General features: G+C 54.5%; 7 protein-coding genes and 1 long non-coding RNA gene across 56 annotated transcripts; 5 read left to right on the top strand and 3 right to left on the bottom strand.

Annotated features, from left to right (window-relative positions):
* Positions 1-704: 704 nt before the first annotated feature.
* On the bottom strand, positions 705-3,989 carry OPN1SW (opsin 1, short wave sensitive). Its single transcript, XM_059074230.2, is given in 6 exon segments — positions 705-824; positions 2,032-2,084; positions 2,087-2,279; positions 2,697-2,862; positions 3,172-3,337; positions 3,638-3,989. Coding segments are annotated over 6 exon segments (1,050 nt in total).
* A 9,642-nt stretch (positions 3,990-13,631) lies between these two features.
* CCDC136 (coiled-coil domain containing 136) lies at positions 13,632-41,799 on the top strand. 10 transcript variants are annotated; one of them, XM_067042237.1, is made up of 18 exons: positions 13,632-13,724; positions 14,483-14,590; positions 16,114-16,368; positions 16,452-16,526; positions 23,890-24,213; positions 26,438-26,549; positions 27,131-27,299; positions 27,553-27,693; positions 28,451-28,621; positions 29,033-29,218; positions 30,851-31,045; positions 31,508-31,735; positions 33,226-33,738; positions 34,109-34,330; positions 35,412-35,693; positions 36,362-36,655; positions 38,458-38,564; positions 41,457-41,799. In XM_067042237.1, exons 1-17 carry the CDS (start codon positions 13,667-13,669, stop codon positions 38,557-38,559), a joined length of 3,435 nt encoding a protein of 1,144 aa, XP_066898338.1. In that variant the 5' UTR covers positions 13,632-13,666; the 3' UTR covers positions 38,560-38,564; positions 41,457-41,799. The 10 variants fall into 10 exon arrangements, with proteins under 10 accessions (XP_066898338.1, XP_058930181.1, XP_066898339.1 ...); XM_059074198.2 differs by lacking the exon at positions 38,458-38,564 and adding an exon at positions 28,014-28,172; XM_067042238.1 differs by lacking the exon at positions 38,458-38,564 and having other exon boundaries at positions 29,156-29,218.
* A 5,658-nt stretch (positions 41,800-47,457) lies between these two features.
* FLNC (filamin C) lies at positions 47,458-75,822 on the top strand. 4 transcript variants are annotated; one of them, XM_067042217.1, is made up of 48 exons: positions 47,541-48,154; positions 52,525-52,773; positions 54,354-54,451; positions 54,602-54,752; positions 54,847-54,965; positions 55,159-55,236; positions 55,429-55,591; positions 55,741-55,941; positions 56,325-56,387; positions 57,343-57,480; positions 57,841-57,967; positions 58,121-58,257; positions 58,475-58,668; positions 58,759-58,872; positions 59,542-59,685; positions 59,914-60,037; positions 60,200-60,360; positions 60,581-60,671; positions 60,760-60,929; positions 61,155-61,272; positions 61,368-61,630; positions 62,389-62,986; positions 63,652-63,825; positions 63,938-64,100; positions 64,355-64,515; positions 65,308-65,475; positions 65,555-65,678; positions 66,236-66,392; positions 66,469-66,658; positions 66,752-66,775; positions 66,892-67,139; positions 68,003-68,102; positions 68,424-68,564; positions 68,826-68,954; positions 69,033-69,206; positions 69,759-69,920; positions 70,035-70,238; positions 70,686-70,838; positions 70,925-71,047; positions 71,203-71,445; positions 71,624-71,893; positions 71,993-72,130; positions 72,406-72,521; positions 73,233-73,365; positions 73,453-73,629; positions 73,807-74,025; positions 74,632-74,841; positions 74,949-75,822. In XM_067042217.1, the coding sequence occupies exons 1-48, from the start codon at positions 47,800-47,802 to the stop codon at positions 75,134-75,136; spliced, it is 8,145 nt and encodes a 2,714-aa protein (XP_066898318.1). In that variant the 5' UTR covers positions 47,541-47,799; the 3' UTR covers positions 75,137-75,822. The 4 variants fall into 4 exon arrangements, with proteins under 4 accessions (XP_058929733.1, XP_066898318.1, XP_066898317.1 ...); XM_059073750.2 differs by lacking the exon at positions 56,325-56,387 and having other exon boundaries at positions 47,458-48,154; XM_067042216.1 differs by having other exon boundaries at positions 68,826-69,206.
* LOC136794836 (collagen alpha-2(I) chain-like) lies at positions 65,106-89,130 on the bottom strand. 22 transcript variants are annotated; one of them, XR_010842114.1, is made up of 11 exons: positions 89,008-89,130; positions 84,991-88,275; positions 84,830-84,919; positions 84,524-84,615; positions 83,919-84,439; positions 83,255-83,540; positions 80,759-82,081; positions 78,693-79,550; positions 72,949-73,400; positions 71,180-71,523; positions 68,633-70,614 (listed from the first exon to the last, which is right to left on the bottom strand). XR_010842114.1 is itself a non-coding variant. In XM_067042235.1 (5 exons), the coding sequence occupies exons 2-5, from the start codon at positions 85,681-85,683 to the stop codon at positions 84,337-84,339; spliced, it is 978 nt and encodes a 325-aa protein (XP_066898336.1). In that variant the 5' UTR covers positions 85,684-88,275; positions 89,008-89,130; the 3' UTR covers positions 83,885-84,336. The 22 variants fall into 22 exon arrangements, 1 of the variants encoding a protein (XP_066898336.1); XR_010842116.1 differs by having other exon boundaries at positions 83,255-83,399; positions 84,186-84,439; XR_010842099.1 differs by having other exon boundaries at positions 65,106-71,523; positions 78,612-79,550.
* On the top strand, positions 76,054-81,482 carry ATP6V1F (ATPase H+ transporting V1 subunit F). Its single transcript, XM_059073754.2, has 2 exons — positions 76,054-79,114; positions 81,014-81,482. Exons 1-2 carry the CDS (start codon positions 78,957-78,959, stop codon positions 81,213-81,215), a joined length of 360 nt encoding a protein of 119 aa, XP_058929737.1. The 5' UTR covers positions 76,054-78,956; the 3' UTR covers positions 81,216-81,482.
* On the top strand, positions 81,573-84,620 carry SPMIP1 (sperm microtubule inner protein 1). The gene is made up of 2 exons (XM_059073753.2): positions 81,573-82,445; positions 84,028-84,620. Exons 1-2 carry the CDS (start codon positions 82,025-82,027, stop codon positions 84,135-84,137), a joined length of 531 nt encoding a protein of 176 aa, XP_058929736.1. The 5' UTR covers positions 81,573-82,024; the 3' UTR covers positions 84,138-84,620.
* Positions 89,131-91,438: 2,308 nt separating the features above from the next.
* On the bottom strand, positions 91,439-120,905 carry KCP (kielin cysteine rich BMP regulator). 15 transcript variants are annotated; one of them, XM_067042224.1, is made up of 42 exons: positions 116,783-116,887; positions 114,325-114,491; positions 113,247-113,436; positions 113,082-113,158; positions 112,391-112,475; positions 109,939-110,006; positions 109,630-109,726; positions 109,406-109,488; positions 109,107-109,200; positions 108,156-108,244; positions 105,452-105,545; positions 105,241-105,323; positions 105,071-105,164; positions 104,636-104,721; positions 104,480-104,561; positions 104,069-104,221; positions 103,873-103,979; positions 103,702-103,795; positions 102,845-103,018; positions 102,630-102,712; positions 102,375-102,477; positions 102,092-102,280; positions 101,658-101,828; positions 100,880-101,056; positions 99,961-100,046; positions 99,614-99,704; positions 99,428-99,510; positions 99,254-99,347; positions 98,076-98,249; positions 97,778-97,842; positions 97,067-97,187; positions 96,060-96,139; positions 95,757-95,856; positions 95,198-95,286; positions 94,775-94,877; positions 94,528-94,670; positions 94,097-94,269; positions 93,904-94,015; positions 93,706-93,807; positions 92,752-92,916; positions 92,002-92,308; positions 91,439-91,863 (listed from the first exon to the last, which is right to left on the bottom strand). In XM_067042224.1, the coding sequence occupies exons 1-42, from the start codon at positions 116,859-116,861 to the stop codon at positions 91,595-91,597; spliced, it is 5,076 nt and encodes a 1,691-aa protein (XP_066898325.1). In that variant the 5' UTR covers positions 116,862-116,887; the 3' UTR covers positions 91,439-91,594. The 15 variants fall into 15 exon arrangements, with proteins under 15 accessions (XP_066898325.1, XP_066898326.1, XP_066898328.1 ...); XM_067042225.1 differs by having other exon boundaries at positions 105,241-105,320; positions 116,783-116,876; XM_067042227.1 differs by lacking the exon at positions 102,845-103,018.
* On the top strand, positions 100,442-114,177 carry LOC136794837 (uncharacterized). 2 transcript variants are annotated; one of them, XR_010842120.1, is made up of 3 exons: positions 100,442-100,504; positions 106,068-106,228; positions 113,886-114,177. It is a non-coding gene; the product is annotated as an uncharacterized lncRNA (long non-coding RNA). The 2 variants fall into 2 exon arrangements; XR_010842119.1 differs by lacking the exon at positions 100,442-100,504 and adding an exon at positions 100,595-100,742.
* Positions 120,906-133,476: the final 12,571 nt, after the last annotated feature.

Here is a 133,476-nt window from a genome sequence, read left to right as displayed (position 1 = left end):
GCGGGGGCTACTCTTTGTTGTGGTGCACCGGCTTCTCTGCAGTGGCTTCTCTTGTGGAGCACGGGCTCTAGGCTCGCGGGCTCAGTAGTTGTGGTTCGTGGGCTCTAGAGCGCAGGCTCAGTAGTTGTGGTGCATGAACTTAGTTGCTCTGCGGCATGTGGGATCTTCCCGGACCGGGACTCGAACCCGTGTCCCCTGCATTGGCAGGCGGATTCTTAACCACTGTGCCACCAGGGAAACCCTAAAGGTTTGTTTTGTTTTTTTTTTAAATGTCTCTCCCATTTCTAAAGTGTTTTCATAAGTTTGTTTTAATTCAAAATGTATCATCTTTGAACAGATCCTCAGTAGGGAAAAAAATGTTACTAAAAAGGAAAATGTGTATACAGTGAAAAATCATCAGCCAGACTCCTTTACAGTTGCCTTGTATGTAGAAATCTGTTCTCCAAGTGCTGTAAATTCTGCCACTTCAGAGTAGAAACTGATGATTGTTGAAATGACCTTTGGGGTGGTCTGAAGTAGACCCAACTGGAACAGTAGCTTTGTGTAGGTAGGAAGGAAATAGCAGGAAAATGGAAAATTGACCTCAAATTGCTATCACTCCCCTTCCCATTTTCTGTGTTGTAGTAGTTTGGTTTTTGACAGAGAAAGTAGAAATTTCCTTAAATGTAAAATCCTTGTTGCTGCAAACAGGCCAGTATGGCTCCTTAGTTGGGGCCAACTTGGCTGGAAGAGACGGTAGAAACTTCCATTTTCTGGGAGCTAGACATGTCAGACTCATCTGTCATGGGCTTTCCACACACCATCTCCATGATGCGAGCTTGGAACTGGAGGAAAGAGCAAAATTGGAGATAGTCCCCTTGGTAGACCTGTACAGAGGAGATAACATCAGGGAGCGTAGGGGAAAAAAGATCTCATTCTTTGTATCCTCAAAGCCTTGTACAATGCCTTATACACAGGATCTCCTCAGGTGGTTTTGATTATATCTTCCCAATACTGAGAACTAGCTATATTCTAGGCTAAGATTACTCACTACTCCTGGGTCTGCAATGATAATCCCTACACATTCTGGCTAACTCTGAGAATGTGTAGAATTTCACTGTTGGGAAACCTCACAAACCACCCTGCCCCATAAGAGCACTGTCAGAAGTGACCCCAGAATAGCCCCGCCCACCCACCCCACCATTACTTGAAAGTGCTCCCAACTGGGGAAGGACTGACAATTCTGTTTCTATCCAGGAGGTTTCACATTAGTTTTGAATCCATCTCTGGAATTGAGGAAACAAAATAATTCTCGAAGCAGAGTGTTAGCTCTACAAGACAGGAACCCTCCTTGATTTGTCTAAGTTTGGGTTATTAGCTTAGATTCAGGATTTGGGATAGGAAGCCACCTGGTACCTTCAGATGATAAGCTGTTTTAGAAACTTATGCATGTGTTGTGATTTCTGTGTTTCACATAAATGGTCATGCAGACTAGAAGTTGGAAAGGATTAAGAACTCGTGAAATGAAAATTTAGGGGCACTGTTGGTCTGTCAGTTTTTCAGTGAATCGGAAAGCCTTTTCACTTCTCATCCTGCCCTTTGGAGCAACTCGAATTTTATGGCTCAAGTTGTCTTCCCTGGGTTCTGTGATCTTGTCTGGATGACCACGCCTTCATCCCTGTGCTTACTTACCAAGTGCTTTTTAGCCTGCTAAGGGTTTCCATGGCTTCCCTGTTCACCCCTAGAAACCCTTTGAGTGGAGTCCAAGGTGCTTGGAGTTAAAAAGTCGTTGTTGAGGGCTTCCCTGGTGGCGCGGTGGTTGAGAGTCCGCCTGCCAATGCAGGGGACACGGGCTCGTGCCCTGGTCCGGGAAGATCCCACATGCCGCAGAGCGTCTAGGCCCATGAGCCATGGCCGCTGAGCCTGCGCGTCCGGAGCCTGTGCTCCGCAACGAGAGGAGCCACAACAGTGAGAGGCCCGTGTACCGCCAAAAAAAAAAAAAAAAAAAAAAGTCGTTGTTGAGAAGAACCAGGTCTTAGGAATATAAATAGCGAGCTTTTCCTGCTTATTCATGAAGCAGTAGACGATGGGATTGTAGACGCAATACTCATGGAGAAGAAGGCAAGGATGGTGACAAACCTTAAGTCCACCCTGTGGTTACGGTTGTTGACTATATACATGGCCAGGGCAGCATAGGGCGTGTAACAGAGACAGAAGGATCCCACCATCATCACCACCATGTGGCTCACCTCCCGCTCAGCCTTCTGGGTTGTAGCTGACTCCTGCTGCTGAACTGCAACCTGGAAAGAGCACAGAAAACATCACACCCTCTTATCCTTGGCCCTGAACTCCCAGATCTCTGGACTCTTCAGCTAGGGGGCCATCTACTCTAATTGTCTCTCTGCTGTCCCAGCTTTTGGTCTAGTCCCTCTGTTTCCCCTTCCTTGAGGAAAGCATGATGGAGGCAGCTCTCTGGTCTGTGACAATGGAAAAGATCACATGCATCTCTTGATACACCTGAGCAGGGATGACTCCACCTTATTCTTCATTCCATTTCATCATCTCCCTGTCCCCACTTCCTTCACTGCTTTTTGATACCCCTCTACCTGACTATGGACATTTCCAAATGTTTTATGTTCTCGAGCACTTACCTGCTCTGCCCTCTCACCTAGAGCCTTGTGATCCCTTCCTCCCTGACCCTCACGAAAGGCACTCACGGCTCTGAAGACCCCCAGCAGCTGAGAGTAGGAGAAGCAGATGAGGGAGAGAGGCGCAATGTAGCAGAAAATGAAGAGAAACCAGGTATAGTACTCGCTGTGATATTTGGTGCCCACGGTGTACCAGTCGGGACCACAGGAACACTGAAGACCCTCGGGGACAAACCTGCAGGGGACCAAGCACTTGCTCGCTGTGAGGCTCAATTAGTAGAGAGGGAGCTGAGATTCTTGGGTTGTGTTCTCCACCTAGAACCCAGAGTGACTTCAGGCAGTGGGTATTTTCTGTCCTCACCAGCAAGCCTTTAGCAATTGCAACTGCAGGGTAAACTTTAGCACTTGTCTCCCACAGCCCTGTCCCTTATTTATTCCACCAGCTCTCTAAAAATTAGAGGTCAAAGACTATATACCCAACTCTCTTCCCGCCCTCGCAACCTGAGCTTCTAGCTAAGTCAGCACAACGGCCCCGCCCTCTCACCGGCTCCAGCCAAAGAAGGGTGGGATGGAGACACCAATACCAATGGTCCAGGTGGCCAGGACCACCATCAGTGCGTGCTTGGAGCTGAAGCGGAAGTTGCCAAAGGGCTTACAGATGATGTAGCACTCAAAGACCAAGAAGGCCAGTGACCAGCCTGTCATCAGACCTGTGATGAAATGTGAGGGTAAGAGGGTAAACAGCCCCACTCATCCTGACAGGCAGAGTGGAATACAGATGGGGTGGAGAAAGCACAGGGAGGGAAGGTTGGAGTGGTGAGTGAAGTTGAGTTTGGGACTCGGTCAAACTTCTAGTCTGGGTGGCTTTATATCTCAGTATTCAAAAGAGCACCAAACTTGTATCCCCCAGACTCCTCTGTGGGGCCCACTCTCACCCAACAGCCTGGCCCCTGGTTCCAATCATGGAGTGTTGTCCTTTGCCTCCTTCCAGCCCCCTTCTCCTGCAATACCTGCTGTACAGCCCAGGAAGGCCCCCAGAGCACAAACGTGGCAGCTGAAGACAAAGTATCCATGACAGCTGGTGATGAAGACGACAAAGACAGAGAAGATGCAGTAGATGAAGCCCCCCAGGGATACATTGACCAGAATGTAGTGGCGTGGCTGCCGCAACTTTCTGTAGCGCAGCGTGGCCACCAGCACTGTGGCATTGAGGGGCGTCCCTACAAAGAAGACAAAGCCCGTGAAGGCTGCCTGGAGGTGGGAGGCCCAGACAGGGGCGAGGTGGTACTGAGGCTCATACCACAGCCCCACCAAGGAGATGTCCTTGAACAGAAAAAACTCCTCCTCTGACATCTTGCTCATGGGATGTCCGCCACCCCCTCTGATTCCTCTTATAGATCATCCTCCTGCCACCACTTCTCCCCGATCCTGCCAAAGAACCTCTCCTCCAAAGCCACTTTGGAGCTCCCTGAAAGATCAGTACTGATCCTAAGCCTCCCAAGGACAAAGTTTGGGATTAAAGAACCTAAGTCCCCACCTAAACCTTTTGTGGCCCCAGAGCCAATTGTATGTTCTTCAGAGGATAAAAGGTTAGGCTCAAAGAATCCGGACATGCAATGTTCAGGTGCTGGAATGAATAGGAGTGGGCTTATTAGGGCCTGGGAGATACTGACCCATATTTAATGAAGACCCTCCATCACTGTTTTTTCCCTTTGAGTGGACCTATGGAAGGCACCCTTCTTTGACTTCAGGCACTGCTATATCCCTGTAGGTGTTTACACCGCATCTGCCCCTTTGTGGAAGGTGCCCCCTAAGTGCCCCTCTCCAGGGATCTTGGGCTCACAGCCAGCCTGGGAGGCAGCCTCAGGCTGCAAGGAAGGGGCAGGGAATGGAGAGTTCCCTGGAGCACCTTAGTAACAGCCTTCATAGAACAGTTCAGGGGCAACTCGACAATGCCTAGAGGTCTAAGGCATCCCAGGCTGCCAGTTTCTTCATGGTGAGTCTACCCAGAGAGGGTACCTTTCCTACTCAGACCTCCCCCAGCCAGGTCGAGGGTAGTTTGCTCACTGCCCCCTCACGCCATGTTCACACCTGCGCCTGCCCTTAGCTCAGCAGTGCCCAAGCGGCCAGTCCTGTCTGCTCATCCGAGACCTGCCCAGTGAATTACATAATTCACTGTCCACAAAGTCAACACAAACCAACTGTTCTTCAGATTATGACAGACAAGAATGGGTTTTCACAAAGGAGACTTCGGGGCTTCCCTGGTGGCGCAGTGGTTGAGAGTCCGCCTGCCGATGCAGGGGACACAGGTTCGTGCCCCGGTCCAGGAAGATCCCACATGCCGCGGAGCGGCTGGGCCCGTGAGCCATGGCCGCGGAGCCTGTGCTCCGCAACGGGAGGGGCCACTACAGTGAGAGGCCCGCATACCGCAAAAAAAAAAAAAAAAAAAAAAAAAGGAGACTTCGGTGTGATACAATAAACAATGTCCTCCTCAACAGCATTCCTGAATAGCACAACAACCAGTTTCATAGGATTGTGTCTCCTGCTGACTGTTACCCTCAATATGGGCTCCACACAAAGCATGATTCAGAACTGGGCATAAACCAGAACCATTCGGCTGGGGGCCAAATACCAGCTCTGCCAGGCTACTCTAATCCAGAGAACATTTCAACTCTAGAGGCTTGAAAGGCATTATTCCCTAGCCTCTCTGATAATTGCTTCTCCCTGCTTAGTTTTTTATCAAGTGGATTTCTGTTACAAGTGGATTGTATATGCCTGGGGCTCAAAATTCAAAAAGTACAAAAGAATATACAGTGAAAAATACATTTCTTTCCCACCCAGGCTCCCGGTTCCCCTCTCCAGAAGCAACCAGTGTTCACTTTTTGCTGTGTTTTTGATGCGTAGGATGAAATGATGTGTTGAGCTTGAAATGTGTTATGACAATGTTGTCTTAAATACTGACGGGTCAGACTCTCCAGACAAGTGGTGAGATAAGGGAAAGTTCTACATGCTCTTGTGAAAATGAGGAATCGTCCAAGGATTTGCCTGAATGAATGCCATCCTCACGACGCCTGGGAGGAAAGAGCAGAACCCCCCCGCCCCACCCGAGGTAGAGCCATGACTCTTCCTAGAGAATTTCATCTGCTGGCTTTGAAATACAGAGACAAATGAACCACTGAGGGCCTAAACTCCTACAGCCTAGATCAAGGCCACAGTAATTTTAGCCTGGAAAACAATGCATGGTAGATGGCACTCCTCTCCCCCACCCTGTTACCCTGGAGACATTTGGAGGTGTGTGGGATGGGAGGTGGGTGTTTTATGGCTGTTGGCAAAGAAGGGTTTACTGGTATTGAGTGAGCAGGACGCTGCTCTAGACAGGCCACGCTGAGAATGATCCTGCCTCAAATTCCAATAGCACCCCCAGAGAGAAGCACTGGCTGGGACCCAATCCCGGTCTCAGCCCTGAAACATTCTCAGCAAAGTCCCCCTGGCGCCCTTGCTTGGAGCCATCTCCCTCCTTGGCACACCCAGCGAGAAAAACAATTAGGAAATGTGTTCTGAGGTAATGGAATGATGTGTTGAGTGGCTTTTATTTATAAGCCAGTTTAAAGCTGGGGAACAGCTACCCAAAAAAGTCCATTTGGTTTGAGAATAGATGAGCTGTTGCTTTTCTCTCTGGCCATGATTGGTTAGTGGAGTCAGTCATCTGGTCCAGACACTCCTGGATGGGGATAATAAAACTTCATCCCCTGGGTACAAAGGAATGTTAGCCAATATGTTCTCTAAAGCGAGGGCCATTCTTCCCCATATCCAATAGACGTGTTGGTTTATTAGGAAGCCTGCTTTTGCATGGATGGTAGGAGGGTTTCTTTAGGCTTATGGCTTTTACCTCAAGCCAAGTAATGAAGATCCACCTGAATATCTGTTGCCCCTGGTGGTTTTTTGGTGCACACTCCTGGCTTGCTTTCTTTCCCTCATTCACGCATTCATTTATTCCACAGACATTTGCTAAGAGATGCCTACAACAGCAGTTGTGCTGTGAGGATGAAATGAGATTAATCTGGCAGAGTGCTTACCTAAGGCCAGGTACACAGAAATGCTTGGGAGTTGTTTGTTTTGTCAACAGGATTGCCAAGTGCCAGACACAAGGCTGGATCCAAAGACCAATAAGACAGATCTCTGTCCCCCCAGAAGCTCCCAGCCTCCTAGAGGGGACCCCACCCCCGGAGGCAAAGGGTCCTGGAGGTGTGATGGATGTGGTACAGTGGCAGCACAAAAGAGAGAGCCTGACAGAGCCTACTGGGTCTCCTACGAGGCCCCAGTTTCTGAGGTGTGACCTCCCCCTCACTCTCATTTGGGGAATCCCAGCCTGAAGAACCCCACCCAGGCCACCCTTAGCTGATCGGCAGGCTCTTCCCTGAAGCTTCCCTGGGGGGGATGAACAGGGCAGGCTGGGGTGAGGGAGGAAGTGTGGGTATTTACAGTATGTATTCCCATCTCTGGTTTTCTAGAAAGTCTGGGTAGCAGTGTGTATCGCATTTAAAACAGGCTTTGGATTCAGATAAACGTGCTTCGTATAAGCTGAATTTGGGCACGTTTCTTTTTCTTACAGTGGGGTGACAGCTATCTCGCAAGCCTGTTATGAGGTTAAGTAAGATCTGTGAAGCACAGATCACACTGCTTAGTCCACAGTAAGCGTTAAGTGGCAGCTTTCCTCTCATGTATTTTCTCCTTGCCCTCATGTTGCCACCATAATAACCCCTTTCCTTTGTACAGCACTTTACAGTTTGCAGAGTGCTTTCACATACGTTTTCCCACCTGATCCTCAAACTACCATGTAAGGCAGACAGGGCAGGTGTTACTTCCCCACCTGACAGATGAAGAAACTGAGTAATTTAGCAAATATCACCTAGTCAAGGGTGATCTGGGACAGACTTCTTAGTCCTCACCTAGGAGGCAGATGAGTTTGGAGGATTTTTTCTGGTGGTCTGATCATGAGGTAAGAAAGAAGAGTGGTTCTTCATGGGTGCAGGAGATGCCAGGCAGGCCCCCTCATTCCTGGGGTTCCCGGAAGGGGGGCTGGCTGGAGACTGGCTCCCTCTCTGCCCTTCCCCAGCAGCACCCCACGAACTCCACTTGGCAGCCCTGAGGGAGAACTGGATGGTCACAGGGAAGATGGGACCTTGCCTAATCACTGTGTGGCTCCACAGTGGGCCAGGGAGGAGCGGAGAGGGCCGAGGGGCAAAGCCTGCTGGAGTGCAGCCGACCTGGGCTGGGAGCCAGCCTGGACAGAGAAGAGAGGCCCTTCTAGGAACCACAAACTGTGGCTACTGCTGATGTGGCAAAGAAGACACAAGTGGCAAAGAGTAAATAACCCTCAGTGGCTCTTTGGTCTAGGGCTATGATTCTCACTTAGGGTGCAAGTGGTCCTGGGTTCAAATCCCAGACGAGCCCTAGTTTTCCTGGATTTTTCTTTTTTTCTGTTCCCCTTTCCCCACCATACAAGTATACATTGCCTGCCCTTTCTCAAGTTGAAGCAGAGATGACCCAGTGGTGAGTGAATAAAGGACCCTGAAGACAAGCTGCCGGTCAGTCTTCCCATTAGCCATGGCCTGTATATACCCCATTATTTTCGCTGAGGCCAAGCCGAGCAGAAGGGGATTGGCATAGCTCCAGGAGCTGAACCTGAGAAGGTAGAGCCAAAGGGTTCCCTCGTGTTAGGCAGAAAGCCCTCAGAGAGCCTCAGATAAAGAGCGGGTGGTCAGAACAATCCGGGCCTGAGCTGGAGGTCAAGAAAAGGCAAACTCTCCATGTAAAACCCAAGCTATGAAATGCATTGGCTTCAAAGTCCAAAACCTAGGAATAAAGTTAGAATTCTGAGTCTCAGCTTTCCTCTTGGTAAAATGGGAACAATAATATTCATTACTTAAAGTTGAGAGGATTAAATCAGAAACTGTATGTGAAAACACTTTGCAAACTATAACACACCTTACAGACGTAGGGATTGTTAGGAGTACTACTAAAGATAAAGAGAATCTGGAAAGGAAATTCTGACAACATGACAGACTGAACTAATGTAGTTTTTCTTCACCCAGTGTCCCCTAAAACACACACAGAAATACTACATAAAACAGAATTTAAAAACTAATGTATGAACAATTGCAAAATTGGTTTAAAAAGGGAAATTCCCAGATATCAGAATTAAAGAAAGAATATAAAACTAAACAAAGAAAGAGGAGGAGGAGAAGAAGGAGGGACTATCACAGTAGCCCATGGTTCATTTCAGACACAGATCACAGACATATACCAGGGACATGGAGATGTGTTCTAATGCTTTCAGTTATAGGCTATGTGCCCTCAGCCCACCAGAGACAAAGAGCTGGGACTGAACCCCCTGCATAAAGCTCAGAACATCAAAGATCTACCTTATCCATGGAAAGAAGACTAAAATGGCACATGCCAGTCCAATGAAGCAGAGAAAAGGGTTAGAAATCCAAGTCAACCCTGAGAAATGGAAGTCTGAGCCTGAGAAGATGCTTGTGTTGCATCTGGATTTATGTTATTTGCATGATGCTGAATCCTCAAGCAGAGAAATTAAATATAAACCTGGTTTAGGACAACTTGAAATCCCTAGGAATACCACACAGCCTCACAGAAGCAAGAAAGAGCTCTCCAAGACTGTTTTCATACCCCAAGGTATATGGGAGTCTCACTAAAAAGTGACAAACCAAAAACACCTACTGAAGAAGAACAACAAAAATCTTATAAACTAGACAAGAAAGCAATCCACCTAAGGAAGACTCAGCAGACACAACAAACAGGACAATTAACACTCCAAGAACTGTGCATGATAGAACAACATGACAAGCACTGTGTAATAAGTATTCTTAAAAGTGTTAAAGGTTAAAGACAAGAAAGTAAACCATAATGAAAATATTGTACTGTGGAAAAAAAAAAAGCAGCTCATTGAGGGAGAAAAAAATTAGGAAATGGAAGACATACCATTGAAGACTCAAGACATTAAACAGTAGACTAGACCCAGCTGGAAAGAGAATTAGTGAAGTGGAAGATAGAGCTGACGAAATTGTTCAAAATATGGGGGGAAAGGGGAAAATAATGAGATAGAAAATATGAAAGAATAGTTAAAAGACATGAGGAAAAGAATATACCTATTATACCATCACACTGAGTATACATATATTTTTTTTTCCTGAAAGAGAGAGAATGAGGGAAATGTATGGGTTGGCAACCCAATAATATTCCAAGAGATAATGATTGATAATTTTCCAAAATAAAAGAAAGACACAGTCCTCAGATTGAGAACTGAGCTTATAAACACATCGTGGTGAAACTGGAGAATACTGAAGAGAAAAAGAAAAATCGTAAAAGCAACAAAAAATTAAAAAATTTTAAAAACTTGTTTGCCTAGAGAGACAATTATATTGGCAGCTGACTTCTTATTAGCAGCAAAAGATTATAGAAAAAAATAGAATATCTTCAAAAGTCTAAAAGAATTGTCAACCTAAAATTTTAGGCCCACTAAATTTCCATTTAAGTGTTGTGAAATAAAGACCTTTTAAGACAAAGACTGAGAATGTTTACCACTCAAAGACTTTCACTGAAATGCTACCAAAGGATATACTTCATAAGAAGGAAACTGAAATAAGAAGGAAGGAATGAAATGCAAGAAGGAATGATGAGCAAAGAAATTTATAAATATGTTAGTCAATCTAAAACAAGCATTGAGGGACTTCCCTGGCAGTCCAGTGGTTAAGACTTTGCCTTCCAATACAGCGGGTGTGGGTTCGGCCCCTGGTCAGGGAGCTAAGATCCCACATGCCTCACGGTCAAAAAACCAAAACAGAAGCAATATTGTAACAAATTCAATAAATACGTTAAAAATGGTCCACATTAAAAAAAATCTTTAAAAAATTTTTTTTAATTAAAAAATAAAAAAGCATTGACGGTCACTGTTAGTGGAGTAAAAATCAGTTCAGCTGCTTTACAGAGCAATTTGGCAATACCTAGTAAAGTTTAAGGTGCACATATTCTATGACCCAGAAATTCTACTTCTAGGTATCTACCTTAGAGATGTGCTTACATATATGCCAAGGAGGCATGCACAGCACTGTCCATCACAGTATTGTTTACAATATGGAATATTGGAAATATCCCAAATGCTCATTAGCAGAAGAATGGATAAATCAATTGTGGTATATTCAAACAATGGAACAGAATTCAGCAGTTAAAATTCATGAACTAGGGCTTCCCTGGTGGCGCAGTGGTTGAGAATCCGCCTGCCGATGCAGGGGACACGGGTTCGTGCCCCGGTCCGGGAAGATCCCACATGCCGCGGAGCGGCTGGGCCCGTGAGCCATGGCCGCTGAGCCTGCGCGTCCGGAGCCTGTGCTCTGCGACGGGAGAGGCCACAGCAGTGAGAGGCCCGCGTATCGCCAAAAAAAAAAAAAAATTCATGAACTAGAACTATATGAAACAGCATGAATAAATGTAAAAAGAAAAAAAAGTTCAGGAAAAAAGAAAGTTTGCAGAAGAATGTGTATAATATACTGTACTTTTTGCATCTTTAAAAGATTAACTTTTTTTTCTTTTTAATGAAAGAATCTAGGCATTTAGAAATAAGGGTAAAGGGGGATAAATGGCTGCATCAGTCCTCAGAGAGGATGATCTGCTGGGATGGGATTAGGAGGGAGGCCAAATCCTGGGTCCATGGATTACAAGGATTAATTCAGATTATCCCCCTAAACTGATCACCTGGCTGGCATCCCCACCACTTCTAGCCCTTCAGAAATGCATCCCTGGACCACAGTCCACTTCCCCCGCATACCTGCTAAGCCCTTTCCTCTAGCCTCATATCTTCATTCTCACCCTCAACCCAGTACTGGTCTGGGTTTTACTCATATTTGGGTCATGAGAATAGACTGGTTCAGATCTCCTCTGAATGCTCCTCAAATCAAGGGTGAATCGTGACCTGCACCCCTGGAGCCAGGGAGAGATTACTCCTAATACTCTGGATGAGAGCTCCCCGAGGACAGCTTGGACCCCTGGATGTTACAGTTGACAACTTCCTCCCCTGTCCCTCCCTCCATTAGCCAAGAGGTCAGCAGTCAAGGTCTGCTATCTGACCCTGCTGGTTCAGTCAGGACCAGAAGGAGCTGTGCTGGGGCAGAACAAACAGCCACTCTGCTTCCAACATTAGACTCTGTCATTCCCAAGAGCCCTATGCCCTCCACCCTCCTAACGCCAACCCCTTGCCATCATCCCTGACAGTTGCCCTGCTCCCCAAGTCTGGACAGGCCTGAAATTGGAAGCGGACCCTCTGGAAAGGGTGTGGGTGGGCTTGCTCAACAGTCTTTCCCCACAATCACCTTAACCACAGCGTCTGGAGTGGAGCCCTGTCCTCTGGGGAGCAAACGAAACATCTTGATCTGTGCTCACCATCTCTCAGAGCACATACGAGGCTGGGGGTAGGAGAGGGAAGAAGAAAGGTGAGGAGAGAGAGACAGAGAGAGGCTTAGAAGCAACATTATGGTTAATAGGCAACATTGAACTCCTTAAGTGTGAGATCACGTGTTAAAATAAGCAGAGCATTGACTGTGTTGTTGGGAGATTTACCTTTACTCATTTATTCTACGTGTAAAGGACTTTGTCAGATGCTGGAGATACAAAAAGTGACTAAGATAAGTTCCCAGTCTTCAAGAAACTGGGCAGACAGAAAATTTAAAACCTGACCATGACAACCCAGAGTGACTGGCGCTGCCCTGGAGAGAAGGACAGGGCAGAGCACAGCAGGGGCATATAATGGGGTTGGAGTGGGGCGTCAGGAACAGCTGCTTAGAGATGACTCCCCACTGAGTGCTGAAGGATAAGTAGGGGATGTCCAGGCAAAGAAGGGCTCCCTTCTGAGGAATATAGAGGGTTTGTGAACCTGGGAGCCTGGGGGGGGGGTGACACTGACAATATATGCCCAATGACCTTGTGAGCAGATGCACAAGAGAAGGGATTGGTGTGTGCCCCTGGCTTAGGAATCTCCCAATGCTTTTCTGGATGTGCTGGGGCGCCCCGGTTCCCAAGTGTACCCCCCCTTTTTTTTTCCTGGCTGAGACCTGCAGAGACGTGAGAACAATTGCTTCGTCAAGATCTGGCATACGGTAGATGTTCCTTGAATGAATGATGAAGTGAGTGAAATAAGCCCTCTGAGCTTTCACATCTCCCTTCCATGAGAGTGAAAATCAGCAGTGCCCACTCTGAGCAGGCTACAGGGGCAGGTTGAGTGAGGGTCATGGCTCGCAGCCCAGCGGGCATGGGGCCAGATGGGAAGGCAGGCGGTGGAGAAAAGAGCTCTTCGGACACTAAGAACTGCGTAGGGCCACGGAGCGGCCCCTCTTAAGAGGGTCCCTGCTTCTGGCTTGGTGGAGGCGCGGGGACAGCAGAGGGCTCAGGGCCCCGAGGTTCGAGTATCCTGGCGTTGGTTTCCCTCCTCCTGCCCTCACGCAGCTCTGAGGCTGGGGCCGGCGGCCGGGGGTCCGCGCTTACTGCCGAGCTGGGCGGCAGCGCCGACCTGCTCCGTAGGAAGCGAAGGGAGTTGTAAGCATCCGTGCTTTTGGAGAAAACAGGCCGGGAGGATTTGTCCATCCTTGTGGTTTTCCTCCCCCATCACCGAGCGGGACGGGGCACATGGCGCAGAGCGGTCTCCCCGCTCAGCCAACTGCCAGCAGGACCCACTACCAGACCAGGGGATCTGGTCGCTCCTTCGGCGCTGGCCTTGGGGGTGTGTCGGGGGACACGCTCGCTCGGCCTCCCGGCACCCTCCCGCCGGCACGGGGTCCAGGAGCTCCGCTGGTGCGCCGGCTTCCGGGCGGCTGCGGGGGAGGTGTCAGGTGGCCCGGCCAGGCCCCGCCCCCTCGGCCGGCCCGCCCTCCCTTCCCCTGAGCATCCGGCTCCGGTCCCCGGCCTCGCTGAGGCGGCGGCGGCGGTAGCGGCGTCGTCTGCTCCGGGCAGCGGCGGCGGCGCGAGCGGCCATGGAGGCGGGCGCCGGGGCCGGCGCGGGCGCCGCGGGCTGGAGCTGCCCGGGCCCAGGTCAGAGCGCCCCTCCCTCACCACTCCATCGCCGCTCCTTCCTCTTCTCCATCTCTCCTCCCTCCAGACCCCCACGTCCTCTGCCCCCTCTGCTGCTCCCCACCTTTACGTCCTGAGTCTTTCTCCCTCCATCCCGCCTCCCACCCAGGCCCGTTCTCCATCTTTCCGGGCTGGGTCCTCCCCACACCGGCCGCATCCTCCCTGGCAGTCCCTCCCCTGAGCCCTCTCAGTCTCGTCTCTCCAGACCAAAGGTGCTTCCAGCCCTGGGGGCTCCAGACCCTGCACCGGCTCGGACCCCCAACTATTCTGAGCGCGGGGCGGGGGTGGGGTGGACGAAGTCCAAGGAGAGAATGTAGGAGAGGGGAGCGGCTCCAGTGCAGAGCCCCTTCCCACACGAGCCCTGCCCGCCATCAACCCCTTCCCCTTCCACCTCACCCTTTCAGCCTCTTCTGTGCTGGATCGCGCCCTCTGCCCTCCCCCTTGTCCCCTCTGGGCTAAAGAGACACACACGCTTTCTGCCTGTGCAAGGGAGAGGAGCCTGGAACGGGGGTGCAGGAGAGGTTGGGCAGTGCAGGGCGGTGTCTCTGTAGGCCCAGCTTGAGGGGCGGCCTGGGGAGGCTCCTGGCAGAGAGCCAAGTACTTCCACCGGGATGAAAAACCCAGGGCTCCAAAGGGCTAGAAGGTGTGTCCCTTCCCCCGCTCCAGCTGCGCCCCAGCCGCCCCTCCCATCCCACGATCCCTCCTCTCCCTTCTCACAGGACCCACAGTGACCACTTCTGGCTCCTGCGAGGTGTCAGAGGGTTGTGAGAGGAAGAAAGGCCAACGCTGGGGGTCCCTGGAACGGCGGGGGATGCAAGCTATGGAGGGTGAGTTTTCCCAAAAAGCTTTCTTTCCATCCCCCTCACCCAGTTTCCCTTCACTTCTCCTTCCTCCCTCTGACCCCCAAAACTCTGAGCCAAGACACGGCCCTTCCCCCCAGCTCAGCTCAGCCCCTTCCACCCGTCCTCAGGGCTCAGGCCTTGAGGGAAGTTCAGGGTACATCCCTTTGGAGTCCTAATCACCAGCTAACCAGGTTGTGTGTCCCCGGGGAGCTGCCAGATAGAGAAAGAGGCCTGGTTGGACAGAGCTTTGAAGCAGCCTGTCAGCAGGGGGTTTGTTCTCACTGCCTCCAGACCCAGATCCCAAGCTGTCTCTTATTTTGAAAAGCAGGGAAGTGAGCACGTGAATTGTCTTTCTGGTGCCACCACCACTAACTTCAAATGGAAGCCTTGTGGCTTTGGTTCTCTAGGTTATCTTACCGCCTGAAAGAGGGAGCCTGGGAGCGGGGCCGGTGAGAAGTCCAACCTCCCAACACACATGTATCCCCACCAACACCAGGAGCCTGGAAGGATGCTGGTCCTGTTTCCAGGACTTCCTGTGAAGGGTCCCTATGCACACTCAATATGGACAATCCTGCTCCCCCAAGGGGGACAGATGATGCAAGGGGTCCCAGATGAACCTTAGGCTGTGGTTATTGGACAAAGATCAGAGATTCCACATTTTAAAACAAAGCAAACTATTACCATCCCGATAAGATTTTCTATTTAGAGGAACTGCATTGCAGCAAAGGAGAGCGTGCTCGCCAGCCAGAGGCTGAGGACTAGCACACCGCAGCTTCTTAACGCGTTAAAATGTCAGGCTACCTTTTACACCCAAGTACAACCTATGACTTCCCCCTTAAAACTGCCTTGTGGTCAGCCGGGTGATCTCCTGACACTCAGCAGGGAAAAGAAAAGTGGACCTGGTAGAAAATTCCAAAAAGGCTATTCGATAGAATATATTTGAAAGGGCCCCAGTGTTTGTCCAATAAAACATTTAGAGTCATTTCATTCAGATGTTCTCTTTCTCTACCTATTGACAGGCAACCCTTTCTTATGGGAAGGCTAATTTCTCACAAGCCACCCGGATCATTTGTAAACTTTGTACAAACCCCCAAACTATAATTCTTGCCCTATTTGGCTTAAAGATACACCCAGTGTCTGAATCCTTTCTTGACTACTTGTCCTGCTACCCAGAGACGAGGATGGAAGAAGCAGGTATCCTTGTGCTGGCTTCACATGGCTGAGCCAGCACCTGGCTGCCCAGTCTGCCTGAAGGCAGTACTTGGAGGCCACCAGGGGCAACATTGGTCCAGAAAGGGCCCGGGAGCGGGTGGGCTACCTCCATACTTGACTCTCACACCTGAGGGCTCCTCATGCATGCACGTCCTGCCCAGGGGCTCCTTGGGGGACACCAGGTGGCACTATTATACCATCTCTGCCCTGGGACAGTGAGTTGGAGAGCCCTCTAAGGACTGTGGAAAGGAAGTTGGCTCTTACTTGCTGGTGGTGGGGGGGTGGGTCTCTCCTAGGGGAAGTGTTACTCCCAGCTCTCTACGAGGAGGAAGAGGAGGAGGAGGAAGAGGAAGAAGAGGTGGAAGAAGAGGATGATCAAGTGCAGAAAGGTGGCAGCGTGGGCTCCCTGTCGGTTGGCAAGCACCGGGGCCTGAGCCTCACGGAGACAGAGCTGGAGGAGCTGAGGGCTCAGGTGCTGCAGCTGGTGGCAGAGCTGGAGGAGACCCGGGAACTGGCAGGGCAGCATGAGGATGACTCGCTGGAGCTGCAGGGTGAGTGCCTGTGATGGGGCCAGAGGGCCTGGGCACAAAGGCACTGGATCCTAGGCCTGATGCCAGCTTCCCCGTCACTGCAGGGCTCCTGGAGGATGAGCGGCTAGCCAGCGCCCAGCAGGCAGAGGTGTTCACCAAGCAGATTCAGCAGCTCCAAGGTAAATCCTAGCGCTCGGACTGGAGGGCAGGTGGTCATCCAAGTACTTTTTTCTTGAGGGTTTGGTTGAGGCATAGCAGACGTAGCAGACCGTCGGAACCTAATTCGGTACTTTCTCCTCATTTTCTTCTACTATTCGTGCCCTTTTCTCCTTGCCTCTCCATCCTCCTCTTTACCTAATTTTCTTTCTTTTTGCACCTCTGACTGGCTCTTCTGTTCCCCCTCCTTCACTTTCTTGCCTCCCATTTCACCCCCTTTCCAAGGCTCTCTCCTTTTTCTCTCCTCAGTCTCTCCCCCTCACACCTGCACCCCTTTTTCTTTGTTCTCCTGGTCAGTGCCACAGGTAGGTTGAATTCCAAACCAGATTGCTTTTGCCTGTCCCTCCAAGGGCATCATGGGAAGAGCAGTGAGCCAATGAGAAGTGACTGGAGGGGACTCTCTGCATCTTTTAAGGGAGGCAGATGAGAACGCTTCTTTTGCTCCCTAAGACCGAGCTGGTGGCCCCAAAAGCCCTTTCTTCTAACACCTACATGCCTTTGTCTGGGAAGCAGCAAGGCAGTCGTCCCACATTCCACTGCGCCACCAAATAAAGAGGCAGGTTTTGTTACATCTGTGGGCTTTTGGAAGGTTCCTGGGAGCTGTCCTAGAAAACTGCAGGGACTCTCCAGGGAGAACTGAGATCAAGCCAAAAGAGAAGTATAAATGGAAAAAAAAGGAAGGCCGGCAAGCAGGCCTGGAGAGGAGCAAGCCAAGGTGGGAGAGGAGGAGGGAAAGAGAAGGGAAAGAAGATGTAAGCAAAGGTAGATGCAGGAAAAGTAGACAATAAACAGGCTGAGGTGGGAGGGGAGGGGAAGTAGAGAAACTGCAGGAGCTAAGTTCCTCAGGGGAAAGGGTGTGAGCATTGGTCTCAGGTCACCTAGATTCTTGCGCCCAGCTCTGCCACATAACAAGCTTTGTGGTCTTGGGCAAGTCACTTTTATCTCTCTGAGACTCAGTTCCTTAACTGTAAAATAGGGCTAATTTAAATGTTTTGTCAACCATTTATTGAGTGCCTATATAGTTAAGAGGACCAGCTATGAACGAGATAGACCAGATCCCTCCCCTAATGAAGAGTACATTCTAATGGGGAGAGGCAGAAAATAGACAAACACCATCAGTTCAGGTGGCAGTAAATGCTATGAAGAAAATATAACAATATGATATGGAGAGATGGGGTAAGATGGAAGTTTATTTTTGATAGGGTAGTTATAAAAGTCCTCTGAGAACAGGACATTTGAGCTAAGACCTGAATAATGAGGAAGATCTGAGGGATGTGCACACCAGGCAGATGAACCAGCAACTGCAAAAGGTCAGAGGCAAGAATGAGTTTCCTGTGTTTGAGGGACAGAACAAAGGCCATTGTGGCTGGAGCAAAGTGCATGTAGAGGACTTGGGTAAGAGAGAGTTCTGAGAAGCAGGCAGAGTTCAGATTACAGAGGGCCTTATAGGTCAGCTGAGAGGTTTGACTTTTATTCTTAGTATAGTGGAAAAACATGGGAGGGTATTAGCCAGGGCTGGAGGGATATGATCCACTTTACATTTTTATTTTTTATTTATTTTTAAAATAAATTTATTTATTTATTTTGGCTGCATTGGGTCTTCTTTTTTTTTTAACATCTTTATTGGAGTATAATTGCTTTACAATGGTGTGTTAGTTTCTGCTTTACAACAAAGTGAATCAGTTATACATATGTTCCCATATCTCTTACCTCTTGCATCTCCCTCCCTCCCACCCTCCCCATCCCACCCCTCCAGGCAGTCACAAACCACCTAGGTGATCTCCCTGTGCCATGCGGCTGCTTCCCACCAGCTATCCACCCTACGTTTGGTAGTGTATATATGTCCATGCCACTCTCTTACTTTGTCACAGCTTATCCTTCCCCCTCCCCATATCCTCAAGGCCATGCTCTAGTAGGTCTGTGTTTTATTCCCATCCTACCTCTAGGCTCTTCATGACTTTTTTTTTTTTTCTGAGATTCCATATATACATGTTAGCATACGGTATTTGTTTTTCTCCTCTGACTTACTTCACTCTGTATGACAGACTCCAGGTCCATCCACCTCACTACAAATAACTCAGTTTCGTTTCTTTTTATGGCTGAGTAATATTCCATTGTATATATGTGCCACATCTTCTTTATCCATTCATCTGTTGATGGACACCTAGGTTGCTTCCATGTCCTGGCTATTGTAAATAGAGCCGCAATGAACATTTTAGTACATGACTCTTTTTGAATTATGATTTTCTCAGGGTATATGCCCAGTAGTGGGATTGCTGGGTTGTATGGTAGTTCTATTTGTAGTTTTTTAAGGAACCTCCATACTGTTCTCCATAGTGGCTGTATCAATTTACATTCCCACCAACAGTGCGAGAGGGTTCCCTTTTCTCCACACCCTCTCCAGCATTTACTGTTTCTAGATTTTTTGATGATGGCCATTCTGACCAGTGTGAGATGATATCTCATTGTAGTTTTGATTTGCATTTCTCTAATGATTAATGATGTTGAGCATTCTTTCATGTATTTGTTGGCAATCTGTATATCTTCTTTGGAGAAATGTCTGTTTAGGTCTTCTGCCCATTTTTGGACTGGGTTGTTTGTTTTTTTGTTATTGAGCTGCATGAGTTGCTTATAAATTTTGGAGATTAATCCTTTGTCAGTTGCTTCATTTGCAACTATTTTCTCCCATCCTGAGGGTTGTCTTTTGGTCTTGTTTATGGTGTCCTTTGCTGTGCAAAAACTTTTAAGTTTAATTAGGTCCCATTTGTTTATTTTTGTTTTTATTTCCATTTCTCTAGGAGGTGGGTCAAAAAGGATCTTGCTGTGATTTATGTCATAGAGTGTTCTGCCTATGTTTTCCTCTAAGAGTTTGATAGTGTCTAGCCTTACATTTAGGTCTTTAACCCATTTTGAGTTTATTTTTGTGTATGGTGTTAGGGAGTGTTCTAATTTCATACTTTTTACTTCATTGCTGTGCGCAGGCTGGTGGCAAGCAGGGGCTACTCTTCGTTGTGGTGTGTGGGCTTCTCATTGCGGTGGCTTCTCTTGTTGCGGAGCACAGGCTCTAAGTGCGTGGGCTTCAGTATTTGTGTTACACGGGCTTCAGTAGCTGTGGCTTGCAGGCTCTAGAGCGCAGGCTCAGTAGTTGTGGTGCACGTGCTTAGTTGCTCTCCGGCATGTGGGATCTTCCCGGACCAGGGCTCGGACCTGTGTCCCCTGCATTGGCAGGCAGATTCTTAACCACTGTGGCACCAGGGCAGTCCCCACTTTACATTTTTATTTTTTTAATTATTTATTTATTATTTTTGTGTGTGTGTGGTACGCGGGCCTCTCACTGTTGTGGCCTCTCCCGTTGCGGAGCACAGGCTCCGGACGCACAGGCTCAGCGGCCATGGCTCACGAGCCCAGCCGCTCCGCGGCACGTGGGATCCTCCCAGACCAGGGCACGAACCTGTGTCCCCTGCATCGGCAGGCGGACTCTCAACCACTGCGCCACCAGGGAAGCCCCCCACTTTACATTTTTAAAAGAGCACTTCAGCTACTGTGTGGAAATTGGATGAAGAGAAAGGAGTCAAAACAGTGAATCTGATCAGCAAATAACTGCACTAGTCCAGTCAAGAGATGATGGTTGGTTGGATTAGAGGGATTAGAGCCGTAGAAATGGAGATGATTGAGAATGTAATTTGAAGTTGGAGTTCTCAGGACTTCCTGAATTGGATTGGGGGATAAGAGAGACATGAAAGATGACTTTGCCTTGAGAAACTGAATAGATGGTGGTGTCATTTATTGGAATGAAGACAACTTGACAAGGAACAAATTTGGGGGCTAGGGGAACCATTTAAGACACGTTTTCTACATGTTGAGTTTGGAATGGCTATTGACATCTAAGTAAATATATTAAGGAAGCAGCTGGATATGTGAATCTAGAACCAGGGAAAAAATCAGGACTGGAGATATAAATCTGGGAGTCATTAGCATATAGATGACTTTTTTTGTGTGTGTGTGGTACGCGGGCCTCTCCCGCTGCGGAGCACAGGCTCCGTACGCGCAGGCTCAGCGGCCATGGCTCACGGGCCCAGCCGCTCCGCGGCACGTGGGATCTTCCCGGACCGGGGCACGAACCCGTGTCCCCTGCATCGGCAGTTGGACTCTCAACCACTGCGCCACCAGGGAAGCCCATAGATGACATTTGAATCCAAGGGAGATCACCATGAAATCACATGGAGAGATATAGCAAGAGGAGAGAAAAGGGTCTAGTCCCAGGGATACTCTAGAATTTAAAAGTCCAATAGAGGAGGAGAAATGAACAAGAGACTGAGTTAGGAGGAACTACTGAGGCATCTGATGACCTGGAAGCCAAGAGCAGAAAGTGCTTCAAGGAAACAGTGATCAGCGGTGTCAGAAGTTGCTAAGTCAAGTAAGATGGCCATTGAATTTGGCGAGATCGAGGGCTCTGAGACATTTCAGTGAAGATAGAAGCCTGATTGTATCGGGATCGAAGAGGAAAGGGGAGGTGAAATGGAGAAGGTGAGTACCCATAATTCCCGTAGTCATGTCTTGAAGAGAAGCAGAGAAATAAGGGAAATGAAGTCAAGGGAGAGCTTTTGGTATTTGGGTTTTGTGGGGATGGGTTACAGTAGATCATGTTGGTCTGATGGAGGAAAGGATCCAGTAGAGCATTGGATCTCATCTGAGCGCGGGGGTGGGGTGGGGGTGGGGCTGCGGGTCTTGTGAAGGCACCCAAACCCCACTTCGCGGGAGGAAACCGAGTCCTTGCGCACGCGCGTTGCCCGTTTCGGCCAAGAGGCGGCGCGCGCAGCCTCGGAGGTAGCTGGTGTTGAGAGGCCGTTCCGGCCGCCGCAGCCCCTTGGGGGCTGGGACCGGCTGGTGGCGGGGAGGCCCCCCCAGAGAGACCGCTTGCGGGTTGGGGGTGGGGATTCTGGCGAGATGGAGGCCATAACCAGTGAGTGAAAACTGACTTCACTGTGTCCCCCTCCCCCGGTCTTCGGCCTCGCCCCCGACCGCCCCAGCTTCAGTGTCAACCGACGCCTGCTCTTGAGAACCCTGGTCAGGCCCTTCCACCTCCCAGCCGGGCCCGCCCCGCCCAGCCCATCTTCCCGATAAGCCCCTCCCTGGGGCTTGCCTGCAAGCCCCACCCCTCCGCCCCTCTGTGTTTCTAGTTGAGAGCTTTCTGAGGCTGAGCGCGACCGTTCTCCATTCCCCAGTGCACCTGAGAATGTCATTTTTTAGGGCTAGACCCCAGAGGAGAACCTAAGGGAGTTTTGAACCCGAACATTGAGGGCAAAGTGGGGAAATAGAGGTTGGTCAGCCCTTCAACAGAAAACCCACCCAGGCCTTTATCATAATGGCCGGTTGACTTGTGTGTCCGTTCAGTAGTGGGAAAGAGCAAGGACTTTGTTTCCTTAAAACAGGAAGGAAGTCAGAGAATCTAAGTGGAGATGTTTGGACTTGGCACAGGGGTGATCAATTAATACTTGTCAAATAGACTGAAGAGAGGAGACAGCTAGGATGGTTGTAGAGAAGGAGAGACTGGCGAATATGTGGCCGGAGCCGCCCGTGTGAGGTTGGCAGGAGACCTACCCCGTGCCACTCCCACCGCGCACCCCTGCCTCCGAGACACCTGGTCCGCTCAGCATTTATGTCTGCAGTGTGTCCAAATTTTTCTTCTCAGACCTCCATGTTCTGTTTTAGTTTTTAAAAAAATACCCAAACATGTAATTCTTTTTTTTTTTTAAACATCTTTATTGGAGTATAATTGCTTTACAGTGGTGTGTTACTTTCTGCTGCTTCCACCTCGAACATGTAATTCTGTACCCGTGGTCCTCAGTAAAAGTGTGTGGACTAGATGTATCCCTGCCTCATTTATGCATGAATACAGCAAATATTTATTGAGTGCATTTATTGAGTGCTAGGTTCTCTGGCAGATCCTGAACCTGTAATGGTGAGAAAAACAGACATGTTTCCTGTCTTCATGAAGCTTACAAGTGGAGACCAACGTTTTATGTACACACACACACTGTAAAAAGTACAAGGGGCTATGAGAACATTTAATGGAGGGCTTTGCTTTATCTTTTGAGGAGGTTGGGGGAGAGGCTAGGGAAAGTTGAAATCTGAAGGGTGAGTAGAATGAACAGGAGTTGGGGGCAAGGGATGGGGACAGTGTGCCTTGCAAAGAGTTTGTGGGAAGGTCCTGACCCTTCCAATCCAATCCTCACTAATTCCTGAATCCTGACTCCCAAATTTTGAATTTTCTGTTGGTGGCAGTGCCTTTTACTCTTGCTCCACTTTTAGGTTCTCTTGATCCTGGATGGGTACCTCTGTCCAGAAACCTTGAGATGCTCCACGGGTACTGAGAGCTCTGACATGTTTCTTTTGTAAATTAAAACCTATTATAAAATATAGGCTTGTTGTGAAATGTCAGACAGCACTGATATATATGATGTGGAAAGTAAAAAGTCCCTCTCACATGCTGTCTCATTCCTCGGAAGCAACTATGCTGTATGGTTTAGGACATATATCTTTCCAGACCTTTTTCTATGTCTTTGTATATTTGTGTTATATATTATATGTATGAATATTTTTTACAAAAATAAGATAATACCATGTATTTTACAGCTCATTTTTCTTCCTAGTTAGTATATTATGGAAACTTTCTCATGTCTTCTCTATAGATCTGCCACTTTCTTTTAAATGACTGCCAATATTCTATTTTACCTTCTTCAATTTAAGCTATCCGTTATTGATTGGCATCTAGGTTATTTTCCTATGTTTGGTTCTCATGAGATGAACCTATATTTGAATTTCAACTGTGAGCTCTAAATACACATTGTTTTAGGACCAGTACTTACACAGGCAGTTGATGGGAGATCTGAGGCTCTGTGATTTCTAAGCTCCCAGACTGAATAGATGAGAATAGTCTGTGTAAATTTTTTTAGTAAGGGGCTTTTTGGAAAGACTCAGGACATCAGTAAAATGGTGTAAATTAGGTTTGGTCTTTAACTGTCAGGCGATTTCATAGAAGCACTTAATACTTTTTGTTTGGAGTAGCCTAATTTGTTTTTGATGCCAAACCTCAAGATCTACTTTTCTACTGCACCTTGCTACATAGATTCACTCTATTCTCTTCTTAGGTATTCCCTTTATTCCATATCAGGTGAAGCTATACTTCTCTGATGGGGTAGAGAGCAGGTTGTCAGGAGTTTCCAGATAAGAAATAAGTAGGCCTTTAACTTTATGCTTCTAGAATATGGTAGATTAGTTCACTTGTCCTCTTGATCATCTCAAGATCGTCTTTGGGCTTTGCAGGTGAGCTGCGGTCTCTACGGGAGGAGATTTCCCTGTTAGAGCGTGAAAAAGAATGTGAACTTAAGGAAATAGAACAGGAGTTGCATTTGGCCCAGGCTGAGATCCAGAATCTGCGGCAAGCAGCGGAGGACTCTGCGACTGAACATGAGAGTGACATAGCCTCCCTGCAGGAGGATCTCTGCCGGATGCAGAATGAACTCGAGGACATGGAGCGCATCCGAGGAGAGTATGAGATGGAGATCACCTCCCTCCGTGCAGAAATAGAAATGAAGAACTCTGACCCATCTAATAGTTTAAGTCTCTCAGATTTCTCTGAGATGCAAGGTATGAGAAAGCCAGCCCTCCTCCTGGTCTGTCAGTCAAATCAAACAGAGGGAAATAGTACACAAGAAGATGGTGGAAGGTGGGCTTAGATCATGAATTGGGAGCCTCTAGAAAAAGCTTCCATGTTGGATTCAAGACTGTAAGAGAGAAAAACTTGATGTCATATGACCAGTCCATAATGGTGTAAGAAATAGCACCATGGAGCTGTACCCTGAGAATTCTTCCTCAGAGAGCCATTGGGCGTTTGTTGATTTGCCTGTGCTAAAGCCCTTCCTGGGAAAGTTTCCAGTTCTGGGGTGGGCGTATAGGGGCCTGTCACCTTGGAAAGCTTCCCACTGCTCTGGCATCATGGTGCTTTGCTTGGGTCACTTTCTCTGTGGGTTGGGGTGAGGGGTTCCCAGTCCTGCTCCCAAGTCCCAGAATGCCCACAATGCTAATTTTTAGCCTCCTTTAGTCCTCCCCAAGTAGAAGCTTTAGGGGGCAGCAAACCAGAGCACAAGACAGCTGGAGAGGAACAGAGGTTATTTCCAGTAATACATGAGTACTCAAAAGCTTAGAGCTCTGCTCAGAGTCTCCCAGCTAGTTGCTAGGCTTCATGACATCAGAGCGTTTGCCTTTATTCTGAGGCTAGATTTATGATCTGGGTATAATGCGAGGCCCTGTACTAGGCCAGGTCAAGCAGAGGCAATCAACGAGGAATCAAAGAACTGCAAGTTTTCCCAGCTGTAGCAGGCCTCTCAGAAGCGCTTTTGGACTGGTGTACTAGGAGAGGGAGGCCAGCACAGTGGGAACGCTTGGGCTGGAGTTAAACAGACCCAAGTTCAGAATCTTAGCTCTGCTAATTAGCAGGATAAATAGCCTGGTTATTATCTCCCTGTACCTCAGTTTCCATAGCTATAAAAATTGATTAATAAAACTTTATGACTGGATGGGATTCTGGAACAGGAAAAGAACCTTAGGGAAAATGTAGAAAAATCTGAATGAAGTATAGAGTTTAGTTAACAGTAAAGTACCAGTGTTCATTCCTTAGTCATGACAAATGTACCCATGGGAAGATGTTAACAATCAGGGAAACTAGGTGAGAACAGTCCCGGGGAATTCTGCACTATCTTTGCAACTTTTCTGTAAATCTAAAACTCTTCTAAAACTAAAAGTTTTTTCAGAAAGAAAGAAAGAAAGAAAACCTTATAGGACTATTTTGGGGATTAAATGAAATGCCTAGTGTATTGAAAGCACTCACACACAACTGAATCTGAGGCTAGACTCATCAAGTCTAATGTTTAGCACGTGGTTGCTTTTCATTAAAGATTAGTTTCCTTCCTTCCTTCTATGATAATCTGGAGTATGCCGAGGACTTTTGATTGGACTAAAGAGGGAACATTAGAAGTGAATTTCAGGGTGTTGACTCTCAAAGCAGGCAAGATAGGCCTTGTGTTCTAATTTGAGCAAGTTAGTGTTCTCTAAATATCCGCAGAATTAGTATTCTGAGAGAAATAATTCTTAATCATGAAGAAACAAAACAGATATGGGTGTTTATATTATCACAGCATTAAAAAGTATTGGTATCTGGAACTTAGGGACATGTGCTGGGACATTTCAACCAGATCTCTGCTGATGCCTGCGGATGATTTGTAGGCTTGGTTGGGGTGGGCTTTTTTGTCAGAGATAAAAGATCATTAGAAAGAATTCTTGGCCATGTGCAGGCCGATGGATTTGGTGTGGTAATAAAGGAAGTAAAAGGATGCCTGGGTTGTCTCTGAAAGCCCGGCACTGGCAGTAATGACATCTGGCAGTTAACACTCTCAGCTTTTTGTACTAAAAGTGTAAGAGGAAACTAACTGTAAACAGTTGAATGGAAACTTTAAATACAGTAAACCAAAAACTTACTTAAACCCTTGCAAGCTCCTAAAAATCTCAAGACTGTCTTGGTTGGTTTTTTTCCCCCTGCCACCCCTAACCCACCCCCTTGGTTGGGGTTTTGAAGATGGGCACACAGGGCAATCTTCTGAGAAGTTGAAAAGAAGGGCAGCTAACTGAAAGAGGACAAAGACACTGCAGTGTGGAACTTTCCGGGCCCTGTCTTCTAAGCTTCTGCATGTGGTAGCTCATCTGTCTTTAGAAAAAGAAACTCTTCAGCTTTCTGCAGCCAGATTTCTAGGCAGGAGAGTTGGAGACTGATCATCAGTGCTTCCTGGGATCTCACCTCTCTGCCTGTCCTCTGCAGAAGAGTTGCAGAAATTGCGGGACTGCTACCGCTTCCTGAATGAGGAGTACCAGGTCCTTCAGGAGAGCAACAGCAGCCTCACAGGACAGCTTGCACATCTGGAGAGTGAGAGGTACAGCCTGGAGGCTGGTGGGGCTCTTTAGGACTGGGCTTTTCCCTGAGTAGAACTGGTGAATGCAGATGCCAGGCTAATGAGCCTCCCTCTGGTCCTGGTGAGCCGGTCCTTTCCATGGTATCCAAAGGTTATGGATACTGTCAAGAAGTAGGTCTTGGGGTCCAACCCAGATGTCTCAGGATTAGAATTGAGTGAGTTCTAAAATAAAGTTTTCTTCCATTCTAGGCATTAGGTCTGGTTTGCTCTGCCCTAGAGTAGATAAGAAGCAATTCCTTTGTTGTCCTCCCAGGCTTGATTCAGTCTAATGGTATATTACCTCCAGATTGGAGCTGGCGTGACTCCAGGCGCAGCCTCGAGCCCGACTGGATTAGTACTCTTAGGGTCTCCCAGAGCCAGACATGCCTTTGCAGATTGAGGTGCTGGGGACTTTTTCTATAATCTCCTAGGTGTGTCTGAGAGGTGAATCACTATAGAAGGCTCCTTTTGCCTAAAATGAAGGCATCAGGACCAAGCACACTTGGCAGGTGGTGCCGGGCAGAGCTCTCTCCCAAACGTGACTCTGGGGTTCTGGATTACAGGACACGAAGAGCAACAGAAAGGTGTCTGGAGTCCCAAGCACCACGGAATATGAAGTCAGCAGAGTCTCAGACTGCAGAAGAGGATTTCCTGGAGCCTGATCCTGAAATGCATCTGTTGCGCCAGCAGCTGCTGGGAGCTGAGGAGCAGATGCATGACATGCAGAATGAGGTAGGGAAAGGCAGGCCCCTTTACGGCCTCGCTCCCACCTTCTCCTGGCCTGCGGCAGCAGTGAGTGTCTCCTTAAACACGAGGCTGACAAAGGAAGCAGGTGCTGTGGCGAGAGATAGGCCTCCAGGGTCTCACTTGCTTGCCTTTTACTGAAGATTCCGGTAAAAGGAATGCCATACTCTGCCCAAGCCTGTTCCCAGAGTGCCTATGGTACCTGTCGTAAATCCGCCTTCCTGTTCCGTTTCCCACACAGTGTAAGAAACTGAGTTGTGAGTTGCAAGAGCTACAGCATCATCGCCGGACCAGTGAGGAGGAGCAGAGGCGGCTGCAGAGGGAGCTCAAGTGTGCACAGAATGAGGTGCTTCGGCTTCAGCCTTCCCACAGTGCCACCCAGGTAAACACTGACAGGGGAAGGGCATTGGGGAGGGCAGAAGGGCCTTCATGGAGTCGCCACTTCAGGGGAGGATGAACGCAGAGGAAGGCTGTGCTCTGCGGACTCTTGCGCTGCAACCAGAGAGCAATTGGAGAAGTCACACAGCATTGCATTCTAGAAATGGTAGTCATTATCGAGTGTCTGCCGCAGAAAAGAAACTAAACCATAGGCCTGTGGGAGTACCTCAAGATGTCTGTGTCTGGAAAAGAACCACTCTGGTCTGGAGAGAGGTCTGCTGATTCATGAGAGTAACCGCTCTCCCCACGTCCTCCCCACCGCAGAGCGAGGAGCTGAGGACCAGGCTCTCTGCCCTGCAGCAAAAGTATGTTGCTAGCCAGCAGGAGCAGAATGAGCTCTTGAAGGTGCAGCTACAACTTCAGGCTGAGCTCCAGCAGCTCAAAGTTACGAAACTCACGGTCATAGAAAGCCAGAGTGAGAAGGTAACAATGACCCCGAGGTGAGGGGCCGCTTAGGTGCCAGAGGTTTGGGGGGAGGGGGATAAGAGTTGAGTGTTGAAATAGCTCCAGCTGCCACCTTTGCAGCACCACAGGCACAGAACTCCAGCCACCTCGAGTCCTCTGTTAGATGAGAGGACACCCGTAAGTGCAGGGCAGGGAGTAGTGGATTCTCAGACTGTCTGTGTCTGAGAGTGACTCAAGCAGAAGCGTGAGTGGGTTGAGGATCCCAGAGGTACTGCCCACGGCCCCCTCCACCGCAGGAGTTACAGTGCCGGCTACAGAAGCTGCAGCTGCAGTACCAGAACATCACGTGTGAGAAGGACGAGCTGCTGGCCGTGCAGCAGCAGCTGCAGGATAGCCTGTGCTGCCACGAGGCAGAGGTGCAGCACCTCAAGGGCATCGTGGCCTCCTTCCAAGAGAGCAGAGAGAAGGTAAAAGAAGCTTCAGGTGAGGGAGAATGTAGCACGGCAGAGCCTCCCATGAGAGGACAAGTCCACAGGAGGAGTGGGGTGGTGGAGTTCTGTGGAGGAGCTGTCGATGAGGGAGATAAAAAAGTGCTTCCTGGAAACGTGATCTCAAAGGGTCACGATGCACTCAGCTTCCTTCGATTTTAAATCAGAAAGGGCTGTAAAAAAGGAAGGTGTTTCCCTTCCCCTCCTTCCAAAAGAGGAAGTCCCAGGTCTCTGTGTAGAGCCTGTGGGGGATTGGTCCATCTCAGATAGTCCCCACTGGGATGAAATTGGAACTGGAAAGGACAGGACCCTTTAGTCCCTGCCTGAGAGGAGAGAGTGCAGCCACGGGGGCTTCTGGGATGATGGCGGGGTCTGCCTCCCCTGCCCCAGAATGCAGAGATGCACACCCAGCTGCAGGAGATGAAGCGGCTGTACCAGACCAGCAAGGATGCGCTGGAGCGGCAAAAGCACGTGTATGATCACCTCAAGCCGGACTTCTTGCTCTGCCAGCAGGAGCTGCAGCAGCTCAAGACCACCCATTCCATCCCAGAGGACAGGGGAAAGTGTGCTGATAAGGTAATTGTAATTAAGAGAGGTGAGATCTCCTGAGCCTTGGAGAGAGGAGGTATAGAGGCAAAAGATGAAGTCATCCAACCAAGAGGCTTGATGGACTTCCTGTCCAATCACAGATGAATGTGGAAAGGCAGAAAACAGAGGCAGAGCCCCATGCTGTTAACTTTAAAACTTTGCCTTGACCTTGACTTTGAGCCCAAGCCACAGCTTAGTAGAATCAATACCTCTGGATCCAGTCTGAACACCTGAAGATTTCACACATGATTTCATGTGTGTAGACATTTATACCTTATTGTTAGAACTGCAGTGATATCTAGTCATTCGTGGAAAAGAACATATACATAGGCCCATATACACAACTATGCTTGTTCAAACTAGAAAGAGAAGGTCCAGTTTTCTGAGGAAGATGGTAGGTGCTCTTGTCAAGAGGCATGGTCTGTGCCCAGAGTGCTGATTGGGTATTAGAAGGACCTAGGCTTTTTCAGGATTTATTCTGTGACTTCAGAGTAGTTAAATTCTAAACTTGAATTTTGCCCTCTTTAAGTTGAACAGAATACTTATCTAACTTTCTTTTAGTAAAAAAATTCTGATAGTGATAAATAAGGCCTTCCTTCTTCACTTACCCTTTTTTCTGTAGTGTGTAAAATGCAAGTCATTATTAGTTAACCTTGTTGAGTACTTTCAGCTCCTGACCACTGACAGGAAATGGAAAAATGTTGAAGCATGATGCAAAAAAGGTACAAGATTCCAAAAGATGGTGGAGCTAGTCGCCTTCTGCCAGAATACTCAGTAGCTCCTGCCACAGCCAACAGTAGGCTATGTCCTCAGGGAAAGGCCTTCAGAAGGCATAGAACTGGGGATGTTATTTGGGCTGCCCCAATAGTCACCTGCCTTTCTACACCCAGTCTCACTTTCCCTCCCCCCCCACCACTCCCACTCCGTTTAGAGGTCCAGGGGGTCCATAACTTGCTCATCACTTTCTCTCCTAGTGGAAGAAACTATGGGAAGGGAGAAGCATGCTGGCATACAGAGCCAGCCTCTTCTCTCCTCCTAAAAGAACATTGAGATTAGTTTAATATTAGAAGATTTGGGTTTTTGGAATCATGGGATGATTTAGTCCTCTCAACCCAAATTCAGCAATAGTTCATACTTCTCTAAAGATTCTTAAAGCTGATTATGAAAACAAAAATGGGGAAAATTAGGGTGAAAGTAAGTCCTTATTGGTAAGGAGCATAATTAGTTATAGAAACAACTGGAGAGTAACAGGAACTAGAATTCCCTGCAGGGTGGGAAAATGGTATCTACCAGAGGAAATGGAGGTGGGGAAATGAGAAGGGAGGGGCGCTTATAACCTCCCTCGAAAACTGCCCTCAGAAAGAACTAGTAGGCAAAATTTAGAGCACAGCCAAACTTCAGTCCTGAGCAGCCTCCTGGGGTTCCCATTCAGCATCTAGGCCTGTATGGGCGCAATGCGGCTTGGGATGAGCAGTCTAAGGTGACTACAGGGTGGGAGACCCTGGTGAATCACAAGAGGTAAGAGAACACGGAGTGCTCTGCTGACCGCATGGGGCAGAGAAACGCCAGGGAGCCCGCCTCCCAGAGTAAGCACCCCTGCGCGCCCTGCCCCGTCCACAGTGTGACGCACTGCTCTTCAGACTGACAGAATTGCAGGAGAGGTACAAGGCCAGCCAGAAGGAGATGGCCCAGCTGCAAATGGAACAGTGCGAGTTCCTGGAGAGGCAGAGGAGGATGCAGGAGGAGCAGGGCCAGCTGCACGAAGAGCTGCACAGGCTCACGTTCCCGCTCCCCAGATCTGGTCTCTTCCACAAGGTAATCTCAGCTAGGGGCGGCTGCTAGCTGTGAGGAGCTGCCCAGATGTGACTACTTGGGAGAAGTAAAAGGGTGGGGATGGAACTTTTTCTCTTCTTAACCAACCACTCCTTACTTTCTCACCAACCTCCTCAAACAAAACGGTTCAATATAGCTGATTAGGGCTCTAAATCTTAAAATACATCCTATACTCTGGAATCTGTCCAGCATTTTATATTTAGATATTCAGTCCGTCTGGAGAAAATGTACTTGAAAGCACTTTGCAAACTGCAAAATGCATCCAAACATATGAGGTCATTACTACTCAACTAGCAGGTCTCCAAAGAGAGACTCCCCTCCTGTCCCAGATGGGCTGTGCAGAGCCAGCCCCCCTAAGGGAAGGGTCCCGAGGAGGAAGGAGGCAGAGGTCTTGCAGTGTAACCACCACAGTTCTAGCTCCCTCCCTTCCACTCTGCCTCACAGAGTCAGGAGCTCCTTACAAAGTTACAAGACCTGTGTGAACTACAGATGCTCTACCAAGGCATGCAGGAGGAGCAGAAAAAACTGATACAGGATCAAGAAAGTGTATTAAAAGAACAATTAGAACTGCACGGAGTGCTGCAACGTTTCAAGGAGTCTGATTTCCGGGAAGTGTTGGAGAATCCGAAGGATTCCAAATGGCCTAAGTCCTCAAAATGTGGTCATAACAAGGTAACTATAGCAAGAGGCAGGGAGATAGTTCTGGGGGCAACAGCATTGCAGGGAAAGGGGGCTTCACAGAGGGGTCAGAGTTCCAAAGCCCTGTTTTGCCAGGCGCAAGGATGAAGCTAAAGCTCCACCCTCTCAGCCACTCAGCGGCTCATTAAGATGTGGCTTTAGGTACGGCCTTAGCTGCTCCCTCAGATGGATGCCCAGTTGAAGCACTGTGAACACTTAGAAACCAGATGACCTGGAAGTTTGTGATCTCCTGATAATTTGACTCAATCTCTTCAACATCTCATTTTCCAGACGTTTTTTGAAGTAGATCAACTTAGTGCTTGTTTGGATTCCTTAGGACTGACTCTAAACATGGCATCCTTTCCTCATGAACTCGTTGGTAATTGAGAAGTAAGCTTTCCAGTGACCAAAATCTGTAACCTTTTGGTGTTCTACATGAGGCACATCTGAGGCCATTTATTTCCAAGGGAAGAATTCCCAGCATGTGGGGTTCTTGGTACTGACCTCACTGTCTTCATTGGAACTTTGTGGCAATAACATCCAGGTCAGAGGTGTTAGACTAGAGAATCCATGGGTCTCAAGCACCAGCAAGTGGTCATGCCTCTGAGGTCACACTGAAGGAGACTTCTAGACAAGTCTGTTCAGGGTTGGGAGATGCATTTGGTCTGAGGCCTCAGTGGGGGCAAGGAAGAGCAGGTAGACAGTTTCAATTTATTGAAATTGAAATTTATTCAATTTCAATCTACTTGTTCAGATATTAGCCTAGACAGGCAGATAGATGTAGGGAATAGCGGAAGTCCAAACTGAGATTTGGTCAGATTCCAGGGGTGTCAGGTTTCAGCCTGGATAGCAGATACCAGGAACCAAGTATAAAATATTCCCTTATCCAATCAGATCTCATCCTGGGCATCAGCTGCCAAGAAGCCAGGCCCCGAGGGCCTGGGAAGCATGCCCAGGGGCCAGATACAGAATTGAGGCAGGAGGAGTCCCTCACTACGACAGGGACTTGTGGTGAGACCTTGATTCCAAGTCTGCATCTTCCGAGGAAGAAGTTCTTCATATGCTCATATTGAAGGCCAGGGCTGATTTTAGAATTGGGGGTGGCGGAGGGGACTGAGCCCCAGAGGTCAGGATAATGGATACACCTGACTGAGAAGAGGGGAGGGGAGGGAGCCCAAGTGACCTTGAGATCCACTCAGTGCTGTTCCAGGGAGAGAGGAAGTTACCAGAGCATGGAAACCAGCAGAAATGGGAGGCTAGAAATCGTGGACTACCTGTCCCAGGGAGATTTTCTCCAGTGAGCAAGAAATTGACACATGCCAGTTACCTGTAGGCAAAGTGAAAGATCTAGGCTGTGGTGAGACGGGAGGGTAGGTGTGCACTGCTCTGACCTGTGCTCTCAGACATCCGCACCAGGAGGGGTGCAGCTAGAAGGACCGCAGTGTCTAGAGTAATGATGATGTTTCCCCACCCACTCCTGGCAGTCCAAGATGATCATCGCCCAGATGCAGGCTCTGCAGGAGCTGTACGGGGCCAGTCAGACCGAGCAGCAGCTGCTGCAGCAGGAGCAGGAGCGGCTCCTAGAGGAGCGGAAGAGGCTGCAGGCCGACTTGCAGCTCTGCCTGGAAGAAATGCAGATGCTCCAAGTCCAGTCCCCTTCTGTAAAAATGAGCCTTGAGTCCTACAAGAAGAGTTTTGGGAGCACGACCACCAGCAACGAGAACAGTCGCAGCAGTTGTAACATTGATGACAACGAGAGCTATCACAAGAGTTACAACAGCAGCCAGGCCAGCGAAGAGAGCCCCCTCAAGAGCTATGACAGTAGCACCGGTACCAGGGAGTCCTATGGGAGGAGTTACCGCAGCAGCAGCAGCAGCAGCAGCAGCAGCATTGCCTATAAGAAGAGTTATGGCACCAGCAGTAGCTCGGACACCTGTCACAAGAGTTACGTCAGCAGCAGCATGGACGACGAACTTGCCAAGCCTGAAGATATGGAGGTAAAAGTAACCGGATGTCAGGTCAGATTGGGGAAGAAGGTTCTTTTCTTATTAAGAGAGAAGTCACGGGGAAGGCCACAAGAGGTGAAGTGGGCAGTGGGCTCAGAGCTGAGCAGGGTAACTTACAGGATATAAATGAGGTACTCTGCGCCCCTCATACGGAGATGCTCCATCTGGATGGAGGTCTAAGATTCAGGACTTTTCATCAACACAGTCGTGGTGCTCTTTATGGGAAGAAATACAGGATTCCCCCTGGGCGGCTTCAGATCCTGTGGCCATTGTTTTGTACCCAAGAAAGGGCCTAGCGAAGAGAGTGGGCGGAGGGCAGGGGCTCCTCAGGGTGCCGTCATCACTCCCCTGCCCTCCACAGTGCTTTGAGGACACGGTTGCCAAGATGTTGATCAAGCTGCAGGGAATGCAGGCCATGTACCAGCTCAGCCAGGAGGAGCACGACCTGCTGCAGCAGCAGATGAGAAACCTGCTAGACAAGCAGAAAGGGCTGAAGGAAGAGCTGGATGCCTGCAAGAAGAAATTCAAAGAGTGCGTGGAATGCCTGGAGAAGACCGTTGCCTCCCAAAATGAGGAGCACGAGGTAACTGCTTTCAGGGAGGCAGGGTTTCAGGCAGGAGTCCCTAGAGCCAGAGGAGGTCAGAGCCCTTTCGGAGAGGCTGAGGAGAGAGACAGGAGCTCATTGCCAGCTCTGTACAGTTGCCCTCCTCCTGGTCAAAGGGACAGAGCAGGGGCTGAACCCCAAGAGGCTGGGCAGCCTGTTGTGCCACTGATGGACATTTCTCAGGCGCCCACTATGCTGGGATTTACTGATCCTCAAGACTCCTTGAATGATTTTTTTCCCCCTTTGCCACTTCTGTTCTCTCTTTTGTCCTAGAGCACTTCTGTCGACTTGTATTTTTTTTACCTCCAATTTTCTTTAGTTTGTGTGTATTCTGCCTTGTCTCTTCTCTTCAACTAGATTGTAAGCACCTCGAGGACAGGGCTGTGTCTTCTTTTGGATCTCTCATAATGCCAAGCAGAGTGTTCTGCATCCACTAGGAATGGGACTGAGGGCATTGACTCTGACGAAGAGTAGTCCTCTGTCCAGTGGGGGTCACTGTACACATGGGAGAGGCTCAGAGAGCAAGAAACACGTGGGCCTAGGTTGCTTAGTATTGGTATCTACCCAGGGAGGCCGTGATGTGCTGCCAGAAGCCAGGAAAGACAAAACCAGGGAGTAGGGAGCAGGGTTGGCACTTGCTTCTGTTTCCAGAGTGAGGTGCAGGAGCCCAGGTCCAGTCTCAGGAGTATACAACACAGTTCCTATAGCAATGATTGTACCTATTAGAGAAATAGCTTGGGCAAAGTAGGAGTTCCCATCAAAAACAACTATGTAATAAAGCCCCACAGTTCAGAAGGGGTTAGCCCTTTTGTCATTCCCCTGACAGTTCACAGTAAAGACATGATTTTAGTCATCCTTTTTTGATCATGTTAGATGTAAATCATCAAGTGCCTCAAGTTAGGGAGAACCTCTAAAACTGCTTTAGAGGCTCATTTTCAACAGTGTAATGTTTTCTGTATTATCTACGTCCCCCTGGGCTTTAGCAGGGAAATTTCTGAAGCAGGGGCCAGGCTGATCACGTAGGCCTAGCTGTGGATAACTGGGCCTCCACTACCAACAGATCAAAGAACTGCAGGCCAAGCTGCGAGAGCTGCAGCTACAGTACCAGGCTAGCGTGGATGAGCAGGGGCGGCTCCTGGCTGTGCAGGAGCAGTTGGAGGGGCAGCTGCAGTGCTGCCAGGAAGAGCTTCACCAGCTCAAAGAGAAGAGGTCCTCTGTTAGCAAAGAAACCAAGGGAACCAATGGCAATAAGAACATGAACAAGAATGCCAATGGGGTTAAAAGTAAAAAGGTGGCCAAGCCAAGCCTGGAGAGTTCTGAGGTCAGCTTTGAGACCAGAAAGGTGAGTAGTAACCTTGGTAGCCAGATAAGCAGAAAGTTAAAGGGGATCCTAGGAAGGAAAATCACCTTCACCACCATTCTGACCAGATGAGGTATTTGTAGAGAAGCTTCTGGGATCTCTAATGTGTCCAGAGTAGTTCTATCTTAATAGCAATTTGGTACTCCCTTTTCCTGTGAGGTCAAGGGGAGAGTGGAATACAGACCACTCAGATCTAGAGCCTCTAGACTGGATGACTGTTTCAGTTAGACCAGTGCAATTTCCTGGGGCCCCTGTTGTTCTTCTTGGGTCACGTGCCCAAGAGAAGGACCAAATGGATGGAAAGAGAGGGATTTACTCAAAGCAGTTGTGTACATATAGGTGGAAGAGGACGGGATAAAATGGGGGGCCACCAGGCAGGGGTAGGAAGCAGCAGCTGAGGTGCAGAATCTTTAGCTCTGGGAACGGTTGGAAATGGCTAATGGCCAGACAGATATGGTACGGTTCCAGAGAGGCTGGGTGTGGCTACCCCCCACACTGTGCGCGGGACATCAGTTCAGTCCCAGGACACAGTGCTGTCTGTGCACCTGTGTGAAGCAGCGTGTTTTCTTGAGGTAGTTAAGCATCATCGTGAGGGTGGGCATCTTCCCAGGTAACAGCATCCCCCATCCTGCACTGCCTCCGCCCCACAGAGTCTGGAGGTGGTGCTGTACTACAAGGCCAGCCACATGGCCTTGGACGATCAAAGGAAAGAGGAAATAGAAGAGGAAACGAAGGAGGCAATTGAGGACGAAACAAAGGAGTCCTGGGATGAACTAGTTTCTGAGCCATCAGGTCCTAGAGAGGTTAAATTCAAAGAAGATCAGGAGGAGAGATATGAAGAGTTCCACAGCCAGGAGGGTAAGGAAGAAGAAGACGACCAAGAGGAGGAGGCAGATGAAGCTTCAGAGGGAAGCAACCCCCGCAAGCTTTCTGAGAGCAAAAAGGTAACCACAGCCAAAGGCAGGATCATGCGGGAAATGGGCTCTTGGGCGCAGGTGCCCAGCGTTCGGCTGTGACCCAGCCCTTGGATGGACTTCTACAGGAGTAGAGGCCAGCAGGCTCTGAGGCATCGCACTGGGGAAAGTGAAGGTGGAGGTGGGGTTGGAGAGAGCAGTCCCTGCGGGAAAGGCTGCGGAACTGTCTCACAGAGAGCACCTTCTCTGGGAAGCGGGGCATGCTGGTTGGAGTCCTGCCTCCTTTCATTTATGCGGTAATAACCCTCTACTCACTTCAGGAGGGTTCTTCACCCTCCCCGAGCACCGCGCCACGCATTTCTGTCAGCCTGGGCAAGTCACCCAGTCCTGCTTTCCCGAGCTGCCCTATTAGGGCTGACCTCTGTTGCCGTGAGGGGTGTGGAGAGGCTGCTGTCGCCTGCCAGGCTCTATGTAATATTACAGGGCATGAGAGCGGGGGCCAGGGCCGATCGGAAGTGATAGAATGTTTCCGTCTATACAGCAGGGCCGTTGGCCAGTTTTGGGAGACCAGCCAGAGCGCTGACCCCTTAGTTACCGGATCTGGAGAGGTCGGGTGGGAGTATCCTGGGTAATGTACCAACTGTACGAAAATATTTCTGTATTTTAACAACTGGTACATCTATACAGGAATATGCTAGCTGAATCTCTGCCCTGGTTGAAGTTAACTGGGGGCTCTGATCTCCGAAGTGTTTGAGTAGTACCTGAATAAGTCCTCAGTTTGCAGTACAGGTTCTTTCTGTCCTTTTAAACACAGGGGAAGAAAATAAGTCTCTTGTGGTGGGATGTCCCAGTCAGCTCGAAGGTTATGTGGAATTTTCAGCAGTTCAGTCTGCAGCACTGGCTAAGGACCCAGTTACAGTTCTCTGTCAACCTCATGGCAGAGGACCATTGTTGAGGACGTGAAAAGTAGGAGTAACCACAGCCCCTTCCCCAGTGTTCTGTTTCTTTGAATTCTTCATACCCTGCCACATGCTGGTTCAGAGCCTCATAGATTTCCTTGCCTCATGTGCCAGCTTTCTAAACACGAAACTGGATTTTTCTACATCACAGTCAAGTACATTCCTTGTGTCTGCGTATGGAGGTGTCCCTTTGCCTCAGTGGGTCCTGCATCTTTTACGGGCAGCTCTGCTGGCATATGTGTTACCGCCTGCAAATTCATTTTCTCTCTGGAAGATGGTTGCAGTCAAGAACTAGCCCTTCTCCATTGTTAGCTTGTTTTAGTGCGTTTTGTCTCACAACGACAGCATCAGACTCCTAAGGGATGTCCCAGAACACTGAGACTTGGTGGAAAACAGCCAGAACATGCGGCTAACAAAGGGACAGGTGGCCTGGCAGGAGGCTACCCTTCCTAGAGTGACCCAGGCAAAGTAGACATCCTGCTCATCTGGAAAGCCCAGCTTTACTCTCTGGAGCTTCACTTTTCCACAGTTACTGACCTACAAGAAAGGTCTAGGTGCAGATAACCCTTGCTTGACAAGATACAAGAGGGATATGACAAGCCAAAAATGTGGCCCCGAATTGGACCTATGGCGCCGCTTAACCCGTGCAGTTTTGCATCTCCTGTAGGCTACCCATGGGAAGAACCAGGCCCGAGTAGTGGAGAAGAAATACCGCTGCTCTCGCTTACCTGTTGTTTAACCTCTTGATCTCTTTCTCTTTTCCCCTTGTTTTATCATCTTCATTATCTGTTGGATTCATGTGTTTATGTCTTTTTATACCATCTCTCATCTCTGGTCTCTCCTCGTGCCTCTTTCTCATTTGATATGTTGCAGCCATCCCCTGCCCCCGATCCCCCCATCTTCTCCTTGCCTCTCGTAGGCCTGGTGGTCATATCGGCTTTGCTCTGGTGCTGGTGGGCTGAGACGTCGTCCTAACGCAGGTACTGGTATTGCGTCCCCTCCTTCTGAGGGATAGAGGGAGGGTGCAGGTTGCCCTGGCCTCTCCTCTTTCCCTTTTCTCTGAGCCGCTTGCTTCTTGCTTTTGTCATTTTACAACGGGTGATAGTCAGTCTGAGTTTTAGCCCTGGCTTTTCCTTGGGCTACTGCAAAGCCCATAACATCTCGAAGAATGTCTTCCTTACTTGTACGGACTTGGAATGCTCGCCATTGATATAGTTTGCGTTTCTGTATTCTGGCTGGGAAAAATTTGAATGATCCCAGCACTGTGGCTACTTTCGAAGCTCCCTCGGCTACTTTCTGATGAGCTGATGTCTGACTGCAAGGCTGGCCTGGCTGCTCTTTGTCTTTGTTTAGCCCCAGAGCCAAGCTCTCACTATGGTCACTACCCAGGATGGCAAAATAAGGAATCATTGCCTCCCCACTTGGGTGACAGAAGAGGTCTGGAGAGCTGTGATCCCCAAAGGTCATTTGTATGAGGACAACCTCGATTCGTCCTTCAGCCTTGGCATCAAACTCGTATCATATTATATACTTTCTACTGAGAAGTTCTCTGGTTTGGGGATTCTAGTCTCCAAAAAATCAGAACAAGAATGCTACATTCCTTTTGGGGGTCAGATTCTATTGTAACTGGCTTCCCAAGCTAGGCTTTCTGGAGAGAATGTGGTATTGATGAAAAGTTTCCACTAACCAGAAATGCAGTGTTTTCAGGGAACCAAACTGATTTATTCTGGGCACCAGTCCGTGTAATCTGATCTGTCAGCAGGACACCAAATATAGGAGGTAGAATGTAGTCTTATGGCCCAAGGTAGAGCCCTTCCAGAACCCATAAACTGTTCCCTCTCGGCCTGTTTTGGCTCCGTTCCCACGCTCCCCCTGCCCCTCCCCCTCCCCCACCCTCTCTTCTAACATCCCTGTAAATGGAGTGTAGCTGGCTCACTGCATAGGTTCAGAGTGACCGCTGGAGCATTTGTGGGTAGCATTTATCACTATTTCCTTTTCTGTCCTGCCTTTTTTCCTCCTCATTGTTTTTTTTCCTCTTCAACCCTTCTCCTTTCTTCTTTTAGACATTCCAGTTACTCACCACGTCAGTCTTTAACCCCTTTGGTGAGAGGGGTCTCTCCCTGTACCTGTTCCTCCCTGTACACTCCCAGATTTCTGGGTCCGTATGGGATGAGACCCAAAGCATTCAGCCATAACCTTTCACCAACTCAAACCCAGCCAGGCCTGACTAGAGTGAGAGGAAGGGACTCCTGGGTAAGCGTCCTCTTGGAGGAGCCTGTTATACCCAGAGCCTGCCTACGGCCCAGCATGCAGCTCCCATCCAGAAACTGAGGCAGCAGAGTAGAGTAGAAAGTGTGGCTGACAAGCGGGCAGACAACTTGGGTGAGTCTGTCTCTGTTTCTTAGAGCTTAGTCCTAGTGGGCAAAATGCATAACCTGAACATTAGTTTCTTCAAATGTAAGGAAAGGATGATAACTCCTCTGGCTTCCTCATGTGAGGAACAGATGAGTTCATTTATATGCAGGTACTTTATAAATGATAAAACACCACATAAATAATAAAAAGAGCATACTCTTACATAATGCATACTATATGCCAGGCACTGTTTAATCATCTTTTAAGTATTAACTCATTTAATTCTCACAATAACCCATTGAGGTAGCTATCATTTTACGTGTGATAAAACTAAGGCATAGAGGGGTTATGTAATACAGCCAGTAAATTGTGAATCAGTTCTAAGGACTTAATATTAGCATCCGATAAAATTCCAATCCTGTTTCCCCTTATCACCTCTCTTCATTGGTTGCTCCCAAGTAAGTAGGAAGACACCATACGGCAGCCTCTTTGTTCAGCCTCAGATCACGTTAGCTCTCTGATAACTAATATCACATTGCTGACTTATTTCATGTATTGTTTATAAAAAGAAGCCCTTTGCACATTGCATATGCTAAGCGTTCTCTCCCCGTTCTCTGCCTGCAGTTGATTTTTTGGATCCAAGGCAGAATTTTCCATTCATCTCTATTTGATCTAGTCCATTGTCCACTGTTCTCACCGATGAAGCGTTGTGTTTATTTTTAATCTTGCCCCTGTGGTTTCAAAGTACTCACTTTTGCATCCAGCTTCACCTCATCCTCAGGGGTGGCCAGCTACCTTCTTATCTTCACCCAAGTTACAGGTGAGGGCGAGCCTCCAGAGCGTCCCTCTCCAGGCCCTCATCCAGCTCATCAGTCACGTGCAAATGGTTGTACAGCAGGCTGCCATCAGCCTGCTCTTCACTTCTGTTTTCTCCATGGAGGTGTTTTAATGACCCTGGTGTCTGCCTCCCTGGGCCAGTGACCAACTTCCTTCAGTCTCCTTCAAGGACATCATTCTCCACAAACGGTCTGGGCTGCCTAAGAACCTCATGTTTGCTGTAATCTGGTGCACTTTCTTCGCTCCCCCCCGCCCCGCCAGTCTTATCATCCTCTTGAGTTCACTTTTCCTCCGTCAAGTATTTAATGATGCTGCTGCATTTCCCAAGGGCCCAAATTTACCCTCTTTTCCTTGCCATGGCATCTGATCCTTTGCTGCAGCCTTTTGGATTCTCTGAAATCTGCTTCTGAGCTTGCTCCTCACGCAGGAGCTGGTTCTTCTCACCCCACGGGTCATGAATACGGGCAGCCAGCTCAGGTCACCCACGTAGTGTTGTTCCAGATACCTAGTGGTGCCAGGACTAAGCCCACATTGTCTGCAGCGGTTACCCAGGAGATAAGAGACACTGGACCATTATGGTGTTCCTGAGGTATCTCTCCAGCACCAGTAGGCAGGGGATCTCTAGCTTAGGGAGGAGTTCAGAAGGCTGGGCACTCACCATTTGTCTTTGGTCCCCACAGAACATGTTTGGGATGTGGAAGCCTATGGTGTTCTTGGCTCTTGCAGCTGTGGCTCTGTATGTGTTACCCAACATGCGACAGCAGGAGACAGAGTTCTGCCTCATGGAGTGACGGCAGGCCTGGGCCAGCCGAGGGGGGCAGATCCACAGTGGCCACTACCCTCAGCTTTGGGCAGGACACACTGTGCCAGAGCCCCCGCCCCACCCATGTGTTCCACGTGTCCCCATCTCCTTAGCCTCAGCCACTCAGGCCGGAAAGGCTTGTTGTGGGGAACTGCTGGCTCCCATCTCCTGCCTCGTGTAAGAACTTGGGTTCCTTGTAATTAAATATCAACTGAATCACATGAGACTTTGTGGCTTTTTATTTGTTAACTACCTCACAGCACAACCAGAACAGAGCAGTTCCCCTTTAACCAGGTGCTCACTTAAGGCTCTGGCTCCTACGTACGATTTCTCACCCTACAAATGACCTCAGAAATGAGGCTGAGAAAAAAAAAAAAAAGAAAGAAAGAAATGATGCTGGCGCCTTGTGCTGCCAGCTGAATCGCAGCTGGATTGGTCTGTACCTACTAACCCTCATCTCAAGGAACTTATCTAAGCACAGAGAAATGGAGTGATCTGGCTACTTGTGTGACGGGGGGCCAAATGACCTGCCCTTGGGTCTCGTGCCCACGTCTGTCTACTGTGAGAAGGGTGCCCTGAGAAGATCTGCGTGTGGGCCTTCGTGGCTTTGTTCTTACGACTTCGCGAGGGATTTGCTCTCGGAGGTGACTTAATAATCACTCAGGGTCCCAGCAGTAAACTGAAGGGAGTTCCCTGGTGTTCAGGTGGTTGGCATTCTGGGCTTTCACTGCCATGACCCGGGTTCAGTCCCTGGTTGGGGAGCTGAGATCCCACAAGCTGCACAGTGCAGCCGACGAAAAGGGCTTGAGCCTAAGAGTTGTTAATGAACAGACTATGTACAGAGGGCAGAGTTAGGAGAACCAGCGAGGAACAGTGAAGTCCCCAGGCACCAGCAACCGGGGGAACTGGCTACCGGCGCAGGCCTGAAGGGGAAAAGGGAGGGAGCAAGAGCTGGAGGCCTGGCACGGGGCCCCAGACACACGTGGTGGCCATAGGGGTGTGTGGCCCTTATCGGAGCCATGAGGAAGTGGGAAGTTTATGTGCTCCCCCCACCCTCTCTTCCCACTCTCCAGTTCCCTGTTGGTGTGTCTCATTGGCTGATCCCAGCTGGGAGCCAGAGAGCAGAGACGCCCAGGTGACAGTCTTTCAGGGTCAGCCTCCTGGAGTTCAGAGCCGGGCAGAGGAGTGAGAATGGATCTAAGTGGGAATGAGCAGATGATGAGGATGATTTATGAGTGTTCCCGTTGGCCTTCATTCCTGCGGGACCTTTTGTGATCGGTCGTTCTCATCGTGAACGTTTCCATATGAAAGCCCCCAAGTATATGCATAAGCCCTAGTGGGCAGAATGTCCCCCGTGACTGCTGGTTTCCTGGGACCCTCTCTCTGTCTCCTTTCTACCTGATACCAAAGGAGTTTGTTTCATTCACCCAAATATACAAAGCAACACATACCTATAGAGTGCGTACTGAGGTGGGCACTGCTCAGCACTAAATGAATTCATTTCTTCCCCAGTGTTTTCCTAGTGGGAGCAAGGACATTTAGAATTAGGAGGTTTTTAAATTGTGTGCAGCCCAGAGGAGTGACAAGGCTGACTGGGAGTCCTCCTAGCAGACCTGGGGCCAGGGCTGAAATAGTGACCTGCCCTCACCACAGGGCTGTACCTAGGCAGGTTGAGGGCAGTGCCGTGGGTCCCTTTTGCTCCCTCTAAATGACTCCTCTTTAAAGATAGGGCTCATTTAGGGTGGCCTAGCTCCTTGCCGCTCAAGTTGTGGGCCACGGACCTGCAGCATGAGCATTGTTAGCTTGTTAGGAAGGCAGAATCTCGGGCCCCAGCTCAGGCCCACTGACACAGAATCTACATTTTAACAAGATCCCCGGTTGATTAGAACGCACGATAAAATTTGAGAAGCACTGCCCTTCACTATATTACATTGTGTATTCTCAGTTGTTACCTAATTGAAATTCCTTCACAATCCACCTGCTACCACTGTCCCCTTGCTGTTGAGTGTAGTGAGACCCTGCTTTTTACCAACTTTACTCCGGCCACCAGTTGGCTGGAGAACATGTGGTGGAGAGGACTGGAAGATTACCCACCACTGAGCATCACTGTTTTAACTTCATATTTGAAGCCAAGGTGGAGGTCATGGTCTGGTAGGCACTCGGCCCCCAGTCAGGACTTCATCTGGTCCTTCTCAGGCCCAAACCCAGAGCTGGCAATGACAGGGAAGTGATCCTTTTCTTCAGCCTTTTTGTTTAGAATACAGAGCTCTTCCCTTTAGGTCACTTGCCCGTGTCAGCTCCTCTTGACATCCTCTTCACTGCTCTGGGCTTTGTGCTTTCTGGTCTTGTAGATACAGTGTTCAGAGTTAACAGGTCTACCTGTGTTGAATGTGAAACAGTCCCTGGAGTTAGCTTCGAGTCCACAGGGGTGTCTCTTAGAAGCCACAGGAAGGCATGCACCCAGGCCCAGGTACGGATAGAACCAAGGACTCAAAAAAACACCTCCAGTGGCCTCCATCTCCCCCCTCTCCTGCCCTCTGCATAACTGCTTCCTTTCTGCTCTCTCCCTGCACCACGGACCCCTCTGCTTTCCCTTCCCAGGCTACGTGGTAGAGCACACCACCTGCCACCCCTGTCAAGGACCAGCTGCTCTTGGGGGGCATGGTGGGTAGCTCTAAAGATCAGAAATACTCTGGTTCTGATTCTGGCAGGTGGAGTGTTAGGATGCAAGGAAGAGAAGAGGGGAGCAGCGGGAGATGCCGGCAGTGGATTCTACAGGGGACAGAGGCAGCTGTGAGGAAGGCCTAGCTCACCAGAACCCATGTGGTCCCCAGGATACCAGCAGAGGAAGCAAACTGTTTTTTTTCTGATCACTTATTAGCTGCCCAACACCATGCTAATCACTTTACATGTTATCTCCTTTCATCTTCACGCATAAAAAAATCCCTATGAGAGTACTATTAACTCCATTTTGCAGGCGAAAAAACTGAGCCTCACCAAGGCTACAGAACCAGAGGTGAAGAGGCTGGAATTCAGCCTATGGATCTTTCCACCCTGCTGCACTGTCCCTGCCACATCTGGGCCAGGGCCACAGTCAGTATCACGGATTGAACAAAGTGCCTGCTGGGAGCCTGGCCAGCCTGGTGCCATCACAGGTGGCTATGGAAATGTCCCTGGTTCCAGAAAAAAAGGATTTTCAAACATGGCCCATTGGACACGCTCGCTCAGATTCTGCTCCGCTCAAGTTAAATATGGCCAATGTTGGCTGACCAGCAGTGTCCCTTGATGGGAGAGGCAGGGCCAGGTGAAAGGCCAGGCAACCTGGTCTCCTGAGACAGGTCAGCGGGTGGTGAGTCAGGGGGCTATATACAGCCTGTGGCCACCGCCAGCAGTGCCACAAAAACTCAGCTGATGAAACCCCCTGTAAGCCCCTCTCTGAGCCCCTGCCAGGCTCTGAGAGGAGCACATCAGCCCTTCTCAGGGAGGGGCCCTCACTTGGCAGGTCCCTGGACCAGCATTGTGCACGGTCTGTTCCAGCTCTCATGGCGAGGCCTGGGGCCTAGGCTCATGGGCTATATTGAGGGCTGAGTCACCAGCCAGTGCCTGGGCAGGCTGACTGTGACTGGCTGGCTGGGGCCTGAGTCAGGCCCTGATTTATCCTGGAGAGTAACGGGCTCTGGTTTCTGGGGCAGGCAGAGTGAGAAGGGTGCCAGGAACCATCCTTGGCACTGGGCACCCTCTGCCAACCATTCACTCACTCCCCTGGGGCCACACACACACACACACACACACACACACACACACCTCTCGGAGAGAGGGAATGAGAAGGGGGAGAAGGGAGTTCTTTGTCCACTTGCTTCCCTCTGAACTCCCCCCACCTTAATCGAGGCCCTCAAGTTACTGGGGGACCTCAGGTAACGCCCACAAAACAGGAGTGTGAGCCATTAGGGTTTGTGAAGGGCTGTCAGCTCCAGGCAAACCCGCTTTACCCCTTTCTCTTCACCCCAGAGGCTCAGGAAGAGGAATCCATCCTTTCTTGGATCTATACCTCAGTTTCTTCATCACTGAGCCCTGAGCTGGCACCTCAGGTTGGGTGTCAGAAGTCTGCCTTTTTACACACACACACACACACACACACACACACACACACACACACACACCCCTTGTGAAACCCAGCTACATGTCATGTGTCCCCAGGAGGTGGGCATCAGCCTCTCAAGTAGACAGATGGCACTGATGCCTGATGGTTGGTTTTGACCATGGTATAAAGGTGGCATGGGGGAATGAGAGTTCTGGAGATAGGGAAGGGGGTGCCAACAGGAGGGTGGAATTCCTAAGCACCTCATCACAGGCAGCCGAGAGAACATGAGCCGCAGGGCCCAAGCTATTTATATCTCGCCTGTCACTATCAGGGCCCCCAGAGCTCCCCCCTCCTAAGTCACGCACAGCAGGTCCCTTTTCTGTTTCTGGTCCCTTCTCTACTCCTCCCCCTCCCTCACTAATGAGAAGGGAAAGAAATCACTCACGGAGCCCTTTCACCATAAGCACTGCCCCCCACAAAGCTCCTGAACTTCTTCCCAAGCTCTATAACAAGGACTGCCCTCATTCTGCCCCCAAAGATGTCCACTCTCCCTGTCCTTTTCACCAGGCCTGGTGGGGGAAGAGGAATAAGGTCAAATGATTCACCAGAAACTTGCCAAATTTCAGTCATCACACAACTTGAGTTGGGGCCCAAACTTATGGGTCCAGAAGGATGGGAAAGCTGAGGAAGTTTGGCCTAAAGGGGGTGCCGGGTGGTGTGGAATACATGTATCTTACAGAATTGCAGAATATATATTCTTTTTACATAAAGTATGTTCTACAGCTCTTTCACCTCATCCCAGGCCAGCTCCTCTGTTTGAGTGCCTCAGTTTCCCTGCTGTCAGCTGCCCTTGGCTTACCCTGAGCCCAGTCCTGCCCAGGCATCCTGGCTGGCTCCCTGGGGGCTCTCCCTGCCCCCCAGCCCCCGTCTCGTTTCCCCTTGACTACTCTGGGCAGGACTCTCTCTGTCTCTATCTGGCTAACCTGACTTTCTTTGACCGGAAGGATCTGCCCTGTGACCCAAATGGGCACATCGCCCAGGGGGCTCCCTGGTACTACAGGGCAGAGGCTCTCCCTCCCCTCTCATCACCTTGGTTGAGTCAGACTTTGGGGGGGCGGGGAGCACAGTGTGGCTCACTGGGCACTCTTCTCCTGAGCTCAGCTTCATTCTGAGAGCATGAGGACAAAAGGGCTGGTGACAGGGACACTGAGTCAGGGGTAGACGCAGTCCTTCCCCTGGGACCCTGGGTTTGGGCTTCAAAGGAGACTTTTCTACCTGTAAAGTGGGGCACCCTCACCCGAAGCCTTCTCCCTAACTGGCGTGGGCAGTGTCGTTACTTCCTCTCAGTCCGGCTGCGCACAAGCACACACACTTCCCTTCCCTGTCCGCAGGTGGACAATACCCTGGGCTAGGAGCCAGGACTCCCAGGCCCTGTGAACAGCCCTGCCACCAAACAACCCAGAAGATTCTGTCAACACCAGATCAGTGTGTTTTGCCCTAACCACTGGCCTCAGTTTCCCCTTGTGTCTCTTTAGTCCTGCTGGGCGGGGGTATATTTCATCTCTGACCGGCGGCGAAGCTTAGTTCTGGAGTGTTGGGAGCCCTCACTACCCCCATTTTCCAGCTCCGCTAGTCATCTCTCCAGCGCGGCGGCTCCGGGCCCGGGCCTCCCCGGGGCAGTAGACCCGGGCCGGGGGCGAGGGCCCCCCCTCCCGCCGGCGGGCCGCGTGGGGGAGGGGAGGGAGGGAGGCGGGGCCGGCGGGCTCGGCTCGGCCCCCACCCGCGGGCCGAGCGGCATTCCTGGGAGGCCGGCGCTCTGACGTGGAGCCGGGGGCCGCAGGCGCGGCGGGGGGGAACGCGACCCGGGGGCTTCTTAAACCCCCCACCCCAGCCCGGCCCGCACTTCCAGAGCACCGCTCCGCCCCCGGAGGGAGAGAGACAGAGAGAGAGAGAGCGCGGCCGAGGAGCCGAGGAGGCCCGCCGAGTTCCGCCAGCCAGGGGCGCGAGAGAAGTTGAGAGCCGCGCAGCGCAGAGCCGCGAGTCCCGCGATCGCGGCCCGACAGAGCCTCGAGCCGGAGCCCAGCCAGCCGCGAGCCGGAGCCCAGCCGGCAGCGCAGCCCCCGCCCCAGCCCGCGCCAGCATGATGAACAACAGCGGCTACTCCGAGGCCCCTGGCCTCGGCCTGGGCGACGAGGCGGACGACATGCCGTCCACGGAGAAGGACCTGGCGGAGGACGCGCCGTGGAAGAAGATCCAGCAGAACACTTTCACGCGCTGGTGCAACGAGCACCTCAAGTGCGTGGGCAAGCGCCTGACCGATCTGCAGCGCGACCTCAGCGACGGGCTGCGCCTCATCGCGCTGCTCGAGGTGCTCAGCCAGAAACGCATGTACCGCAAGTTCCACCCGCGCCCCAACTTCCGCCAGATGAAGCTGGAGAACGTGTCCGTGGCCCTCGAGTTCCTCGAGCGCGAGCACATCAAGCTCGTGTCCATCGGTTAGTGCGGGCGGGGAGGGGGAAGTGCCCCGAGGAGAGGCTGGCCCACGGGGACAGAGGACTCAGGTGCTGGGTGGGCGCGCGGGGAGCCGAGAGAGGGCAGAGACAGCCCCGGCGCCGGGAGAGGACTCTGTCCCCTCTCTCCCGCCTGCCGACGCAGGCCCCCTCGGGTCCTGCCTTCGCACCCCTCTCTGGTCGGCCGGCATCCCGAGGGGGCCCCGGAGGAGTCCAGACCCGACAGTTTCTGAGCCCTCCAGCTTCAACCTCCCTCGCACACTCTCACCAACTCGCCTCTCCCCTTCGTCCCCTTTCCTGCCACCCGCACCCCCAGCCCAGGCTTGAGAGGACTGGGCCAGTGCCCATTGCTGATTCCCGGGGGCACCTCCCCCCAAACAAAGCAAATGGCTTCTCAGCCTCCCAGCACCTCCACCGGGGAGGAGCGGCTGAAGGCGGGTCCCAATCGCTGCCCGATCCCGGGGAGCAGGGGGAGAGCTGGTGGCCGGGCGGGCGCTGGGGCCCGGGTACCCCGCGGGCATATGTTCTCGGCGGCTGGGTTCAGGCCCAGGGGCCGGGGCCGGGGCCGGCAGGGCCCAGCCTCGGAAACCTAAAAAGGCTCTGAGCAAGCTCCGAGAGCCTTAACCCCTGCCTGTCCTCCACTAGCTTCAGCCGGCCAGGGAGGGGGTTCCCTCCGTCCACGCCCGGCCCCCCCGCCCACCCCCTAAGCCCCGATTGGCTGCAGCTCAAACGGTCTGGGCTGAGGAGAGGGAGAGAAGGCCTGAAAAAGGGAGGAAGTCATTGAGTGTAACCAGATTTGGAAGGTGTGTCAGCGCTGGGTGGGGGTGGGGAGGCACCCCAGGCTCGGGAGCTGGGGAACCCGGGATGGGTTCTGAGAGGGTAGGAGCTGGCCCTCCCCTCTCCGCCCTGCCGTCATCCCTGCAGGCCGGGGGCCTGGGGCAGAGCCCTATCCCTGCGGCGAGCTCCTAAGAGCCCTGATGGGATTTGCAGGAAAGGGCCCCTTGGCAGGGTGCACCCCAGGGCCCCAGGAGGGGAGTTTCACAGGGTGTCCGGTGCCCCCCAGGCTGCCCCAGAGACTTCTTCAGATGATGGAAGGTCTGTCCACCTCCACTCTCCCTCGGAGCATCTCTAGGCCTCCTGAATTAGCAGCTGAGCTCAGTCCGGGGCCCTTTGCCCCAGCCAGTCACCTCTCTAGGCCTTACCCCCTCCTGCCCCAATACTGCCCCCCACCCCACCCGCTCTGGCCTGGAAATAGCCCTGCCGCTGTGACACAGCAGATGTCTCTGAGCTTTCCAGAAGGACAAGCCTGAGGACAGGGCGTGGGGAGGGGCCCTGGTGTGTGTAGTGGGAGTGAAGGCTGCTTGAGAGCGCACGGGGTTGCCCGGGGCCGGGGTCAGAGAGGAGTCAGCCCTGGGCCTGTCAGTCCCCAGCAGCTGGGATTTCACCGACTGGACTGACGGTCCCAGGTGGGGTCTCGAGGGTAGAGCCTGGGGCCTCACCAAGACTTCGTAGGAAATGGCTCAGCCTTTCCCTCCCCTCCCCGCTGCTGGGCTCTCGGCCCCTCTCCAGGCCTCGTCCTTCCTGAGAGCACACCTCTCCCCTCCCCCATGGTGGTGCCTGGCTCCGGCCCCTTTGGCTCAACTGTATGTGGAGAGGCCGGGTCAGAACAGAGGGGGAAGAAGAAAAAGCTGGTTTCGGGGCGGGAGGGAACCCTCCTTTCCCGTTCCTGCAGGGAATTGTTCCCCACTTGGGCCAAGTGGCTCGCTCCCGCTGCCCGATGAGATAAGCTGTCAGCAATTCAGCTGCTGGGCCTGAGGCTGAGGCTGAGGCCGGATGGGAGGGGGCACAGGCGGCAGGGGCTGCCCAACCCGGAGAATGTGTAATGATGGGTGGTTCCCCACCAGGCGGGCATCGTCCTTCCTCTAGTTTCCTCCCGCTAAGTGGTAGGAAGGGGCTGGGGTGGGGGCCGTCTCTGGGCATCGTCTCAGGACTGAAACTGAGCATCTGGGCACCTGGGAGGAGGTCAGAACGGCTCCCCACGTCCTTTTCTAGGAGTGGGGCGGGAGCTGGGGGTTGAGCGGTCCTCCTGAAGGACGTAGGGGTACTCAGCCTGGGTGGAAGGAGCTGTGTGCCCTCCTTACCCCGCCAGCCCCTCAGCCCCTCCGAACAAAGAGGCCTATGCGGCAGCTCTGTCCCGCAGCTGTTCCGCAGTTGCTATTCCTTCTCCTGGAGCCAACCACCGAGGGAGGGGCTGGAGGGGGCAGCAGCTGTCCAGGCACCTCCCTTGCTGGGCCCTCTCTTCTCCCCCTCCACTCGAGGCCTGGGGTGGCCTCAGGGACTGGCTCTGGGGCTTCTTCCACCCCTTTGGTGGCATCCCCATTGCGGTGGGAAGGAGGGAACCTGGCCTGAGCAGAGCTCCCCTCCTCTGCCTGGCCTCTGAGGGGGAGGAGGGAGAAGAAGGTCACTGCTCCCAGAGTGGGACTCCGGGTCCACCCCTCTCCTGCCGACCAGGACCACTTGCTGTCTGGCCCAGGGCCAGTTGCTGGGGAGAAACCTCTCCCTGTGGCAGATGGGATTGACACCCCCGCTCCCCGTACCCCCCGTACCCCGCCCCAGCAGCCTCAAGGCCTCCCTCCCAGGGATCTGGCTGCAGTTTGCAAGTAGTACTCTGGGCATGCCAGCACCAGCTTTGGAGGCTGTCAGGGTTGTGAGAGGCTGTGAGGCCCTGGGTGTCAAGACTGTGTGAAAGTGTTGTGGGCCTGTGTGTGTTTGAGAGAGACCGCACCAAAGCACCAGGAGGCTGGGAGTGAGTATGTCATGGAATCTGCAAGCTGCCAAACCATTGTGCTGCAGTGGAGCCAGGGGTAGAGGGGGCGGGCCTGGGGAGCTGCTGGGGAAGGAAGGATGAATCAGTGAAAGGGTGGTGGAGCCAAGGGGACCAGAGCTCGAGGCCAGAGGGACAGAGAGACTGAGATTCCCCTCCTGGGAGCAAGTTGAGGGGGGGATACTGGGGTTCCCCAGGCCTTACCCTCCAAAGGCCATCCCCCAAGATCTGGTAGGGGGCAGGAAAAGATAGGTAAGGGGGCACCTCCAGCCCCACCCTTTCCCATCTCTTGGGCAACACCAGTAAACAAGGCTGAGTCTTCCACCCCCTCCCAAGCTCCTAAAAGCAGTGCTCAGGGAAGCTGATGGATTTCAGGCCTGCATTGTCCTTTACAAGTAAGCTGGTTTCCAATGATCTATATACTCCAGGCCACTCCCGGCTCCTGGATGTTTCTCTCTGGCTGTTAAAAGGGAACTAGGCCCCCAAAATCTTGGGGTACCAGTTCTGGTCCGTAGTATTCCTCAAAGGAGGGGATGGGTCGAGAGCCTCGGCTCCTGAGACTTGAGTCCACATGGGTTAACACTCCCCCCGGCTCTTGTGAAATCTTACTGGTCCCTATCATTTGAAAACATGATTTTCAAGCCTTAACAAAATGCGCACTGTACCCACCCCCTCCTCCAAGAACTTTGTTCCAAAAACCTTTTAGAGCGTTCAGAGTAGAATCTGGCTGGAACCAGGTTGGTCCCACTCCTCTCCAACTTCAGTTTTTAAAATATTCATTCATTCAACCAGTATTTATTGAGATTCTACTAAGTTCTAGGCTCCGAGTAGACATAAAATACAGTATCTAGAGGGAAAGAAGGCAGACAAAAGAAGTATATACTGTATGATTCTATTCATAGAAAACTCTAGAAAATGCAAACTAATCTATAGAGACCAAGAGCAGATCAGTCGTTGCCCGGGAAGGATAGACCAGGAGGGGCAGGAGTGATGGATCACAAAGGAAAGGAAACTTTGAGGAGGGGTGGATATGTTTATTATCTTGATTTGTGGTGATGGCTTTGTGGGTATATACATGTTGTCAAAACTTATCCAGTTGTGCTTTCTAATAAGTAGTTTATTGTACATCAAGCATGCCTCATTAAGACTGTTAAAAAAAAAAAAAAAAAGGAAAGGAAACAAAACAGTGTCTGCCCCTAAGAGGCTTACAATCTTGCATAACTGCTTGGATGCCTGTAGCCTGCTAGGAGCCTCACACAAGTGCCGTGAAAGAGGTGAAACTACACGCTGAAGGAACAGGTTGGGAGGCAGCCTCATTCTGAAGGGAGAGGAGGGGTCCATCAAGGGCCAGGCCTCACAGGATGGAGAATTTGGTAGTCAGAGAAGGAGTAGGTCCCAGAAGAAGGAGGCCTGACCCAGCGCTCAAGCAGCAGCCTCAGGAGCTGGGGGCGGGGCTGGGGTGGGGTGGGGTGGGGGGCACTGTACTGGAAGTGGAGCCCTCCTGAGCCCAGATTGCCTCTCCGCTCTGCAGACAGCAAGGCTATCGTAGATGGGAACCTGAAGCTGATCCTGGGCCTGATCTGGACGCTGATCCTGCATTACTCCATCTCCATGCCCATGTGGGAGGATGAGGATGATGAGGACGCCCGAAAGCAGACACCCAAGCAGCGTCTACTCGGCTGGATCCAGAACAAGGTGCCCCAGCTACCCATCACCAACTTCAACCGTGACTGGCAGGATGGCAAAGCTCTGGGCGCCCTGGTGGACAACTGTGCCCCTGGTAAGTGGGCCGGCGGCACACCAGGGACCCTCGAGCCCAGAAGGGGAGCTGGGATGAGCTGGTGATGCCAAGGCTTGTGTTTGTCAGAACCCATGTCCCAGGGTTGGGGGATCAGGACCCCCTGCCCCAGCTGAGAATCACTGCTGGAGTCAGACCCTTCCTGATGAGTTGCCACATCCTGCAGTAGCAGGAAAAGGGTTTACAGGCAGGACACTGGGGTTCAGAAAAGGCCAGTGACTTGTCTGAGATCACACAGCTTATCTGTGGCAGAACTAAACCAGAGCCCAGGGCCTCAACTGCCTGCTTCCTACTTTGCCACATGGGTGTCATTTCTGCTCAGCCAGCAGAAAGCAAATGTGGTGGGACTCTGGCTTTCCAAAGAAGGCCAGGACTTAGACCCAGAGAAAGGCTGTTCTTTGTGAGCCCCTGGGACAGCTTTGAGAAGGGGTTGAAGCCCGGGATGATGTGGGCTGAGGCTGGTGTGACACTGCCCAGTGGCAGGTGACCCAGCCCTGCCGTCTCTCGATGTAGGCCCTGGCCTGCTCACGTGGGGGCAGCTGAGGGCCCATGAGAAGACTGAGGCGTCACAGGCGAGAGCTGTACCCCACGTATGGCTCCCTTTCTGCCCCTCATCTCCTGAGAAGATAGGTCTTCTCCACCCCTATCGGTCAGCTCTGCCTCCGGGGAGCCATGTCCCCTTGGGTGAATCCTCCCGCAGCCTGGGGTCAGCTGGGGAGCAGGGGGTGGGAGTTGGGGGCACTCACTGGCCGCCTGGGAAGCATTCCCAGCTGCTGAGCCATTGCCCACGGCTGGTGCGGCTGCCAGCAGTGAGCTCAGCTGTTCTGGCCAGTCATGGATTCCAGCCTTTGAGCCGGCCCCCTCCCCGCCAGTGAGCGGCGGCCTCCCCCTCCAGCTCTGGTGTGGACCAAGCACACCCTAACCCCTGCACCTCTTCCCAGGAGTGACCTGCGGCCGCCTCCTCCCAGTAGAAGGGCTGGGTTCTGGGTGGCCGGAGAGAAGAACTCATCCTCTCCAAACGGGCCCTTCAGTGCCTCCATTTCCCCAAGAGGGAAGTCAGGAAGGAGAGAGAGTCTTATGCTCTGAGGCTGTTGTGGGAAGTGCTTGGAGACCTAGGACTTCAGGGCAGCTTTGAGGAGACCTTTGAGGCGACGGGTCAGAAGCATGTGTGGGATGGGGACTGCCCACCCGGAGGAGGCAGCTGGGATAAGGCAGAAGAGGTCTGCGAGGGACGCCCTCACAGGGGTTTGGTGTTCAGGGTCGGTGCTGGGGCCTGGTAGGCAGGAGGCCGGCTGGCAGGGCTGGTGCCAGGCTGCGTCAGCCAGGGCAGAAAGCCCTCATTGTTGGTGCTAGGGAGGGCGGCCGTGCCTCTAAACAGCGATGGGCATCCCAGCTGATGGGCCATAACATCGGGGGTCAGCAGGAACCTGGCTGGTCAGGGGCCTAGGGCTGCATGGGAGGGAGTGTGAACCCACAGCCTGTGAGAGTGTTGGATGAGCAAATGCTCTGCATGCTGGCTGACTGCTTCCCCTAATCATCGCCTCCCTCCGCCATCTCTCCAGGCCTCTGCCCTGACTGGGAGGCCTGGGACCCCAACCAGCCTGTGGAGAACGCCCGGGAGGCCATGCAGCAGGCAGACGACTGGCTCGGGGTGCCCCAGGTACGCTGGCGGACGGGGCGTTGGGAGAGTAAAGGGGCCAGAGGGCCAAGGGTGGAGTTGGGTCTGTAAGGGTACCTGGTCAGGATGTGGGTGAGAACCGGGGTTCCTGGCTAAGGAAGGCATCCCTAACTCCCTTCCTCCTCATGGCAGGTGATTGCTCCCGAGGAAATCGTGGACCCCAACGTGGATGAGCATTCTGTCATGACCTACCTGTCCCAGTTCCCCAAGGCCAAACTCAAACCTGGTGCCCCTGTTCGCTCCAAGCAGCTGAACCCCAAGAAGGCCATTGCCTACGGACCTGGTATGTGTTGAGCCCTAACAGCCCTCCCCGGGCAGCTGGGCACGGGCTAGGATGGATCTCCCTAAACTCTCCGGCTCTGCCTTCTGCTCCTCAGGCATCGAGCCCCAGGGCAACACCGTGCTGCAGCCCGCGCACTTCACCGTGCAGACGGTGGATGCTGGCGTGGGCGAGGTGCTGGTCTACATTGAGGACCCCGAGGGCCACACCGAGGAGGTATGGAGAGGCCATTGGGGACTGGACAGAGACCACAGGCCAACAACCGGAGTGGCCTGGAGATGGTTGCCAGAGCTACCCTCTATGCTGGAGATGGGGGACGCCTCACCAGGGGGGCTGCCTCACCATGGGGGCTACAGGAGCTGTGGGCTCAGGAGGGGCTCTGACTGCCAATCTTTTCCCTTCCCAATAGGCAAAGGTGGTTCCCAACAACGACAAGGACCGCACCTACGCTGTCTCCTACGTGCCCAAGGTCGCCGGCTTGCACAAGGTATCTCCCTGTCTTCCCCGTTCCATTCACATCCTTGGCTCTGGCCGAATGGACCCCTGTCTCGGTTCGCACCCCGCCCCACTCCCACGCACCGGCCACCCGCCTCCCTCCCTCCTTGGCTCTGCTCTGCTCCTCCACCCCTTCTCAGAGCTGCTCTCCTCTAAAAGCTTACCTTTGGCCTCTGACCCCCAGGTGACCGTGCTCTTTGCTGGCCAGAACATCGAACGCAGCCCCTTTGAGGTGAACGTGGGCATGGCCCTGGGGGATGCCAACAAGGTATCAGCCCGTGGTCCTGGCCTGGAGCCCGTGGGCAACGTGGCCAACAAACCCACCTACTTTGACATCTACACCGCAGGTGAGGACCGCCCCCTTACACCTGACACCCCCTGACTGGGCGTGGGCCGTATGCATGGGGGCCTGGGGCAGAGTCCCAGCCAGAGGGCAGTGGTCTCAGGGTGAGGGAGCCCCAAGCAGAATGAGGGCTGATGGCCGTTGTCGCGACAGGGGCCGGCACTGGTGATGTTGCCGTGGTGATCGTGGACCCGCAGGGCCGGCGGGACACGGTGGAGGTGGCCCTGGAGGACAAGGGCGACAGCACGTTCCGCTGCACGTACAGGCCTGTGATGGAGGGACCCCACGCGGTGCACGTGGCCTTCGCCAGTGCCCCCATCACCCGCAGCCCTTTCCCTGTCCACGTGGCAGAAGGTAAAGGCCCTCCACCCATCCACATGGTCCCCCTCCCCGACGCCAGGACACAGAGAGCGTTGCCACCGAATTCCGAGGCTGAGGATTTATGGGAAATGACGCACTGCATCCAGGGGTGGGTGGGGAGCCATCTGAAGGCTTAAAATGGGCAGAGAGAGAGCCAAGGGGTGGGGGGTGGGGCTCTCGAGAGCTCGTCTGTCCATCCCCTGCCCCCGAGGAGGCTCAGGAGGCCACAGTGAAGGATAACAGACAGGGGCCACTGTGGAAGGGTTGAGGGGGAAGCGACAGGGCCTCATGGGTGGGGGGCATTTACGTGAGCACCTGTACGCCAGGCCCTCAAGCAGTAACCACCCCCCCCGCTTGGTCCTCTCTCTGCCATTCAGAGCCCCTGCCGCCGCTCGCCCCCTCCGTGCCCGTCGTCCACCAGGCCAAGAGAGTGGCTCCACGTTAGTACACTCCAGTGGAGGCGGGGCTGGGCATGGCCACAGCTGACTGGCCTCACTTGTGCTGTGTGGCATGGTCCAAGCGGCGTGGAATCGCCGCCCCCCCCTTCCGTGGCATTCTGTGACAGGCCCCAAGTTCCGCGCCTTTGCCTATGTTCTGTGGCAGATCTAGTTTCTTTGCCACTTGCCTGATGATGTCCGTGATACAAGACTGTTCCGTGCCGTTGCCTGTGTTCCGTGGCAGGCTCCGGGTTCCGTGCCATTGCCTGTTCTGTGGCAGTACCCGGATTCTCTGCCATTGTCTGTGTTCCGTGGCAGGCCTGGATTATATGTCATTGCCTGTTTGGTGGCAGCCCGTGGGTTCCATGCCATTTTATGGGTTCCGTGGCAGGCTGAGATCACTGTTCTTTGGCCTGTGTTCAGTAGCAAAGTCTGGGTTCATTGCCACTAGCAGCGTTCTGTGGCAGGCTGGCTTCCATGCATTGCCTGTGATCTGTGGCAGGCTTCCGGTTATATGCACATCTCTTGTTCCATGGTGTTGCTGAGTGTTCTGTGGCATGACTTAGTTCCTAAAGCTGCTATGGTGGCTCTGAGGAGGCTCAGATGGCTCTAGGTGGCCCTTCCCTGTCTCTCTTTGCTCCAGTCTCTGCTCAGGCTCTGCCCTGCCTGTGTCCCAAGCGACACTGACTCCAAGGAGCCCGGTGGGAAGGGTTTCCTGTGAGCAGCCAGATGAGGGGGCTGGGGGCCTCGTGGCCAGCTCCCTGCCCAGCATGGTCTTGGCAGCCCTAGTTGTGTCGGGGGCCCCAGGGAGCACGGGGGAGGGGTGCATGAGGCCATGGCCTGTGCCTGGGGGGCGTGAGGAGGACTGTGCCCAGCGAGGTGGGGGATGAGAGGTGAAGGCTGAGGCTCCGTCTAGGGCCTCTCGCGCCCCCAACCTCGCCTCTCTTCTCCCTCCCAGCCTGTAACCCCAACGCCTGCCGCGCCTCTGGGCGGGGCCTGCAGCCCAAGGGCGTGCGTGTCAAAGAGGTGGCTGACTTCAAGGTGTTCACCAAGGGTGCTGGCAGCGGGGAGCTCAAGGTCACAGTCAAGGGACCAAGTGAGTGCCAGGGTCCAGGGCCGTGGTGGGAGTCCGGGCACAGGGAGGAAATACAGCCAGTGGTTCTGAGCCCCTGAGGACAGTGACGGTCAGCACCCCGCCCCCCTGGGGGGCTCCAAAGAGACACTGATCAGAGGCTCCCTGGGACCTTAGGCACATTGTCTGACCTCTGCCTCAGTCGCCCAGTGTGCAAGCTGGGAATGCTGCTCTCGCCAGTGTGCTGCCCTGGGCCGTTACACAGTGCCTACTAGCAGCACTGTCCTCAGGCTGGGCCTGGGTCCCAAGGGTCCTTGAGGGGACTGAGCAGCTGGGACTCGCAGAGCATTGACCACCCCCCCCCCACTTCCCACACCTCCTCAGAAGGCACAGAGGAGCCGGTGAAGGTGCGGGAGGCTGGGGACGGTGTGTTCGAGTGCGAGTACTACCCCGTGGTGCCTGGCAAGTACACGGTGACCGTCACATGGGGCGGCTATGCCATTCCCCGCAGGTAAGCACCATGTGGCCCCCGTGCCTCCAGGTCTGGGCCCTCAGAGGGTGGGAGAGGGAGGCGGGCTGCCTGGGACTCTGAGGGAAGGGAGGGGGACGAGTACCTCTGGTGGGGGCAGCTCCCGGCATGGACACCAGCTCCCTCTTTGCCCAGCCCCTTTGAGGTGCAGGTGAGCCCAGAGGCAGGAGTGCAGAAGGTGCGGGCCTGGGGTCCCGGCTTGGAGACTGGCCAGGTGGGCAAGTCAGCCGACTTTGTGGTGGAGGCCATTGGCACGGAGGTGGGGACGCTGGGTAAGTGGCTAGGGTGGTGACAGGTGGGAATGCGGGGGAGGACACTGGGGGGCGACTGGGGTCAGGAGGCGGGAGAGCTAGCGAGTGCTGAGATGAGACTGGGAGATGGGACGTTGGGTGATCGGGGTGGTGAGGCCGGGAGAGCGGTGCCCCGGGGACCTGCCTGAGTGTCCAAGTTGCTTCTTGTGCCCCCTGACCCTCCCCATCTTTCACCTAGGCTTCTCCATTGAGGGCCCTTCACAGGCCAAGATCGAGTGTGATGACAAGGGAGATGGCTCCTGCGACGTGCGGTACTGGCCCACAGAACCGGGGGAGTACGCCGTGCACGTCATCTGCGACGATGAGGACATTCGAGACTCGCCCTTCATTGCCCACATCCATCCAGCTCCACCCGACTGCTTCCCGGACAAGGTGAGGGTCCCAGCTCCCGTGGGCCTGGGACACGGTGAACAGGCCCTCCTCCAGTGCCCAACCCAGCCCTCCGCCCTTGCCCCCGCGCAGGTGAAGGCCTTTGGGCCCGGCCTGGAGCCCACTGGCTGCATCGTGGACAAGCCAGCAGAGTTCACCATTGATGCCCGTGCTGCTGGCAAGGGAGACCTGAAGCTCTATGCCCAGGTGGGTTGCCACCCCATCTCTGTGCCCCTCGTTGCTGTAGCAGGGACCCTGGGAGGGTGGGGCAAGTTAGAGAAAGGGGCCTCCGGGCATCACAGGACTGATTCTCATGGATCCATTAGAACTATGGAAAATTTAAAGTTTTGTGTTTTCTTATTGATGATAACCTTAAAAAAATATTTTACCAAATGTCTATTTTTGTACTAATAATTTGCAATTGAAAGATGATTTGACCGAGTAAGACATTGGTTTCCCAGCTGAGTTTCTCACGATGGTGTCCACTGACCCCTAGAGGTTAATGAATATGTTCTTGGGTCCAAGAGGATGATTCTTCTGAAAAGGTTATTTATTCAATTTTAGGAACATTGATTTAGCTGAGCCTTTCCCCTGACAACACATTTCAGAGACCTAGGCTGGGCCTAGGTCAGAGACCTGGACCTAGGCCTGGTCAGGCCACACAGATGGCCTAGAGCCTGGCCTCCCTGTTCCCAGGGTTCACCCTGGCCCCCAGAGCTCGTGGCACTAGGCTCTCCTGGTCTGAGGTCCGTGGCTGGGCGCCGCCTGTGAGTGGGTTGGCGGTGGGTAAGGAGGATGGCCCACGGCCAGCAGAGGGCGCTGGTGCTCTAGGAGGCCGGAGCACTCCAAGAACCTTGCTTTGGGTCATGCCCACAGGATGCAGACGGCTGCCCCATTGACATCAAGGTCATCCCCAACGGCGATGGTACCTTCCGCTGCTCCTACGTGCCCACCAAGCCCATTAAGCACACCATCATCATCTCCTGGGGAGGTGTCAACGTCCCCAAGAGCCCCTTCCGGGTATGTCCTTCGCTCCCTGCCCCGTGCCCACTGCCAGGGGCCCCCGGGGGAGGGCAGAGCCTCACGCAGGAGATGTTGGCTGTCCCTGGGCCCTGTCATCGCTCCCCACCTCCAGGCCCCTGTGAAGATGCTAAGGCTGGTCCTGCTAAGGCTGGGCTCGGAAGTGCCGGGGAAGGGGATAGACCTTGAGGGAGGGGCACCGTGCTGACCATCGGCTCTTCCCCACAGGTAAACGTGGGAGAGGGCAGCCACCCCGAGCGGGTGAAGGTGTACGGCCCTGGCGTGGAGAAGACAGGCCTCAAGGCTAATGAGCCCACCTACTTCACGGTGGACTGTAGCGAGGCGGGGCAAGGTGCACCGAGGACCAGGGAGTGGGGCGGCGCCGGGCGGGGCTGGGTGGGGTCTGGGTGGGAGGCGCTGGTACCCTCCACCTGGCCCCAGTGGTAGGGCGACTGGTCAGGTGCAGGAGGTTGTTGAGCCCCCCACTCATGGCCTCGTGCCTGCCTCCCCTCAGGCGATGTGAGCATTGGCATCAAGTGCGCCCCTGGCGTGGTGGGCCCTGCAGAGGCTGACATCGACTTTGACATCATCAAGAATGACAATGACACCTTCACAGTCAAGTACACACCCCCAGGGGCCGGCCGCTACACCATCATGGTGTTGTTTGCCAACCAGGTACCCTACGCTTGGGTTTTGGTTGTCACGGGTGGCTGCACACCCCACCCTGCCCCGGCCCACATCTCAGTCAGCAGCTTAAGAGGCAGTCGTTTGGGGACAATTCTACAGCCGTCGATTGCGCACTTCCTATGTGTAGGCAGCGTGCCTCAGAGGAGACAAAGGGCACTTTTTCAGAGACTGCTCGTGTCCACCCTGACCAAGCTTTTTCTCCATCCAGGAGATCCCTGCCAGCCCCTTCCATATCAAGGTGGACCCATCCCACGATGCCAGCAAGGTCAAGGCTGAGGGCCCTGGGCTGAACCGCACAGGTAGGTGTCTGAGTCGGAGCTGGGCTGGGCTGGGGGTGGGGCTAGGTGGCCGCCAGTCCCTCACCACCATCTCGGGGTGACTCCCCAGGTGTGGAAGTTGGGAAGCCCACTCACTTCACGGTGCTGACCAAGGGAGCCGGCAAGGCCAAGCTGGACGTGCACTTTGCCGGGGCGGCCAAGGGAGACGCTGTGCGAGACTTTGAAATCATCGACAACCACGACTACTCCTACACTGTCAAGTACACGGCCGTGCAGCAGGTGTGTCTGCCCCCTCCATGCCCCAGCCGTCCCGGCTATGGGGTCGTGGGTCTCCTTCCTTCAGTCTCATAGGGCCCGTTCTGCATCTAGCCTCCCAGATCTTGCCCTTTCCTGCCTCCCATCCTCTTGCTGTGGAACTCTGAGCCTCTGGTCCATATCGGCCAAAGGCATGTTGCCAGGCTGGGGCTAAGCCACCCAGTTCTGGCCTCCTGTTGTACCCAATAGGGCAACATGGCAGTGACAGTGACCTATGGTGGAGACCCTGTCCCCAAGAGCCCCTTTGTGGTGAATGTGGCACCCCCACTGGACCTGAGTAAAGTCAAGGTTCAAGGCCTCAACAGCAGTAAGTGGGGCAAGAGCTGCCCTGGGAGTGAGGAGAGCTGGCGGGGGGCAGTGGGTTGCAGTCTCTGCTCACGGTGTCCCCTGCTGTCTCCACAGAGGTGGCTGTGGGACAAGAACAGGCATTTTCTGTGAACACACGAGGGGCTGGCGGTCAGGGCCAGCTGGACGTGCGGATGACCTCACCCTCCCGACGACCCATCCCCTGCAAGCTGGAGCCCGGGGGTGGAGCTGAAGCCCAGGCTGTGCGCTACATGCCCCCCGAGGAGGGACCCTACAAGGTGGACATCACCTACGATGGTCACCCGGTGCCTGGCAGCCCCTTCGCCGTGGAGGGTGTCCTGCCCCCTGACCCCTCCAAGGTGAGGAAATAGGGGCTGTTGGGAGCTGGGAGTTGGGGGCTTCTAGCGAAGATGGGTAAGTCACAGGGGCAGAGGCCAGAGGGCCTTATGTCCTGGAGTGAGCATAGCCAAGGACCCAGGGCCGAGGCAGTCCCCCACCTCAGGGCCTGCCTTTGAGACTGCTTAGTTTTTTTGGTTTTGTTTTTTGTATTTTTATTGAAGTATAGTTGATTTATAATGTTGTGTTAATTATTGCTGTACAGCAAAGTGATTCAGTTATACATATATGTATATTCTGTTTTTTAATATTCTTTTCCATTATGGTTGGTCGTAGGATTTTTTTTTGTGTGTGGCCGCACTGAGCAGCATGTGGGATCTTCGGTCCCCGACCAGTGATCAAACCCACGCCCCCTGCAGTGGAAGCACAGTGTCCTAACCACTGGACAGACAGGGAAGTCCCTGTCATAGGTTATTGAATATAGTGCTCTGTGCTATACAGTAGGACCTTGTTGTTTATCCATCCTACATATAAAAGCTTATACCGAGACAGCTCAGCTATTAAAAGCCTGGCCTTGGATCCGACCTGGGCTTCAATCCCAGGTCCACCAGCTGGGACAAATTATTTAATCTCTCTACCTGCGTTTCCTCGCCTAGAATTGTTAGAAGGACTCAGCCTGTGGTAGCTGCTACAGTTGAAAGTGCTTAGCTGACTCGAGAGCCATGAAGGCCTCATGGGCAGGTCAGGTGTAGGTAATCCACACACCTGTTCCTTCTTTTAGGTCTGTGCTTACGGCCCTGGTCTTAAGGGCGGGCTTGTAGGCACGCCAGCGCCATTCTCCATCGACACCAAGGGGGCGGGCACAGGAGGCCTGGGGCTGACCGTGGAGGGCCCCTGTGAGGCCAAGATCGAGTGCCAGGACAACGGAGATGGCTCGTGTGCTGTCAGCTACCTGCCCACGGAGCCGGGCGAGTACACCATCAACATCCTGTTCGCCGAAGCCCACATCCCCGGCTCGCCCTTCAAGGCTACCATCCGGCCCGTGTTCGACCCGAGCAAGGTGCGGGCCAGTGGTCCAGGCCTGGAGCGCGGCAAGGCTGGCGAGGCAGCCACCTTCACTGTGGACTGCTCGGAGGCGGGCGAGGCTGAGCTGACCATCGAGATCCTGTCGGACGCCGGCGTCAAGGCCGAGGTGCTGATCCACAACAATGCCGACGGCACCTACCACATCACCTACAGCCCCGCCTTCCCCGGCACCTACACCATTACCATAAAGTATGGCGGCCACCCGGTACCCAAATTCCCCACCCGCGTTCATGTGCAGCCCGCTGTCGACACCAGTGGAGTCAAGGTCTCGGGACCCGGTGTGGAGCCCCACGGTGAGTGAGAGAGGAGTCTGGAGCTGGTCACGTCGCCAGTCAGGGAGGGAGGGAAGCAGGGCTGAGGGCTTGGGGGGGTGAAGGGAGGGCTTTGGAGCAGTGCTGAGTGTTTAGGGCTTAGATACCCCAGAAGAAGGCGCCTAAGCCAAAGGCAGGACGCGGAGCTTCACCTCTGGTCTTGGGGCAAAATTGCGTTTTGCTGGGGAGATTCGCAACTTTCATCAGCTGATCTGAGAAAGCTAAGAACCTTGCTCTCCGTTGTGCAGAGGGAAAGCTTTGGGGTTGAGGGTGACAAGAGTCAGGAGACAGTTCAGCTCGGTTCGGTGACTGTGAGTTACCATCTGCTGGGGGCCAGACCCTGGGCTAGGCACGGGGGTGTGTGCAGAGGAACATAAGACCCAGACCCGCCCTTAAGGGGCACACAGCCTGGTGGGGAGACTCAGGTGAACAGTGTCACCATGTGGTGGGGGGAGCGAAGGCGGGGTCAGTGGGAGGCGGGGCCCGGAGCTTGCAGGGCCGAGGGCTGGCAGGGCTCAGGCTGGGGAGCAGCAGGGGGGGAGGAGGAGCGGCCTCGGAGTTGGGGGGGGAGGGAGGGCGGGCAGGGGTGAGCAGCTGTGTGAAGGCTGCCCCCAACCTATGCTGAGCTCTCGTCTTCTGGGAGCCAGGTGTCCTGCGTGAGGTGACCACTGAGTTCACTGTGGACGCAAGATCCCTAACAGCCACGGGTGGGAACCACGTGACGGCTCGCGTGCTCAACCCCTCTGGCGCTAAGACGGACACCTATGTGACAGACAACGGGGATGGCACCTACCGAGTGCAGTACACGGCCTATGAAGAGGGTGAGGGGCTGGGCCGAGTGGGAACGGTGGGGATCTGATGCCAGCATTTTCAGGGGGTTGGGGAGGTAGGGGCCTCGCACACCCTGACTTGCACCGTGTGGCTGGCTTCCAGGAGTGCATTTGGTGGAGGTGCTGTATGATGACGTAGCCGTACCCAAGAGCCCCTTCCGAGTGGGCGTGACTGAGGGCTGTGACCCCACTCGCGTCCGGGCCTTTGGGCCAGGCCTGGAGAGTGGCTTGGTCAACAAGGCTAACCGCTTCACTGTGGAAACGAGGTATTCCTCCCCCCGCCTTTCCTAACCTTGACCCTGATGCTGCGGCCACCCTGATCCCAGCCACCTGGCCTCCCCCTTCATCCTTCTGTGTGTGCCTCATCCCCAGCCTACCCCGTCAAGGGTGCAAACCTCCCCCAGTGTCCCAGCCCCTGTAGCTGGGCCCTTCTCAGCTGGGCCCCCAGCCCCCATTCAGCTTCTCCTCCATCCCCACTCATTGGTCCTAGCGGAGCTGATATAAGGGTGTCATCTTGTAGGGGAGCTGGCACTGGGGGCCTAGGCCTAGCCATCGAGGGCCCGTCGGAAGCCAAGATGTCCTGCAAGGACAACAAGGATGGTAGCTGCACCGTGGAGTACATCCCTTTCACCCCTGGAGACTATGACGTCAACATCACCTTCGGGGGCCGGCCCATCCCAGGTGTGCATGGGATGGGTGGGACTCGGGGAGGGCAGCAGGAGGCCTGCTCAGTGAGAGAGAAACTGGAAGGAAGTCGGGTGTGGGGACTCATCCCTAGAGCAGGAAAGCCCCGAACCCAGCCAGCGGGGAGGACGTGGAGCAGGCAGGTGCTGGGGTCACGGCCAAGAGGCAGGGCGGTGGGCACAGTTCATTCCCAGAGGTCCAGCACTGGTGTCTTGGCCCTTTGTCTGGAGTGCCAGACCTTGTGGCCTCGGTCACTCAGACACAGTCCAAGCCGCTGTCCTGACTCAGCAAGGACAGCCTCTCACACCCTCTCTCTCTCACTGTCTGCAAAGCAAGGAACCCCCCTGCCCTCCTGCATGGCCGAGTTGCTCAGGGCAGGGGTAGGGGTGGGGAGGGCGGGGTTATGTCTTCAATTATCACATAACTCGGGCCTGCTGAAATTGGACATTTCTCCTCCTTATCTGATTTCACACTGGCAAAAATGCATTTTCTGTTACAAATACTCCCACTTTTAACATTTTGTTAAGTTAGGAAGGCCTTCTTCCAGGCTTGTGGTCTAATAAATAAGTGGATTTGCCCATCCACAGTCTGTAGCCAAGTAGCCAAGTTTATTTTCCTTGTTTACATTTTCTTAGCAAGTCCCTAAGTGTTTGCACATTTGGTCTGGTCTCCCTGGGGCATTTCAAAGGCAGGGAAGGCGTCCTCCTCCTCCTCGTTCCTCCTCGTTCCTCGGTGTCAGGCAGACCCTCCTGGGCAGGTGGGTAGGGGCTGATGTCCCTCTCCTTGCAGGGAGTCCATTCCGGGTGCCAGTGAAGGATGTGGTGGACCCTGGGAAGGTGAAGTGCTCAGGCCCAGGGCTGGGAGCTGGTGTCAGGGCCCGGGTACCCCAGACCTTCAAGGTGGACTGCAGCCAAGCTGGCCGGGCCACCCTGCAGGTGGCCGTGCTGAGCCCCACAGGTACGGAATGTCTGGGACAGGGTGGAGGGAGGCAGAAGGGGTGCCAAGAGGCTTTGCTGACCCTGCTCCCCTTGCCCAGGTGTGGCTGAGCCTGTGGAGGTACGTGACAATGGAGATGGCACCCATACCGTCCACTACACCCCAGCCACCGACGGGCCCTACACAGTAGCTGTCAAGTATGCCGACCAGGAGGTGCCACGCAGGTGAGGCCCAGCTTTGGGCTCCTATGCTGTGCTGAGCTCTGGGGAGCTCCCACCAGGCCCACACTGGCAGGGCCACTGCAGGGCCCTGGAAACACTCCTCCTACTTGTCTTCGCCTCATCACGTCTCTGCTGCCCCATCCGGCTCTTCCTCAGGCCCCCCTGCCTGTCTTCTCCACCCTGGAGGTGGCACAGCCCCAGGGGCTCTCCTCTGGCTGGGCTGTCCTCCCATGTTGGATACAAAATTTACAAAATTAGTGCCTTGGGAAAAGGTACCATGTAGCTACAAAAAGGTGGGAGAGGGCAGCTTCCTGCATCCTCCTCTTTAAACAATTCACGGCATCTTCCTGGAGAATGGAGAAGAAATAAATGCTCAGGCTTTGTCAGGGGCACACCTGTATGACCCTCCCCCAGACTCAGGCTGTGACCGGGTCCCTCCTCCCTGCCAGGAGTCACCTCCCCTGCTCATGAATGTGGGGAGGACTCCAGGCCCCAAACGAGACGGGATTCCCTTTGCCCCCCGAGCTTGAGCCAACTGTCCATCCCTTCTGCCCCTCAAGCCCCTTCAAGATCAAGGTGCTTCCAGCCCACGATGCCAGCAAGGTGCGGGCCAGCGGCCCCGGGCTCAACGCCTCTGGCATCCCTGCCAGCCTGCCTGTGGAGTTCACCATCGATGCCCGGGATGCTGGGGAGGGCTTGCTCACCGTCCAGATCCTGGTGAGTCCACGTGCCGCCCCCCCTCTCAGGTCATGCTCTGGGCACAGGCAGGCCTTGACCTCTGCTCCTCCCCCAGGACCCTGAGGGTAAGCCCAAGAAGGCCAACATCCGAGACAATGGGGATGGCACGTACACCGTATCCTACCTCCCGGACATGAGTGGCCGGTACACCATCACCATCAAGTATGGCGGCGATGAGATCCCCTACTCGCCCTTCCGCATCCATGCCCTGCCCACTGGGGACGCCAGCAAGTGCCTGGTCACAGGTGGGCACTCACCCCGCCTCCCCTGCCCCTCCCCCTCCTCCCCACCCCCATCCTGAGCACTGCCCAGTGGCTTACACTCTTCTCCATTTCCAGTGTCCATTGGAGGCCACGGCCTAGGTGAGTGCCCCTTCTCCTCTCTTTCTGCCATGGGCTGAGGTGGTGGGGGAGCTGGGAACTGCGGGGGTGCTGGGCACAGGCCCACGGACCCCTGACCGGACACTGCTGTGTGGCAGGTGCCTGCCTGGGCCCCCGCATCCAGATTGGGGAGGAGACGGTGATCACGGTGGACGCCAAGGCAGCAGGCAAGGGGAAGGTGACGTGCACAGTGTCCACGCCGGATGGGGCGGAGCTCGACGTGGATGTGGTTGAGAACCACGACGGCACCTTCGACATCTACTACACAGCACCCAAGCCGGGCAAGTACGTCATCACCATCCGCTTTGGAGGCGAGCACGTCCCCAACAGTCCCTTCCACGTGCTGGTAAGCTCTGCGGCCACAGAGGGACTAGGGCGGCTGGGGAGGTGGGCTGGGCCCTCTTAGTGGCAGCAGGGGATCCCAGAACCTGTCCCCACGTCTGATGGATCCGGGACCCAGAGTGCCCCAGAGTGCCCCAGAGTCGGGTCTTTGCTTTCCCTGCAGCCTCCCAACCCAGGAGGTGACCACAACCCTGCTTCTGGCCCCTCTGGTGGTTGGTCAGCTCCCTCTGGTGGAACTTGCCGTGTTCCTTCTGACCCTCGGGCCCACTGTCCCTGTACATCTCCCCAGGGTGGCCCTGCAGGACGATGACGCCCTCCAGAGGGTAAAGCACCCAAGATATCCATCCTGCCCTGTGGGCAGCCCGGGATTTCAGGTCCCTGGGCCATTCTCTGCGTCAGCTCGTGGTCACTCGAGCTGGTGTGTACCGGCTTGCTACGTCCTGTGCCCTCCCGCGCCTGGCTTCCCAGGCGTGTGACTCCATGCCCCGCGTGGAGGAGCCCTCTGACTTGCTGCAGCTGCACAGGCCCAGTACCTACCCTGCACACTGGGTACTGTCACCTCCCACCCGGGCCACACCTCGCCCCCCTCCTCCTCTTCCTTCATTTCTTCCTTCTCTTCTTCAGTGGCCAGGACTGGGGCATGGTTTTGGGGTCATCTTGGGGAGCAGGCGGGAGTCACGGCTGGGCAGACGGATCCCCAAGCTGAGCACGGCACCTCTTCTCTTGCAGCTGACGCGCCTCTCCTGCCCTCTGGTTTCACCGTTAACCATGTTTTTCTTTGCTCATTTTCTCTGACTTCAGTCATGGCTCAGGCCAAGCTCCCCAGGCCTTCCCCAGCCAATGACTGTTTCCTCTCACCTGCCACAGGCTACAGAGGAGCCAGTGGTGCCCGTGGAGCCAATGGAGTCCATGCTGAGACCCTTCAACCTGGTCATCCCCTTCACTGTGCAGAAAGGGGAGCTCACAGGTACCGCCCTGGGGCCCTGAGGCACGAGGGCTCAAAGGGAGGACACCTGCATCCAGGCCCAGCTCCTTCTTTAGAGATGAAAGCTGGGGCCCAGAGCAGGGAAGTAAGCTACCCAGGGTCACAGAGCAAGTTGAGCAGAGCTGGAACTCAGACTCCAGCTTTCTGTCTCCCAGGTCACGGTTCATCCTGATGCTCCAGGCTGTCTCCTGGTGCCTGACCTCTGGGGTAGAAGCAGAAGCACAGAGGAGTGGGAGCCTGGGACAGCAAAGGGGGTTGAGGTAGGAGAAACTGGGGTCCCCTACTTAACTCTTTGCCTGGCAGGGGAGGTACGGATGCCCTCTGGGAAGACCGCCCGGCCCAGCATCACTGACAACAAGGATGGCACCATCACGGTGAGGTACGCACCCACCGAGAAAGGCCTGCACCAGATGGGGATCAAGTATGATGGCAACCACATCCCTGGTGAGTCGGGGACCAGGCTGGGCTTGGCTGGGCTGAGAGGAGCCCATAGTGACTTCATCCTCATCTGCCTTCTTTCAACAAATCTTTATTGAGCACCTGCTATGTGCAGACACCATGTGAGGCCTGGGAAGTCTGGCCTCCTGACGGGAGGCCCCTGTGGCAGAGATGCAGGGCTCAGCGGGGAGGTGCGGGGGCCGAGGTGGGCTCAGGCAGCTCCTGTCCTCACTATTGACCCAGCCCCCTTTCTCTGACCACCCCCAGGGAGCCCCCTGCAGTTCTACGTGGATGCCATCAACAGCCGCCACGTCAGTGCCTATGGGCCAGGCCTGAGCCATGGCATGGTCAACAAGCCGGCCACCTTCACCATTGTCACCAAGGATGCTGGGGAAGGTGAGCGGAGCTGGGTGGGGGCAGCCAGTGCAAGGCTGAGGGCAGGACCTCTGACCTCAGCCCTCCCTCCACCCACAGGAGGTCTGTCCCTGGCCGTGGAGGGCCCGTCCAAGGCAGAGATCACCTGCAAGGACAACAAGGATGGCACCTGCACCGTGTCCTACCTCCCCACGGCGCCTGGAGACTACAGCATCATCGTGCGCTTTGACGACAAGCACATTCCGGGGAGCCCCTTCACGGCCAAGATCACAGGTGGGTGGACACACGTGTGGGCACACGGCCTGCCACACACACCCCAGGACACAACGGATGTGCGAGCCCAGCATGTTCCAGTCACCGGGGCATTAGGGTAGGGCCCCCTCGATGTGGAAGAGGTCATTTTTGGATAAATGTAAGGAACACTCTATCCTCTAGAGCAGGTGAGAAACATCCAGCCACCCTTTGAAAACATATCTTGTTGAGTCTTTTAAGTCAGGGTACTGATAATCCCTTTTGATAGATGAGGAAGCCAGCAGGCCCAGAGGGGCTAAGCAACTCGATCAGAGCCACACAGTGGCCAAGGGGTCTGGGCTGTCTGGCCCAGTTTATTTTTTTGGTTCCACACAATCACGTGACTCAGGATTTACATTCATGTAAATTAGGGATTTAACCCATTCAGGACTGGGGCATCCCCAGGGGAGCTGGGTGTGAATGTAGACTGCGCTCTCCCTGGTCTCTCTGTGCCTCTGGGTGGTCCCCAGTCTCTGGTGAGTCCAGCAGGGGCTGCCAGGAGTCACACTGCCTGACATGCCAACGCTCCCCCAGGCGATGACTCGATGAGGACGTCACAGCTGAACGTGGGCACCTCCACGGATGTGTCACTGAAGATCACCGAGAGTGACCTGAGCCTGCTGACCGCCAGCATCCGCGCCCCCTCGGGCAACGAGGAGCCCTGCCTGCTGAAGCGCCTGCCCAACCGGCACATTGGTGAGCACGGGACCACGGGAGGGGCCCGGCGGCGGGGGGAGGAAGGCGGGGGCAGCCACGAAGGAACACTGCCAGGCCCAGGGCTCCATTCATGCCTGACCTCCCTCCCAACAGGCATCTCCTTCACCCCCAAGGAGGTTGGGGAGCACGTGGTGAGCGTGCGCAAGAGCGGCAAGCACGTCACCAACAGCCCCTTCAAGATCCTGGTGGGCCCGTCTGAGATCGGGGACGCCAGCAAGGTGCGGGTCTGGGGCAAGGGCCTGTCCGAGGGACACACGTTCCAGGTGGCGGAGTTCATCGTGGACACTCGCAATGCAGGTGCTTCTTGCCCCAGAGACCCCTCATTGCAGCTGGTGCTGCCAGTGACGACGGGTCCTTCCCTGCCCGGTGCCCCTTGGCCATACACTCTTCCCTGAACTTCCTGGCACAGTCTCTGCTGAGATTCACTTTCTGGGGCCCCTTTGGGGAGAGTGAATGTCCCCACGTCACTTCTCCCATGTTTCAGAGAAAGCTCAGCTTTACTGAGTTTGTCTCTCCCTTGCTCACTAGAACCCAAGAGGCCTGCCTTAAGGAATTTTCCAGACTACCCGTCCCTGACCCTCTGGGTCAGTGCCTGGCTCACCCCTTCTCCTCCTGCTGAGGCATCTTTTGTCAGTGGTTATGATACACCTCGGGTGCCTGTTCTGGACGGAGCCTGTAGTTTGGGGAGGGGAGAGCAGAAACGCAGTGGGGACTGAGGGAGACGTGTCCCTTGTTCCCCGCTAGGTTATGGGGGCCTGGGGCTGAGTATTGAAGGCCCTAGCAAGGTGGACATCAACTGTGAGGATATGGAGGACGGCACATGCAAAGTTACCTACTGCCCCACGGAACCTGGCACCTACATCATCAACATCAAGTTTGCCGACAAGCACGTGCCTGGTAAGGCACTGGGCTGCCGCTGGGACAGGCCAGGAGGCCGGTGACGAGTGATCTGAGACGCCCGACCCTCCCTTTCTCCCCTACAGGAAGCCCCTTCACGGTGAAGGTTACCGGCGAGGGCCGCATGAAGGAAAGCATCACCCGGCGCAGGCAGGCGCCATCCATTGCCACCATCGGCAGTACCTGTGACCTCAACCTCAAGATCCCAGGTGGGAGACAGAAGGAGCGGGGGCGGGGTGGGGGCGGGGGCAGGGCGATGGGTGGGCAGGGCGATGGGGAAGGCCCAGGGCCTGCCCCCACGGTCTCTGTCCTGCTGGCTCGTTTCTCACCTCCCTCCTCACCTTGGGCTCCACGCGTTGCACAGGGAACTGGTTCCAGATGGTGTCGGCCCAGGAGCGCCTGACGCGCACCTTCACGCGCAGCAGCCACACGTACACCCGCACAGAGCGCACGGAGATCAGCAAGACTCGGGGAGGGGAGACCAAGCGTGAGGTGCGGGTGGAGGAGTCCACCCAGGTTGGCGGAGACCCCTTCCCTGCCGTCTTCGGGGACTTCCTGGGCCGGGAACGCCTGGGCTCTTTTGGCAGCATCACTCGGCAGCAGGAGGGTGAGCGGAGCACGGCTGGGGTCTTCACAGGGAGGCTGGGCTCTCCGTCCCTCGGGATAGGAGCGGGAGGCTGTTGGTCTGAGTGGAGGAGGGGGTTTTACTGAGGGAGAGAGGGAAGGGCCAGGGCCAGGGCCAGGAGCAGCCCCTGTGTCATCCTGACACTCCCCACCCGCTGCAGGTGAGGCCAGCTCCCAGGACATGACCGCACAGGTGACCAGCCCGTCAGGCAAGACGGAAGCCGCAGAGATCGTGGAGGGGGAGGACAGCGCGTACAGTGTGCGCTTTGTGCCCCAGGAGATGGGGCCCCACACGGTCACCGTCAAGTACCGTGGCCAGCATGTACCAGGCAGCCCCTTTCAGTTCACCGTGGGGCCACTGGGTGAAGGCGGTGCCCACAAGGTGCGAGCTGGAGGCACAGGGCTGGAGCGAGGGGTGGCCGGTGTGCCAGGTAAGGGGCAGGGGGCCAGGACGGGGGGGTGGAGGCAGGGCAGCCACCAGGGTGGACGATGGTGCTGAGGAGACCCCCCTGTTCCGTTTCCATCTCCAGCCGAGTTCAGCATCTGGACCCGAGAAGCGGGTGCTGGGGGCCTGTCTATTGCTGTGGAGGGTCCCAGCAAGGCGGAGATTGCATTTGAGGACCGCAAAGATGGCTCCTGTGGGGTCTCCTACGTCGTCCAGGAACCAGGTGGGTGTCCACCACAGGGCTGGGCCTGCCTGACCTTCCAGACTGGGTTTCTGCTCGCCCAGGCAGGAGATGGGGCTACTGAACCAACTCTTCACCTGGGCTGCCGCTCTTTCTCTGCCCTGTCTCCCTCCACCCCACACTCCTGGGAATGCACGTCTGTCTCCAGAGCTGAGCTCGGACCCAGGAGCTTGTTCTGGGATGAGGCCAGGGTGGAAGGGGTTCCACCCTACTGTCCCCAGTCCTGGGGCCTGTGCTGACTGGCCTTCCCTCCCCAGGTGACTATGAGGTCTCCATCAAGTTCAACGATGAGCACATCCCAGACAGCCCTTTTGTGGTACCCGTGGCCTCCCTCTCAGACGACGCTCGCCGTCTCACTGTCACTAGCCTCCAGGTGTGTGCCTGGTGGTGCGGCCCCTCTGCCGCCCTGAGAGATTGGCAGAAGTAGAGGATGGCAGGCCCATGTGGCCAGGGACTTAGCGGTGACCTTGGGAGGTCCAGACAGACAGATGTCCTCTCTCTCCCAGTGTCTGTACAGCAGGGGGCTCCATTCCCCCTTCTAGATGCCCCTCAGGACCCCTTGTGCCTCTCCTTCCCCGTCCCCTACCCCTACTCTAGAACTGGGCTCTGTGCCCCAATCTTCACCTCCCCTGGGAGCCTCCCCATCAGCCCACCTCCCCCATCGAGTGCCCCCAGGGCAGTCTAGGCCACACCCCTCCTTCCTCATCCCAGCTACTGAGTGTTTGCAGTCCACACACACAGCACCGTCCTAGCTCTGGCTTCTCTGCCGACAGGCCTGCTTTATGGTTTCTGGGTCTTACCTCCTCAATCAGGACAGGGCGCATCATGTGTCGTCCCCACCATGCCCAGCCACAGCCAAGTGGCCCCACCGCATAGCAGGTGGATGCCAAGGCCACAGACCCAGCCTCCACCTCCCATCACAGCCCTGTTCAGAGCCTCCCTGAGCGGGCCAGGCGGCAGGTCCAGGCTGGGGGCGGGAGGAGGGAGCGTCCGGGCTGGGCGTGCAGTGAGATCAGTGCCGGGCTGCAGAGACGAGCCCTCCAGACCCTCCCAGGAGTCTGAGCATCCTCTGTGGCCTCTGCAGGAGACGGGGCTCAAGGTGAACCAGCCGGCGTCCTTTGCGGTGCAGCTGAACGGTGCACGGGGCGTGATTGATGCTAGGGTGCACACGCCCTCGGGTGCGGTGGAGGAGTGCTACGTCTCTGAGCTGGATAGTGGTGAGCTGGCCTTGTCGCTGCCGGGCCAGGACCTTCTGGGAAGGGGAGGGAAGGACAAAGGTTCACCCACCAACCTCTGACCCACAGACAAGCACACCATCCGTTTCATCCCCCATGAGAATGGCGTCCACTCCATTGACGTCAAGTTCAACGGTGCCCACATCCCTGGCAGTCCCTTCAAGATCCGAGTTGGGGAGCAGAGCCAGGCTGGGGACCCAGGCTTGGTGTCAGCCTATGGTCCTGGGCTCGAGGGAGGCACTACAGGTGAGTGCCTGGGGCTGGGGAGGAGGGGTGGACATTGGTCTGCCCCAGAGGCGGGGCAGCGCCGATGAGCCCAAGTCCCCAAGTCCCGGCACAGACCGGCTCCGGGGAGCCTGGGCCCATCCCAGTTCTGGGCCCCAAGCCCTTCCTGTCTACACCCCTGCTACCTCTGGTCCCCAGGAGTGTCATCGGAGTTCATTGTCAACACTTTGAATGCGGGCTCGGGGGCCTTGTCTGTCACCATCGATGGCCCCTCCAAGGTGCAGCTGGACTGTCGGGAATGTCCTGAGGGCCACGTGGTCACTTACACTCCCATGGCCCCTGGCAACTACCTCATTGCCATCAAGTATGGTGGCCCCCAGCACATTGTGGGCAGCCCCTTCAAGGCCAAAGTCACAGGTGAGTGTCCTGGGTGGGGGAAGGTCCCTCCAGCCCATTCCATACTGGCTGGCTCCAGTGGCCATTCACATCCGGGTCATATGCCCCAAACATCAGGTTACCAGGAATAAAGTGGGCCTGGCTTTACACATCACCCCATTCTCCACGTGGACTCGTGTACATAATTTTAAAAAATCAAATCCTTTTTATTGTCCATCACTTGACTAATCTTTTCCCTGCGGTGGCTCCCCAAGGTTTCACTTAACTTTCTGCCCTCCTCTTCCCACATTTCTGGCTTTCAAGAAGACAGCTCAGTAAAGATTCAGCCAGCTTTCCTTTTGGAAGCTGCGTGAAGGATTAGTTGGATACGTGTTCCTTTTTAAAGCAGGACTCCACCCTGTGACTTGGGGTCCCAGGCAAAGCCCAGAAGTGGGACGGGGGGGAGCCATCAAGGCTCCAGACCTCGAGATAAGCCTGCCCCAAAGCCCTGTTTGGAACGGGCTGCCGCTCCTAGCACGCTGCAGCTGAGGAAGGGAACGCGGGGCTGTCGGTGCTGGCACACGGCCTACCGCCTGGGGAAGAGCAGGCCTCTGACTAGGCTCGTGGCCACCCCACTCTGCCTCTTAGGTCCCCGGCTGTCTGGAGGCCACAGCCTTCACGAAACATCCACGGTCCTGGTGGAGACTGTGACCAAGTCGTCCTCAAGTCGGGGTTCCAGCTATAGCTCCATCCCCAAGTTCTCCTCAGATGCCAGCAAGGTGGTGACACGGGGCCCTGGGCTGTCCCAGGCCTTTGTGGGCCAGAAGAACTCCTTCACCGTGGACTGCAGCAAAGCAGGCAGGCAGCGGGGGGGGAAAGGGGGCAGACCCCCAGGGTGGGCAGGTGCGCGGGAACGTGGGCCAAGGGCCTGGGGTGAGCCTGTCCCTCACTCCCTCTCTCTCCAGGCACCAACATGATGATGGTGGGTGTGCACGGGCCCAAGACCCCCTGTGAGGAGGTGTATGTGAAGCACATGGGGAACCGGGTATACAACGTCACCTACACCGTCAAGGAGAAAGGGGACTACATCCTCATCGTCAAGTGGGGCGACGAAAGTGTCCCTGGAAGCCCCTTCAAAGTCAACGTGCCCTGAATCCCAGAAGTGCCTCCCCCAGCCTCGGCCCCCACCTCTGGCCAAACACACTCACAGAGACACACACACACACACACAAATAGGCCACACCCAGATGCACACACGCAGAATCAGACACCACGAACACCTGCCCTGGGGGTGGAAGGAGTGGCACTGCCCCCTCCCTGCCAGGCCCCCGGGATGGAAGGCCTCGTCCGTCTCAGGGCAGTGTCCCTGCCTCAGACGTGACATGAGGGTGAACTGGAGGTTGGGGGGCCAGGGAAGCCCTGAGTTTTCTGGCGGGGCTGAGGCCAGTGGAGGAGCACGTGTCTGGGGGTGTCTGCATGTGTGAGAGAGGTCACCCTCAAACCACACTGCCAGCTGGGCCTCCTTGCCGCTGAGGACTGCGTCCAGCCCCTCTGGTGGCCACAACCCCAGAGCGTTAAGGACTTGGGAAGAGAAAGCACAATCGCAGAAAATGGACCCAGCAGCAGCAGGCTTGGTGCGTGTTAGATCCCAGCCAGGCTTCCTGAAGGACTGATTTCTCTCTCTTTTTTTTTTTAAGATTGCACAGCTCTGCCCCATGGGGGGCCTTTTTTTTTTTACACACTGCGAGGCCCAGCTTTCTGGGGGGCTTTTGCACATGTCATGCGGCTCAGCTGGGAGCCGTTTAGGTGGAAAACAAATAAAGTGCGGCCTGTCGCAGAGGCCTGGCTGTTCCTTGTGTGTGTGCTCCCCACGGCTGGCCACCAGGCCCTGGGAGGCAAAGGCTGGCTGCCTCTCCCCTGGAGGGCTGAGTCAGGTCAAGGGGGAGGACCTGGGGCAGAGAGCCACCCCCTCTGGGCCATCTATTTGGGAAGGTCTGGAATGTTGACAGAATGCTTGAAAGAAGGGGCTGGGGGGGGCATGCCAGGGATGTGGGCTTGGTCCTCAGATTCCTGGAGAGCTGGTGGGTGGGAGAGGGAGGTGTACACTATGTTCTAGAAGACTGCCCTAGGACCACCAGGAGGCCAGTTTCCACTCAGCCTGATCTCAAGGATGTTCTCAAAATTTTTAGGACCTTAAAACAGCACCGGCTCAAGCAGGAATGCTCCTCACCCAGCAGGGAGGCACAAACCCAGGAACCTTTCACTCCAGCCAGGTTCTGGGTGAAAGCTGGCCTGCTCCCTCCCCACCTCCAGCCCTGACCTGGCTTAGGGCCTTCCTCCTGAACTGGCCCCTCCACTAGCCTTCCCGGCCCACCAGCCAGCTCCCTCCAACTAGCCCTCCACACTGCAGTGAGAGGGCGGGGTCACAGCACAGGGACTATGGCCCTCTCTGGTGCAGGGCCCTTCTGTGGCTCCCTTCTCTCCAGGCTAGTCTAAGTGTCCTAACAAGGCATCCAAGGCCTATATGTTCAGACACCAGCCTTCCTACCCATTCATTCAAAAAGCCCCCCAGCCCCCAGTTGGGCACTGTGCCCTATCCTCACTGCACCCTCCATCTCTAACCCTCTTCACAACCTCTAACCCTCTCCACAACCTCTAGTTTCCCAGGCAGCCGTGCTGCAGTTTGGGACCCCGCCCAGGAACACCCTTGCCTCTCCACCCTCCTCATCTTCCTGGCCAACACGAAGCTTTTCCGAACCCCTTCCTGTCCTCCCAGACCTGCCCCCCAGCTCTCATACTGCCCTGGGGCACATCTTTGGCTGCATTTACTACCCTCCTCTGCGACCTTGTATCTGAGGGTCGGCCTCCCTCACCAGACCGCGCTCCCTGACCCTGGGAGGTCCGATACAGACAAGTGTGACCAATGAGTAAATGAGCAAGTGAGTAGCCAGAGTAGGGCAAAGCAGCATTTCACTCAACTGATCCCCCAACTCTAAACTCATGCCAGACATTTCGGCACATGGTGGTGGTAGGCCAAAGAAAACCCAACACACGTGGCCTGGCTCCAAACACCCCTGCTCCCCGCCTCTTCACTCAATAGGCTGTCTGCCTCCTGGCTCCTCTTTAAGTTTCTTCTTTCCTTTCCCCTGCAAGACCCTTCTAGGGTCTCATTTTCTTCTGTAGGTCTACCCCCCTCCCTGTGATATTTTTTACTCTCCCCTCAGTCCCGAGGGAGTTCTCTGAGGACAGAAATTGTATTTTATCTATCTTGTGTCCTCAGCCTCTCCATGACCACATTTGATAAACGCTGGTTGAATGAAGGCGTGTGTGATAAACGCGGCACTGTCTCACCTCCCTACTTTACCTGACAGACCCTTTAAAGGCAGGATCCCTTCTCAAGTACCCAACGATTCGTGGCCGTTAAGGGTCAGCTCTGTGCCAGGCACTGAGTCAGGTGCTTCTACACACACCCTTCCTCACTCTCTGCCTTCCCTCCCACCTCACCCCCAAATGGGAGAGTTTTCCTGCGAGGTTTGCTAGCCTCCTCAGCTTCAGCTGCCCTCCACCAGTGAGTGGATGTGTTTATGGATATCCAGCTCAGCTGCTCTCCCCCAACTGCAGTATGGCCACAGGTGCTGAGCATTTAGTGCCTCTACCTCACTTAATCCTAACAGCCTATGAGGTGGGCATAGTATTATCTGAAGAGAGCAAGGTCCTGAAAACTTTGGTGATGAGTCCCAAATCATACCTCTAAGTAGCAGGGTCGAGATTCAAACCAGGTATGTCCAAATCCCAGGCCCATCACACAGATAACCACTAGACCAGACCAGCTGGACGTCTCAAGTGCTCTAAACTTGCAAATCACATGCCAGATGCAGGATGCCTTTTTTGTTGAAAGGGTGGAGGAGCGAGCGGACCTCTCTCCTTCGACATGTTCATCTCATACATACAGTTCACTCTCTGAGGAATGTTACTCCTGTCCACCTAGCTGCCCAGGCCAGAAACTTGGAAGTCACCTGGTCTAACTCCCCAAACATAACCAATCCCAAACCCAGTTCTGTCCATTTTTGTCTCTAAATATCTCTTGACTCCACCAGACTCTCACATTCCCCATCCCCACTCCCTGGCTTCTTTCTGGCCACCACCATCTCTTACCACAATGGTTTCTTCACCTTAGTCTTACCTCCACACACAGCACGGTCTCAATGCTATCGGTAAAACACAAACCTGGCTGTATCATTCTCTTGCTTAAAATCCTTCAGTGGCTTCACAACAACTTTGTCCTCAGGATAACTTCCAGATTCTTTATCTTTTCTTAAAGGCACTTATTCTCTCTAGCCCCGCTAAGTCTTTGCACGTGTTGCTCCGCTTCCTAAGAACACCCTCTCGTCCTCATCTCTAGCCCTTCATCCTGCTGGCGACCTTCTCTGCGCGCCCCCTCTCCCATGGGTTAGTTACACCTGATGTGTGCTTCCACGTACTTCTCACGTTTTAGCAATTGACACACTGCTTTGTCGACGCTCTACCTCACTAGAGTATCATCATTAACTTGCCCACCCTTTTATTAACTGAATAAATAACACTAGTGTCATAGTTACATACATACACCATACAGACTCGGACCTTACCCTCGAGAACAGGAACCGTCTTTTTTTCTTTGGCGTCTCGGCGCCTAACAGCAGTAGCCTCAACACGTTTGTCGAACTTACCGATCGAACGCACCTCCGAGAGACGACTGTGCCGCGCAGACTTCTGGGAACCGTAGCTCCCCGGGTTCGGACCTCCCTTTATGGCGCAGCCGTATTCGGATTCAGGCGCTTTTGCTCCTAATGCGCATGTCCCGGGAGGCGGAGTGGTGGAACTGCGCATGTCTAAAGAGCGGGAGGGGGGTGCGGCCGAAAACTAGGTGCACCGCGGAGGCGGGGCTTTGGTGACACCCGGAGGTTGCGGCTGATCGTTGCCGGACTGTGAGGATGGCCGGGAGGGGGAAGCTAATTGCGGTGATCGGAGACGAGGACACGGTGACTGGCTTCCTGCTGGGCGGCATAGGGGAGCTTAACAAGAACCGCCACCCTAATTTCCTGGTGGTGGAGAAAGATACTACCATCAATGAGATCGAAGACACTTTCCGGTACGGTAGCCCGCGAGGCCTGAACGGGACCTTCAGCTGCCTGGTGGGAGCGCGGGGAGAAGGCGGGGGCGGCCCTGGGCTTCCAGACCTTGGCCGAAGTGTCAGACCCCGTCCTCGAGGGTAGGGGAAGTCGGTCCACCTCCCCTTCCGGAGAGGGGGCCTCTGCATCCCAAGTTCCCTTTTGGGCCTCGGTGGGACCGGGGCTTTGTCGGGTCCACAAACTCCCCCCGTCACATGACCGTGTGTCAGGAAAGAAGGGGAACAAAGCTCGTGACGGGCAGGCGCCGGCCCTTGGCCCAACCTGGCCAGAGCTGAGCGTCCGGAGGGTCCAGGCCCGGAGGGGACTAGTCTCAGCTCCCCTGCAGGGGCTCCCCCAGTTCACCCGTAGAGCAGGCTCCAGGCATTGCAAGCACTCGACTCCCTTGCGAGTTGACACCTAAAGGAACCACACACTCAGTGAACACACGGGCAGAGGGCTCGGGCTTTCCTGTATTTTCATCTCCCTCACAGGCTCACAATCGGCTTGTGAGGTAGGAGTTATTCCCACTTACTGGCGAGAAAATTAAGTTCAGAGAGGTTAAGGCACACTCTGTGATTCAGACGAGAGCGAGCAGGGATTTGAACCCAGTCCCACCCTTTCCGCCTTCCTTAAGCCAGGGCTACACTCTGCCTGTGTAGCTCTCCTCAGTCGGCTTCGGAATTTCCCGTTGTCCTGAGCACAGCGGACAGTATCAGGACTGTCCTACCTTCTGCTGAGACCATGCACTTCAAATCCTCACTTCCTGTTCTGGGTTAAGAGCAATAGCTTCAAAATGTGGGTGCAGGCATGTCCCTTAAGCCAGGAGGTGTCCTGGTGACTAGAGTTGAGGGTGCCAGCCCCCTCTTCTTTCCCACACCCCTTCTCTAGGGCCCCTGTGCCAAGTCCCAGGAACAAACCACTCTCGCTTGTTTCCCCCTAAACAGCCCAGCCCTGAGCTACCGGCTGAGACTGGTTCCTGCTGCCTGGGGTTTGATAGGCCCTGACCCGGGAGGCTGATCTCTGCCCACCTCTAAGCAGTCTGGTAAAGTGACCCAAGTTGTCATGAGAGAAGGACAAATTTTACTTCAAGAATTTTCCAAGTTTCCAACCAAAAGGGATCTCAGAAATCATCAAGTCTAACCTGCCCTAGTGTCTGGCACAGAGTAAGCTGCTCAGTAAACAGTTTTTAACGAGTAGATAAATTAATGAATGGGTGGTTTATCGCAAGAAAGTAAGAGCCCAGTGTCGGGTTCTCTGTGTGGAGAGTGTGATTCCTTCGTTACGGATTTTCCTCTTCCTTTGTTGTGTTCTTGGCTCAGGCCAAACTTCCCCTCTGACCCACCCCCTGCCCTCATCAGCATAGACCTTGAGTGGCCTGTACAGCGCCCCCTCAACCTTAAAAAATTTAATCTGTTTTCTTTTGAAAGGTTAATGTGTTCATGTGGTTTACAAATTAATATTTAAAAGGTATATACATTAAAAAGTCACACTCCCAACCCCGACCTCTTCTACTTCATTACCTCCTTCCTCCACCCCGTAACCACTTAGTTTTTTCCTTATCTTTCTTTTTCTTTATGCAGATACAAAGGGACAGACGTATATATTCTTATCCTCTCCCTTCTTACCCGAAGGCAGTGTAAGAAATATACCAGCATGCACCCTTATCTTCATTAGCAGTTCAGTTGGGAGCCTTCCAAGCAGGGGAGGTAGAAGCCATGGCCCTGAGCTTTGGACTGAAATTGATTCTAAATAGAATGAAGAGAGTTTAGTGTAGCATCCTTGTCCATTGCACTCTCTGGATCGAGCTCGTTCCCCTCTGCAGCCCAGCCCACCAACTCAGAGTGGGCTCTCTTGGACTCCCTTCTCATCTCTCCCTACAGGCAGTTTCTAAACCGGGACGACATCGGCATCATCCTCATCAACCAGTACATCGCAGAGATGGTGAGGCACGCGCTCGATGCCCACCATCGCTCCATTCCGGCTGTGCTGGAGATCCCATCCAAGGAGCACCCCTATGATGCTGCCAAGGACTCCATCCTGCGCAGGGCCAGGGGCATGTTCACGGCCGAAGACCTGCGCTAGGGGACTCCCCTCAGCCATGTGGCCTCTCCCCAGGCTTGCCATCAGCCCTCCTCTAAGATTCGAGCCTCTGAGTTCCAATTCCCTGCCCCTTCCCACTCCACTGAGAGGCTAGGTGAGGTGCTTCCAGTTTGCTGGGGCTCTGCCGTTCAAATCAAGGCTGGTTAGGGTACAGGAAGCCTGAGTGTCTTCTCTCCATTACCTCTTCCCTGTGCTGTTACACAGTGTCCTTGTTGATGTTAAATTAAAGTAGTTCTTGCTTCTCTCCGATCTGAGGCTGGCTGCTAGAAAGGACACGTGTGGGATGAGGCTGTTGCGGGGAGGCGGTGGGGGAGTGGATCTCATTGGCAGGGCTGGAAAAGGTTTTGCCAAAGATCCAGGCATAGAGGAGTCGGACCAGGAAGACTGTGCCAGATTGGTCCTCTGAATTAAAGGTAGCCAGCTCTGGCAGGGAGGAAGGGAAGGAGGCTTGCGTCCAGTCCCCTGGCACCCCAGCTTGAGTCTGTATTGGCTGGGAGGGGACCAGACCTCAATGAAAGGAAGCAGAAATCACAGGAAACCTGGAAGCCTGTGATACTAGCCTGGGTCAAGCAAGAGGTTTGGGGATCAAGGCTCTTAGCCAGTGGGCCCCGGCCTGAGGCTGCCTCAACAAGCAAGGCATGTGAGGCGTGCTGAGGGCATGGCCCTGTGTGAGGTGAGGCTCGGTTGCCAAGCGACTGTCCCTGGGCAGCCACCTGCTGTCAGAAGGGCTCTGTTTGCTGTGCTCACCCCTCAGCTGCAGTCACCTCGGTACCGCTCCTTCCTTTGCCACCATGTCTCGGCAACTTAACATGGACACGGTGCGGCAGAACTTCTGGAAGGAGGAGTATCTGCGGGAGAAGATGTTGCGCTGTGAATGGTACCGCAAGTATGGGTCGATGGCGAAGGCCAAGCAGAAGGCCAAGACTGCAGCCCGTGTACCCCTCAAGCTGCCCACCCTGCCCTCCAAAGCCCCACTCTCACCCCCGCCCGCCCCCAAAGCAGTTCCTTCCAAGGCTCCCAGCCCTGCCCTGGAGGCTCCTATTCAGTCAGAAATGTACCCAGTCCTGCCTGCCACCCGGGCCCTGCTGTATGAAGGCATCTCCCACGACTTTCAGGGCCGCTACCGCTACCTCAACACCCGAAAACTGGATATGCCGGAGAGGCGCTACCTCTTCCCCGTCACCACCAACTTCACATATGGCTGGCAGCTGGGTGAGCCCTAACCTCCCGGAAATTATTCACCTCACAGACACAGAGCACCTGCCACGAGCCAGGCAGCGCTCCTGGCGCTAGACACACAAGGCGCATGGACAGTCCTTTTGGGGACGTCCATTCTAGTGGAGGGTCCAGTCCATAAACATAAGAGCAAGAGAGGGCCAGGTTCCATGATGAAACTAGGCATGGTGGGGGAGGGGGACAGGGAGCGTGTGTGGCTTTAGACTGGACTGTCAGGAAAGGCCTCTCTGGGGACCTAAAGGCTGAGTGAGCTAAATGACAAGGAGGAGGAATTTGGGTTTTACTCTAAATTCGAGAGGAAGCCATGGAGAGTTTTAAGCAGGTAAATGATACTGATACACGTAAAAAAAATCACCCTGACTATTCTGTAGGTAATGGCCTTTTTAGGGACAAGAGTAGATTCTGGCAGATGGCTGAGCTATCCTGGCAAGAGATGATGATGGCTTGGGCGAGGGTGATTAGCGGTAGAGCTGAAATAGATTCTGGATATGTTTTGGAGGAAGAATCAAGAGAACTTACTGATGTTTGAAAGAGACAAGGAAAGAGAATGAAATGGCCATGCCCAGGTGTTCGGCTGAAGCAGCTACAGCAGGGGAGACGGGGGGGGGGGGGGGGGGGGGGGGGTGTGAAGACAGGTCAGTGTTGGGTGTTTTGCGCTGGAGGTGTCGGCGAGTTGGCTGTGTATGGGAGTCGCCCTATGGAGGGAGGTCAGAGCTGAAGATGCAGTTTTGGGGGGTCATCAGAAAATAGGTGCTCTTTAAAGCCCCGAGACTGGGTGGGCTTACCCAGGGAGCTCCAGAGGCTGTATCAAACTGGAGAAGGCAGAGGACACAGCGAGGGGTAGGGAGATGGTATTGGCCAGAAGGCTGTCCATCTGGATTGAGTCATGGTCCTCAGCTGGGCAGGAGACGAGCGAAGGCAATGGTGCAGCTGGAGATGAAGAGTCAAGGTGTGGGAAAAAGAATATGCCAGGGAGCGTTGTGGGTTTGCTGGGTGATGAGCCCTGTCCCTTTGCTGTCTGTGGTCATGAATTTCAAGTGAAACTACTCAGTCACATGTTTTCTCCAGCTCCTGCACAGAAAAGGTGGATGGATGGTGATAAACAAAGTTGAAATTTTGCCTAAAAAAAAATCCCCCTACTTTCCCCAGGGCCCTAAATGGGGAGAAAAGGGAGCAATTTCCAAATGAAAGCAGGAGGTGAACCCCAAAGGGGGAGCAGGAGGTAGAAAGAAGCCCAGTCTGCCCCAGAGAAGTCTAGCTCTGTCTGTAACAAGCACGGCTCGGAGTCCCACCACCCGCCTCCATGGAGGATTCTGAGGCTGGGGGAAATGCTGGCACACAGCTGACTGGCATTTGGCCATCACTGCTGATCCGGGCAGCCAGCCAGCTCCCTGTTTCCCCATAGCCCCCACTCCTCAGAAGCACTTCTTTTTATTTTTTCACACTTACAAAGTGGATACAACACAGGCAGATTGCTAGGGTTATGCAGGCAGGGCTCCCGAGCTCTGCGAGTTCCTTTCCCAGGAATCCATTCCTGGCCTTTGACATCTTTTCCCAGGCCCCCCAGTGAAGCAAGAACTGGTCTCCTGCAAGACGTGCCACATTGAATCTTTCTTCCGCAAGAATGGGGCCTTTGCACTGCTTGACCCCCAGGACCTGGCCTTCTGACCCTGGGCCAGGCAGTGGGCTTAGGGGAGGGAAGAAGAAATAACACACCTGGTGGGCCGAAAGTGCCATGCGTGTCTGTGTCTGGCTCTCCCAGGCCCTGAGGCTGCGTTCTGGGCCTTTCTGAGACTACCTCTGACCTACAGGTTGCCCTCTTGCTTTTTCCTTAAATCCCCGTCTCTTTAATCGTCCCTTTGAGGATTCAGCAGTGACCAGAGGGGGCTGGGAAGAGTGAGCGGTGCTCTCCAGGCACAGGCTCCTCAGAGCCAGGGGGCCACAGTAGCTGCTGGAAGCTCTGGGTGTTCCTGTGGAAAGAGTGGCCTTTCATCCCAGATGCCAGGGAAAAGGGACCTCCACCACCCCACAAGCCTCCCCGCCCGCTCCCTCACCTGGCCCCGAGGGCTCGCAGCCGCCCGGTCCTCTCCCGTTGCATCTGTTTCAGCTGCTCCCGCAGGGCGCGCCGCTGCCCGGCCGCGTCCTCCTGGGGCGGGGCCGAGCGCTGAGCGCCCGCGCCTCCCAGCCCCGGGGCTCGATGCGGCCAGCAGAGGGCAGCACCCGGGCAGGCCGGCCCCTCCCGCTCCGCAGGTGTCATCGCAAGTGCGCGCTGCGCGCAAGCCGAAGGGACCCAGGTCGTGCCCCGCCCCCCGCCCAGGCAGGGTTTTGGCAGCCCCACCGCCTTCTCCTAGGGGTCTTGCCTGTGGTGGGAGCTGAGCCGGGCTCGGTGGGGGTCCCAAGGGGTGCACGCGGCAGTGGCGGTTCCTGGCGATGCGGAGGCATTCCAAGACCTGGAGGAGGCTTCCGTCAGCAGCCGATCGGCCGCCCCCCGGTGCCCCGCCCTCCCGGCCCGGCCGCGCACCCGGAGCCGCTGCTGCTTGCGGTCCTGTTGCCGCCGACGCCAGGCCTCACTGTGCAGCTCCAGCAGCCGCTGCAGAGCCGTCTCTTGCTGCGCCTCGGTCACGCCCGCCGACCGCCTGTCCCCGCTCGGGGACTCGGGCCACGCCGTCTTCGAGGCTCTGGGGGTCTCGGCACCTCCCCTCCGCCCCCCGAGGGCGCCCGGGAGCCCCATGGAGCCGCCCAGCTCCTGCTCCGCGGGGCCCGGGCTTCCTCCCGGGCCCCGAAGCGAGTGCGGATCGCTCAGCAGGCCCGGGTGCCCTGGGAGAGCTGCGGGGCGCTCCCGCTGCTCGGAACCACCAGTGCGTAGGGCCGCTAGCAACGCCGCTCCTGGGCGTGGCAGCGGCGGCCGGGCCGGAGGCCCCGGGGGCGTAAGGGGAGCCGGCGCCCCTTCCCGGGCGCGTCCCTGCTCTCTCACGGCCGCTGCGCTCTCTCCTCTCGGGCCACCGGTCTTAACCTGCCTCAGCTGCGTGGTCCTTCCCCGCGGGTCCGGGCCCTCCCTTCCCCCAGGCTTTGGCATCTGTTCTCCCAGCGGCCTGCAGAAGCCCCCCGGAATTCCCAGGGAGCCGCCTTCCTCCCGGGGCGGTGTAGGTGCCTCTCCCCGAGCCACCTCCCAGGCTTGTGAGATACGGCCTCTGCCCTCGGAAGACTGAAGCATCTTCACTTCCGGGCCCTGAGGAGAATCCTCACTCTGCTCCGGGAGGGCCTCCTTTCTTTGGCACTTAAGGCGACTTCCGCTTTGACTTCCAGGAGCCTCTTTGTTCTCACCCTGGGAGGCCTCCCACCTTTGACCCTCCGAGACCTCTTCCCTCGGAGCCTGAAGGGCCTCGGCACTCTGACCCTCGTTTGTCTTCTCTCTCTTACTTTGAGGAGCTTCTTTGTCCTCCCCCTGGAGGGCCGTCCCTCTCTGATCCTGAGGGGCCCCCTCTCTCTGACTCTGAGGAATCTCAATTCTTAGCAGTTTCTTTAGTTCTGCTCTCTCCTGGCCCAGGCTCCAGCCCAGCCCCTTCAGGGGATCCTGGGGTTCTGGCAGGCCCTGCGAGGGGAGGCCTGAGGGCCCTGGGGCTCCCTGAGCCAGCTTCTTCTCCTGTAGGCTTCTGGATGGTGGCTGATGGGGCCTCTGGGGCACGAGCCCTGCTAGCTCCCCGTCTTCCCTCTGGGCCAGCTCCTAGGAAGGAAGAGCACCCTTCCCAGGTTTGTGAGGGAAGCCTCGTGCCAGGGCCACTTCCCCCAGGGGAGCCTGGAGACCCCAGTGGGCCTCACTTCCTTTAGGGCCCTTGCCCGATTCCTAAATTCGTAAAACCCATGTTATGTAGTGTAAAAGGTGCTTCAGTGATGGCCCCTTCTTCCACCTGGCTGTGGGCTTCTCACCCCTGCAGTCTCCTCCCAGGCAGACCCCACCTCTGCTGTCTCCAATCTGAGAGGCGTCTTGCCCAGGACGCTTCGACCCTTTCACCTCGAACTCTGAGCTTCCTGGTTCTCCAAAGCTACTGCTGGTGGTGAGGTCCAGCTCTTGTGAGCGGCCTGAGGGAGAGAGACAGGTGTTGAGAGCCCTCTGCTCATGTCCCAGGCCCTCACACACATCCCACAGAACTGGAACCAAGAAGCCTAGGGAGTCCCCAGCACGTGAGGGGATGCGGTGGTGGGGTATCCTGAGGGCTGGTGTTGGAACTTGAAGGCCGTCGCAGTTCATTCATTCCACCTTTACTTACACAGCCTGCTGTGTGCCTGCTTCTCAGGCTTGCCTGCCAGCAGCCGACCCCATCTTCCTCATCCTCCCAGCCAAGGACCACCTCCAAGGAACCTGCACATCCTCTTCCTCAAAACCGCCAGGGGAGGCCCGGGAGCAGGAAGGGACTGGTCTCCAGGCTCCTCAGTCCCTCATAAGGACACCCGCACTTTGTCCTTGTGTGCCTGTCCAGCCCCACGATATGCACCTGACTTTCCTATTATTGAGGATAATCCTCTTTAGCTCTTTCTTGCTTTCCGACAGCAAAACCAAATGAAATTCAAGAAGTGGAATTTTAGGCCAGAGGCTAGCCTAAAAACTGCAAGTCTTCATAATTAACGAATGGAATCTAAAAAAAGAGATGAAATGTCGCTGCTCCTTTGCAGCTGTGGAGGAAGGAGCATCGTTTTGCATCCATAAAACTACTTAGAAGAACCTGATCTCGTAAGATCTTAAATTGAGAACTCTCCCGAGAAATGCCATCTTTATGCAATATGGACGTGTGAATATTCATAACAGTAACCAAATGGGAATGTTCTCTGTGAAAACAAATCTGTCTTTTGAAGAGTTCTGAACAAAGAGGTCTGATAAGACTCCCAAGCCCTCAGAAATTGTTGCCATGAACTGTGAAAATAACCTCCAACCCTGTCCCTCTGTAATTCTGATCTGTTGTCTTACTAGATCATTTATTTCACTGGTTATAATGTTGTAATAGATGTCTCCCATCAATGTATTCCCAAGAGATACTATACTCGTAAAAATTTTTCTGTCAATCAGAAAATAATCTTCGGCACTTTCCTCCTCTCTCCCGTGCATGATGTCACAATTAAAAGCTTATGACTTGGCTAGGCTTATTATTTAACAAATCATTTGACAGCCTGTTTCATTTAAATTAAATTAACACGCCCAGGGCTCACAGCATCCATCCCACGGAATTCTAATTGCCTGTTTATTGTCACACCCTCTCACTAGGCTGTGATCTCCTCAGAGATGAGGACAACGGACTGGCCAAGTCTCTTTTGTACCCTGTATCTCTCCAGTGCCTGGCATGAGGGTGGCAGCCAGGCAGCTTGGAGCTGCCATTCTATTCCCTCCTCGCTGGAGGACAGGGAGGACAGACAGTCATTCCCAGCACTTTCTCCTCTGAGCCCCAGCTTAGCTTCAGAATCCTCCTGGACACAGTGCCTGAGACAGCTGGCACCAATCAGGTGGAATTGGCATATAAAAGAAAACCTACTTGCCGTCCCTGGGTGCCCCTGGCAGCCCCCCAAAAGGTATGAGGCAAAGAATAGGCGAGATGGACTGGAATCCTGGGACTTGTGGTGAGGGCTTCCCTGCTCCTCCCAACCTAGGCTGGCCACTCCAGCCCAGGGGCTCCTGTTCTCCTGGCTGCAAACCCCTGCTGTCAACATACCAGATGTGGGCCCTTTTGCGGGCATGCCAGTGCTCTCCCACCTTGGGTCTGCATCAAACCTGGCTTCACTCAGGTCCAGGGCTGACGATGGGTCCTTTGCCAGCCCCCTGCAGGAATGCAAAGGCTGCCTCAGGTGCAAGTGAAGGAGCTTGGAAATGGATCCCTCCTGCCCACTGAAGCCTTCAGATGAGACTGCAGTCTTGGCTAAAAGTGTTGGCTGGACACTTCCTTAGTGGTCATGACTAACACCCCCTCCTGCTACAAGCTACTAACCTGCCCAAAGGGCCTCAGGCAGTTGGTGGCTGAGCTGGGACTCGACGCACATCCTAGTTCCCAGTCACCACAGCACCCTCCTTCCTAGAAGGGTGGGACCAGCCACCAGCCCCGGAGGGAGGGGCCTGGGGCTGGGGCTGCTCAGGGTCTCATCTCTGGGGCACCCTGGGCATCAGTGCCTCTGCCCTGTGGGCCCCGCCAGGCCTGCTTTCCTCCCTTGCTGCAGCCATGTCTAAAAGCTTCTAGGTGTCACCATGCTGTTGATTTGACCAAGATAGTTCACTGTGGAACGGTAGCAAGCCAGAATGGTCCTGCATGCCAGGAATGGTGCTAAACCCTTTACACAGATGAGTTCACAAGCCTCCCAGCAGCGCTTTGAAAAAGAGCTATTATCTTCCCCATTTTGTAGCTGAGGAAACAGGCTTACGGTCCACAGGGAGCATCAGAGCAGAGATTTGAACCCAGATCCATCTGTCTCCAGAGCCCACATTCCTTCCACTTCTCAACCACTACAAGTGCCCCAGTGTTTCACTGACCCCCCCGCCCTCAGCCACACCCCAGCTCACCCCACTCGTCAGCCGCTCGGAGCCCCCATCCGTCCTACCACGGGGCGTGCTGCACTGGCTCCACACACACACTGGGCCTGGTCCCTCAGACCGCAGAACTGGGCCCGGGGGGCCAGGAGAGGCCCAGCCCCGCCCCGCCCCGGTCAGCAGCTCCAAATCCCACAGGAGCTGCAGGAAGGTGGGGTGCCAGGATGTGAGCGGGCACGCACCCTGCCCTCTGCCACCTTCCCTGGCCGATGTCCGCCTACCTGCTCCTGGGCCCGCCGGCTCCGCTCCATCTGCAGCAGCACGGTGGGCAGTTCAAGGCCTGAGGGACAGGTCCGGCCGTCTCCCACCTGGGGAGGCAAGGTGGAGTCAGACCCCATGGAGAGCCTGCCCCCTCGTAGACAGTGCCCTGTCACCCTCACCTGCTGCAGGGCAGCCCAGAGCTGGCCCAGGCCTGCAGGGCACCGGAAGAGGTGCTGGTACAGGGCCAAGGCCTGCTTGGGGCTACAAGGGAGCCCTAGGCCCCCAGGTGTGGCTGCCTGCTCCATGGGGCAGGGGGCCAAGGAGGACATCCACCCCCCTCCTCTCCCCCAGCTACTTCTGGAGAGAGGAGGAGGGTCAGGAGCTGGGGACAGGAGCAAGGAGGAGACAAAGGCTCCTGAGCTCAGTAACGCAGGGCCCTGACATCTGAGCCAGGGCCTGGGCCTCAGCCAAGTCTCATAGAAACCTGACTCTGATGCAGGTTCCTAGGCCACGTGGGTGGCAGTACGGGGTGAGGACTGTGGCCCTGATAGAGAACGGCGTGTGTGCGTGTGTTTGCAGTCCTAAATGAGCATCTATTTTATACATACAGTTAGCCCTTAAGCAACACGGGGCTTAGGGGCCCAACCCTCCTTGCAGTCCAAAATCCACATATAACTTATAGTCTGCCCTCCATATCCGAGGATTCAACCTACTTGGGACGGTGTAATGCTGTAGTATTTACCATTGAAAAGAATCTGAGTATAAGTGGGCCCGTGCAGTTCAAACCCGTGTTGTTCAAACGTCAACTGTATATATGAAGCTTGCAACTGCGTTATATGGTATGTGATATACGCCCAATACAGGCAGCAGCTCCCAGCAACTAACTGTATGCCAGGACACAAAATGCTACATACATGTAATCCTTCCTTGAAGCAACTCTGTGAAGTAGGTGGTATCGTTTTCATTCCCATTTCACAGAAAAGAAAACCGGGCCCCAGAGAGTAAGTTGTCCTACCTAACACATGGCACTGTCTCCCTCATCTGGGGACAGACAGCACAAGAAACAGCCTCTGGGAAAATGTGGTCCCGAGTGTGGTCGGTAACATGCTTCCCTAGTGCCTTTGCTCCAAGCTGTCCACGGGTCACTCTGTGTATTCTCCGCAACACACGAGATACAGCAGATGAGGACACGGTTTGCAGAAGTAATGACAAGGGGAGGGAACAGGCATATGTGAGGGTCTGTAATCTTCGCATCCCCTGCCGTCATGAGCAGCCTGACCTGCCTGCCGCTTTGGAACCGCTCCATGAAAGGGGCCCCAGCAGAAGCAGGCTGAGCAAGCAGGTGTGGGGGGGGGCAGTTGGTTCAGCCCAACGCCCTCCCTTCACTCCCTGTTGGAATACTAGGGTCCCCCAACCCCAATCTTTAGCTAAGGTCCCTCAAAAAAACCAAGGTCGCATAGCTGGTAGGTGGCAGAGAGAACTCAAAATACAGTTCTCTTTGAAAAGAGACTTTTCTTGTCAAAGAATTTTTTTTTTTTTTCCTATTTCAAAACCCATGTTCTTTCCCCTATAAGGATGTCTTCGAAAGCCACATGTGTGTCCCCTGCCCACATGTCCGTCAGGGGTGGGTGTAGCTGCGAACACACGCGTGATACATGCATGTGTTTATCTGGGTTTCTGAGGGGGGTGTGTGTGTGTGTATTTCATCACATGTGTCTGTATGTCATCACAGACACATTGTCTCTCCTGTTCCCCACCCAGGCGTGGGGTCCCTGTGTCACCAGCTCTTAGGGTGGCCCAGGAGGTGCCTGAGCACTCAATATCCCCAAGGAAAGGGGGGCGCCATGTGGGCACTGAGCCCCTTCCCAGAGCTCCTCAGCCCCTGCAGGACTCCGCACGGATCCACAGAGGGCCCCATAGAGGGCCGCACACGGGGGCCACAGGCCGTGCCTGCTACATGTAAACACAGGGCTGGGACCAGGACACCTGGGTCCTCCTTCTGCCCTGGGAAGCAGGGCTTCCCAGGCAGCACCAGGGTGTGGCAGGTAGGGGCAGCCCAGAGATGCAGGCGCAGAGAGTGGGCAAGGTCCACCCCACAGCTGCTACCACCCTGACTCTGGGGACACTGACCTCTGGACCCCATGTTCCAAAGAGCCCACACCACCAGCGCAGCACCCAGAGGCAGCACACATACACACAGAGAAACCTTAGGGCAGTCCCCGAGTTTACTGCTTCTGACTCCACACAGCTGGGGTCTTTGCGGGGCCCAGACCCAGGCTCCCGATGCCCGGGCAGTGTGGGAGCTTCTCTCCGAGGGGAGACTTCTAGCCTGATGAATCCTGGTCGGTGTCGTCCTCGCTCAAGGTGGCCCCTGGGGCTTCCAGCTGGGGTTGGGCAGAGTGCTGGGTGGCTGGTCCCCAGTGAGTAGGACTGGGGGGCAGGCCTCGGGTGAGATACAGTGGGCCTCGTGCTCCACCAGGCCTGCGGGGCACCGGCAGGCGGGAACACAGGGCCGTACGCAGTGGGCCGCCAGCTCCCCCAGGGGGACATGCTGGTTGAAGCAGGTGCGGGGACAGGGTGGGCCACACTCATCAAACACGAAGCCACGGTCCAGGAGGCAGCCCACCACTGCAGGTGGAGTGGATGGCAGAGTCACTTTCCTGTCACCAGGCCCACCCCCTGTGACCCTCCCTGGACCTATGCTGTCCAGACCCGAGCCCTCCGTGTCACCCCTCCCCCAACTTGCACTGGGCATTGCCCCCTCACCGCAGAGCGTGGGGCCCCGCCAGGCAGGAGTCACCCCTGCTTGGCGACAGTGGCTGGCATAGGCTTCCAGGGCGTCACAGAGGCAGGTGTCAGCCAAGGAGCCAGGACCACAAGCACAGAGGTCATACACGCAGGCGGCAAAGAAGGGCTCTGGTGGCACCACAGCATGGCAGCGACTGAACGGGGAGGACTTCAGCACCCCGCACCGGGCGTTGGCCTCACGCTTGGCACGGTACCCTGCTACCCGGCATGGATCCACCTCACGGCCCTTGGAACAGGGCCGACCAGGTCCTGGCCCCTCTGGGACCTAGGTGGGAAAAGCAGCTCTATATGGCCGCATCCACTGGCAGCCGACCTTTGTGTGCTATGTTCTTCAAAGCACTTTCCACCAAATATTTTGTTTTAGCCTCATAAACCTCCCTATAAGAACAGCAAAGGAAGCATCAGCTACTTTTCCTTTGTCCCCATTCTACAGATGGACATATCAAGGCCCAGAGCAGGTAAGCGACTTGTCCAAGGTCACACAGTCCGTGAGCGGCAAAGCAGGGCTTGGGGATTCAGGTGATGAGACCGCTTTCAACAGGCCATCCTGCCTCCCCCAACACCATAGCAGGCAAGAAGGCCCCAAACCTCCTTGAAAGCCCCAAAGCTCACCTTGTGTGCAAACGTCCCTTTCCATACCAGAGGGCTGCTCTGAGATTCATGCTCAACTGTGCCTCCCCCCTGCCCCCCAGCTCCTGTACCACTCACCTGCCAGCTATTCCCAAACGCAACCTCAGTGGACAGGAGCAGCCCCTCGGGGCCCCGCAGATCATCCTGGGCAAAGCCATTGAAGTTGCCACAGAGCCCACAAATCTGGCCCCGGTAGGAGCCAGGCACTCTCACCTCCACCTGGGACTGCCCATCCCACAGCACCTGTGCAGAGAGGCTGGGACTGGAGAGTGGGGAAAGGCAGGGGCCCCAGGAAGCCCAGTGCCCCTTCTGGCGGCGTCAGCACGCCCCCTGCTGTCGGGGAGGAGAATGGACGGGTGGAGGTGCCTCCTGGAAGGGAGGATACAAGTAGGCACCTGCCCTGTCAGCCCTGGGCAAACACAGAAGACACGAAGGGCCACCCACAGCTCCCTCAAAAGGGCACCTTTTCCCCTCATCCTCCATGAACTCGGAACCCCCATGAAATGCAACCCACTTCCAGAGAATCACTCTCTCATGGGCATTCAGGCCTTACTGAGGACAAAGCATAACTAGAGTCTGTTTTGTAAGAGCAGACAAGCCTTATTTTATGAATTTACAAATGTGCTTGTTGCTGGAGGCCAGGGAGTGAACTACTCTTTGGTACATGGGAATTGGAAGAAATCTCTGAAACCACCCAGGAGACGCCAGTTGACATTGCCCACCCTCCCAACCCTTCCCCCATTTGACTGATGGGAAAGCTGAGGCCCAGAGAGGATCGGCTTAAGGTAAAGGCCTAAGAGCCCCGGCGTGTGCGTGGCTGAGCCAAGATTGCAAACCAGGCTCAGAACTCCTTTCATCACACGTGGAGGTCTGTAACCCTGATTCCTCTTCTCTCTTTAGAATCCAGCAGAACTCTCCCACCTCTGCGGCCTCATCTGGCCTGGGAGGTAGCTGGTATCCCCACTCCCTCTACAGATACAGACACCCGAACAGGCCCGAGGCTCCCCTGCACCCCACTCGTCCCGGCCGCACCTGGAGCCCCGGCTGGGCGTGTAGCATCACCGTGCGTCCCCGCAGCTCCACATACAGCAGAGGCTCCTGCAAGAAGGGCAAGGCGACGGGGCGCCCGTCCACCTGGAGGATAAGGGAGGCGGGAGGAGGAGCGACGTCTCGGGACAGCGGAGAGGAAAGCGCGGTACCGACCTTCCCCGGGTCCTTGGCTCTACTCACCGTGACCTCCCCGCCCTGCAGCAGCCGCACGACCACGTCTCCCAGCAGCACAGCCACCTCGTGGGTCCAGGACACGCCGCTCCGGCCCCGGTCATGGTTGGTCACGTGCACGCTGCGGCGTGGGAGGCCCAGATGCAGTGGTCAGCAGGGACGCGTTTAAGGGGGCAGGGAGAAGGCAGAGGGCGTTGCGCACCTAAAGTCCCCTCCACGGCAGTCCTTGGCCAGCACGTAGCTGCAGCTGCCCTGGAAGTGCAGCAGGCGGCCGTCGAAGGTGCGGTAATGAGGGTCTCCGAAGGCCATGCAGGAAGCGGGCCGGGTCAGGCAGCGGGGGCAGCAGCTGCTGGGACTCAGGGCGGGGGCCTCGTCCTGGCCTCCGCCCCAGACACCGTCAGACCCGCTGCGCTCCCTGCCGGGCCCCACGCAGAGCCTCCCGGGACGGAGGATCGCCCGGGAGGCTCCAGGGCTCCTGGGCCTACTGCTGGCGGGGGCGGGTCACAGCGCCGCCTCGTGGCTGCTTCGGGAACTGCACGACCCGGGCAAGCCCAGCCTCCTCCTTCCCCGGTGCACGCAGGGGGGCGGTGCCAAGTGGCCAACCATCCCACCGCCTGAAACAGCGGCACTCACGGGCCCGCAGGAGAGCGGCGGGCAGCGCTGGCTCTGGCAGCTCACGGCGCCGGCTACGCAGGAGCAGCTGGTGCAGGCGTCCACGGCCCAGCGCTCCCCGGAGGCCACCTGCCGGCCCTGGTGCGCGCACGACTGGACGGGGGCTGAGGGGACAGTAAGGGGCGAGGGTCCGCAGCCCATCCCTCACACTGGGTCTCGCTCCCGCCTCCCCCCTCCCGACCGCCCCCCCCATCTCCCTGGCCCGCACCTTGGCATCTCTCACAGCACCTGCCAGCCTCCCGCACCTTCGCCCAGCCGTGGGGGCAGGAGAGGGCCTGGCACTCTTCCAGGCGGCACTCCACGTGGCCCCGCTGAGAACAGATGCCATTGCTCTAGGGACTTCCGGCAGGGTCTGGAGTCCCTGGCCTCACACTCTTGGAGACCTTCTGGATCAGGGACTGGGGCGGGAGCCCCCTCTCTCTCTGCCCCTGCCCCACAAGAACAGCCACTTCATGTTCAAGTAGGGAATGAAATGCACCTTCAGCTACTTGCCCTCACACAGGGCTGCCCAGAGCAGGCGCCTTTTTCTGATTACCTCGAAGACCCCATATTCTCTGGTCCAGTGACAGGAGGCTCCTCCCTTTAGCCATCTCTCAGGTCCCCCACCCTCCCCCTCCCACCCCCAGCTCACACGGCAGGTGCAAGTGATACAGGCGTTGCTGGGGTCCCGCCAGCTCTCTCCGTCTGTCACTCTCCGGCCCTCAGCTCCCACCACACATTCTGAGGAGGAAGAAATGGGGATGCGAGAGCACTGTCATTCCGCCTGCAGGAGCTCACCCTGAAGGCCAGGGCAGGGCGGTGCCCACCCCATGCAATGAGCACCCTGATGGTGTTGATTTCTTCAGCCAGCACCATGGGGCCTACTAGATGGCAGACCCGGCACCAGTGCTCGGGATGTCCAGAGTGTCCCGGAAGCCGCAAGAGTCAGAAGCTGGAACTTTCCTCTGGGCCGGCTGCCAGCTCAGCAGTGCGATGCCCTGCTAGTGGGCCTCAGGTCCTTGAGCCAAGCCTCAGGCCAGGCCTTGGGAATCCAGGCTTCAGTCCATGCCTCCCTCTACCTCATGGGTCCCTCCTCCACCCCAACGAACAGCCCTCCCTTTCCAGGTTGCCCACTTGGCCCATGGATGCCACCCCTCCTGTCTCCCTTCTGGCTCCGGCTCTGAGGATGCAGAACAAAATTGGGCATGAACCCTGGCACACGGGGCAGCAGCTCCCAGGGGGGGTATGGCGCTCCGACAGGGGACAGCTGGGCTCAGGACAGGCCCGGTGAACGCAGAGCCAAGTCAGGTCCTGTGGAAGGGCACAGGAACACTACAGGTAGACAACAGCAGGGAGGGAGCAGGGCCTAGTCAGAATGTGACATTCAGGACAAGTGGGCAAATGTCGGGGGTGAGTAGGAAGCCCAGAGCTGCTGCAGGAGAGGAGTCGCAGCCACATCCCACAGAGGAGGAGGAAGAGGGGGCTCGAGGTGTCCCCAAAGCAGGAGGGCTCACCTGGCACTGGCAGGTGTAGCAGGGGTCTGGCGGGGCCACCTTAGACCCCCGCAGGTGCTCCGTGCAGGGACTCAGCGGCTCTGTGAAGACAAGAACGCAGTATGGGAGATGCTACCGGGGTGGGGGTGGGGGACAAAGCCTAACTGACCCCTTATCCCCTTACTGCGTCCCCAGGCTTTTTGGGCCCAGGGCATACTTATGGCCCTAACACCTTGATTCCAGGAATGACAGATCCCTTTTCCTTTTGTTCCAGCAAAGAAAAGTTTGGACTTTTGAAAAGGAACTTTGCTAGGCTGCTAGCATGGAGGGCCTGAAAACGGACAAAGCGTGGCTTCCTCAGCCTGAGGTCACTAAGGATCACTGGGCTGCCCGCCCTTCTCCCCTTCCCACTTATTGTCTGAAAGGAAGCACAATGAGCCAGGTACCCCAGGTTCCAATCCTGGCTCCAGCACTCAGTGCCTGTGCCATTTGGGGCAAATTACTCAACTTCTCTGAACCTCAATTTCTTCATCTGTTAACAAAAGGAGTAATAACACCTTACTGGGTTAACTGTGAGAATTAAATGTGATGCTGTTTATTAAAAGCACCAAGGACAGTGCGTGGCATGCAGTAGGTGCTTAGTAAATATTGTGCCTCTCCTCCTTCCCTGCAGCAGCACATCGGAGCAACAAGAACACCTCTCCCCACCTCTGTAGCTGGGCGACTCACTGCCCCTCTGGTCCTAATATCCCTGCCCTCAAGAAGCCAGCAGCCAGCACAACTGCAACCCTGCAGCGCCACCTGCTGGACAAGATCCACCAGGCTTCAGAGTCAAGGGGTCCTGCTAGCTTCCCGTTTCCCCTTAGGGTATTACAGGTCTCACCCTCCAGGGTACAGGTTTCCAGAACAATCCACTGGACTCAGGAAAGGGCTGGGGCTGGGATTGTGCAGGAGAGCTGGCTGGCCCTTCCAGTGTCACTCTGGGGGTGGCAGCCCTGCCCTCTTTACCCCCCAGTCCGGGGACTCACGGGCACAGGTGGGGCAGCAGTGCTGGGGCCCGGGGGGCAGGAGCTGGCTGGCGGGACAGCCCACCAGGCTGGGACACTGCCGCCGGTGACAGCGAAGGCTGGGAGTTCCCTCAGGCTGCAGCTGAACGAGCGAGCAGTGGGTGGGTCCCAGGCCACGGAAGCCGAGAGCCACCCTCTTTCCTCTGGCCTCCAGGCTCCTCCATCTGCCTTGGGCAGGTCAGACTACAGTGCGCAGAGAGACTCTGCATCTCCTCAGACTTGCTCCTCACCCCATGCCCCAGTCCCCAGAGATGACAGTGCCTGCTGCCTGTAGTCGTTGGGGCCTGAACCTTCATGTGGCCTTTGACCCTCTGCACTCCCATGCCATCCCCTCCCCAATCCTACTGCCTAATCTCCTGATCTATGATGTCCTTCACCTGCTCAAAACCCTATCCTTGGCTCACCCTTACCTTTCAAATAGAAGTTCCCCAATATGGCCCCCAACCAATTCCCAGGCATCTCCCCACAACCTTCTACCCACACCACCCTACACTCCAGCCAGGAAGGCCTGCCCACTGCCTGCCCCCCCCCACCAGACCTGCTGGCCCTGCCGGCTCTTCACCCCAAGCCCCTGCCTCACTCCCTGGCCACAGGGACACACCCCTGACTCAGAGTCCACAATGCCTGCTCCCCTTGGGGTCCAGGCTGCCCCCCAGCGCTGCGCTCCCCTACCTCACAGGTGCACACTTCACAGGGCTCTGCGCCAGGCTCATACTTCCGGCCCTCGTGCTCACAGGCTTGGCGGGGGTGTGTGTGTGCGGTGGATAAGAGCAGAACAGAATCAGGGAGCTTTCAGGCTGGCAGCAATGCCAGGCCCCCCAGCCTCAGAGATTGGGGTGTGCATAAGAATGGGGGCCACTTCTCCTGCAACGACGCATATCTGCCGCCCAGCCCAGAGCAATGGCAAGGAGATGCTGACGGGGCACTGCCTCCCTGCCCACGCCCCCCCACCACCCCAGGCTCCCAGTACCAGAGCATCGAAGGCAGCAGTCACGGGGCCCCAGGTGAGGCTGGGCACAGGAGGTGACACACTGGACGCGGGCACAGGTGACGACACCCTCGTGACACATGCAGGAGGAACAGGGGCTGTCGGGGGGCTCCCAGCTACTGCCTTCAGGGTGCTCCTCCCCATGAACCAGGCAGCCTGTGTCCGAGGTAGGCAGGGATGAGCTCTGAGTCTGGGTTCTGCATGTCTGCCCCTGACCCACCCCCCTCACCCTGGGTGCTCAGTAGAGTATGTGGGTGCCAGGAGGGGTTTCTGCAGGGATATAGTAGAGAGGTGGCCTGGGACAGAACTCCTGCCTGTGATGGAGGGGAAAGACACTGGGTCGGGGTCAGAACACCTGGATTCTAATCCCATTCCTTGTCTGCTTGCTTGCTAGACCCAGTGCCAGGCAGCAGGCACTGTCTGTTATAGCCCAGCACCAGCAGCAGTACCTGGCCTGAAGCAAGAGTGTAATAAATGCACGTGGGATGAATGAGAGGCTCCATCAGTAACCATGTGCCCAAGGTAACTCAATCTCTACAAGTCTTAGTCTCCCCATCTGTTAAATGGGGATTTCATCTCAGGGCAAGGAGACGCTAACAGTTCCTATACCGTGCTGGGCAGTGTATGGGGCGAGGGCCCACACAGGCTAAAAAAGGCCACTACTCTAGAACCAGACGGCCTAGGTGCAAATCTTGACTCTGCCATCCACTGGCTAAGTGACCACAGGTAAGTTATGTTACCTCAGTTTTCTCATCTGTAAAATGGGAAAAGTTAAAAATAATGCCTACTTGAGGAGATCATTGTGTACATCAAATGAGGTATGCGTAAAGCGCTTAGCTCAGGGTCTGGCACATGGTATATGCTCAATAAATGTTAATTATCATTATGAATGGGGTGTGGTTAGGAATGGGGCAGCTTCGAGGAGATTCTAATAAGCACCTAGAAGGGGAGATGGTCTGGATAGGCCAGGGGCAGGGATAGGGAGGAAGAGCTGAAGGTGAATGTGGTGAGAGCTCAAGGGCTGAGGTGTGGGAGGGACAGATGGGTGGACAGGGAGGTGGGAAGTCTGGAGGAGAGCTGAGGGGAGGGATGTGGGGCCGATGGAGGGACACGGGACCCAGGGACGCAAACAAGGGAGCAGCCCCACCGGCCAGGCATACCTCTGCAGCGAGGGCAGCAGCTCCCCGGCTTTGTGACCTGGAGTGGGCAGTGCAGAGGTGGGCACTGCAGCCACTCACAGCTGACCTGGCCAGCCTGCAGGAGATGCACGGTCAGTGACTTGCTCCCCAGGCCAGCTGACCGCCCCCGCCCCCTCTGCCACCTCCCTACCACACCTGACAGCGACATCGCTCACAGGGGCCTGTGGGCCCCTCAAACTCCTCCCCGTCCTGGTGCTCCCGGCCCTGAGAGAGGCAGCCTGTGGGTGACATGTGTCCTGGGCGGGGGCTGTGCTACCAGTCCAACGTCAGGTCTGGCAAAGCAGGAGGGGGAGGCACAGGGGGCGGGGCATGTGTGCTCACTGTGGCAAACAGGGCAGAAGCAAGGCCCCGGGGAGGGCCGGGGGCACAGAGCAGGAGCACATGGCTTCTTCCGGCAGTGCATGGAGCCCTCCTGCGGGAGAGAGGTCATGCCGCCACTTCCCATGTCATCACACCCTCAAACCAGGCCACACGTGGCCTCATGGGGGCGTGCCCCTACTGACCTGCCAGGCCCAGACCCCCTCCCTCAGCCCAGGAGGCCTGAGCCCAATCCTGTCCTGATGGATGTCACAGGCAGTGTGTACCCTGGGAGGAGGAGACGACGTCTTTCTGGCCAGAGGGGAGGATCAAGGGATGAAGGACTCCAAGGCCCCAGAGGGCTGCCTCACCTGGCAGGTGCAGATGGAGCAGGTGGGGTCGAGCGGGTCAGGAAGGGTCTCTCCAGGGGCAGCGGTGACCCCATGATAGAGGCATCCTGGCAGAGGGGGGAATATAAGGCAGAGCTGCAATCAAGGGATCCCTCTGCTGCCACATGCACACACACCAACACAGACACACGCACACAGACACACACACACACACAGACACACACACACCAACACAGACACACACACACACACACACCCAACACAGACACACACACACACACCCCAACATAGACACACACATGCACGCACACACACACACACACACACACACCAACATAGACACACACATGCATGCACACACACACACACACACACACAGCCGGGCCTGGGGTCCTCTACCAAAGCTTAGCTAAGAGTCAGAAAGAGAGATGAGTGGCTGGGAAGGCGGGGCCTGGAGGAAAGGCGGGGGGGGGGGGGGGGGGGGGGGGGGGGCGGAGGACCAGGGCAGGCTCACAGAGCAGGCCTGCGGGAGGAGGGTGAGAGGGACGGCGCACTGGAAATGAAGGCGAGAGGGGGGCTGCTGGGCTCGGGAGGCGGCTTCTTCAGAAGCCACGGGGGAAGGAAGTTGCCCAAATGTGGTTGGGTGACTCCAGGGCAGTGGAAGCCACTGAACGGCTTTGAGTCTGGTGACGTGATATTTTAGGAAGGCAGGGAGACAGCTGAAGAGCAGGAAGGTCTGGCAGCACAGGGGTGGTTATGTGGCGTCCCTCACAGCCGGCGTGAGATGAGGGCGCGAGTATGGGGTAAGGAACCCCGGGAAAACCCAGGCTGTGGGCTTGCTGCTGGCTGGCTGGGGGAGGGGTGACAGTGACCAGAGCGGGGGACTCGGAGCCGAAGGGAGGCCGGGGAGTCGAGAGGGGCATTGGGAGGGCAGGTCTACCCTGGCAGGTCGGGCAGCAGTGCCCAGACGGGGTGAGTGGGTGGCTGCAGCCCAGAGGCTCACAGGGCCGGCGGCTGCAGGTCACAAAGCCTCCGAGACAGGTACACAGATTGCAGGGCTCTCGGGGATCCAGAAAATCCTGGCTGCTCAGGTAGGACTCCCCTAGGTACTCACAGCCTTGGAGACAGGACAGGGAGGGCAGGGGGAGGGGCAAAAATCAGGGAGAGGAGACCAGTCATCCAGCTCTGAGCTTGGGCCTGGCCTGAGCCCAAGGCCTCAAAGACCTGGTGGGGAGGGAAGGGCTCCGTCTTGGCCGGTGGGTAAAGGGGTCTGGTGGGTGGCAGTTGGATTGGCCAAAGGGCAAACTTTCTCCCCTTCAGCCTGTAAAGAAGCTCCCTGTCCAGGGCCTTCCCTGTGGTCCAGTGGTTAAGAATCGATCTTGCAATGCAGGGGACGCCAGTTGGATCCCTGGTCCCCTGGTCGGGGAACTAAGATCCCACATGCCGTGGGGCAACTAAGCTCTCGCGCCTGCAACTACTGAGCCGGTGCGCCGAAAGATCCTATGTGCTGCAACTAAGACCCAACGCAGCCAATAAATAAATAAGTATTACAAAAAAGAAAAAAGCTCCCTGTCCAATCTATAGGGAAAACCCACACAGAATTTGGTCCAGGGCTTTTGTCTTACGGTAATAAATATTTTTGACCCACTCTAGGGCAGTAAAGATGACTTTGACCCCGCCCTCTTGTCCCCCCACCCGTACAGTTCCCGTCCCCTCACCATCACAGGTAGGGCAGCAGTCACCCCTGGCAGGGAAGGGGCACTGTGCTGGGGCACAGGTCCTGGGCTCGCAGCTGACGCTGCCCTCCCAGCAGAGGCAGACGTGGCACCGGGCAGTGGGCGAAGGGAAGCGCTCGCCGCTGGCGAACTCCTTCCCCTGGTACAGGCAGCCTGGGAGACAGGCGAGGGGCTGGGGGGCCACGGAGACAGCGCACCAGGCGAACTACCTCCCGGGCCCTGCGGGCTGGGCGGGCACCGTTCCCGCACTTTCTTAGTGAGAACCCCGCCCCCGGAGGGGTGGGCCAGGAGGAAAGGGGAGAAGGGGTGGCGCCCCGCCTGGGGGCGCAGAGGGACGCAGCGTAAGAGGGGGACCGAGCAGGTGAGGCTCCAGGGTGGAGCTGGAAGGAGTGCGGGCAGGTGCAGCCGGGCGTTACCGTCACAGGAGGGGCAACAGGGCCCCTGGCGCGGGTGGGCGCAGGGCGCTGGTGGGCAGGGCAGCCGCTGGCAGGACACGGAGCCGTCGAGGCAGAGGCAGCGGCGGCAGGGGTCGTCGGGCTGGGAGAAGTGCTCCTGGTGGCGGACGGGGACCCCGCCCCCGGGCCGAGGGCAGCCAGAGGGGGTGGCTGCAGCCAGAGAGCAAGCGTTGGCGAGGCGGGGGGGGGGGGCTGCCGAGGGGGTCCCTCCGGAAAAAAAAGCGGCGAGGGGTGCTGCTTCTACCGCTCCTACCCGCGCACTGCGGGCAGCACTCTCCTGGCAACAGGAGCGGCTCTGGACAGCGCAAGGGCGGGCAGCGGCGGGCCGGGCACTGCACGTGGCCGCTCTGCAGATGAACGAGGCCAGGCCAAGTCAGTGGTAGAAGGTGGAGGAGACCCCTCCCCTTCTCACCCTCACCTTGGCGGACCTCTCCTTGTCTCCCTAAGTGCCCCCCCCCACCTCACCCACTCTTCCTTCCTATCCGGGTGGCAGACTCACCAGACAGTGACACAGGCGGCAGGGGTCGGAGGGGTGGGGGAAGTCTGCTCCGTTGGGGTACTCTTTTCCACCAAAGGCACAGCCTGGGGGAGGGGGAAGCTATGGGCCTGGGAGAGGACCCCTTCCCCCAGGACATGCTGCCCTTCCAGCCCTAAAGGCCTATAGACGGGGGCCAAGCCATCCCGAGGGACCACCCCCAATCGCGTCCACCTCACCATTGCAGTTGTTCTGGCAACAGGGACCAGGCAGCGGGTGAGCACAGGAGGCCCTGGGGCAGGCCCGAGGTTGGCAGTGGGCATGGCCTTCCCGGCACTGGCATTCCTGGCAGGGGTCTCGGGGGTGGGAGAAGCTCTGGCCATCCATAAACACTTGCTTCTCCAGGATGCAGTCTGGGCAGTGGGGCAGGTGGGCAGGAGTGGGGACAAAGACTGACAGTGCAAGGAGCAGGCTGACAGCCCCTCTACTCTTGAGTCCAGAGCCACTGCAGAAGTGCCACTTGGAAGCTGTCCCCATGGAGGGAGAGGAGGAGGAGGAGGGGCTGTGTATGCAGACAAGGATATCTCTCTGAGCACACACTTGTGCCTGTGTGTGTGTGTGTGTGTGTTTAGTTCCTTTACCTGCGGGCAGCTGTGTGTGCCTCTGAGGGTGAAGAGCTGAAGGGCTCATGCATGTGCATGTCTGTGTTTGTGATACGCGCCCTGCACACTCTCCGTGTGGGCGGGGATCAGGGCACACAGCATCCCAGCTCCCAGTCTCTTGCGTAGGAAACCTGAACATTTGTTGCATGAACCAGGTTTATACAGGTAGATCTACGAATAGATGTGCGTGGTGGGGGTATTGGAAGAGGAAGTGTAGGAAAGGAGGGAAGGGTGGTGTCGTAACACGAAGGGACATACGAATGTCTACCCTTCTCTCCCACCCGTACCCTGTGAGTTCCAGAGAGTCCCAAGCTGTGTCAGACTGAAAATAATTTGGAAGGCCATTGCCTTCTAAGGTATCCATTGGGCCCACGGGGCCATGGAGTGGCAGGGTCAAGGGTTCACCAAGCCAGACAGGTACGGTAAGCACATACCTGGGCATCTGGGGCAGCACTGGCCGGGTCCACTCTGGGGCCTGGCACAGGTTGTGGGAGGGCAGTTGACCAAGGAGCATGTCACGGTCCCATCCTGGGAGCAGGTGAGAGGGCAATGGGGGTGGGCCCCGGGAGGGGCTCAGCAGGGCAGCAGCAAGCCTGGGGAGGTACCTCACAGTGGCAGGTGTGGCAAGGGCTGTCTGCATCTGTGAAATTCTGCCCGTTGGAGTACACTTGGCCGTGGTAGGTGCAGCTCTCACAGCTGGGGCAGCAGGCACCTGGGTAGAGCATGGTGATCACAGCCCAGCTGATCAGGGTGGGCCGGGCAGGGCGGGGGAAGAAAGCTAGATTGGGGCGGTGCACTCACCGGGGGGCTTGGTGGGGTGCTGGCAGGGGGCTGGGGAGCAGAGCAAAGCCCTGCACACGGGCACCCCAGCTTGACAGGAACAGGTTGTGCAGGGCTGACCATCAGGCTCCCACTGGACCCCCTCAGCAAACTCCTCTCCACCAAGCACGCAGGCTACAGCAAGGGGCGGGGTGGTGGTGGTGGTGGCCTGTCACCATGGCAACCGAGACACCTCCACCCATCCCTGTCCTTCCCAGACCATAGGACCCTTCCCAAGACCCTGGCTTTGCCATCCCCACAGCAGCCTCTGAACACACTCTGGAATGGCTGGTGGACTTAGGAATGCCCCCCCCCCTTACGGTGAAGGAACACTCCTCCATCTCTAGCTGCTGGAAGCAGCACCCTTTCGTGGTTGCCCCCCAACACACACACCTGGGCAGAGCTGAGGGCCAGAGTCAGACAGGGTGCAGGGAGCGCCCGGGCACTCCTGCTCCTCACAGGAGACCTCGCCGGCCTAGGAGGGAGGCTGGGTGAGTGGCCCTCAAGGGACGAGACAGATTCGGGGCATGAGACAGCGGCACCACCTACCTGGCAGGAGCAGCGGACACAGCGGCCACTCTCTTGGAGTCTAAAGGTCTCCTGGCTCTGATACTGGTGTCCCTGGTACTCACAGCCTGGCTAGGATGACAGAGGGACTGGGGCACAGGGCTGGAGGCTGATGGGGAAGCCTCAGAGCACCTGAGGCATCCACCCCACACCCTGACAAGGACAGCCACCCCTGTCCTCCAGGAGGCCCTGCCAGCCTCCCCCAGCCCACATGTGCCACGGGTGCCATGAGGTGAGGTGAGAACTCATTCCTCACCCGTGGTGACAGGGCTTAGCTTTAGAAAGGACTTCCCCTGTACTTTAGCTCAAGGGGGCTTCCTGTCAGTCCACTGGAAGCAACCACCCCACGCCGAGACCCAGAGCCTCTCTCGGGGCAGTGCCCACCCCGCCCCCTGGTGACTCGAGCCCCCCACTCACTGTCACAGACTGGGCAGCACTTCCCAGGGATCCTGCCTGGGTGTCTGCAGGGCGTCGGTGGGCAGGGCAGAGGCTCACAGTGGACACTCCCGTTCTGCCAAAAGGACCTGGTCAGCATGTGAGAGGCAGGCCCCGAAGCCAGGCCCTCCCTGCCGGGCAGACACACTCACGACACAAGGGCAGTGGAAGCAGGGGTCCCCAGAGCCCACGGGCTCCCCGCGGCGGTGCTCTCGCCCGTTTAGGAAACAGCCTGCTGGGAAGAGGGTGCCTTAGACCCTCCTCGGGGCCCCGTGCCATTCAGTGTCCTGGCTTTCATGGGAGGCTCGAGCTGGGCCGTCCATCAGCTTTCTGAACCCCTCCAGGATTCACCCGCTGACTCACCATCGCACACAGGGCAGCAGGTGCCTGGGAGGGGCCGGGCAGGGTAAGGGCACAGGCTGGCACATTCTTGCTGGTGGCACCGGATGTGGCCCTCCTGGTAGGGGGCAGAGTAGGCAGAGGAATGGGCCGTCAGAGCTCATCCAAGTGGCAGAAACAGCATTCGAATCCCAGCTATCCACTTATTAGATATTGCTAGGAGTAAATCGTGTCCCCCTTCAAATTCTTTTTTTTTTTTTTTTTTTCGGTACGCAGGCCTCTCACTGCTGTGGCCTCCCGTTGTGGAGCACAGGCTCCGGACGCGCAGGCCCAGCGGCCATGGCCTACGGGCCCAGCTGCTCTGCGGCATGTGGGATCTTCCCGGACTGGGGCACGAACCCGCATCCCCTGCATCGGCAGGCGGACGCTCAACCAGTGCGCCACCAGGGAAGCCCTCCCTTCAAATTCTTATGTTGCAGTCCTAACCCCCTCAGAATGTGACCTTATTTGGAAATAGAGTTGTAGCAGATGTAATCACTTAAGTTGGGATGAGGTCAGACTGGAGTGGGGTGGCCCCTGATCCATTGACTGGTGTCCTTATATAAAAGGGAAATGTGGACACAGACATACACTCACACAGGGAGAGAAGCATGTGAAGATGAAGAATGAACCCACGGGATGCCAAGGATCGCCAGCCAACTGCCAGAGCTGGAGAGGGGCCTGGAACAGATTCTCCCTGACAGCCCTCAGAGGGAACCGATCCTGCCGACACCTCAGTCTTGGACTTCTGCCTCCAGAACCGTGAGATAATCAATTTCTGTTGTTTAAGCCACACCGTTTGTGGTACTTTGTTACAGCAGCCCAAGAAAGTAATATAGATGTATAACCTAGCATGCCACTTAAGTTCTCTGTGCCTCAGTTTACTCATCTAAAAAAAAAAAAAAGAGAGAGACAATAATAGACCTGCCCTCATAGCCTTGTTATGGGGATACGATAAGTGTGTGGTATGGCATCCACCTCTGGAAGCTGACAGGTAACAGATAGTAGCTGCTGCTACTCCCCATGGTCTTTCCCAGACAGACCCCATCCCTGGAGTTCATACCTATACCTGGGCTCACCACCTTAGCCCCATAAGTGTCTGGGCTGCCAGTGACTCTCCTCACAGGTGGGGGTGGGGCGGTGGGGTGTCAGTGTGAACAGGGAGGGGAAGCACATGGTTGCCAAGGGGTTGGGTGCCCCACGGCCTTCGCAATGGAGTCCTTAGTCCTTAGCAAGCTGTCAGGAAGCTCTGTGACTCCTGCTTCAGCTCCCATGAACCACAGCCCTCCTTGGCGTGCACCCTGCCTGGACATTAGGCCTCCGTGTGCCCCCCTTCCTCCCCCAGGCTTTGCTCTGACTCTTCCCTTATGCCTGGTGTTTTAGCCCATTCAGGCCACTGTAATAAAAAACCTCGTAGTCTGGGTGGCTTATAAACAACAAAAATTTAGTTCTCACAGTTTTGGAGGTTGCAGAGTCCAAAATCAAGGTGCTAGGAGTTTCAGTGTCTGGTGACAGTCTCCTTCCTGGTTCATAGATGGCTGTCTAATTGCTTGTGTCTCCACATGGTGGAAGGGATGAGAGAGCTCTCTGGGATCTTTTTTATATGGGCACTAATCCCATTCACGAGGGCCTCACCCTCATGACCTAATCACCTCCCAAAGGCCCCACCTCCTAATACCATCACTTTGGGGGTTAGAATTTCAACATATGAATTTGGGACGGGACACAAACATTCAGTCTATAGCACCATTTCTCCCTGCTCAAATCCTACTCACCCGTTAAGACCTAAGTAAACACCCCCCCCCCATGAAGATATTCTAGATCTGTCCTGCCCAATAGAAATATAACACAAACCGCATATGTCATTTTAAATTCTCTAGTTGTCAAATTTCAAAAAGTAAAAAGAAACAGATGGACCTAAAATTTAATATTATGTTCCACTCAAACCAAAATATCCAAAAAGTTATTTCAACATGTAATCAACATGAAGTGTTAATGGGATATTTTACATTCCTTTCTTTCATACTAAGTCTTTGAAATCCAACGTATATTCTACATTTAGAGCCCATCTCAAACCGGACAGCCACATTTCAAGGTCTCAGGGTCCACATGTCGTGGCTCCTGATCAGAGAGCAGAGTTCTAGATGCCTCAGGTCAGTTGTGTTTCTCCCTCCCTGGAGCTTGTGCTGCCTGTCATATCCTGCCCAGCCTCACTCCTCCTGTAACCTGAAGCTCCTCGAGTTTGGTTCACAGACATCCTGCTCACCTACTGTGCTCAGAACTGGACACACTGAGGGCGCAACCCCTTCTCCATCCTCATGCTGTTCAGGGTTAGGTCTCCTCCATCTCTGTCCCCTCACAGTGCCTGTTTTTTTTTTTTTTTTTCTTTTTTTTGCGGTACGCGGGCCTCTCACTGCTGTGGCCTCTCCCGCTGTGGAGCACAGGCTCTGGACGTGCAGGCGCAGCGGCCATGGCTCACGGGCCCAGCCGCTCCGCGGCACGTGGGATCGTCCCGGACCGGGGCACGAACCCGCGCCCCCTGCATCGGCAGGTGGACTGTCAACCACTGCGCCACCGGGGAAGCCCCACAGTGCCTTTTGGGATGTGTTCAGTGGGATGAAGGAACAAATCTGGTGGGCCTGGGGTCGGGGAGGGGTGGGGGCGGCCCAGGAGCAGCACTGGGACTCACCAGGCACTGGCAGATCCGGCAGGGGTCCCCAGGTGTGGTCCACTCTTGGCCATGCTCCCAGTGAGAACCACCTTCCGTGCAGCCTTGGGCTGGGGCGATGGGCAGAGAGGAGGCCTGGTGGGAGCTTCAGCCAGAACCCCCTCCTTCACATGCCCTCTGAGGGCTCTCCTCTGAGCCTCAGCCAGACCAGATCCTGCCTCTGCCCGGACCCCTCGCCTCAGCCTCCCAGCACCCCGGGCAAGGGTCAGGCCCAAGTTCCTTAGCCTGCCCTTCCAGACCTTCCAGGGCCAGCATGGCCACACCCACGTGTCTCTGGCCCCTCCCCAAGTCTCAGTGTAAGCTTTGGCCATTCCTGCCTGCCTGCACCTTCCCGACTAACACACACCCAAATCACACTGAGTGTCAGTCCCAAGCTGCCCTCTCTTCCTGGAATGCCCTCCACCGTGTTCCGCCCTTCACCTTGCTGACTGCTCTTTAACCTTGAGGTTCGCTCCAGACACACCACCTCCAGGATGCTTTCCTTTCTGTGCCCAGGCTGGATTAGGTCTCCTTCCTCTGAGTTTCCATAGTATCTGTGCATAATCTAATCCTGCCTTTGCGAGAGTACTGGCATGGACTTAGTGTCACCCTCTAGTGGTCTGTCTCGAGGGCCCACCCCCTGTCTTCCGTGCACAAAGCAGGTAATAGTCGGCGTTTATTGACGTACATATCATGACACACATCTGACAAATGGGGAACTGAAGCACGGAGTAACTCCCTCAGAGGTACATAACCACTGACAAGGGCACAATCTGAGCCCAGGCCTTCCAGCTCCGGAGCAGGGATGGCCAGGCATGGCTCCCCTCACTGACGGAACCCGTAGGTCAGAGGCCAGCAGAGTGGGCTTTGGGTTGAAGAAGTGGCATAACAGCCCTCCCTGGAGCTCTACCAGGGAAAGGGCAGGGCTCTCACCTTGGCAGGTCGGGCAGCAGTGCCCGGGCCTCAGGACTGGTTCAGGACAGGGGATGGGCGGGCACTTCATGGGCACACAGCGAACCAGGCTCTTCTGTAATGCACCCATAGCTGTACTGCCCCTGGGTCTGGCTCCCAGAGGCAGCAGGATGGGCCACAGAGCGGGGACGGAGGGAGAATCTCTCTGGCATCAGGCCTCGGAAAGTATGTGAGGGGCTGTAAGAGTGGCAGCTGTGACCCAGGGTAGGCGGGGGTGTCCCAGGAAGATCAGGGTCTGGGCAAAGGTGCGGGGGACTCACCAGGCAGGAGCATTGGAGACAAGGGTTGGAGCTGGACAGGAAGTTGGCCCCCTCCTCATAAAGCTGCCCCTCATACTCACAGCCTGGGGAGGGTTGCCAGCATGACGGACTGGTCAGCAGAGAGCAGGGTGGGTGGACATTACCCGAGGGAAGGCATGACCCCGAGTAGGTACGGAACCCTCTGGGGCCGAGGGGACGGCGGGGCAGGGTGCGGGGGAGGTCACCTGGCCGGCAGATGGGGCAGCACTCAGCAGGTGGGGTGTAGCTCTCCAGGCAGTTGAGCTCTGAGCATGAGGGCCCCTGGCACTGCACCGTCCCTGCCTGCAGGGTAGACACTGAGCCCTTCCTCCTCTACTGCCCAAGCCGAGTTACTCCGCTGGCCTAGCAGGCCTAGCAGACTCCAGGCCTCAATGCTGGGGTGACAGCAGCAGCCCTGCCCGGACCCCAGATTGGGCTTGGCGCTGCCAGGCCTGGGGTTAAGCCGGGCGGTGGGGACGTGGGTGGTGGATGGGACAAGGCTCTGATTCCCTTACCTGACAGGTACAGATGACACAGGGCTCCAGTTGCCACGTTTCCCCACTCCTGTGGCCTCCAGTACAGCCTGCAAAACCAGGGCCAGGCCCCCAAGTAAGAGACCCAGAGAACTGGGGCGAAAGCACGGCCAAGGGCGCCACATCAAAGGGGCACCATTCAGGTGACTCTCAGAGATTTGTATACTTACTGCAACTTTCCAGCAGATGGCAGTATAGTGTCTGCCTCGAATAATCACCAGATTCCCATTATTTTACAACACATGGAAGCATTGAGGAAAAGTGTGCCTTTAAAAAAATTTCACCAAAGACATTATATGTGCCAGCAGTGGCCCTGAGGTACCACGTGTCCTACAAGCGATGTGTGTGTGTGTCCCTTTTCTTTGTCGGGAGATCCAACAACTCCCAAGACTTTACTCCTCATCTCTGGCCAAGACTCTCAGGCTACATTTTCAGATCCCACCAGTTCCTAAGCCTCTGTCCCACCTTTCAAACCAGCAGTTGCCATTCTTCCCGGGGTAGGGTTGCCAGAGAAGATATAGGATGCCCAGTTAAATATGAATTTCAGATGAACAACACATAATATTGTAGTATAAGTATGTCCCAAATACTGCACGGACATACGTGTATTTAAAAATATGCTATTTATACAAAATTCAAATTTAACAGGGTATCCTTTTTTTTTTTTTTTTTTTTTTTTGGCAGTGCTGCTTGCAGGATCTTAGTTCCCCGACCGGGGATTGAACCCAGGCCCTATAGCAGTGAAAGCATGGAGTCCTAACCACTGGACCACCAGGGAAGTCCCAGGTATCCTGTATATTTAGTTGCTAAACCCGGCAACCTTATCTTCCTGACTATGAACCAGTAACAGCCACTGCCTCCACTCCTCTCCAGCTGTCTTCATGTCACTGGCACCACTAGTTTCCCAAGCTCAGAGTCCACTATTCCATGGGATCCAACTACGTTCTTGGAAACACCCCTCCTTCTGCAGCCCACTGCCATCCCTGGCTCCATGCCTAGGCAACTACTGTAACAGCCCCCTAACTGGTCTCTCTGCATCTAGCCCATACCACATGAACATTCCAAAAATGCCTCTTTGAACGTGCCACACTCTAGCTTTTCAGCCTTCAGCGGCTCCCCACTGCCCACAGAAGAAAGTCCAAACTGTAAGGCTTACAGCACTTTGTTCCCACTGGCTTTCCCAGTCTGATTTCCTGCAACACACCTTTCCCTACTCTGTGTGCCTAGAGGGCCTTCAAGTACACCCTTTCCTTCTGGCGAAACCCCACTTTCCCTTGAAGATCCAGCTCAGATGACCTGTTGTATGTAGAGCCCTCCCTGATCACCTAGTCTGGGTGGGCTTCCCCTGCCTTCCTGCCCTCTCCTCTGGAGACTGACCACGTATGACCTTTCTCCACCTCCTCTTAATCTGTTCATTGGCTCTTAAATCTTGTATTATATTAGCTATATACATTTATCTTCTCACTAGATTAGAAGCTGCCTGAGGAAAGGAAAAAGATCAGGTACAGCAGGGGTCCCCAACCCCCGGGCCACGGACAGGTTCGTGGCCTATTAGGAACCCAGCCGCACAGCAGGAGGTGAGCGACAGGTGAGTGAGCAAAGCTTCATCTGTATTTACAGTCACTCCCCATGGCTCGCATTACCTCCTGAGCTCCGCCTCCTGTCAGATCAGCGGTGGTATTAGATTCTCATAGGAGCGCGAACCCTACTGTGAACTGCGCATGCGATGCGAGGGATCTAGGTTGCGTGCTGCTTATGAGAGTCTAACGCCTGAAGATCTGAGGTGGAGCTGAGGCGGTGATGCTACCGCTGGGGAGTGGCTGCAAATACAGATTATCATTAGCAGAGAGGTTTGACTGCACAGAGACCATAATAAATCAATTGCTTGCAGACTCACATCAAAACCCTTTCAGTGGGTGGCAAGTGATAATTAAGCTGCATCTTATGGAATAGACTGGACATAAGCAACACACTTTTGGTGTCACTGTCTCCCATCGCCCCCAGATGGGACCATCTAGTTGCAGGAAAACAAGCTCAGGGCTCTCACTGATTCTGCATTACGGTGAGTTGTATAACTATTTCATTATATATTACAATGTAATAATAATAGAAATAGAATGTACAATAAATGTAATGCGCTTGAATCATCCCGAAACCATCCCCACCACCACCACCCCGGTCCATGGAAAAATTGTCTTCCATGAAACTGGTCCCTGGTGTCAAAAAGGTTGGGGACCCCTGATGTAGAGCCTTTGGCTCAGTCCTAGGTCAGAGGCAGCATTTGCTGACTTGGGCTTCGCTTCTGAAAACCCCTAGCCACTGCCAGAGCGAGTGGGCAGACGCCCTCTGGACACGTGGCAGGCAGGAGGCAGGCCAGGCTCTGGGGCCCCAGAACAAGTGCAGGAGGTAGGTCTGGGGCTGGCAAAAGGCTGACCGGGCTCGCAGTGCGGGCAGCACGCTCCCGGCTCCGGGCAGGGTCCTCTTGGGCATGGCTTCTGGGTGCAGGTTATGGCTCCTTCCTATGGAAAGCAGGCATCAGAACCCTGGAGGATAGGGCCTCTAGAACTGAAACCTCTCCCCAGGCTGGGACCCACCAGAGGCGCAAGAGGCTGAGCTGGCTCAGACTACACGGGCTGCCCTGGGCCCAAAGGGCAGGAAAGAGACATCCTTCCCCCTCCCCCATCATCTCCTGTCACTCTCGACCCTCGGAAACCATCTCTTCCAGGTGCCAGCAAATTGCCCAGCGGAGAGATCCTAGGAAGGGAACCAAGGGCTTCCTCAGTGGACGGGTGAGGAAAGAAATAGGTGGGTGTGGAGCCAAGTGAGGGAGCAGAGGCAGGTAGATGCCAGGGACAGATGGATGACTGCAGACACTGAGGGTCCACAGGTGAGGGGGCAGGTATAGGAATTCAAGAACCCCACTGTGTGAGTGGGGGTTGAGCTCCAGAAAGCAGGACTCTTTGGAATCAGCTGAAGGCGACCAGTGGCAAGGCTTGGGGGAATGGGCAGGGAGACCCCACTTCTAAACATTCAGCACACCAGGCTGCAGCGACAGGTGGCTGAGGGGAGGCAGACAGGTGAGGGGAACAGGTATGGGATATCCAGGGTGGGTCACAGGAGCTCACCAGGCAGCGGCAGGTGGTACAGGCATCTGTGGTGAAGGTCTCCCCATTGCCATAGGCCTGACCATTGTGGCTGCAGCCTGAGGAGGAGAAGGTGCTGTCGCTCAGGCACTCAGGGCCATTTCCGGGCCCTGAGGTGGTGCCAGTGGGCAGGCGGATGGCACTCACCATGGCAATGGGGCAGCCCAGGCTGGGGGACACAGCGTGCAGCCCCGTCCTGGCAGACACAGGCTGTGCAGGCATCAGGCTCCCAGCGAGCCCCCTCGGGACAGGCGCGATCCAGCCCCCAGCACTGGGGCGAAGCCGGGTGGCATTCAGAGGACTCCAGCTGCCTCACCCTCCCCTGCAGGTCTTTGCTCTGGGGAGAGAGGTGGGGGGTAAGAGGCACTGGCTCAGCTTCCCCCACTAACTCCCACAGATTTGTGGGATGTGAAAGCCAAGTCAGGATGAGAAGGAAACGTGACAGTTCCAGAGCAAGGTGGGTCCCCCTCCAGACAGCATCCAGTTCAAACAGTCCCAGTTCTCATAGCCTGGGGTCTGGATAGGCTCCCAGGGGAACACAGGCCCCCAGTCCTCTCCTTTAGACAAAAGGGGACTCAGTCCCTGTGACCCAATGGTTAAAGACCTTTATCTATCCAAAATCCTTCCTGATGATGCTCCATAATGTTTGCCAAATACATGAAAGAATATGAAAATCTGACAAAGCAAATACCCGGAGGTTCTTCCCTGGTATGAAAGAACCCATGTAAAGAACTGTTCGGGGCTTCCCTGGTGGCACAGTGGTTTAGAATCCGCCTGCCAATGCAGGGGACATGGGTTCGAGCCCTGGTCCGGGAAGATCCCACATGCCGCGGAGCAACTAAGCCCATGCGCCACAGCTACTGATCCTGTGCTCTAGAGCCCGTGCACCACAACTACTGAAGCCCGCGCACCTAGAGCCCGCGCTCCGCAACAAGAGAAGCCACCGCAATGAGAAGACCTCGCACCGCAACGAAGAGTAGCCCCTGCTCGCCACAACTAGAGAAAGCCTGCACGCAGCAACGAAGACCCAACGCAGCCAAAACTGAATAAATAAATAAATAAATTTATTAAAAAGAAAAGAAAAAGAACTGTTCAGATAAGAATCTTTCTATGTGCATTTAAAACAAAACTCTATTTCAGGGTCCCACGGGCCCCCCTTCTCTCCTTCCCTCCCACTACATGAGGCCTGTCCTGCCCCATGCACACCCACTGCCTCCAGCGGTACCTGTTCTCTGAGCTCCGTGACCTCAGCCTCCAGCCTTCCCAGTCGCTCCTCCAGGGGGTGCCACCGCTCCTGGGGGGCCCCAGCAGGGGATGAGGAGTGGGCCGGAGCCTGCAGCTGGTAGTCATGGATGTCAGCAAGCCCCAGAGGCTCCCTGGGGATGGCCCCACCTGAAAGCACAAGAATCCAGGGAGGGCCTATCGGTGAGGGGCCAGCAGGGCTTCCTGGGTTTGTCTTTCCAATGATGTCTATCCTGTGCCCACCCATGTCCACCTGCCACCCACCATCCAGGGAAGCAGAGGTGGTCTGTGAGGGCCTGGAGTGAAAGCATGGGAGGAGGAGGAGAGAGCCCTGGGTGCACAGAAGTCACCTAGACCAGCTTTCCCAAGTAGTAAGAGCCTCAGGCAGGTATAAGCCCCAGGCACCCCACCTCACTGGGAGCCTGGGGGGAGGATCTAGATCAGGGCCTTTCTGTAGCCTGCCCTGACTCTGCAGGGGTCCCGAGCCATGGGGGCCGTGCCAGGGTCATCCAGCCTCACTCAGGCCACGGACTTGGCCAGGGGCAGCCTGAGGAGCTGATATGTGATGCTGAGAGGGCCCACAAGCCAGCACAGGCTGAAGTGCAGAAGGGGAAGACAGAGGAGTGAAAGGCGGGGCTGCTTTCAGGTACCTGGGGTCTGTGGGCAAACCCCACCCTCCTTCCGTGCACAGGGAGGGGCAACTCTCCCCACTGCCGCCACTCCGAAGCCTTGCCACTGTCTTCCAGGCCTGTGGCAGAGGGGCCTGGGAACTCCACCCAGGGCAGAGCGGGCTCCAGAAAACGGGACTTGGGTGTATTTCTTGAAGGGTTTGGGGGAGGGTGCTGGTAGGGCCCCCAACTAGATTTCAAGGCACCAGGAGAATGAAGACAGGTTATCCCGGCTTCTAGAGGACACTGGGTCCTAGGAGGGGACACCTCTGAGTTCAGGCCTGGGGTTGGGACGGCCACTTTCACCTGACTCTGATCTCCCTCCTGCCCTCGGGAAAACAAAGGCGGTGGGGTCATTGTCTGACTCCGGGTGTCCTTCCCACAAACACCATCCCTCCTTCCAGCAGAGGTGGACGGGACAGCAGAGGGTCTGGAGCAGGAAGTGGGTGAGCACAGGAAGAGGTGGGGGGAGAGGGAAGGGTCCTTCCACCGAGGCTGCTCATTAGTGGGGCTGGGCCTGGGGGTGGCTAAAAGGGTTTCTCGTGGACACGAGCCCTTTGAGGCAGGGCAGCAATATTGCTCACTCCCCCCGCCCGCCACTGCCTCCACCAAAGGGGGTTGAAGATTCTTGTCCAAGACCTAAATTGTCTTCTTTTGTCCAAACCTGCTTTGTCCTGAGTTCCTCGGCTTGGTTAATGCCATCCCCACCTACCCAGAAATCTGCGGCTCAGCTTCTCTCTTTTGTACCCCTCCCAAAGTCCATCAGTCTCTGGTCTCAGCCAGTCATTCCCCCCAGCTCCTCTCCTCTCCCCTCTGTCGCCACTCAGGGGGCTGAAGACTCCCGGCCTCCACGTGCTCCTCTTCTCCTTTCACAGCCTTTCTAAATCACACATCTGAAGGTTCCCAGCAGCAAGTCCAAATGTGAGCTTTCCCAAGTGCCATTCATCTTTTCAGCCCACCCTGCTACCCCCTCGCACCCCGCCCACACCCCTACCTTGGGCAGGGTGTCGTCACTTGGAATGGCTCTCTGTCTTGGTATGGCCCCTGTACCTCGCTTCCTTCCCAGCCCCGTGAAGGGTGGCCAAGGATGGGGTCCCAGTATCTTAAACCCTCCACCCCAGCTCGACACCCAACCCCCATGATTCCTCCTTTCAGGCCACTCCCTACAGGCTTGCTTAAGCGGGCACAAGAAAGGGGTTGAGGAGAAGCTGAGGGTCCTCTGGGACCCTCCGGGAAGACTGGGCTGGTACTTTGCCTGGAGAGACCTGCAGAAAGAGCTTCTGATTGTTGCACAAAGCCTGATTGCTCCCAGTGGACCTGTCCTCGGCTCCCCTCCCTTGCCCCCCTGCACAGACCCGGGCCTGACCTCTCTGTTCCTGCCTGTCCTTCTGGATGAAAGCCAGACACAGAGACTCAAAGTCAGCTCCCATGGCGGACCTCCTTTTTTTTTCCCCTTTCTCAAGACAAATAATTAACTTCAGACTCCCAGATTCCAGGGCGGACTCTCCCCGACCGCTGCCTGCAGGAATTCCTCCCGAGGCCGGAGCAGAAAGCCCCGTCCTGCTCCGGGACCCCATGCCACAGTCTCCGTTCTGCCCCGACCATGCTGGCTCCTCCACCGACGGGGAGGACTCAGGCTGGCCTGGGAGGCGCACGCACCCCGAGGCAGGGGCCAGGGAGGAGGCCCCTGGCCCCAGCCGTTCCCTCAGCCTGGGCTGAGCAAGAGGTGAGGTCCTGCCTGGCTGCCCTCAAGCCCTCGGCGCCCCGACCTACCTCTGACAGTCCCCGGGGCCAGTGCCAGGCCCGTGAGCTGCAGAACGAGGGGCAGCAGAGCGGCCGCGGCCCTGGCCATGCTCGCCCCGCCTTGCTGACTACAGGGCGGTCGGTCACGGCTCAGCAGGCGCTGGGAGAGGCGGGGTGTGGAAACACCAGGCCGCCTCCCACCCAGCCTTTGTTCAGGGAGGGCTTCTGGTGTCTGTCACCCCACCCCGTGGCGCCTGCCTTCCTGAAGGGCACCTCGACCCGACCCCGGGGCCCAGCCCCATCCTGACCCCAGACCTGGCTCAGAGGTGCAGGGGAGCCCCCGGGAGAGCAGGAAGCTAGGAGGGGTCGGGGGCGACTTCTCCTGCATGTGATCCAGGAGCAGACTCTAAAACCCCCCACAAACTCATCACTCTTGGGCTCTGGGACAGGCTGGTCTCCCAGCCCCTTTACTTCATCACCCTGGGGTTCCCTTCCTCACCTGTTTACAGGAGAAGCAAACTGAGCTGGGTTCAAATCCTTGCTCGGCCAATTCCACTTGCCCTTAGGCCTCTAACTTCTAGTTGCCTCAGTTTCCCTCTTTGTAAACTGGGGATCATAATCTCTACTTTATAAGCTTACAATGAGGATTAAGAGAGACTAGACAGATAAAGAATTTAGGGTAGGGTAGTGGTAGGCACAGACTAAGTGCTGAGTAAATAAATAAAAACAAGAGGTGCTGCTCCGGGCCTCCGAAGCCCAGGGCTCCCAGCCACCTCTCTCCGCCTCTACATTTCTTTCCTGGACTCTACTTACCATCCCTATCCACCCCGGCAGCCCCAGGCTTGGCCCCAAATGCCAAGGCCTTTCTTCTCCAGCCCATTTTCCAGCTCTTGGACTCAGGCTTGGCCTGTGTGTGTGTGTAGGGGGGTGAGTCCCGGCCGGGGGGCAGGGCTGGGCCTTGGGCTCAGCAGGCAGAGGGGGCCAAAGGGAGGAAGTGAGAGAAGCTGGTCACGTGGGGTACAAGACTGGGAAACTCCTCAGTGCAGCTGGAAGCAGGGGAGGTGGGGATGGGCCCCAAGCTCACAGGCTAAGGGACATGGAGGGTGGAGCCGTGAAGCCCGTCAGAGCAGTCTCCCTCCCCATAGAGGCCAGCAAATCAGAGCCACCCTGCTCCCTGCTCCCGCCCCCCAGCCCACGTCAGGGCTAAAGGTCCCTCGAGCCCACCCTCCAAGCACCTTAAGGGAAAACAGTGTCTCTCCTGAGAAGTGTGGGCCCCTAATAGGCCCAGAGCAGTTGGCGGCAGGGGACGGGGGAGAATGTGAGCCAATGCTGAGACCTGGCCTCAGATGGCCTGGAGCTAAGCTCACAGAAGCAGAGGAAAGCCAGGGCCAGCCGGCTGCTGGAAAAGGCACTAGGAAGTGGCAGCTCTGATCCCACCAGGGTTAAGGAAAATGGTGCCTGTTAGAAGGCAGGTCTCCTGGGAGGCTGGGTGGAGGAGAGGCTAAGAGCAGACTCTGGTGAGGGCTACCAGGTCAAATCCGGAGTCTGATGCTTTCTGCTGTGTGGCCTCAGGCAAGTCATTTAACTTACAGTGGCTAATTTTTCTTCTCTGTGACCTGTGGCTCTAACAGCACCCACTTCACGGAGTGTTTGTGAGGGTTAGTGAATTAATGGCTGGAAAGAGCACTCAGCACAGGGCTGGCCACGTAGGCATTAGCTCTTATTACTTCTCTTACGTGACCTCTAACTGTCCCCCCAACCGTGCAGGCGAGGATGTATTTATTCCCATTTTACAGATGAGGAATCTGAGAAGTCAGGTGAGCTGCTCAGAGTCATGCTGGGAGTAAACCACAGAGCCTGGTTTCAATGCCAGGTCCTTGGGGTCCCAGGGCCCCCACTCCTTATCATCACCAGGAGCCCAAGCCCCCCAACGCCCCTGGTCACCCTGGCTCCCAGCTGCTTACTGCTCTGCCCAACCCCTCACCCTTGCCTTCCCACAGTGCCTCCGTCGGAGCACCTGAGTATCGCTGGAGAACATCCCAGCCCTTGGGTGACTGGATTTGCTTCAAATTCATGGCCACAAACCTCAACAGACACACAGCACCGCCAAAAATTCTATTACATTTCCCTGGTAAATCCAATCTCCCTCTTCTCAGGAGCATTTCACACCCTCTCCTTCCTTCCTAAACGTTTCAGTGGCTCTGCCCTTACCCCCTGTATGATTTTGGTACGTTATTGAACTTTTCTAAGCCTCAGGTTCCTCCCCTGAGAAGTGGGGATAATAATTGTACCTCCATCCTGATTGTTATAAGGATTGTCTTAGCCTGGGTTCCCTGAAAGCAGAGCCTGAGACAAAGGCTTACATGCACAAGTTTATTTTGGAATATGATCCCAGGGAGCAGAAATGAGGGGTGGGGAGAGCAAAACAGGGAAGGATGAAAAGCCGATAAAAGACTGCCTTCTGGAGTAGCTGGTCACTGCCGTGGCCACCTGTGTGTCCAGTCCCACAGGACCATCTGTATGAAGGCAGCTCAGCCTGAAAGTGGAAGCACTTATCCATTGACATCAGTGCCCCACTGGTCTGGGGTAGTATGGAGGGCATTAGCTGCTCCCAGTTAGGTGTGAATGAGTGCTCAAGTGGGCTACCAAGGGTGCAACAAGGAAATTCCAAAGCCAAACAGGAGAGATTTGTAGCCAGGGCCTGAGGCAAGTCGCCACTGGGATGCACCTGTGCAGAGCCGCTCGCAGACTGTGGAGAACTGGAATAAGGTGCAGCTGAGAGAATTTGCACAAGCGGTGTCTGACGAATGAGACAATGAATATAAAAATCTTTTTACAGTGCCTGGCACGTTTTAAACACCCAAAATATATTATTATTTTTACTGACATCATCATCATCTCCTGCTGAGGCCCAACCTGAAAAGGCAATATTAACATTCTTTATCTGCAACGGAAGGTACAGAAGCGTCTGGAAAACTCGCTCTGTGAAATAAAATCCCAGAGCCCTGAGGAAAGGCTGTTATTTGGAGAGCAGATGAGTTTCCACCATGACTGATCAGTGTGTGAGCCTCTTTGGTGCCAGGTATTGCGCCAGATACACGAATATAGGGATGAATGAATCAGGAATAGCGACGGCCAGAACGCCCGGGCCAGGCCAAGGGAAGGGGAATGTGGATCCTGGCAGAGGGAGAGGTATGAGCACATGACCGCAGGTGTACTCAAATGTCAGGCTTGGAATAAAGGGCTCACATTCCTCTGCTGGGCTAGTGGAACCAGATGCCACCATCCCCACCAAAATCCAGTGCTTTCTTTAGAACAGGAACATTCTGGCTAGAGAGAGAAGGACTATCTCAGGCCTAGGCTTGAGTCCTTACTTGACAGGATGTCCCCTTGTATGGAGTGGTGTTTGGGACCCAGCCAGGTGTGTGGGCACGGTAGGGTGCGTGGCTACGGAGGGCAGCAGAAGGGCTCCAGGGTTTAGAGTCAGCGAGTCCTGAGTTCAAATCCTGCTCCACCACTGACTGTGCTAGTTGATCTCCCTTTCTACCTCTTCCATTCATTCTCCCTCTCCACCCCCTACAGACTGCATCACTCTGGCTTTCGTGCCCTCTGGCTTCCTGTTGGGTCAGCCAATGAGAGGCGCAGGCAGGGCCTGAAGGGCAGGAGAGGAGAGCGGTTGGGGTATTTCTTCTTGGCCTCCTCCTGCTCACCACAGCTCCCATGGTACCACTATTTCTTCCCCTTATCCACTCAGCCCAGGGAGTGAAATGGCTCCCTGCTATTGTTAGTTCCCTGGTGATTCTCTTATACCGTGTCTGCAGATCTGTAAATGGTCCCTCCTTTAAGTTCTCTTTAGCGAAACCCTTTTGAGGGGAATTCTCTTTTCTCCTGGGCCCTTAGCTGATATGCTAACCTTACCACATATTCTACTAAGTTACTCCACCTCCCTAAGCCAAAATCTTTCATCTGGAAAAGGAAGTAATAACCGCTACCGTGGGCTGGGAGAGTCTAATGAGGCAACAAACATGTGATGTGTGCTTGACGCATGTGCAGCACCTGGTACACAGAAGATCCCAACATAGTTTCTTTCTGCTCCTTACCTCCTTCGGGTTGTACTGTCAATAGCAGCAGCTTGGTTTTCCCTCTGGCTTTGGTGGCTGGAAGCAAAAGTTTGCTGTAAAGAGGGAGGGAGGGAAGGGATTAGTAAATGATTAAATTTTGTACTTACATTTTTACCTTTCAAGTCACACCAGTTGTAACAAATGAAATAAGCTACCACAAAGGAATAAAGGCAAAGCCCATCATTACACGTGCTCCAGCCCTTCCTTGCCCATCACGCCCATCTGGTGTAACCAATGGTAACAAGGTCTGCTCTTCCACACCCTTCATGTGGCCCGCACAACCACGTGTAAGCACGTGTGCACCACATGATGTCGTTCGGACGTGGTACTTGGGAACAGGCTGTGCAGCGTCCCAGCCCCCAGCCCCATCTGCCCCTGCGAGTCACCAGCTTGCCCCCAAGTCACCTCCGTCAGTGGCTCCTGTCTCCACCTCCCTACTCCCCTAGGACCCTCTCTCCCTGCTCACAACATCATGTTCACCCCAGGAGAAGGTTACCCTGGCTGACCTGACCAGCTGAGCAGCTGTGGCAGGGGGACAGGGGGCGGGGATGTGCTGTTTATCACAGATCTGAGCTTCTAACTCCACAGCTGTACCCCACAGCCGGCCACCTCTCCCCACAATTCAGAATAACTAGGTCGCCAGCCCCCTTCCAGGAAGGACTTCCTTTGGCCCTTCAAAGGCCTCAGGGGTCCACCTCACTGTGTTCCAGGGACTGTGCCAAGCTGCAGCATGCCTATTCAAGTACCAGTGTCAGCTCACACACGAGACCAACACCACTCACAGGTTAATATCACAGTCGGAACGCAGTACTTCCCTGTCAGATGGAACCTGCTGGGATCTTAGGAGTGTGTGTGCATTCTTCTGTTTCTGTTTTTGGCAAAGAAAGACCAGGGCAATCAGAGTGCATATCTGAACCTCACAGCAGAGCCAGGACCTGGCGGGGGGTATTGGCAGAATGTTTCCAGGCGCCACACAGGGACCTCCAAGCCACGAGGCTCTCCAGCCCGGAGGGAAGCTTGCCAATCAGCCTTGGGCCCCCTGGAGAACCTGGGGCTTCCCCAGTCTCTTTTCTGACTGTCTTTTCTCAAAGACCGCTCCCTGGGGATCCCACTGGGGCTTGGAGAAGCTAAGAGGGTGGGGCAAAGAGGGGAGGAGATATGTGTGGCTTCCTGCCTGCAATTTCCTCTCTTCCCACCCATTTCACTTCCTCCCATCCCTCATGGTCCTGCTCTCAAGATCCCACAAAGCTTCTTCCAGTGGTTCTGAGCAGCAGAGTCCAATAGAACTGTCTGCGATGATGGAAATGTCTATATCTGCACTGTCCAATACAATGGCCCCATGAGGCTACTGAGCCCCTGTAGTATGGCTAGTGCACTTGAGGATCTGAATTTTTTTTTTTTTGGCCGTGCCACGCGGCTTGCAGGATCTTAGTTCCCCAACCAGGGATTGAACCCGCACCCTCGGCAGTGAAAGTGTGGAGTCCTAACCACTGGACTGCCAGGGAACTCCCCTGAATTTTTACTTTTAATTTAATTCTAATTCACTTTACTAGAAATAGCCCTATGTAGCTAGTAGCTACTGTACAGAACAGCGCATATTCAGACTGTAAGGCAACTTTGTGCAAATTAGTGAAAAGTGCAGCTTCTCAAGACAGAATACTCCCTTCCGTTGGCTGGGAAAGTTTCGTAATAGATCCACATTGGCTATGATGTGAATGAGGCCCCCTAGAGACAGTTTTGCAGAAGTCTGGGCCAAGACTTGCCACGGCTCCTCTGGTCAGGGACCTGATCTCACTCAGCACCATAGCCCCACTCCACAGTTTTGAGACAAGCCAGATCTTAGGGGCTGAGGGAGGGGAAGTGGCAGCTGTTCCTTCCAGGTAATATGAAGAGAGGGGGTCAGATGGCAAGGGAGTAGAGGCCAGTGGGTCAAAACCACAGCTGGGGCCATAATGAGGCACCCAGATGGCCTGGCACAGAGTAGCGACCTCAAATTCCTATATGTTTGGCTTTTTTTTTTTTTTTTGGTAACAGTTTTATTGAGATATAATTCACATACCATAAATTCACCTGTTTAAAGAGTACAATTTAATTTAATGGTTTAGTATATTCATAGAGTTGTGCAATCATCACTGCAGTCAATTTTAAAACATTTTATCATCCAAAAATAAACCCCACATCCTTCAGCATTCACCTCCTATTTCCCACCACCATCTATACCCCAGCCCTAGGCAACCACTCATCCACATTTTTTCTCTATGGATTTGCCTATTCTGGACATTTCATATAAGTAATCCTTTGTGTCTGGCTTTTCACTTGGCATAATGTTTTCAGGGTTTTTCCATGTTTTACCCTGTATCCATACTTCATTCCTTGTTATTGCCAAGTAATATTCCACTGTATGTATGTACCATACTTTATCCATTCATCAGTTGATAGAATTTGGGTTGTTTCCACCTTTTGGCTATTATGAATAATGCTGCTGTGAAGATTCATGTGCAAGTTTTTGTGAGGACATATGCTGCAATTTCTCTTGGGTATATTACTGGGAGTGGAATTGCTGCATCATATGGTAATTCTACCTTTAACCTTTTGAAGAACTGCCAAATTGTTTTCCAAAGTGGCTGTACCATTTCACATTCCCACCAGCAACATATGAGGGTTCCAATTTCTCTACTTCCTTGATAATGCTTATTATTACTTGATTTTTTTGATTACAGCCATCCTAGTGGTATTTCATTGTGGTTTGATTTGCATTTCCCTAATGACTCATGATGTTGAAAATCTTTACATGAGGTTATTAGTCATTTATGTGTCTTCTCTGGAGAAACGTGTATTCAAGTCCTTTGCCCATTTAAAAAATTGAGTTATTTATATTATTTTGTTGTAAGAGTTCTTTATATATTCTAGATTCAAGTCACTTATCAGGTATATGGCTAGTCAATATTTTTTCCCATACTGTGGGTTATTTTCATTTTTTATGGTGTTTTTTTTGCAGCACAAAAGTTTTTAGTTTTGATAAAGTCCAATCTATCTGGTTTTTTTCATTGTTGTTGCTTGTACTTTTGGCAACATATTTAAGGAATCATTGCCTAGTCTATGGTTAGAAAAATTTATCCCTGTGTTTTCTTATAAGAGTTTTACAGTGTTAGCTTTTACATATAAGATCTTTGATCCATTTTGAGTTAACTTTTGTATACGGAGTGAGGTATGGATCTGTTGTTAGGTGAACTTATGTTTACAATTGTCACCTTTCTGATGCATTACACTTTTATCATTATAAAATGTCACTCTTTATCTTGAGTTAATTTTTTTGTTTTAAAATCTATTTTAATGACAGTATAGCCCTCCAGTTTTCTTATGGTTGCTGTTTGCATGATAAAACTATTTCTATTCTTTTAGTTTAAATCTCTTGGTATCTGTAAATCTAAAATATGTCTCTGGGACCTCCCTGGTGGTCCAGTGGTTAAGCATACGTCTTGCAATGCAGGGGATGCCAGTTTGATCCCTGGTCAGGGAACTGAGATCCCACGTGCTGTAGGGCAACTAAGCCTGCACTGCACGACTAGAAAGAAGCCCACGCACCGCACCTAAGACATGATGCAGCCACCGAATAAAAATAAATAAATAAATATTTTTTTAAAAATCTAAAGTATGTCTCTTATAGACAGTATTTTGTTGGATCTTGTTTTAATCCATTCACGTTACTGAATAGTTGTATTTGCATTTGCCATTTTACTTGCTTTCTAAATATATCATTCCCTTTTTGTTCCTCTATTTCGCCTAGACTGCTTTATTTTGCATTAAGTGAATATTTTCTAGTATAACATTTTAATTATTCCTTTAATGAGTGTTTTTTTAACTGTATTTTTTTTCTATTTTCTTAGTGGTTACTCTAAGGCTTACCTCTGGACAGTTTACTATTCTGTCTCCCTGTCCCATCCGGGTAATTTGTCCCCAGGAAAGGTCCTGGGCAGAGCGTGTGGGCAGGAAAGTTGCCTGAAGAAGGTTGGCCTTGGACGATGGGGCACAGGAGAGAAGACTGAGGCACTGAGATGGCCACAGGGTGCCAGCCCCAGTGATAGAGAGGCTGCAGCTTTGATGGAGCTTTGTGGGGCTGCACAGTCCTCAGGGCCACCTCAGATTTAATGAGTCAGGACGGATGTCCAGATCCAGGAAAACGCGTGTTCTAAGGTCTGGGCGTGGCTTATTGGTGACCCTGTGGTCAGGCTCCCCTGGTAAATTGCCCCTGTTGCTCCATCCTGCACCTGGAGTACCTCTCGGTGTAGACCCTGGAGCTGGTCCACAATTCCCCTCAGCCCCCAGGGACCAACAAGTAGTCGGGGCAGGTCTCAGTGGGAATGGTGGCTACCCTCCTTTTCCCCCATCAGCTACCACCTTGCCTTACCTCCGAGGGTACTCTGAGAGCATGCGTGGGTCGAGGCCAGGCTCTGCTCCTCCCACCAAGAGGCCCCCTCTGGGGATCCTGGCTGCTGCTCTGCAGACGTGCACACTGTACTAATCAGGGTGACAGGTCCCTTGGTTTCCACCCTGCTGTGCCTCCCCTCCCTGGCAGCACCAACGCCTGACTGAGCCCTGTGAACCCAGCCTATGTCCCTGAGTGGCCCAGCTGGAGGAGGCGGGGCCTGGGGCGCAGGGTGGTGCAGGACGGGAGGCAGCCCCAGAGTAGGTTTCCAGTGTGAGGGAGGAGGAGCAAAGCCTTTCATCCTGCAGGACCTGCAGGCTCCCCAGTACCTGATGGCCCACCTTGCCCCCGTCCTGCCCAGCCCATGGCCTCTGCTTCTCTTGCTCAGGGTCCTGTGTAGGGCCCCAAAGTGGGTACTCTGGAAACAGTCCTTAAAGGCCTGCAAGGGTGGGGGTCCTGGGGAAAATGATCCACCTTCTTTTTTTTTTTTTTTTTTTTTTTTTTTTGCGGTATGCGGGCCTCTCACTGTTGTGGCCTCTCCCGTTGCGGAGCACAGGCTCCGGACGCGCAGGCTCAGCGGCCATGGCTCACGGGCTTAGTTGCTCCGCGGCATGTGGGATCCTCCCGGACCAGGGCACGAACCCGTGTCTCCTGCATCGGCAGGCGGATTCTCAACCACTGCGCCACCAGGGAAGCCCTCCACCTTCTTCTTAGTGCCAGTAGGAACAGGCCCATTCCCATTCTGCTGGGATGCCTGGCTGTCCCTGGGTAGAAGTCTGAGGTAACCAGGGGCCCAGGCTATGCTCCCAATTTCCCCATGAGAGTCCTCCCTTCCCAGTGGCTCTGGTTTCTCTCCTCTTGCCCCCTGTCCCCACCACCCTCTGTTTTCTGCCCTACTTCATGCCCCAAAGCGGCTGACCTGGACCTGCACGACGCAGGCTCCCTTGGCCTCTGGATTCTGGGTGGATTTGGCTAAGAGGAGGCACTGGCAAGAAATAGGAGGGTGGGAGAGTGGAAGACATAGAGCCCCCAATCTTGCGCAGCCGCAGGTCCTGGAGTGCCGCCAGCCGCGGCGGGTCCTCAAAGTGCAGCAACAATCGACGAGAGGGGGTAGGGAACTGAATGCACCAAGGTATGGGAGCAGAAGGGCACAGACAACTGATGGTTGCAAGGCAAGTTTAATAACAAAGCATAGCCATATATATACACCCCTAAAGCAGGGAATTTGCTTAGTCACGCCTTATCGGCATCAGCTGGTTAATTGGCTTCTCGGCTTAGTCACGCCTTATCGGCATCAGCTGGTTGATTGGCTTCTCGGCTTCTCCCTCAAAGGCACCAATTTCCCCTCCAGGGTTGCTTTTCCTAGCTTTAGGGAACAACCAGGGACTCCCAGTAACTGAGCAGGTCCCTGGAGCGATTTGGCCAAAGGCCATCTCCTTTTTTACGTTCATACCATAAAGTCCAGGATGCATACCAAGGAGAGTACAATCGGGCCCTGAGGCTTATGAGGGTCTTAATGGCTCCTTCCTCAGAGGGCAAAATGCTCGCCACATTTCCCCCTCTTTTATTTTTTAAAACTTGATAATGCAATTTCAACCCATACACCTCCTGACGAAGAGAATCGAGCGGCCAACAAAGCGTAATAAACAAGGTCATGCAATTAACATCAACAATACACATGACCCCACGGTAATCAATCCTGTGAGTCCATTTTGAAACCAATGCATTGGGTTTAACCATTGAAGCTGATCCAAGAGTCCTTGAATTAATTGTTGGGGCCCGTCTTCTTGTAGATGAGCTTCTTGAATTGCTTGTTATTTCCGCATTAAGTTTTTGTATGTCCATACTAATGTGTCCATCAGTCCATACACTTAAAAAGTGCATTTTTACTTTGTTCCAATCCCAGTCAGTTTCATTATAAGCGTGTTGAGTCACACAAATCCAAGTATATTTAGCATGGCAAATCAAACGCATTTTCAATTTTAAAGCCATAATTTGGTCTCCTAAACCTATGAGAGCATTTTTTAACTCATCAACCTCAGTTTTTAGTTGAGTATCAATATGGCTTTGTCATGCTAATGCAATACTGGTATTTTTAGACAATTGATTAACATAATGTGCTTGTTGTACAGTTTTACTTAATGCTAAACCGGCGGTAGCGGCTGTGGCTATTAAAGCGGCTAAGGCTAATATGCTACATATTAATATTCCAATGAATCGTTTAAGTCTTTTTAAAGCTTCAGATAATTCTAGCCTAGCTTGCATGCTAGTACTATGATACCAAGGTTCAGAAATATTTACAGGCAGTATTACATAGGAAGGTTGTTTTAACATCATAACAGAAAAAGTTCCTTTCATAGGCAGAATGCAAGTACTAAAAATACAATTCTGACAAGTTATATTATATCCTAAGGAACCAGAAGTAAACTCAATCTGTAAATCTCCTATTAGCAAGGCATATGAGGGTGTAACACAAGTAATAACCGGTTGATAAGAATAAGACAATGCAAACTTCCCAAAATCCCAATGCTTATAAAAACCAAACTATTATTAGTAACAGAAACTGAAGAAATTAAAATGGTACCATTATTATAATTTAAGGTACACCAGATTTGAGAATTCAAAATCAGATTGGGGAAAATCAGAAGGAAAAAAGGAGGGAAACTTCAAACTTGTAACAGCTTTAACTACCCTTAAACTATGGCCGGCCAGTAAAGTCCCTTGTCCTCCTACATATACTTCAACACAAAGATAGTATCTTTGACTTTGCAGCTTCTATTAGAGCTCCACTTTCAGCTTTATGATTAGACCCATCTTTGTTGCTGTAATTACCAGTCTCATTCTTTCCATTTTTGTTATTGTTGCCCTGTGAAATCATTTTTTCTAGAACAGCAAGAAGATGTAAAGCTTTCTCAGCTTGGTAGGTTAATATATACAGGTCTACGAGCAAAAAACACACTGCTTGGGCAAATTTTTCTTCAAAAGGTTCTATGAACTGATAAAGTTTTTCACCAACGGATATGGCTTCTGTATACTGTCGGACATGATACAGGATGCCTGCTTGATTGTAATACAACATACTGTTTTCAACATCATCTAATCCATCCATTTCTTCCTGATTCTTCAACTGGTTAAGTGTCTGTCTTAAGCTATCTGTTGTTGTCTGGTTAATTTTGAAAAACTCAGCTACTGCCGTATTCAAAATTATATTATAATCGTCTTTGTTTATATCTTGTAGGCAGGCAAGATGTTGCAGACAGACATCATAATTTCTAGCTGTGAAAGCCTGGAAAACACTGGTGGACAACTCCTTCTCTTGATCAGTAATCTCAGGTCGCTCCTTGGATACTTTTTGTCCCATATTTTTTTACTTCTGACTATTGCCCCGAGTTACTATCAACTTTACTATGTGGCCACACTTTCACTCCTAACTCCGGGGATCCACCTACCGAGATTCAGATGTCCCTCTGGTCCGGTCCCTGTTCTGGCGCCACTTGCCGCCAGCCGCGGCGGGTCCTCAAAGTGCAGCAACAATCGACGAGAGGGGGTAGGGAACTGCATGCACCAAGGTATGGGAGCAGAAGGGCACAGACAACTGATGGTTGCAAGGCAAGTTTAACAAAGCGTAGCCATATATATACACCCCTAAAGCAGGGAATTTGCTTAGTCACGCCTTATCGGCATCAGCTGGTTGATTGGCTTCTCGGCTTAGTCACGCCTTATCGGCATCAGCTGGTTGATTGGCTTCTCGGCTTCTCCCTCAAAGGCACCAATTTCCCCTCCAGGGTTGCTTTTCCTAGCTTTAGGGAACAACCAGGGACTCCCAGTAACTGAGCAGGTCCCTGGAGCGATTTGGCCAAAGGCCATCTCCTTTTTTACGTTCATACCATAAAGTCCAGGATGCAGACCAAGGAGAGTACAATCGGGCCCTGAGGCTTAGGAGGGTCTTAATGGCGCCTTCCTCAGAGGGCAATGCTCGCCACACTGAAGGACAGCCACTCTGTGGGTGGTGACAGTTCCCTGCTGATGCTAGGCCTTGGGTGCCTGGAAGTTTCACAGTGGCTTTCATAATCCTGTTCACATCTCTGCAAATGTTCTAAACTTGCCTCCATGTAGCTCCACCTGCGTCCTGCCACAACCTTGCCTCACACGCCTCTTACCTGGAGCCACCCACACTGAGGGTAGCTCTTTTTTTCTGTGTCCCTGGGGCAGTCAGGGAGCCTGATAGAAGTCATCAAACCCCAGAGACTATACTCAGCCTCCTGCGAGTGGAAGGAGGTCAGCAGAGGTATAGCAGGACAACCAGGGGAAGCGCCCAGAAGATCCAGGCTGGAGGGAGGGAGAAACGGAGAGGGTAGGGGCCAGGTGCCACCCCTGCCTCTCTGTGATGAACCTGTTCTTTTGCTTTTCTTTTAAAAATTATTTAGAATTTTTATTTAAAACTTACTTAGAGTTCTTTAAGGCATATTTATATTATATCGGTCTTTTGCTTGCATTAACAGGAAACTACAAGCTAAATAAATTTTTAAAGTTATTCCTAAAACGTCTAGACATTTAGAATTTGGATCTTCTGAATGGCTTTTTAAATTTTTATTTATTTATTTATTTTATTTATTTATTTAAACATCTTTATTGGAGTATAATTGCTTTACAATGCTGTGTTAGTTTCTGCTGTATAACAAAGTGAATCAGCTATACGTACACACACATCCCCATATCTCCTCCCTCTTGTATCTCCCACCCACCCTCCCTATCCCACCCCTCTAGGTGGTCAGAAAGCACAGAGCTGATCTCCCTGTGCTATGCGGCTGCTTCCCACTAGCTAGCTATCTTACATTGGGTAGTGTATATATGTCCATGAGACTGTCTCACTTCGTCCCAGCTTACCCTTCCCCCTCCCCGCGTCCTCAAGTCCATTCTCTACGTCTGCGTCTTTATTCCTGTCCTGCCCCTAGGTTCTTCAGAACCTTTTTTTTTTTTTTTTAGATTCCATACATATGTGTTAGCAACGGTATTTGTTTTTCTCTTTCTGACTTGCTTCACTCTGTATGACTGACTCTAGGTCCATCCACCTTGCTACAAATAACTCAATTTCATTTCTTTTTATGGCTGAGTAATATTCCATTGTATATATGTGCCACATCTTCCTTATCCATTCATCTGTAGATGGACACTTAGGTTGCTTCCATGTCCTGGCTATTGTAAATAGAGCTGCCATGAACATTGTGGTACATGACTATTTTTGAATTATGGTTTTCTCTGCGTATATGCCCAGTAGTGGGATTGCTGGGTCATATGGTAGTTCTATTTGTAGTTTTTTAAGGAACCTCCATACTGTTCTCCATAGTGGCTGTATCAATTTACATTCCCACTAAAAGTGCAAGAGGGTTCCCTTTTCTCCACACCCTCTCCAGCATTTATTGTTTAAAATTTTTGTTTATTTTTAATTCACATACAATGAAATTCACTCTTTTTAGTGTACAGCTGTGAGTTTTGGCAAATGCAGAGTTGTGTGACTATCACCACAATCAAATCAAGATGCAGAACACTTGCCATCACTTCATGCTGCCGCTTTGTGGTCAACCCCTCCCCGCAGTCCCACATCTACCCACCCAGCTCTGTTCTTTGACCCTATGCTTTCTCCTGGGCCTGTTCCTGAGGGAGAGACAGCTGGGGAGCGGGCAGCCTCTCTCAGTGGCCACGATCATTCCCTGGCTTGTGCACGAGCCACATTTTCTATACAGACAACATCCCGGGGCCTGAGCAGGAGGAAGAAGGCCCCTAGCAGCCAGCTCCCTCTCCTCTCCCAGTGGAGAGCGTGTCAGGTGGGAAGCTGGAGGCGGGGGGATAGCCCCAGGGAGCTCTGGGCCAGCAGAGTGTGGGATCTGCATGCTTCCCTGGCTCTGCCTGCCCCAGGGTCTCAGTGAGGACAGCTGGCCATAGTGAGGCTGCCACCCAGAACCACCAGAACACAGGATGTGCTGTGGGGGGTGGCTACTGCTATGTTTAAATAAACATCACTTCTTCTACTGTGTGCCAGGCACTGGGCTAGACCCCCCCCAACTGCTGAACATCAGTTCTCGCTGCTGACAGTACAGTATTAACCCCTTGTGTAAACAAGGACACTGAGACGCAGAGAGACCGAATGCCTTACCCAAGGTCACACAGCTGGGACCTGAACCCAGGTCTGTCTGACTCTAAAGTGATCAAATATCACTCGTGGTCAGGTTCAAATCCCAGTGCCTCATTTTACTAATTGCTGTGTGCCTTTGGGTAAATTGCCCAACCTTTCTGAACTTCAGTGTCTTCATCTATAAAATGAAGATAATACATATCCCTACCTTGTACAGTTGATGGGACAATCAAATGTGACTCCGGTGTTTGGTGGAGAGTAGGTTACATGATAAATTCTTCATGGGTTGAATTGTGTCCCCCCCCAGATTCATGTGTTAAAGGACTAACCCCCAGTACCTCTGAATGTGACCTTATTTAGAAATAGGGTCTTTGCAGATGTAATTAGTTAAGCTGAGGTCATTAGGGTGGGCCCTACTCCAGTATGACTGACATCCTTATGAAAAAAGGGAATTTGGACACAGAGACGTGCACACAAGGAGAGCAATGTGTGAAGATGAAGGCAGAGATCAGGGTGATGCTTCTTCAAGCCAAGGAGCACCAGAGACAATGCTAAGAATACAAAGAAGTAAGATGAGTAACTCACTCAAGTTTGCAAGGTTAGGAAGTAACTCCACTCGCTTCTTTGTAAATGGGGATATGTACGAATGATGCCCACATCACGGTGGCTGGTTGTGACAGTTAAATGCAATAATGTATGAAAAGTGCTCAGCGGTATCCTGCATGTCTTAGGGCTCATCAGTATTACCTGGTTGTATTTGCTCCTCCAGCCAGCCCAGCATGTGGCCTGCCCTCTCCAGAACACCACGCCCCGCTCCAACAGGGCCTTCACCAGCCTGGCGGTGCTTCTCCTGGCTCTTCTCCGTAGCTTGGGATGGGCTGTCCCTCTGCAAGAGGCCCATGGCCTACTCTCTTTCCTGATCCCCGTAGCCCCCAAACCGCAGGAGGACGCAGGACTGAGCACACTTGCTCTCTCGACGGCCAAGTTCCAGGTGGACCCAGGATCCCTGGGCACACCGCCCTCTTGCCCAGTCCTCTCAGGCACTCCCGTGACCTGCTACTGCAAAGCAAAGCTTTTGAAGTGAGTCGGGGGGTGACGAGGAAGCCCCCATAAGTTCTTTCCTACCTGAGCAGGTGTCCCTTTCTTCTTCCCATCTCACCCCAACCTCCACCCCTGGTGATGGCCCCTGGACAAGCTGTCAGGTCATGTCAGCCTTCCTGCAGCTTTGGAAGTGCTGCTCCAGGAGAAAGGGAGGAGAATAGGCTGAAAGAAATCGGGGAGACTGGTCCTCAGGCTAGCACAGATCGGTGGAGACTCCTGGGTCCTGCATGCCCTCCAGCACCGTGATGGCCCCAGTCGGCCTGGCATAGGGGGCCTGGGTGGGCATCAGAGCTCCAGCTGGCTCCTGGCTCGGAAAAATGTGAAACACTGAGATTCCAGGACACTGGCCTGGTCAGAACTCCCTCCAGATTCCCCTCTAGCAAGTCCTGACACCCTCCTTCTCTAGGAAGACCCAAGAGAGCAGAGTGGTCCTGCTCTAGGAGCCCCCCGGGGTCCTTCAGCCCTCAGGGCTCTCTGCTCTCTTGACTTTCTGCCCCCAGCATCAGAGGCCACAGAAGCAGCAGAGCAGCCTGGGGGAGCCCCATCTGGGGCCCCCAGGTCTGACTCTTACAGGGCTGTAGCCCTGGCCCAGGGGTACCTGGCTGGCAAGAAGCAAACACCTGTTCCCACAGCTCTGTTGGCCCCTGGACCCCAAGAGCTCCTTCCCCTGCCTCTACCACAAACATGACGTCCTCAGGCCACAACCCCCATTCAGCCCACCCCTTAGGAGGCCAGAGAGGGGCAGCTGGGACATCCCCCTCCCATGGTGAAGTGTTGAAAGGCCACGTGGGACGAATATCATGCCCCCTGCCCCCTCCCATAACCTCACACCTCACTCCAGGCCAGAGAGTGCCTCCTCTGGACTCCTAGAGCCATCCCCAGAGTCCCCTCCCATCCAGGCTGGTTCTGTCATCTTTCCACCATCCTGAGGTCCAGATATGAG

The sequence above is a fragment of the Kogia breviceps genome, chromosome 9, assembly GCF_026419965.1.
Source record: "Kogia breviceps isolate mKogBre1 chromosome 9, mKogBre1 haplotype 1, whole genome shotgun sequence".
Lineage (NCBI taxonomy): Eukaryota > Metazoa > Chordata > Mammalia > Artiodactyla > Physeteridae > Kogia > Kogia breviceps.
This window is presented reverse-complemented; position numbering and strand designations above follow the sequence as displayed.

Excerpts from the sequence above, each read along its gene's own strand:
- LOC136794836 (XM_067042235.1), bottom strand. The coding sequence starts at position 85,683 with ATGCTTCAGTCTTCCGAGGGCAGAGGCCGTATCTCACAAGCCTGGGAG. Across the intron at positions 84,920-84,990 it reads GCAAGCAGCAGCGGCTCCGG|GTCTTGGAATGCCTCCGCAT; the intron begins GTGCGCGGCCGG and ends AGCCTCCTCCAG. Across the intron at positions 84,616-84,829 it reads CGGCTCAGCTCCCACCACAG|GAGGACGCGGCCGGGCAGCG; the intron begins GCAAGACCCCTA and ends GCCCCGCCCCAG.
- SPMIP1 (XM_059073753.2), top strand. The coding sequence starts at position 82,025 with ATGTCTCGGCAACTTAACATGGACACGGTGCGGCAGAACTTCTGGAAG. Across the intron at positions 82,446-84,027 it reads CACATATGGCTGGCAGCTGG|GCCCCCCAGTGAAGCAAGAA; the intron begins GTGAGCCCTAAC and ends ATCTTTTCCCAG.
- FLNC (XM_067042216.1), top strand. The coding sequence starts at position 47,800 with ATGATGAACAACAGCGGCTACTCCGAGGCCCCTGGCCTCGGCCTGGGC. Across the intron at positions 56,388-57,342 it reads GGCCAAGAGAGTGGCTCCAC|CCTGTAACCCCAACGCCTGC; the intron begins GTTAGTACACTC and ends TCTCCCTCCCAG. Across the intron at positions 66,659-66,751 it reads CAGCAAGTGCCTGGTCACAG|TGTCCATTGGAGGCCACGGC; the intron begins GTGGGCACTCAC and ends CTCCATTTCCAG.
- ATP6V1F (XM_059073754.2), top strand. The coding sequence starts at position 78,957 with ATGGCCGGGAGGGGGAAGCTAATTGCGGTGATCGGAGACGAGGACACG. Across the intron at positions 79,115-81,013 it reads GAGATCGAAGACACTTTCCG|GCAGTTTCTAAACCGGGACG; the intron begins GTACGGTAGCCC and ends CTCTCCCTACAG.
- CCDC136 (XM_059074198.2), top strand. The coding sequence starts at position 13,667 with ATGGAGGCGGGCGCCGGGGCCGGCGCGGGCGCCGCGGGCTGGAGCTGC. Across the intron at positions 13,725-14,482 it reads CTGGAGCTGCCCGGGCCCAG|GACCCACAGTGACCACTTCT; the intron begins GTCAGAGCGCCC and ends CCCTTCTCACAG. Across the intron at positions 28,622-29,032 it reads TCCAAGAGAGCAGAGAGAAG|AATGCAGAGATGCACACCCA; the intron begins GTAAAAGAAGCT and ends CCCCTGCCCCAG.
- KCP (XM_067042218.1), bottom strand. The coding sequence starts at position 116,861 with ATGGCCAGGGCCGCGGCCGCTCTGCTGCCCCTCGTTCTGCAGCTCACG. Across the intron at positions 109,489-109,629 it reads CTGCCCCATCTGCCGGCCAG|GCTGTGAGTATGAGGGGCAG; the intron begins GTGACCTCCCCC and ends AACCCTCCCCAG. Across the intron at positions 101,057-101,657 it reads CTGCTGCCCTACCTGTGATG|GCTGTGAGTACCTAGGGGAG; the intron begins GTGAGGGGACGG and ends CCTGTCTCCAAG.